The sequence below is a fragment of the Hibiscus syriacus genome, unplaced genomic scaffold (assembly GCF_006381635.1).
Source record: "Hibiscus syriacus cultivar Baekdansim isolate YM2019G1 unplaced genomic scaffold, ASM638163v2 tig00019423_pilon, whole genome shotgun sequence".
Lineage (NCBI taxonomy): Eukaryota > Viridiplantae > Streptophyta > Magnoliopsida > Malvales > Malvaceae > Hibiscus > Hibiscus syriacus.
Genome location: NW_024062470.1, coordinates 596,390 through 730,416, shown reverse-complemented (window position 1 = coordinate 730,416; position 134,027 = coordinate 596,390). Strand labels below are relative to the sequence as shown.

The window sequence follows — 134,027 nt, the reverse complement described above, 5'->3', positions numbered from 1 at the left end:
CATATGGATAAAATTAGCTCCCTAATAAAATTGCAACTATATAAATTCAAAGGTTTCTCACCATGACTGAACCCCGAATGATAGGCTCTCGGGAAAGTGACAACAAACTCCCCAGCATTTTGCACTAACCTGATTTCAGAATACTGTAATGTCATAAAATGATAGATAACCATCCCTCACCGAGAGATTATGAGAATAGATTCCAGTTTAAAGTATTTCAAGGGAATTTCTAAATAGGAGAAAAGGATGGCATAAATTTAATTAAAAGAACAAAAGTAGCATCCAAATGCTTAAGAATGAAAGAAAAATGAAAAGGAAGCCAAAATATGTTCAGGTTAAAGATCACAAGTAGTAAGTTAGGATTTGAATTGAACCTAAGATTACTCGATAGTGCAAAAGAATGTGGGGTAACTTTACCTGCAGCATGGTATTCCGGCTTGAACAAATACTTCAGGAGACATCACCGTGGTCTTCTCACCAAGAGTAGAAAAGGTAACTAACACATGAAAAATTAAAATGAAATATGCTCAATTGCTACACTCCCAAGTCTTTAACCTAATTGGATTTTAAGTGCTACAACTTCAAAGGGAACAGGATACACGTAAAGGGAGGACAAGACATGACACAAAATACTTGCATAAGCCATATATATATATATATATATATAATATATATATATATATTATATATATATTATCTGATCCGGCCTCTATTCTCATACCCTTACACACAACTTCTGGAAAGGACATAGAAGACAGTGTGTTCTTGTTAGATTAGATAATGTTAACATATAATTAAAACCACTTAAAAAGCTCGTTGACACTGTTGAACAAGAATTCAAACTTGAGCACCGCGTTTATTAACTTAATTCTTCCACTCAAACTAGTTAATCTCACCAATGATATCCATTGTGGGCTACTACTTACATATGCAGGGGCCACAGAAAGAATTTCATTTTCACGTGTAGCAAGCAAAGAAACAGAGGAGAAATAATTAATAGTTCACTAAACTCATCAAGAGGATTGAATCTCCTTCATCGAAACACAATGAAACCGGTAACTAAGACCCTCAAAAACTCAATTGACGCAATCCAACAAGAAGTCAAATTTGAGCATGGCTTATTAAGCTAATGCCTCCCCTAGTCAAACTACCCAATCACACTAATGTTATCCTATATGGACTACCACTTACATATGCAGAGTCAACAGAACACAAAGTATTTCACATGTAGCTAGTGAAGAAACAGAGGAGAGACCATTAATAATTCACTTAACTCGATAAGAGGATTGAACTCCTCTCCATTGACACACAAAAGCTCTGCTGACCCATTCAACAAGAAGTCAAATTCAAGCACCTGGTCTATTAAGTTAATTCTTCATTTTCCCAGACTAGTCAATCGTGCCTTCGATATCCTATATGGGCTACTACCAACACGTGCAGAGACAACACAATGTATTTCACATGTAGCTAGCCAAGACACAGAGCAAACACGATCAATAGTTAGCTGAAACTCACCGAGAGGATTGAACTCCCCACCATAGCCCTCAACCCTGACCACCTCCTCGAAAGCAACCGCAGCTTCCCTCGGAACACCATACCAAGTCTTCCCAGCCCCCATATGCAAGTAATTCAAGCTATGCAGGTCATGATCCTCGACATGCCAAGCGAACCAACTGAACAACATTGCAATGTACAGCATAGGGGAAGTAACCCCCGCAATCTCCTCCTTCATGAACCTTAACAATGACCATTTGGCCCTTGAAACCGCTCTCATATTCCAAGGCGTTTCCCCCACCGTAACCCCTTCCCCTGCCTCTCTCCCTCTCCCACTGCTCTTCTTCAAGCTCAAAGGCACGAAAGCCGAACCGGGCATGTCGTTAGCATACTCGACCATGGAGGGTTTATCAACCGTTGCTTTCCAGAAAAGGGTTTCGAGTTCTAAAGCCGAGAGGGTACCCCTTTTGCTGTGTTTCTTCAAGTAGCTCCTTTCGAAACTCTTGGCTTTTGCTTCGAATTCTTGTAAAGTATAGTGCTCCCCGCTTTGCCACACGGGTTTCTGAACAGGCCGGTGCTTCCTGGGGCAAAACCCGATCTGCTGCTGCCGGGTAGTGAATGTGGGTGCTGGCTTCGAATCTGGGCTCGCATTAGCCGCAGCACGAGCCAAGAGTGAACGGTTGAGGTTCCCAATTGCCGTCTTCTTAGGAGCAGGTGGCACCGGGGGTATGATTTTGCAGATTCCATACTGGGAAGCCTCCTTTTCGATCTTGGAAATGTATGCAATCGGATCTTGAAACTCTGCTAGAGTAGGCCTATACTCTGGAGCTAAAGGCATGGATTTCAGCCATGGAAACACTTCCGGACTTTGCTCTAACGAGTGAGCCATGGGAATGGAAGAGAGGCAAATCTCTGTGTGGCTTAGGTTTGGGAAATCATTGAAAGGAGCTCATATCATGAAAGCTCACTAGAAAAACAAGTACAAAACAAAAAGGGGTTTCATATTCTTTCTAAGCTTCCATTTCCTTTGCTTTTTTTTTAATATTCTGGGAAATGGGTTTTCTTTTCTATTTTCCTCTGTTTTCTTTTATTAATTTTAACAGGGGAAGGGGCAGAGAGGGGCAAAGCAAACTAAACAATGGGCAATTGGATGGGATGTGAGGTTTTCTGGGTTTGGACAAAAACACTGAGAGTTGTGAAAATGACAGCCGTTTCCTTTTTATTTACCTTCCTGCCATTATCCCTTTCTTCAAAACAAGTGGTCACTAAAGTATACTAAACTGATTTTAAATCACTGAAATTGTACAAACAAAATAATTATTAAATTTATCAAATTATTACGAAATAATCACTTTACCTTAAAACAATGATAAATTTTGATAAATTAAAGTATTATTTTATAATAATTTAATAATAAAAAATAATTCAATGATTATTTTATAACTTTTAAAAATTTAATAATCAAAAATATTATGCAAGTACAATTTATATATTTTATCCTTTAAAATTAAAAAAACAACAATTCTGTTATTATGCAAGTACAATTTATATATTTTATCCTTTAAAATTAAAAAAACAACAATTATGTTGTGCGACTTATTAAAGAGATAATTATTATCTTTAGAAGCCTCAGTATTATCTCTAGAAGTCTCGGAATTAAACATTGAAAATTATAGGGTATTAAGACATTCATTATCAAACTCTTGGAATTAATGCTCAAAAGAAAAGGAATAAAAATCAGAATGACTATTTTAATAAACATTAGGGGTTGATTGTGATATTATACCTTAAAAAAATTATACATACGACAAGATACCTGCCCGATTTGATCCCAATTTATTTCTTCCACCGAGTGGGTGACCGAACTTTTGACCGCATATATTTAAAACATCGGGCAGATAGATGAAGCGGTTCATTAATGTAGTTTTCTTTTGGGGAAGTATACAAGCAAGCATCATCTTATCATCGTTGCATCATACGCTGCAAGCATATCATATCATATCATCCCTCCCTAAAGAGCATATGCTACTTTGTTTAGAATATTATGATCCTAAATGCTATTTTGATACCAACCAACAGACTTTGTACAGCCGGCTGACTGGGACCGCGAGAATCTCCGCCGGACGACCAACACAAAGAAAGAACCTAAGGGATTCCACCATCCCAGCGCAGAGTGTACTGCAATGGCAAGTAAATTACAGACATCAAAAGGTAACTGGTTTCTCAAGAGGCTGCAGTGGTGAGCTGAGCCCCAAAGGATGGCAGAAGCCAGCCCTTCTTCTGGGCATACTCCGTGTAGAAACTGAATTTATCTTTTGCATTCGGAATGTCGAGAGCCAGGTCATCAAGCCCATCCTTGACACGGGTGAAGCCTTTGCTCATCTGATTAATAGTGATCAATCCCTCGTCGAAACCCACCTGCAGCAGATCCAGCGTCCTATCGTTTTTCTCCATGGCCATCACCAGTGCTTTCTTAACCACCTCGTGGTTAAAGAATGGCAGTCCAAGGTCACGGATACACTGGCAAGCTTCACCTACAACGCCCCCACTTTCGTACTCCTCTAGGAGCTTCATTATCTTGTCCTTTGCATCCTCCACGGCCCACCCGGTTCCGCCTCCCCAGCACCTGAGGAGCCTTTCACCAGCATGTCGTGCGTTTATAAGGGATCGAGCCATGCGGATAGTCTCACTTCCACTGCAGTTTGGTGGCAATTTGCCAGCAATCTCATCAAGATTCAACGGGGCCAACACATCATCAATAACGGCTCTAGCCAAGAATAGAGCAAGCTCAGTCGAAGCATCCAAAATATCCAAGGCAGTGTCTTCCGCAGACTCCAGAAGCATGACAAAGCCATTCACTATATCTTCAGTTGAAAAGATCTCAATGTGAAGAGCAGAGAGCAAAACAGATGCCATTTCTTTCTCCCTGTTCTTCCTGTCCAGGGCAAGAGTGATGAGCTTCTTCAAGAAAATAGGATTAAATTCAGGCAGCCCTACATCTTCAAGACTCCTGATGAGTTCCTGAATATCATCTGAGAGAAAATACTCATGAATTATAGCAACAACCTCCTCCTTGTACTGGATCAGTTTTTTGTCTTCATTTTGAGCCTCTGCATCTTCAAAAGATGGCTTAGTGAATGATGCATCAAGCCATCCTTCAGAAATAGCCTTGGGGACAATGGATTGAAAAAATGTTTTCGCAGATGGAATGTCAAGAGCAAGATCATCAAGACTCTTTGTTAACCGAGAAAACCCTTTCACCATTTGACTCGAACTTATCAGCCCTTCCTCAGCCGCTTCCTTCAACAGTTTCAGCATTAGTGGTTTGGCAGCTTGAATCTCCATGGCAAGAACCAAAGCCCTCTTAACAACCTCGTGGTGAAAGAATGGAACACCTAATTCCCTTATACACCTACAGGCCTCAAATGTGTCACCACTCTCAACATACTCCCTTAAAAGATCAGCAATCTTTTTCTTCATTTCTTCAACTGTCACATGAATGCTACCACCCCACCTCCTCTCCAAAAGTTCAGCATGGTGTGGTACTGAGAGATAGCTCTTCTCCGCAGTTTGCAGAACCTGATATCCCTTGGAAGATTCAGGAAGTGTCTTCTTTGCCCTTGATAGGAAAGCTGGAGGCAATATCTCATCAACCACAGCACGAGCTACAAACAGAGCAAGGGTATTGACCGCATCCATTATGTCCACAGCAAGGTCGTCAGCAGCCTCGAGAAGCATAACAAAACCATCTTTAATCTGGGTTGGGCTGATGACATCAGCATATAGCGCAGAAAGCAAAACCGAGGCCATTTCCTTCTCTTTATCATGCTTGTCCATGGCCATTGAGACAAGTCTCTTAATAAAATAAGGATGAAATTCACTTGAACCAAGATCTTTGAGGTCGGCTGCAGCCAATTCCACATCACTAGTGCTAAAATATTCTTCTATTATTGAGACAACTGCTTTTTTGTACTCATCTAGGGGGTCTGAAATAGTTGACCCAACAAGTTGATATGGTTCCTGGCAAAGACAAGAAACATCACCAAAATTATTAACATATGAGTATCGTGGCAGGTACAAGTGGCATTAACTTTATAAACAGCAATGATTTATATACTTGATAAAGAAATGTAATTTTCAAATATGCAAAGGACAGAAGAGACTAAAAGGTACAAATACCTCTCCACTGTCATAGTTAGGATCATTTCGATCGACATGTGATTCACCGTCAGTATCAAGCAGTTTCCCCCATGTGCCCTTACCACCAGCACCATCTGTTTTAACATTAGGAGGAAAACAACTAATCAGTAAGAAAAAATAGATAACAACTCCTTGGTGATTCTCCCACATCTCAAGCTAACTTCTTTGGCAAAATACAGATAGAAAACAACATAGAACCATAAGCCAATATTAAGGCCAGCTTATCATTAAGCTTGAATGAATTACATACACCGTTTCTTCCCTCCAAACCCTGCCCTACTTCATTAAGAAAAATCAGCTTACACTGATTACTGGTTTGAATTCAATTATCCCACCAATACAATATGAAGAATGTGATCCAAGACATACATGCAAATAATTATAAAATGAAAAGAAAACTAAATAGCATCCACAAGGATAGCGAACTACAAAATAAATACACAAAGAGGTTACCAATGAATAAATGCAAGTCAAAAAACAAATAACCAAAGCAATGAGAAAGCTCACCCTTCTTTACACGGATAAACTTCCCCGAGTGAGAGCGACGAACATGCTTCATTCCAACACCACACCTTGCCACCTTGCCACCAGCAGGAACCTTTAATTGATGATCGAAAAGCGAGGAAGTAGGGGATTTTGGAGATGATGACAATCTAGGAGATGGTAAACTAGCCTCCGCATTTTGACTCGCTATTTTCAGCACGTCCCTTTGTTCATCAGTAAGAAATCCCTCACCTGATGCCATTCACTCTTCACCAATTCAAAATACCTGCAAGTAAACACACTCTCTTAGATTAAACTGTTTAACTAGAATAAACAAATAATCAAAAAATCTTGTTTAGCAGTGGGGAAAACAGTAAAATGCAATAAGATCACATCGACTACGTAAGATAAGCAGGCCTTTTTATGAAGAAAAAAACCGCGACAGTTACACTCGACACGTTCATTTTCCCACCATTTTCCCAGCAACCAAACATGGCGGTGGCAACAAAATCTAACAAAATAAAAAGGATAAGAATGAGAAAAATACCAGATTCCTTGTGTGAAACTAGGATAAAAGAGAAGAAAATGAAGCAAGAACCCTAATCCGATCCTTCTGTTCGTGGCCCCGGATCTGAAGCCAAAACAGGAGTAAATCGGATATCCGAACCGGAACTCCAATTCCGGTCAAAGTAATAAACTGCGAGGTCAAACAGAAGGAAAGATCTAGAAATGGAGCACTAGATCGAAGGAAATGGGTCGTCGGAAATCTGTTACAAAAAGGAAATGGATGAGGGCAAAAATAAGAAGGCTCGAGAAAGAAGGGTTATACTAAACTATATATATATATATATAGGGAGGCTACGGTTATTGTTACACGTCACCAATGGTTCAATTATTTAAAATAAAGGGTAAATTACGCTTTTAGTACTTAAACTATCACTTTTGATCCGTTTTAGTAGGTCTGTAAACGAACAAGAACGAGGGTATGTTCATGTTTCTTCGTTTAACTTTAACTGAACAACGAAAAAACACGAATAACTAAACGAACGAAATTTATTGTTCGTGTTCGTTCATTAAGAAATTTAGGTTGTTCGTGTTCATTCATGTTAGTTCGTTTAAATGATAAACGAATATAAAATTATTTGAGTTTATATTTGAGAAGAGTTTTTTTTCTTCTTTTCAAATAATTTTAGGATTTATATTTTCTTTAATTGATTGGAGCATTTTTTATTTGGGTTTGAAATTAATTGAGTTTAAAAATATTAATGAGTTCAAGGTTAAAATTTATTAAGTCTTAATCTTTCAAAAGAGTCTGGAGAACATAAACAAACATAGACGAACAGACATAAACAAACGAGCATAAACGAACGAACATAAATGAACGAACATGAACGAACATATTATCGAACGTTCACGAATGTAAATGAACGAACGACATTTTGTTTGTGTTCGTTCATTTAATTAAATGAACATAAAATCTTGCTCATATTCGTTCGTTTAATAAACGAAAATATATGAACTTCTCGTTGAATGGTTCATTGAACGTTCGGTTCGTTTACAGGCCTAAGTTTAGTACCTAAACTTTTGATTTTTTTTTTAAATCATACCTAAAGTTTAGTTTTTATTTCATTTTAAAACTCGTTGTTAAAAATTTTAGTTTTTGTTTCATTTTAATATCATTGTTCAAAATTTAATGTTAAATTTTTTAAAAAAATTGAAAGTTTATATACTAAAACGAACCAAAATTGATAGTTTAGGAACTAAACAAGTTAAGTTTTTAACGGCGGGATATTAAAATAAAATAAAAAATATATTAGGTATGATTTTGCAAAAAATAAAAGTTTAGGTATTAAAACAAACCAAAACTGGTAGTTTAGGTATCAAATGCATAGTTTACCCTAAAATAAAATTAGATTCTAAGTTAAACAAATTATTTATTCATTTTAAATTTAGTGCAAAATTGACAATTATAAAAGTTAATTTTTAAAATAAAGTATAATAATTATTAAAAAATTTAAATTAATTAATCTATAATCTATTAAAATCATAACTAAAAAGTCTTTTTAGAAAATCATAGTTAAAAATGTCATTTTGAAAAATCATAAAACTATAAAAAAAAATTAATGAAGTAAGAGGTCGTTTATTTCATTAAAAATATATTTTGGAAAAGAAATTGTAAACTAAATTAAATTTTGTTAGTAAAAAATTCAGACATTTTTTTAATATTTAGATAATATTATATAAATTATAGACGGATTCTTCAATTACATGTTTAACATTATTTGAGATTAAAAGAAATGATGATTCTTCTACGTTCGACGAGCAGCGATGAACATCACTAACGACGAGTACCAGTAATTTAATTTATAAAAATTTAAACTCTAAAGGACTCAACGTATAATTATAAATTAGTTAAAATTTTAAAAATAAATTATTTAAAATAAAAGGTAAACTATACCAGTGACCACCTAACTATTGCCCTTTTTCATTTTTTGCCAATATTTTTGAAATTTTATCAATCATGTCATTCAACGATTTAAATGCATTCAATTAAGTCACTTTTCGTTAATATTTAACGGAGAAGTTGATGTGATAGTTAAACTATTTGGTATAATTACACATTTGGTCGCTGTTACTTATATACTCTATCAATTTGGTCCTAATTTTAATAAATTAAAATAAACTTAATCCTCAAATCAAATGGTGTCATGTATATTCACCCAAAATTAAAATTAAAATTTTTATTTTAATTTATTTTAATTTTAAAAGTTACAACATATTCAATATTTATAACAAAACAAAATTTATAACAAAACATTTTTCTAAAAAAATCAATAACTCAAGCAATAATTTATGATAATAAATTTACAGCAAGCTAAATTTATCGCCCTTTTGATATAGGTCAATCTCTTAGTGCAAAATTTTCTATGCTAAGTCCACCGAGAATCTTATTAGTTCAAACTTTTATTAAAGATGAAAATAAAATTTTATGGTAAGAGATGAATTTTTAAAATTTTTAAAGGAAGACTGTGTCAAACGTGAAATAAATATATGTCACATTTTTCTATTAGAAATTTAATGGATAAAAATTTCTTGGTTTTATAGGTTAGACTATATCACATTTTTCTAGTAGAATGATATTTACAAATAGTAGTAGGATAAAAATTTTGTCCAGCGAACTTTATATGCATGGGCTAATCAACTATATTTTACTTAAAACCAAAAGAGGTTATGGTACCATTGACGGGGTGCTTCTGAGAACCATAAATGGAATTTCTAGTAAAAATTTTGTTTTGTTATAAATATAGAATATGTCGTAAATTTTAAAATCTTTTAAAATTAAAGATTTAAGGGTTAAGTTTATTTTAATTTATTGAAATTATGACCAAATGGATAGAATATATAAGTAACAGTGACCAAATGTATAATTATACCAAATATTTTAACTACCACATCAGCTTCTCCGTTAAATATTAACGAAAAGTGGCTTAATTGAATGCATTTAAATAGTTGAGTGACCTGATTGAAAAAATTTCAAAAATATTGGTCAAAATGAAAAGGGGCAATAATTAAGTAGTCACTGATATAGTTTGCCTTTTATTTTAAATATTTTATCTTTAAATTTTTAACTAATTTATAATTATATGTTGAGTCATTTAGATTTTAATTTTTTATAACTTAAATTAATGGCGCTCGTCGTTAATGGTGCTCATCAATACTCGTCGAGCACTGTAGAATTTTCCTAAAAGAAATAACGTCATTAACATAAAAGTTTAACTGTAAAAAGATGAGTTAATTGCATCCTACATTTTCGAACTATGACCCTCTTTGTAAATTTGTCACTAAATTTTTAAATGTTTTAATTTCATCAACGGACTATAACTATAATTCTAAATTTATCCTCAAACTTTTGAACATTTTAGTTTCATCCCCAAATTATACCCTTCATTCTAAATTGGTCCTTCAACTTTTTTAACATTTCAATTTCATCCCAAATTATATGTATACACTAATCACATTCTACGTTAATAAAGTCATAAGGCCAAATTATATTATTATATTTTTGAAAAAAATAAAGTTTAGGTTAAACTATGGTTAAAACTAATTACATATTTGGATGGGTTTAGGGATAAAATGGAAAGATTTAAAAGTTTGAAGACTAATTTAGAATTAGGGTCATAGTTTAAGGATGAAATTGGATTTTTCAAATTTTTGGACTAATTTATAATGAGTATCATAGTTTGAAGATGGAATTGAAATATTCAAAACTTTAGGGACTAATTTAAAATAAAGATTATAGTTCAGGGACATATAATGTACTTAACTAGTAAAAGAATTAACTTTTAATTGTATAAATAGGTGTTGATATACTAAGAAAACTCAAAAATTTTATGAATGGTAAAAGAAACAAAAAGAATGCCAAGTTATCTCATAGTACACACATAAATAAAAGGGTAAATTATGTGTTTAGTATCTAAATTTTTAGTTTCGGTCTATTTTAGTACTTAAACTTTTAATTTTTTTCAAAACTATACCTAAAGTTTAATTTTTGTTTCATTTTAGTACCCCGTTGTTAAAAAAATTAGTTTTTGTTTCATTTTAGTGTCCCATTCAAAATCTAACTTTAAGTTTTGGAAAAATTAAAAGTTTATGTACTAAAATGGACCTACTGATAGTTTAGGTACTAAACGTATTAAGTTTTAACTGCTGGTACTAAAATGAAATGAAAACTAAACATTAGGTTTGTTTTTGATTTTTTTTGAAAATTTAAGTACTAAAACTGATAATTTTAGGAGAAAATAACCTCAGTGACTAAAAATCCCATATAATATACGATTTTAACCAACTTTTTCCGGATTTACCAAAATGACCAACAAAATCGCAATGCGATCGCTAATTCGCAACGCGATCTCCATTATCGCAAATCAGTTTATAGATTCGCAATGCGATTATGACTATCGCAATGCGATTTTACAATTTTGCGTTGCGATTTTCTCAATTCGTAATGCGAATAAGTAAATCGCAATGCGAATTTGGAAAATCGCAATGCGATACTGACTATCGCAACGCGATAATACAAAATCGCAACGCGATAATACAAAATCGCAACGCGATACTGACTTTCGCAACGCGATTCTGACTTTCGCAACGCGATTCTGACTTTCGCAACGAGATTCTGAAAATCGCAATCATCTTCAAAATCCCAATCACAACCGGCTTCACCTTTTGGGACTGTTAACTTAGGTGATTTTTAAATGAAAACGTTGTATTATGTGTATTTTATGTGTGCACTTTTAACATTTTCAGTTAGGCATGTATTAGTAACTTGAGTTTGAACATTGCTATGATCTGTTCAGTTGTTATCACTTATTAGACATTCATTTGACTATCGCAACGGGGAAATCGCAACGCGAAAATGACTATCGCAACGCGAAAATGGCTATCGCAACGCGAAAATCGCAATGCGAAATGAAAATCGAATTGCGATTTTCTCGTTGCGATAGCCATTTTCGCGTTGCGATTCTCTCGTTGCGATAGTCAGTTTCGTGTTGCGATAGTCTGTTTTGCCTTCAACATAATGCAGATTGAAAATCAACAAATCAACTATTACATTTCAATCAATTAAACAAGTACAAATAAGAATTATGTACACATCAATTAAACAAATCAACATTTACAGATCATTTTTTACAAATCAATTAAACAATCAAAAAATAATAATAATTCTTATTTCCTCATCAATTATTGAATCAATGAATCAACTTTTGCACCCGTACATCCATTTCATGCAGCTCACTTAAGGATTAACCTGCAGAAACCAAACATTTGCTCAAACAAGACTTCCTACACATCTAAAACCTACAAACAGCAAATTATTGAATTTTAGGTACTTAACCAAACATTTTCAAACCAAAAGGAGTATATATGTTAACAAAACTTGCATTTGACTTACCAATTAACAATGGATACTTTCATAACGCGGATGCAGGTAGGCAACGTCTCGAATATATCGCTCTAGCCATATAATGCCGAAACCACAAGCCTACTGCAGCTCTATCTCTATCGGTGGGAGGTAGAAACTCTGTGCTTCCCGTCGTCAAACGCGCCAAGCACAAGCATACGAGAGGACCACAATCCCCTCTGGCTCTCGGCTATTGTTGTGGCGCGGTCTCATCTCTGACAACTGTGACATTGAACTTCTTTGGCTTCTTGTGTCCAGAATGAGTCCAATAATTAATCACATCCAAGAATTTAGCCAAATGAGAGCTCCATCCCTTGATAATATCTCTCAAATCAGACAGTGATATGTAATTTATCATGCTGTCATATACTATTATCTTCAGGGATGGGAGCTGAAGTTGGACGAGAAGCCAATGACGACGTTCCAAAACAGGGATAAACACCTGCAATCATAAGTAATAATTCATTTATTTGCGCACTTATTTATGAACACCTTTAAAAAATTTAAAAAATAAACACTAACCTTATCGACCTCCCACCATGCAGGATAAAGTTTAGCTTGTCCATTGCCCAACGAAAATGATTCATCTCGTTGATTCTTCAAGTGAACTGCGTGAAAAGCCGTCGGCATTATTGTATATCGCGATTTTTTTTTCCTAAGCTTCCTTATTATTAGAAGACGTGACACCCACGCATCGATATGTTGTTTTACAAAAAAAGACATATATTAGTGAATTACATTAATTTTTAAAAAAATTAATCAAAATCATATATAAGACTTACCTCCCCATCGAAATAGTCATTGTCTTCAACCTCTAATAACACACCCCACCAAGACCGATTAAGCAACAAATACATCTCATCGTTGAGTTTGCTTATGTCAGTGTAACACTCTTGGCTCCGCTCATGTAGATAAAAATCAACTGCGATCTTAGCCCAAAGGGTATTATCCAGAATTGTTTCCGGTAGTTTTCTCCTCCCCACTTCAGATACCGGAAGGGTACTAGCCGGTAACTCATACGAGAGCCAACTCTCATCCATCATGTCCGGTAACGGTGGGGGTTTCTCAATAATTCGATATATTATCCCATGTGAATCGGGCTCTGGAATGGTGTGAGGGACCTCTTCAACGATGACAGTGGCCTCTTGAACGGTGGGGGGGACTCTTGAGGGATGATAGGGGCCTCTTGAACGATTGGAGGGGACTCTTGAGGGATGACAGGTGAGTCGGGCTTCTTCTTGCGGAGTCTTCGCACCATTGGGGTGAACGGAGACGTAATAGCACGTGCACGCCGTCTGATGCGTGAACTTCGTCGTGCAAGGAAAACCCGACGTAAAGCATCCACCTTATTGGGCCGCTAAAAAAATTAATACATAAATCAGTAAATAAACATACATGATATTAAACAAAGACAAATATGTTTCAAACTTGCATTGTATTCACCCAAGTCATTATTCTATCATAGTTCACAAAATGCATCAGATAACATTCCAGAAGTAAGAACTTATATAAACATTTAAAATGACAACATATATAAACATTCCAGAAGAAGAATAGTTTACTTTCGCAACACGAAACTTACTTTTGCAACGCGAAAATGACTATCGCAACGCGAAAATGGCTATCGCAATGCGAAATGAAAATCTCAACGACAAAATCGCAATGCGAAATGAAAATCGCAACGACAAAATCGCAACGCGTAACACAAATTGCATTGCGATTTTCATTTCGCGTTGCGATTTTGTCGTTGCGATTTTCATTTCGCATTGCGATAGCCATTTCCGCATTGCGATAGTCATTTTCGTGTTGCGAAAGTAAACTATTCTTCTTCTGCAAATTGCAACTTGAATGGATTGCATTACTTCAACCAAAAGACAAAAACAAAACCAAAAACAAATACTAACAGCAACCGAATGAATTTATTAAGCAATATAAGTAAAATGGTTAATCTAAGTGAAATTACGAGTAAATTTATCATCAAGTTAAATATGAAAAATCTTAAACTTACCTCGTTGCGTAGAGTATGAACCTCATTTTGCAACGATGCTACCATCTCACGTAGAGCGGCTACCTCACCGCGTAAAGTAGACACCTCAACACGCCATGCACCATCGTCTTTGCGTAAAGTACCGACCTCCTCACGCAAGGCATTGACCTCAACACGTAACTCCCCTAACTCATCCCGTGGAGGTGGAGGTGGAGAACAGGGAGATAAACGTCGTGGCAACTTTGCCGGTCGCCTATCTTGCGGTGATGGTGGAGAAGAGGCTCGATGATGTGACATAATTGGTGATGGCTGTCGTTGTGGAGGTGTATAGTCGGGTCGTTCAGGTGATGGCTTTGGGTGAGGTGATGGCTCCCGAAGTGGAGTCTGCTCATCATCCGTGCTATCAAAAAAACGCTTACTAGCTTGCCACCAATCAGTGGCAAGCTCAGCTTCTGTGGGTGTCAGCCTCTGTAATGGAGTGTTGGCCTCCTAACAATATAAAAGCTCAAACAAAGTTAAATGTGTACTAGTAATAACTTGTTTATAAACATATGGTAGTATTTATGTTAACTTACATTATTTATTGTCGTATACCGTAGTAAATCTTCCCATTGCAAGGTCCGTTTCCTCTTCCAGGAAATAGCCCTGGGAATATCATTTGAAGTTTTTATTGCATATGTCTTCATGGCGGGAAAGGCCTCAAATATCCAAATCTACAAACAATATAATAACAAACATTAGTAATTGTTAAATAATTACTTATAATTTTGGAAACATTATATAAAAATTCTTACCTTAAAGGCCCAAATAAAGCATGTCAAAGTGTATTTGGAACCATTGCCATGCAAACTTTTTGATCATCCAAGGCAGACGATAACTTATTCCATGTAGCTTTCCATAAATACGAGCCCCACGGAAACAGGTTCCACGCATTTAGGTCTTCTACCAATTTGATTAGATCATTCGGAATAGGTTGTCTGCCCTCTCTGCCTAAAAAGTCGGCATGCAAAAGTATTAGAAGGCATACTCGGACAATATCGACGTCATCCATCCGAGTAAAACCATCTTTCTTATTCAATAATCTCGTTAGGTCTTCCATGTGTAGATTCGGCCTCTCCAGCTTAGGAAAAACCCAGGATAACCATGATGGGTGGGTAATGTGTCTAGTGTACCGACCTACATCATCGTGTCCGAAGCGTAGACCGGTGATTAAGCAAAGCTCCTCCCGCCCAAAACACGTATACGCCGGTGGAAAATCAAACCATATCTCTTCATCACGATGTTGTATAGTATCTGGTAGATCGCTAGTCATGGTTTGAAGAAACATGTGTGTCAACATCGCATCTCCACCATGATGTTGTACTTTCAGCCATGGCCCGAAGCAAGTATCCTCAAACATTTTTCTTTGTGCAGGTGAAAGCTTCGACGCAATTGTTTTGGCCAGGCTGACTTTATTTCTTAAGGTCAATTGAGCCGAATAAAAGTTCTACAAAAATAATAAACATACTAAGTTAGATATACCAAAAACTACACTGTGAAGATATACCAAAAACAATAATAAACATAAAGAGTAGTAGTTTATTCTTCAAACTTAAATTTGCAACACTGTGAATTTCTTATTTGTCTTTGTTTTTTGGTTGAAGTAATGCAATTCATTCAAGTTTCAATTTGTAGAAGAAGAATAGTTTCTGAAAATGAAAATCGCAACGCGAATTTGACTATCGCAACGAGAGAATAAAATCGCGTTGCGATTTTCATTTCGCGTTGCAATTCTCGGTTGATTTAATAAGCAATCTAAGTGAAATGGTTAATCTATTATTGAAATTACCAGTAAACATATCATCAATTTCAATATGAAAAACCTAATAATAATGCAAAAATTTCAAAAAGAAAATAATTAAAAAAACTAACCCTCGGTGGTTGATTTGGTTGATTTTCCATTTCTGATTGTGAGGGTGGCTCTGAGAGATGGAGATAGACGGATTTCGCCAGAGATGGGGACGGATTTCGTCGGAGATGGATGAGAGAGTGAGAGATGGAGATGGGACTAAGTTGTGATTTTAGGTTTTAGGTTATGAGTTGCGATTACGGGATATACTGTGGACGGTTCAGTGTTCCAATATATTAATATTCGTGTTTGGAATTTGAAAATAAAATAAGCTTTGTGATACTAATGGCGCTTTGAAAATCGCATTGCGATTATGTATTATCTCGTTGCGAAAGTCAGTACCGCGTTGCGAAAGTAAGTATCGCGTTGCGATTTTGTATTATCGCGTTGCGATAGTCAGTATCGCGTTGCGATTTTCCAAATTCGCATTGCGAATTGGGAAAATCGCAACGCGAAATTGGAAAATCGCATTGCGATAGTAATAATCGCGTTGCGAATCTGGAAACTGATTTGCGATAATGGAGATCGCGTTGCGAATTAGCGATCGCATTGCGATTTTGTTGGTCATTTTGGCAAATCCGGAAAAAGTTGGTTAAAATCGTATATTATATGGGATTTTTGGTCACTGAGGTTATTTTCTCTAATTTTAGTACTAAATACGTAGTATACCATAAATAAAATTATCTTACAACTGTTGTTTTCTATGGTTATGCACTTGATTTTAACATAAAAGTATTATTTTTTTAAAATTCTATAACAGAGTAGGATTATTTACTAATGTTCGAGACTCACAACTATGGTTATGCCACCATTACTCACCGCTTCTCCGTTACCACCGCCGTCGCACAAGAGTGGTACTCTGCCTACTCAACTTGTCGTTCAGGTCAGCCGATGATCGTGGAAGGTTGTCTCGCGTGTTAAAATGGTGTAGATCAACAAAGTTAACACATCATACCAGTATTCTATTACCTCCAACAATGACTGTTAACGACGAACGATCGTTTTATTATAAAGGCTTAAAGGTTCCTATTACCTGTGCGGTAGTCCAATTTATTATTTTCGCTCGTATGATTTTTTCGCATCGATTTAGCCCTTGAAGTTATTTATGGTTATCATTCTATCCCTCGAGGTCTGTTTTGACTAACAGAACCGTTAGTCAACAGAAACTACAATGGTTTTAAGTCAGCTACCAGTCCAACATATCTTGTCGAGTTAGAAACGTTAAACAAACTCAAAGCAGGAAAGTACCATATTCAAATTCGTTTATTTAACTTAATAAACTAATGCTATATAAATGATTCAGGAACGATTCATCGAATGTTTTATTCATTTACACCTTTGAGATTTCACTTGATTCCTCGATTAGCATTTCGATTTCTGATCACAACTATAGAATTACAACTAGGTTCCACACACATCAACTTCGTTGGAGCTAACAAAAAAAATTGAAGAAAGTTGAGTAAAAAGCCATTATTTTCTAAAAGAAGAAAAACCCAAAGCTATGAACAATCGACATTGTTAAAAGGTTAAGCTTTTGGATTGTTTATATACCTTTAGGTAGAAGATTAACAAGAAGATATGTACATGGAGTGTTTGTTTGTAAGGAAAATTTTAACGTTGATGTTTTATTTTGCCGGAAAGTGTTTTGTAATATGGTCTGCACCTGCTGTAGAGTGTTGCCAATATTCCTCCATAGAGTTCATACTTGCCCATTTTTTGGTAGAACTATCATTTTAACTTTGAAAGTTTTACAATTTAGTATAAACCTCTAATTTAATTTTGTCTAATAGCATCATTGAAATAATATTAGACTCGATATTGTATATTAATAATTTGAAGTCTCGGTTGCAACATGTTAAATTTTAAAAACTTAAGGATCATTCAATTGAAAAGTGAATGAAATGGCTGGCTGGCCCTTGTTCCCATATGTAATGGGGTAAGGGGGAGGTAAGATAGTAGGTTGCCCCCAACACCAGGTTGTTAGCAGCTTCCGTAGAAGACCTCCGAATTATGAAATGCCCTCCGTGGGACTCGATCCCACGACCTCAAGGTTAAGAACCTTGTGCTCTACCAACTGAGCTGGATAGTCATCTCATATGAGAAGTGAATGAAATGATGGACCCAAATCTAACTTTAGAAATCCAAGTAGGGTTACAATGGGATTCCTTTGTTTTCTCTATGCCATTTATTTAATCCTTCATTAATGGACAAAATGAGACTCTTAACCATTTGATTGTAGGATGTGTGCACGATGTTAGTAAGTTAATTTTTTTGAACAAATAATAACTTATAATCATCTCAGACTATTTAAAAAATATATTATTTTTAGATAGTACAATATGAATTACAAGGAAGTGTTTGTTTATAAAAGGCTTATATGTAATACCCCAAATTTTGTCTAGTGACTTAAATGTAAGTTTTGAAAGTTTAGTGGCTAAAGAATAAACTATGAAAAGTTTAGGGACCAAAAATGAAATTTTAAAAAGTTATATATTTTAGCCCGTAAATAAATAGTTTGGCCTAAAACATGATTTTCGCGGAATCAGATTTTCGGTACAGGATTTGTGTTAAAAACTATAAAGAGATAAAATTCTGTATTGAAATCGGATAATTGGATTGAAATCGAAATTTTACGAAAAATTGAAGGGTGTTAGAAAATTGATGTAAATATTATTTTCATATTTTATATCAGAGAAACTTGGATCATAATAGTTTTATTTTTCAGATTTAACCGAAAATGGAAATTTTAGTTACTAAAATGAAATTTTTGAAAATTGCATGGCCAAATTAGGAAGTCAAAGGCAAATTGATTCATCTTTGACTAAGGAATATTTTAATGGAAGATAATATAATGTAATTTGGTAATTTCCAAGTTTCATTAATGATATTTTTGGAATTTCTTAATAATTGAATTAAAAATTCAATTATATTAATAATATGCCATGTGTTAAGGCTAATTAATGATAAAATAATCAAGAAATTTTAGCAACTTTCAGCTTGTTTTCTCTCCAAGACCGAAACTACTAAGCTTTTAAGGTATGATTTTTTGTTTTGCTTTTTAAAGTAAGGATGTTGAATTCATGCTTAAAATTGAATGAAAAGTCCACCCTATGTATATAGTTAGGTTCGACCATGAAGGGGAAATTAGGGGGAAACATTGAAAATTTCCTATGGTTTAGAAATGATATTAGAAGTGTTCTATTTGATTTGGAGGTCAATTTGGAAGTTTGAATAAGAAAAAGGGCTAATATACAATTTTGAGAATTGTGGGACATTATTGCAAGAATGTGATATTTGAAGGGTTTAATGTTGACTTTTAATATTTACAATGCTGGAATTTAAGTTGCAGAGTTGTTTGGAACCAAATTACAAATTTGGCAAAAGTTAGGGTGGAATTCGAAAGGCTCTAAAATATAGGGACTTGATTTCAAGTTTTTAATAGTGAAAGTATTATTTAGGTAAATTATAATAATTCTGGAAATTTTAGTAGCTTGCTGATTTTGGGGTTTAATTGTTTTAGTTGGGGATTGCAAGTTTACCAAGTTGTGTGGTTGATTTTGAAAAGTCTAAGAAAAATTAGGGTGAAATTGTAAGCTTATGAATGGTTAAGTGTTGATATGAATATTTTATTAAAGTGCTGGAAATTTTATGATTAATGTGAGGTGAACATAACACTGAAGGGCTATTATGAATCTAATGAAAAAATTAAGGTGTATTATGGAAAGGCTTCAAAATTAGTGACTTGATTGTGTATTTGGTAAAAGTTGAAGGGTTGATGTGAAATAAATATTTATGGGATTAAGAGAGTATTTTGAGAAGTTTGACTTTATGTTAGGAGTATAATTTGGTTATATCGATCAAGTATTGATTTTTAATTTTATAGACTTTTATATTTCTACGTTAACATTATGTTAGTTCGATACTAACATATAGTTTGAATATATTATGTTATCATATAACGTTGCCAGATCACGATAAAATTAGCGATCCGAGCGATTCGAAAGGAAATGACAAAGCACGCGAGTAAAGAATTAGCATATAAAAGGTTCGGTAGTGAGGTAAAGGTGGGTGCAATTTATTTATTTAATTATTATGATAGATGACGACTTGCGATAAGTCATCATCATTCTATTTTCCGGTATGATTTATAAAGCTTAATTATTGAAAATTTCCATAATATTTTATGTCAGTTTTATAAATGATTTAGGGTATGAATTGTCCAAGTATGATATTCATGATAGTGAATTTTAAACTTTTACAGTTATTAAACGTTGATTTATAAATGATTTTATTGTGATATATAAGCTCATTGTATGTTGCATTGAGAGTCGTAAGTACATATGCCACGCCATTAGTTAAGTACTTTTCAGTTATCAGTTATCAGTTCAGCTATGGTACATTCGTGTACATATGATCAGCACCGTTGGTGCACAGGTTATGATTGCACTGAAGTGCATCATATCTCAGTTTCAGTTATGATTCAACATCGTGATGTGCCAAGTGCGCACCTTATATTCACGTACCTTGTGTTCTCATAAATATGCATTGGGCTGTGAAATTAATTATGAAAGTTTTGAAAATTTTTAAGTTAGCAAAGAGCTTAATATGATTATCTTGTCATATATTATTTATCAGTAAATTCATGAAATTATGAATCATATCAGGTTACCAAAAAGTATGATATGATTATTTTATCAGAGATTGATTATCATAATTTTCATGAGATCATGAATTAAGATGAGTTTTAGGTTACAATGAATAAATTGACTTGGATAAGTCGGTTTGCCAGTTTAATATTTTATTTAAATTATTTTACTTATGTTTATGATATTTTCATGTTTTATCTCACCTTAGTTTATGCCTCACTAAGTTATACTTAGTGCATGATGATTTTCATGCGTAAGTTTTGATAGAGTTAAAAACGAGCAGTGATGAGTCTCCCGAGCATCTTTTTGAAAGTCACATCTATCATCAGTACCAGTAAGACATCTACGATGTTACTTTTGACTTTTAGTTGCATATATAATTATATTAGTAGTTTTATTTTTAGATTTACTTTTAAATGGTCTGTAATAATAAATTTGGACCATTTTATTTTGTCTAATTTAGTTTTATAAGTATTTATGCATGAAAAGAATATATATATATATATATATATTATGTTTTAAATGATTTACGAAAATGCACTAAACGATTAAATCACTGTTTGACAAACGAATTTATTTTTCTACGACAAAATATTAATTTATAATTTAGGATATTCAAAAAATAGTTTTTTTAAGTTAAAATAGGAGCGTTTTAAAACGAAACAAAATTTTAGGCATTTTAGTTCAGTGAATGTTTATTAAGTTGATGTGACATCTTTAGCTTGTATTTCGAGACGTATACAAGTTATGAGTGTTACATTATATCACATATAAGTATCTAAAGTATACTATCTTTTTCATTTAAGTACCTAAAGTATACTATCTTTTTCATTTAAGTACCTAAAGTATTTTTTGGTCAAAATAAATACCTAAAGTTATCTTTTTGGTTAAAATAGGTACCTATAGTATTTTTGGTCAAAATAGATACCAAGTATTCAATTTGTTTTATCTAAGTACCTAAAGTATTCTTCAATTAATGTCACATGTCAACTTTTTTAGAATATAGATGAAAAAGTTTGAATAGTTTAGGAACCTATTTTGACATAAAATACTTTAAGTACTTATTTTGACCAAAAAGATAATTTTAGATACTTATTTTGACCAAAAAATACTTTAGGTACTTAAATGAAAAAGAATATATACTTTAAATACTTATTTGTGATATAAGCCTTTACAAAAAAAATTAACCAATTGACAATATATACATCTGACAAACACAATTATTCGAACTTATATCCTCTCAAAAGAACAATATTCTATTTTAGTATTGATACCACTCGATATGTTGTATATTTAAAATTCAAAATACAAATTTCGGATTCTTTTTTACAACATCGTTCGTACTCTAGAAACTTACACGCACCTACACATCATGAGAGGATTACTCTATCCAACTCCCCAAAACAAGGAGATGAACCAGGCTGAGAGCAACTCAGTACCATATACAAAACCACCAAGCATATTATTATTATGAATCAAAGAATCTAACTATTTTTCCTATTGTAAATGCTCTTAACATAATCTAAAGGTTCTCAAAACCTGATGATGATGATGATGGGTACCCATTGTTTCCCTCAGCTCATCCTCTCTCTTCCTCTTGGGTATAGCTAAAGAAGACACGGCTTTTGCTGCTAAAACCTTCTTCACGAGCACCTTCCACTTTGCATCGTCGTCCATTTTCTGCTGTCGTGCTTTCACTTTGAATTGCCTGTCAACAACAACTCGACGTGGTTTAATGTTTTGTCTGGCAAATGAAAATAAAAGATGGGGAGACCTTTTAGGACCCACCACCACTAAGCTGATATTTTTTTTTGTTATTAGAGCATGAGATGAATGAAGGTGGCACTTGGCGGATGAAAGAATCTCCGATTGATTTGATGTTATTTCTTATGGGGACAAGTAAAAATCTACATGACTCTTTATCTTGTGATGGATAATTAGCAAAATATCTAAAGAAAACGATAAAAAAGAACACTTTCATGGCGGATGAAAGTTGCCAAGACGAGCACGAAACGCAGATGAGAGAACTTCAAAGCCTAACCCGAAGAGTAGAATCCTAAAAGTTGCCCATTTCTTATCCAATTAATTGAACCTACTAACTACCAAATAGCATTGAAAAAAAATGTATTTAGGACATTCATAGGCAGTTTGATTACTCCATCCAAAGACAAATGACATTATCAACAAAATAGTAGGTTAATTATAGATTTTTATCACTTTAACTTTATTTTAGTCATTAAAATTTAAAATTTTAGATTTATTCACTGAATTTTTTTATTTATTCTTACTTTGATCACTGAATCATTAAATATTTAATGTTGGGCCATATTCTTCTAAATTTCAATGGTAGCTAGGTGAGAAAGGAAGTGAATTGTATATCTTGAATTCACACAAATTGAATGGAGAAAATTGTAGATTAAAGTGGTATCGGATTTCACGAGTTCTACATTTTAGGTTGAATTTCACAAATTTTAAAGTGAATTTAAAAAAATCTAGATTGATTGAGTCGTAAAAGATGATGAGATTAAAAAAGGAAAACTAATTAGGATGATAAGTGAATGTCATGTCTTTAATTTTTTTTAATTTTTAATAACTGAACTAAGAGAAAAGAAAATTGATGGATGAAATTTATAATTTAGTCTAAAATAAAATAAAAATAATTGGTTTTTAATGTTTACCTGCAAAGTGGAACCCTGCAAGAATCTGGGTGATCACAAATGGAGGAATGGAGCCGAAGAAGCTGCCACATTCGCTTGCAGCGAGAGCACCCTCCACCGTTGACCCTTCTCTTGCACAAAGCGAAATGCTTTATCAACAGCTGAACCCCGTGGCACGTCGCGTACTTGTTGCAGGGACCCGGTTTCTTAGCCGGTTTCACGTCGTACGGCCCCACGGTGGTGCACCCTTCCGTGCATATGTGCTGGAAACACTCCATTGCCTCGCTTAGCTGAAAATACAAGCCCTGTGCTTCCCTGTGCCGCCTTATTCTCTTCTTTCTCTGCGACATTATATCGAACACTCAGAACCCACTTTTACAAATAACAAAATCATTATCGTTAGCTGATTTTTCTTCTTCTTCTTCTTCTTCTTCTTTTACTTACCGTTTCAGCTTCATCGATGAATTGAAGAATCTGAAGCTCGAGCCAGGGATCATGATCCTGCATGAAACTCCAACCTTCGGTTTGCTCGACAGATTTGAAATGGGCGGCGATGTGTTTCAAGCACTTGAGGTGAAGATCGGGAGCGTCGCAGAGCCTGGCGAGTTGGAGGACGTCCACCGCGTTCTCCGCCGTCAGCCGCTGACTGACTCCCCTGCTGCACCGCAGCTTAAGCGGCGGGACTGAGTAAACGTGCGACAACGCTAGCAGATGAATCCCGTATTTCGCCAGTTGCTCTTCATCGCACCTATTGCAAAACCATTTACCTCAATTCAACTTCGGAATAAAAAAAAAAAATCTGAAAACGTAAAAGAAAACGCATCATCAAAACTTCGAGAACTTTTAGAAAATTTTATAGCCGACCAATACAGATTACCCACGTGGCACTTTCTTAAAGCTCATGTTTATAAAATAGGATAAATTACATGTTTAGTACCTAAAGTATCATTTTTATTCCGTTTTAATATCTAAACTTTCAATTTCTTCAAAATCATACCAAATATTTACTTTTTATTTCATTTTAGCACCTGAAGTTTACTTTTTATTTCATTTTAGTACCTGAAGTTTACTTTTTTTTTCATTTTAGTACCTAAATTTTTAATATTAGGTACTAAAATGAAACAAAAAGTAAACTTAAGGTATAGTTATGAAAATGTTAAAAATTTAAATACTAAAACAGAAAAAAAAAATAGTTTAAGTACTAACCACGTAGTTTACCCTATAAAATAATATTATGATGATAAACGCCTTATTATTTTACTAATCAGAGTCAGTGGTGGATTATCCATCGTCAGATTATATATCACGTGGAAAACAAGGAAGAAATGAACGGCGGAGATCATTCAGAAAAACAAAGACGGTGGAAAACCAAAAGCTACGCAATTTCATATTTGTTCACAAATCGGTAGCTAATCTTTTATTTGTCTCAAAATAGTACCTAAACAAAGATTCTAAACTTCTATTAGGTATCAATTTAGGGGGGGGGGAATTGGCAAATTCATAGACCCATTTGTGTAATAAGTCAAATCAAAATGCTTCGAGATAAAGCCTCCGACCTGGAAGAGTAGAGGTATTCAACAAAAGCAGAAACGGCGTCGCACGGTACACCGAGAATCGGGATGACTCGTTCGGAGCTCCGGTGCTTACGTGGCCTCTCGATTATATTTTCCAGCACCGGCGACGCCATTGCCTTATTTCATAAAAAAGGAGAAATCAGATCCGATCAAAACAAAAAAGGAGGAAAAAAATTGAAATATAAAAGGCTCAGCTGAGGACTACCAATATGCTGGTGTGAGCGGGGATGCGGAGGCCTCCGGAGGTAAGGATGTGGACATCGGGCTCCGGTAAGTGAGATGCGGAGGAAACGGCGGAGATGACGGCGGAGGAAGCTGAGTTGTAACTGTTGCGTTCCATTGAAAGAAGAATTGAAGAAAGAGAAGGGACTGCTGCGCTGGCGATGTCTCGACAGAGGTTGTTGCCAATGACGGGTGAGACTCGAAATTTATAGGCCGCTTAGAAAAGGAGCAAGAAAAGCAAAGAGACGACCAATCCGACCTGTCATCACGCGTGACGAAAACATTATTATGCGGAATGTACCCACGCGCTTCATGATTTTACCTTTTTTAATATAATTTACATATTATTATTTTAAATAAAAATAATTTAATTCTTTTCCAGATTTAATTACCGACGGATAAAAAAAATATAAGCCCTAAAGCTTAATTTGAATTCAATGTATTGATTTAATATGCTCACTAAAATTTGATTTGTTTGGAGATTTTTATTCGTAATATTTGTTCAAAATACTCTCGATCATTTGATAATAAACATTTATCGTATGTGTCATGTTCAAACAGGAAGTTCTGTCCTATATTGGGTAGTTTTTTTACCGGAAATGTTAAAAAAATAATAACATTTCTGGAAGCGCATTTATTTAGTCTTATATTAGGTTGCCGCATGTGAGACTTCTCGTGTTCGAACCCGAGACAACTAAAGATAACAATTATCCTTTTAATCAGCGAGGTAGTTTGATTCTCGTATAATTTATTTGGATATTTTGTTGATGACATAGTGAGATGCTTCTCATGTCGATTAGATATTACATTTTATAAATTTTAAATATAATTTCTATAATTTCTTTCATTGATTGTTTGAATTTTATCCCTTTTTTAAATGTACAAATATAAAAATTGTGTTCATTTCAAAAACAAATTTCATTTTAGGACTAGATTAATCCTAAAAAAATTATTTTTATGATAATTATTTTTATTTTCATACAATAATCTTATTTTTATATTTTAATTTATTTGTTATAATAATTGATATGTTGTCACCTTTCTTTTCTCTTTCTTCTTCTTTACAACTTGTGTCAATTTTATTGATTAATCCAACTCTTTTTTTAATTTTATTTAACCGATGGCAACACCGGTTTTAATGTTGGTTGTCCCATGTCGATTATCTTTTTTTCTTTATTTTTTTATTTTGGTCGCAGCGGTGAGACAATTTTGATGATGTCAACAATGATCGTTACAGATCGACGGTGGCTGATCGACGACGAAAGATGTAAATTTTAGGGGTTTTTAAATTATAATATTAAGTTTTTTAAATAAAATAATTTTAAAAATCTTATATATGTGACACGGGTCAGATAACATCTGCATTTAACTACTGTTGCTATCCAAACACCTAAAAATACAATGTTAGAAACATTAAGCACCTATTAATAAAAAATATTTAAAGACTAAATCGTATTTTGAGATATAATTTAGGCAGTAAAAAAGTGTATTAAGGCCAAAAATAAATATCTAGATTTTACCATGTGGCTTTTCTAAGCTGACTTGGCAAAGGATAATACGATGACTAGACGACAGGTAATTCTAAAAGAGCCGGTTTTGTAATAAAGATGGCTTTCGGCGAGCCGAAGAGTCCATGTCAATTCGACGTGGCACTTGTTGTAATCCAATCACGTGACTTTCCACGTGTCAACAACGCACCGGTCAAGTATAAAAACTGACGTGTTCGAATAGGGCGCAATGGTTTCAATAACCAATCCGAAACCAGCACGTGTTGGTCCAAGGTTGACCTTGGAGATTTCTTCGTTGCTGGACACAAATGCTCGTCATGTTGACCAATGAAAATTGTCGGAAACCGACGCCGTTTTTGTTAAAAAAATAAAGCTGGCTACGGTCGTCCGCCGTGCTTGCAGATAATTATGCCTCTAATGGATATTGTTAAACTTATTTAATTACCAAATTTTGATTAATGAATTAAGATTTGTTTATTTATTGGCGAAGGATATACTGATAACATTGCTTTAAATTAATATTTGAATAATAAAATTTATTGAATATTTATTTGTAATTTATTATATTAGCTCTAACATAAGGGAGACCATGAATGTCCCTTTGGAGCAAAGAAGCAATTCCATGAGGAGGATCAGGGAAGACTCGTGTGGAGGAATTAGAGGAAGTCGATAGCTTGGCCATAAAGTCAGCTACAGGGGATGTAACAAGGGACAGGGCCTTGGAGCAATCCGTTTGGCATTGGACCAAGCAAGACGGAGACCTTTCAAAATACCCCAGAGCTCGGCGTGAAGGGGTTGAGAGGAGCCAATATACTAGTTGAAGCCTAAAAGCCAATCGCCTGGTTGATTCCTGACGAGACCACCTGCATAGCTTGTCCAGGAAGGGCTCCAAACCGAGCCATCTGTGTTGATGGTAACCCAGGGGGAAGAAGCTGGCAACCATTTGACAATCTCCTGGGTGGGAGGGGGTCTCGATGACTGCTGGGAAGAAGCAGTGAGGGTGTGAGCAGACAATATTCCATGGAATTCCAATACCTGCAAGAAGACAATATTCCATGGAATTCCAATACCTGCAAGAAGGAATGCAGATCGAAGACTTAAGATAATCCACACATCAATTGGCAGGTTCCAGAAATTATCCAGCTGGTTTTGAGGAATAATGGAGGTCCATAGATTCCTTGTTTCCTCGCAATCACACAGCATGTATAGTGGTTTCTTCGACAGCCTCACAAATAGAGCAAGAAGAGTCATCGGCAAGCATTCTACGGAAGCAACTTTGGTTGGTTAAGAGCTTAGCTCTGAACGATAGCCAGAGGAAGTGCTTAATACGTTCTTGGAAGGGGAGCTTCCAGATGAGATTCCAATTGGGGTTGGCGACATCCCAGACAGCATTAATGATCTTTCTGTAGGCCGACTTGACAGTAAATAAGCCATGCTTTCCTGGGCTCCAAAACCAACGATCAGGTCCCATTACAGGATCGGGACAAGGGATGCTCAAGACATGAGGAATAACTTCGGGAACAGGGAGAAATTTCAATAAACCAAAATCTCAAGAGCCAAAAGGAGAGAGGACATCGCATACTAGAAGGTCGTCTTCAATAATGGCAGTCACCTTACCAATTGATTAGGCGACTAATGTGAGGCACCCAATTATCATGTCACAAACGAGTAAGCGAACCATCGTTAACAAACCAGACAAGAAAATTATAAAACAAAGGCCAAATTTTACCGAGAGCACGCCACAAATGGGAGCAAGAGTCACGTTTAATGGAAGTGCCTTTTTCTTCGACGAGCAGTACGCCCCCCAAGATCAATAAGGAGGGGCCGGTGATCAGACTTCATCCGAAGGAGATGGGTAACATGGGAGTTGGGAAAAGTGGCAAGCCAAGTGTCATTGCATAAGTCTCGGTCCAGGCGAACAGCATTGTTACCTCTATACCAAGTAAAGGCGGGTCCCTGAAAACCAAGGTTGTGGAGACCGGCATTGAAAACAGCTTCGGAAAACTGGCTATCCGACTTAGAAACTTGCTGAGAACCCTTTCTTTCGTCCGAAGAAAGAATAGCATTAAAGTCCCCGGGAGAAATCCAGGGTTCCTAAGTATGGCGAGAGACGTCACGGAGATAGTTCCAGAGAGGAATTCGCTTGGAAGGCTGCGGGCTAGCATATACGAAGGCAGCAAGACACGAGCGGACTTCCGAATTACATCTGATTCTACAATGGATAAATTGAAAATGAGGAAATAGAGTGTCCACTTCAATATTATCAAACCAGCATATCCAAATTCCACCTGCAAAACCATTAGCTTCAACACGGAAAGAGTTCGGAAAATTTAGAGTAGCTACACCTTGTCGGCTTTGGACATGCTAATTCGAGTCTCAACAGAGCAAATAATATCCGGGCTAGCATCCTGGATATATTGACGAGCGACACGGATAAAATTACGATGACCACACCCTCGGGCGTTCCACACAAATATCTTCAAATTCATAGGAAATGGAGAGAGGAGAGAACCACCAAGGTGGGTTATTCTACCATGGCCACATGGCCCTCACAGTCTCCCCCGAAAGAGTCATAGCAGGTATTTGGGGGTGGTTATTTTCATCAACATGAGGCGCTTGGTGCTTCGAGATGTCCAGGGTTGTCCAGGAATTAGTCCTTGTTGCGAGCGGCACTCTGGCTGCTTTGGAAGAGCTAACAATTTTGCTGGTTGACCCAGTACGTGACCCCTGCATGGATTGAGCATGGCTGGTTTTAGAAATTTTTAATGATGTCATACCTGTCTTTTTATGCATGGGGTTTGACTTTCTAGCTGGTAAGACAGCTTCTTCTTTGGACTTATCATTGTCGTTGGGCATCCCGGGAAGAGTGGGAAAAGTCTCACAAGCATCAGTCTTAATATAAGATTAAGTGAAAACGTTATTGATTTTATTCTTAATTTTTTAATAAAATAAATAAAAAATTATCAAAAATATTATTATTTTTACTAATTTTACTATTATTGGACACTTTATTGATTTTGTTAACATATCCGGTAAAGCGCTACCTAAAATATTAATTTTTTATCAGTATTGTTATTATTTGGTACTTTACCGGAAATATTAAAAAACATTAATGTTTTAGATAAAAATAATAATATTTTAGATAATTTTTATCGATTTTATAAAAAAAATAATAACAATACTAATATTATATTTTCTTAGTTGTATATTAATTAATAAAATCGTTACTTGTACACATAAACTTTGGCTTAAATTAAATATCTTTAATTAATTCCAATTTCAATTAACTTTAAATTTTGGGTAAATTACACTAATCATCACTGAACTTTACTATCTCTTCTGTTTCACTTACTTACTTTAAATATGTTCAATTTTCTCATTAAATTTAACATAATTACATTTTTGGTCACTTAGTCGTTTTCTCACTAAACGACGTTATAAATGAGCTTTTATATAGATGCAAAACGACGTCATTTTGGTAAAAAAATATTTTTCTAAAACGGCGTCATTTTAACACCATTAAATATTAAACAATTAAATGACCAAAAATGCTAATTGTATTAAATTCAATGAGGAAATTGAATTAATTTAAAGTATTGTGAATAAAATAGAAGACAGAATAAAGTTAGGTGACAATTGGTATAACTTATCCTTAAGTTTTAATTTATTGGATAAATAACTTCCAAACAGGATTAGTTAAAAAATACCTCTAAATTGTCCAAGTTGAATTACCTCGCGTCTTATAAAATGCGTTTAATGGACTTCACGTTTTATCAGTTCAAGACCCATCAATTTTTTTAGATAAACTCATTTCATTTTAAATAAAGATAACAATAAATGCATGCAACTCGATTTTCATAAAACCCGATGTTTGACCTCACTTTTTACAAAACACGAGATCTTTCTACATAACAGTTTTAAGTACTCTTCTGACTAATGTTGTTTGGGAGGTATTGGTCCAATAAATTATATTTTTAGGGTGTTTTTTTTTATAATAATCACGGTCGGTTGGACTTGAATCTTGACCACATGGGGTGCATCCAATAAAATATTTTTTACAAAAAATATTTTAAATTCTGAGTGGGGAGGGTTCAAGGTTTTATTTAATCTTCCTTCTGTGACGAATTAAACTTTAGGCAAAGACATTGATGCATGTTTCACATGTTCATTTGTGTTCCCGTCATGATTAGGAACGGACACATACATTTGTGTTAGAGGACGTGAACATAAAAGATTTATTAAAATTTTAGGAATACGAAATTAAATAATTCATATAAAATATAGAAAAAATATCTAAAATACAAGAAAAATTTATCAGATCCCCTCGATTCAACCTTGATCATGATAATCAATACCCTAATTGAATTGATCATATCGATAGTATTAATCTTGAAATAATATGAAATAGTCCAAATTTTAATATATTTCAATCAATTTTCATTGATATCCTATCGATTCGTAATAATCCATATAAGATAACCTTATCTTGATATTATTATTTTTACCAATTCGTATTTAGTCGATTCTTTCACCCTTTCACGTTATTAATTAGTTAAATATATTTAATTTCCTTAATCAAGATTTCAAATATCTCATTTATACCCTCCATACATATGGGACAATAACATGGCTAAGAGATAAAGATAGGCACATGATATGAATTCAATAGGTTTCGATTCAATAAGATCGGATTTTTTTAAAAAAATGAGTTTGGATCCTATCGGTTGGGTTTTTTTAGAAAATATGTCAGGGTCTGGTTCAGGTTCGAGTTTATGGTAAAAATACTTGAGTCGACCCGACCCAAAAAATAATATAAATTTACCTTATATATTTAGAGATAATTACAATAATAACACTATATATTATTTGTTTCAATTAGATCCCTTTTTTCTTGAATAAAAATAATATTTTTTATATATAAATACATTTATTTCGGGTCGCTCGAGTCGGGTAAAATCCCCTTAAATTCGGGTCAGGTTGGATTTCGGATAAATGATATATATTTTTGGACCGGATCGAGTTGATAAAAATCCGACCTAACTCTACCCGACCCATGTTCATCCTCACTAAGAGACGCATGCAAATTTTGTAATAGGAGTGTAATTTTTTAAGAAGTTATATTAATAATTTAAGAGATAATACAAACCAAACGATCTCACTAATTAAATGAATAATTGTTATCTCTTGAATTTTTAAATTCGAACACTAACAATTATAGAATATTTAAATATTAATGGTCTATTCTACATACTATTCCAACACAATTTGGAGGGAAAAAGAGTGCATTTTTCTACATGCTTAAAGGCAGGGCCCAGCTTTGTAGCTGAATCCGGCCCTAGGCTGACCAATCTCATTTGCCAGGACTGGGTAGGGTCAAATGTGCCCTTGAGCCCTTCAAAACTACAACACTAGACCCATGGATAAAGCCCTTCAAAAATATACCTAACGTTTAATTTTTATTTCGTTTTAGTACTTTACCGTTAAAAACTTAACGGGTGATTTGCACGTGACATCCTTTTTTATGGGTAAATTGCATCAACTATCTTCTCACTCCTATTTCTGTTACTAAATTTTAATTTTTTTTAATTTGATTACTTAACTTTCAAATTACTCCTAATTTAATCAATCTAACTTTCAAATTTAATTTTTTATTTTTAATTATATATTAATAAATGATAAAAATGTCATGTCGCAGAAATTATTAATGAAATAAATTAGAGTGATTAAAATAAGAGCAATTTGAAAGTTGAGAAGCTAAATTGAAATGTTTTAAACTTTAGTACCAAAATAGGAGTTAGAAGATAGTTGATTGATGAATGAAGTAATTTACCCATAAAAAATGCAGTTTCATTAAGTTTTTAACGGTTGTGTAGTAAAATAAAATAAAAACTAAATATTAGATGTGATTTTGAAAAAATTGAAAGTTTAGGTATCAAAATGGACCAAACTAATAGTTTAAGTGCTAAACACGTAATTTACCCTAGATAAAATTATAAATTTTTTAGGGAAAAGTACAGATTTCATCATTCAACTTTCTTCTTCTACTATTTTAGTTATTAAAGTTTAATTTCTTTTAAATTATTCATTAAACTCTCTAATTACTCATATTTAAATTACAAATACAAGAGTTACATGAGAATCATGTTTATTGACATCGACTATTTTTTATTGACATAAAATTCATGTGATATCCACGGTATTATCCCTTCTTTTTCATTCATTCGTTGTTTATATATTAATGACTGCATATGAATACTGTTTAGCTATGTATTTATGTAATTATTTATACATGCATTGCATTTTATCTATATTTTTAATTTTCTGACTGCCGGAGGTCTTTCACGGAAGCTATTCTCAACCTGGCGTTGGGGGCAGCCTACTACCCTACCTCCCCCTTACCCCATACATATGGGAATTGGGTTTTGTTGTTGTTGTTGTTGTTATTCTTCTTTTTAAAAGTTTTGTAGTTTCATCGATGTATCATATTGGTGCTATAATTACCATTCTTTAACATCTTTTTTGAACACTACAGATATCAATGAATTCGCCTCATTGTCTCGTATCGCTCTTTAGTTTAGATTTTATTTAAATCACTTTAAAACTCAAATCCAAATAATAAAAAAACCCATAAAACCCCAAACCACTTTAATCCATAATATCCATCGTGCGGTCAATATAGAATCAATATATACAACTTACTTCCACATTCTCCACCTCTCCACCGTCGAGATTTGGAATAAGGTGTTTCATAATCGAGAAACCAAAGGGAATTCAAAAGTAGGGGCTTTCTCATAAAATGAATAATGTTTTGAGGTCATGTCATACTTTTTTTTAAAGAAAAATACTCATTCATAATGTTGTTAAGTATTTGACGGAGTGACCAAAATAGAAATAAATCGAAAGTTCAACGAGTATATTCAAAATTCTAAATTTTAATGACCGGAATAAGAGTGAGAAAAAAGTTGAATGATGAAATTTGTAATTATCTAAAATTTAAAGGAGTAAAAGTTAAGAATAAATATATTTGATTTTACTCGATTCAAATTTTCTAAATTCTAATTTAATTTTTTAAATAAAATAAAAAATCATCAACCTCTGTGATGGTAGATGGTAGTGGAGAGATGGGAAGTAATTGAGTGGTAGTTGAATAAAGGCTTAATGTAAAAATAAGGGTTTAAACTATATCTAAAATTGATTTTTGATACCTAATTTTTTTTAGGTTAAAATAGGTGCCTAATGATATTCCTGTTACACTTTTAGGTATTTACTGTTCAAAAAACCCATTAAGTGACACGTGTAATATTTATATTTTTTTTATTTTTTAAAAAATATAATATTATTTAAAAATATTTTAAAAAAATCTAAACGTAACACATGTCACTTAACGATTTTTTTAACGAGAAACATTTAAAAATGAAATAGAAAAAGCATTAAATGCATAGTTTTAACACAATTTAAATACTTATTAAGCCATGAATAAATAGATAAACAAATAAAAGGCCATGAAAGCATGCAATCCAAAGCAACTTTGGTCAAAGATATGGCCGCGAGTCGCGCACATATTCATCAAAAGATGTTCCTAATAACGCATGTCCTTCGTTTCCCTTTTTCTCTTTTACATCTAAGCTCTCTAAAATCTAGGGCACCTAATTCAATTTAGGATAGAATTTGGGTATTATTTCGTTGTGTTTCGATTATTAAAAGTTATAAAATTATCGTCTAATTATATGATGTCGTTTTGTTGAGTCATCCGACCATTAAATGTTATAAAATAATCACTCGATTATTTATATGCTTCAAACTTACACTTTTTTCGTTAGAAAATTAATGTCAGTTTGTGCTTGAAGTTAACCTTAGTTGCGGATTCAGAAATTTAAAAATGAAAGGTTCAAAATTTTAATTTTCTTATTTTAAAAATAATGGGTATGCAAAAAATTTTATTTTTCTCCGTAACACGTTAACTAAATTTAATTATTTTTCCCAAAATTATTGGGATACAATTAGTCCTTATGGGGGCTTAGTGCATCCGCCCTATTATTGGGATACAATTAGTTATTATGGGGTTTAGTGCATCCGCCTCTGGTTAACATGCTGACTGAAATATGATAAAATCATATTTTAATGATGTCTGTTGATGCCGTAGTTGCTTTGAAGTACTCAGGGACGGACGCATGATTTTATTTGGAAGGGCGAACTTGAACTTATAAAATTTCAAGGGCAAAAACAGATTTTTAATAGAAAATACATAGAAAAAATATAAAATATATAATAATTTTAAAATTTCAAAAGAGACGACTGTTTCCACTCAACCTATCAGTCCATCCCTAGATGTATTAGCTCAACAACATGATGGATATGGATAGTCGATTCATAAAATACAGTTTTTGGGATCCCCGTAAGACAAACAGTGGTGTGTTTCCTTTGCTGTAATGTTGTGTTGGACTGTTAGTCTATGCCAATGGTGAAAGAGTTTGTTTTAACTTTCATGGTAAATAAAAAGGACGATAAGTGACCAATGCACGTTAAGATCGTATCGAATTGAGAGGAAAATGAGTTAATTATGTAAGAGCTCTATAGATTAGGACTCCTATTTTATAGTGGTCTCCAATTTTATAAATATTTTATTTTAATCCTAAATTATCAATGTAATTTCAAATGAATCCATCGTAAACTTTTGATTTTTTTTCTTTTGTTAATGATATATGTCAAAATTATCCCCTAACGTTTATTAAAATAGTTATTTTGATCCCAATGTTTCATTTTAAGGCAAGAAGACTCCTATCTACGGGAGAAAGAGAAAGATAAAAGATAGAAGTCTTTGATGTTCTAATAGCAACAGACCAAGGTTGTTAAAAAAAATTACGAACTCGGTTACCGTATTCAATATATTTAGACCTTAAACTCCATCAACAACGAGAGAGTTTCTTACACTTGAGAGCACCGGCATCGGTCGTTATCGTGGCAACGTGCGACGATGGCCTAGCACCCAAGCTAGAGGCATGGGCGTAACTCGACGACGAACCGCCGCCCGATGGCGTGAAAAAAGCCCCGTTCACCATCAGGTCGCCTTTCGATCTCCAATTCCACCGCTTCCATTCGCTCTCCGGCGCGTCTTCATGCTTGGTCACCTCTTTGCTGAATATGTTATTTGGTGCAGTGAACCTATTCCCCTGGCTGTTGATGGTTGGATTAGCACTCCCTCCTATAGCATACATTTCCCAGTGGGTGTAGTCATTGTTAACCACATGGAAGTAACCATGCCTACACCTGAAAATGCGAACGACACGATTACGGTCGATTCGGGTTCGGATTTGTGTTCGGGTATGTATATTACTAGTTTGATGTTACCTTGGGATTCTTTGGACAAGCCCTTCGCCAAAGTGATTAAAAGCTATAGTGACCTGCATGTTCTTGTCTCGAGTGTAGGAATCACTGTGCCCTAACAACATGACCTTATCATGGTGACTCATGTAGTTGTTTGAGATGGTGATTGCAGTGGACCCATAAACGGCATCAATCAGCCCATCCTTGCAGTTTGATAAAGAGTTGTGATCCACCCAAATATGGCTACCGCCGAAGATGGAAACCCCGTCGCCGTCCGATGTGGTCCGCCAACCGTAGTGCCGCGGGGAGTCCCTCACCATAGCATTCCCTCCTTGTTTACAATCATGAATGTTCAATCCATGGATGATGATGTTGGTGACAAACTGAATGGTAATGCACGGACCACCGGCTATGTGAACATCGACGCCTCGGCCGTCGATCGTCTTGAAAGAGTTCATGATGAGTTCTTCTTTCAATTTTATGGTCATATCACCAGCGAAAACTATCCACAATGGTTCTTCTTGGATCACAGCATGTCTTAAAGTTCCGGGTTTAGGGTTTACAGGGTCATTGTCGCTGGAATCGATGACAGTGTATAGTTTACCGTCTCTTCCGCCGATGGCATTCTTTCCGAACCCGATCGCACAATCGGCTAGCCTCCGTCGGTTCTTCCACCAGTGAGGGTCACATCTCCAGCAGTCATCTATAGGGTTGCCAGTGCCACAAGAGGCATGCCTAAGGTTCCTCCTAGAGACATTAATGGCCCTGCCAAAAACAAAACAACAACATTGCATATGTTACATCCACGATCGCGATAACGATAAATACAACAACGCGAAGCCATTTATTTACCTGTTAAGATCTCTAACTACGAGTTCAGGGTCCTTAACTGGGGAAGAGGAAATGAAAGGAAGGGAGGCGAAGAGGAAGAACAGAGAAAGTGAAGGAATTGCCATTTTTTTGTTGGGAGAGGTGAAGTTGAGAGAGGAAAGGGTGACTTATAAAAGGACTAAATGCATACTTCAATGTCCTGATTAACCTATACATGTGGGACCAATCAGCCTCCTGATTTCACGTGCCATGGGATTCCACAGTTGTGGTAGTTTTTGGCCGTTAAGTAACGCCCTCAATAAAGCTGCCCCAAAACAGCAAAATGAGTTACCCATAAAGTCCTACTATCCTCTAGTGGTAGGGGAACCAAACCCCAAAAACAGGACACGGTCCTATATAAAATAGCGTCAGATATTAAAGAGGAAATGATTCTTCTTATAGGTTTCGAGTTCGTGTAGCTGTATTTGTAATGTGTGTATATATTATTAATGATTAATAAAGATTACGAACAGATAATCACACATTTAGATTCAAGACGAGTGTCAGATATGAATATATATTTAACACGGATATATTCGAAACATACAGAAAGAAGTTACCAGTAGAGACAAATTAAGGACAAGGTGGTATTACAGTGGAAGCTTCATACCATATCAAAGACGTCCCCTCTAATCCAATACAACTTTCACTCTACCCCATGGATGAACCCTAAACAATTCTACCATTGATTTCAATTTCTCGGCAAAATTGGCCCTATAGATCCGGCGGGTAAAAAAATAACTTATTATGCTATCTCCAAAATTAATTTAGGATCTACAATAAATATTACATTGCATGACTAACTCATTACGCCCACGTGACGAGTTTGTTCAAATAATATTTTTTATTCAAACTAGTCACATTGAGATGACGAGTTCTAATAAAATATAATTTTTATTAGTTTTTGTCGCGTCGAAGTGACAAATTCTAATAAAAATATATTTTATTAAAAACTCATCAAATCATTATAACAAATGTTGTAATTCCCAAAAAAAAAAAATTGATGTCGTATTAGACTAAGGGATTGTTTGTTTGGCTCTGAATAGAACCATTCAGCTCTGAATGCTGAACCGTTCAGCATTCAGACTGTTTGTTTCTCACCTCTGAATGTTTCAGTGCTGACTGATTCAACAAAACAGTGCTGAATGATTCAATACAGAAGTACATTCTAAATGATTCAGAGCCATTATCAAACAACATGTCACATTCAGAACTAATTCATACAGAGTCTCTGAATCATTCAGCATTTGAATCATTCAACGCTTAATCATTCTGAAGTAAACAAACATCCCCTAAGTAATGAGCCAACATACGGTATTGGGCCAAAATTGTCTCAACTTCTAAGTCTTAGAGGTTGATTTCTCAAAGACACGATCCATGTTTCAACAAATATTCTACAATCCATACTGGGGGCGAGTATTTGATCAAATCGAGTTAGTCGAATTAACGAGTCCCCTATATTATTCAAATTTTATATAAAGGTTTTTCGAATCGAATTTTACAAAATTCAAGTTAACAATATAACCTTTCTAAGTATATGTTTAAATTTAATTATAATTATTTATAATAATATGGTACGAATTTCTTTTAATTTAAACGATTTTCTCTAATCATATAAGATATACATATATGTTTCATTATATTCTTTTTCACATGTGTAAGTAAATTTTGTAATGTTAATAAATTAATTATCGTTTAAAATTATAAAATATATTTATAATGTTATTTCGTAAAAAGAGATTTTGAAGATAAATCGATGAGAGTATAAAGGAACAATCAAAGTACTTAACTAAAGATCAAAATGACACCGTTTTGAAATTCAGTTTTTCGAATTGGTAAAATCTGATCTCGAGTTGAACTCGAAAACAGACTCAGTAGTTCGACTTGACTTGAATAACTCGACATTACAAAAGAAAAGTTTTTTTTCCGAATTGAATCGAGTTTTGTTCGACCATAATCCACACTGTTAACCTGCAACTTCAAAAAACAACTTTGAGTGATCCACTCGAGGGCTTCATACTACGAAAAATATCGAAAAGCCACATTCGATAACGATTCTGCCTGATAATTCTCCTTGCACCTTCCCAATGAACACCTAAACATCCTTGCCATGGCAACACTTCATTCAGAAGTTGAAAACTAGACAACAAAATATCAGTGGCACAAAGAATGTTCATAAATCGACGCAAGTGAGACCGGTACAAAGACCGGACATCTACTCGAGAGCCTAACGTTACGAAAAATATCGGACAACAACAACATTCGAGAGAAGTTTTACCTCGTATACTCTCGTTGCTGTTTCCTAGTGAATGTCTAGACATCCTTGTCGCAGCAATGCACAACAGAATATCGGTGACTTTAGCGCGTACATAAATCTAAGCGAGTGAGATCTGTATAAACATGAACTCAAGCCCCTCGAAATACGAAAAAAATATCAGAAAACAACAACATTTGAGATGATGGTTATGCAGATATACAAACTGAACCAAATACAATGTTTGAGCTCAACAAGACGAATGAGAACAACTCGAGACCATCAAGCTACGAAAAATATCAGAAAACAACAACAGTTGAGACCGAAATTGCCAGATATAACCTTTGGTTCTTTTCCTGTGAACATCTAAACATCTGTACCACATCGACATCCGGTTCATTCGGAAGTTGATAATTTGACAATTATCGGTGTCACAAAGAACACAAGCAAATCAAAGCAACTGAGATTTGTATAAACAATTGACATCAACTCAAGCCCCTCAAATTATGAAAAAAATATCAGAAAACACTAAACATCCTTCCCATAGCACCAGACATTTCATTCAAAAGTCGATGATTCAACAACAGAATATCAGTGTCATACAGAATGTATGAAAACCAAAGTGAGTGAGCTCTGTATCATGAATGGACATCAGCTCAAGACACTCGAGCAAACAACGATAAACGAGAATCATTTTGCCCCATATACTTTTCTTGCTCTTTTCCAGTGAACATCCATACTTCCTTATCAAAGCAACACCCGTTTCATTCCAAAATCGATAATTGACAACAGAAATATCATTGTCACAATGAATATATGCAAATCAAAGCAAGTGAGATTCATATAAACAATTGACATCAACTCAAGCCCCTCAAAATATGAAAACAAATATCAGAAAGCACCAACATTTGAGAATGATTTTGCCGTATATGAACTTCTTGCTCTTTCCTAGTGAACTAAACATCCTTTCCATAACACCAGACATTTCATCCAAAAGTCAATGATTCAACAACAGAATATCAGTGTCGTACAGAATTTATGAAAACCAAAGTGAGTGAGATCCGAATCATGAATGTACATCAGCTCGAGACAGTCGAGAAAAAAAAACAATAAATGAGAATCATTTTGCCTCATATACTCTTCTTACTCTTTTCCAGTGAACATCTAAGCATCCTTACCAAAGCAACACTCATTTCATTCAAAAATTGATAATTGACAACAGAATATCATTGTCACAAATCACAATGAGTATATGTAAATCAAAGTGAGTGAGAATCGTGTAGATAATCAAAATCAACTCAAGACCTTCAGACAACTAAAAGCATCAGAAAACATCTGAAAATGATTTGCCTAGTATAATCTTCTTGAACATTCCCATTGAATATATAAGCATCTTTCCCATAGCAACACTCATTTCATTCAAAAGTTGATAATTTAGACAACCAATTAAACTCCCGATACAAGAAAATAAGCAAAGCTCATGTTAATTGTGTGTTTTAATCCAGCTAATTATTGCCGAAAGACATCAAATTCATCAAGTAAAGAGTTGTCCATCAACTAATTCCAAAATCTTTCAGAAAAAAAATCAAAGCAAATAATACAACTTCCCCCGTGAAGTTCTTGCCATTATAGAGAAAGCCTATGTCTTTCTTCTTAGACGCTTCCTCAGTTTCTTGTACTTGTGCTTGTTCATCTTCTTCTTCCTCTTTTTCTTCACACTATCAGCCCAAAATTTTCCAGCATCATCTTCGGTCTCCGTTATCTCCTCCTCGATCTCCATTGCCATTAATGGATCAAACCCAGTTGAGCCAATGGGATTCAACAAATACCCAAATGGAAAATTGGGGTAAAACTTCAAAGGTTGAGTAGAAATATCATCTTTTAGGGGTTTGGGGTTGAGGGAATCTGGTTTGGTTAATGAAACATGGTGGGGAATAAGTGGAGAACTGAGTTTAGGGAGTTGTTGTGGGGATTTCAAAGATACGATGAGCCTTTGAGTGGACTTGTTTTTGAAGAGTTTATGCATGAGATTCGCCATTTTTGGCGTAGAAGAATGGTGAAAGAAGTGAGCTTTAAACTGGAATAAAAATGGGGTTAAGGATGCATAAGTTAGCTTTGTTGACGTCTGGTTCGATGCGGTCGTGAAAAAGGGTTTTGAGGAGGAAGCCGCTTTAGACTTTTCAAGGTTTAATGAAACTCAAAACTGCTTTTAAAACGATGTCGTATCATCCGAAAAAACATAAAAAATCATTACATAACCATCGTTTTTTTGGTAAATTATACAAATGGTCCATTAATTATAGGATAATGCTTTGTTGAATCCCTAAAACATTAAAGGTTGTAAAATGGTTTCTCGATTATAGAGTGTTGTTTTGTTGAGTTCTCTGATTGTTAAAAGTTATGAAATTATCACTCGACTATTCATATATTATAAACTTATCGTTTTATGTTAAAAATTGATTGGCACGATAGGAGGCATTGATAATACAACATGATGTTTCAAAATCTCAAACGGTTCTGAGATAAAATTTTATCACATCCAGTTAACAGATTAACATCTAACTCACACGATCGGTAGCTTTAAACTGAAAAAAAAAAGAGAGTTTAGAATGTATGAATAGTCGAATGACCATTTTGTAACTTTTAATAGTCGAAGAACTCAACAAAATAGTTTCCTAATAATTAGAGGAGCATTCGTAATTTTTAATCCGACTATTAATATATTTTACTCTTTAACTTATTGATATATCAATCTTATTTTCATTGATTAAGATATATCCATTATGAAATGGGGATGTCTCCCGTACTACAGCCTAATATACGGCTAAGGAAATGTGCTATCGGAAATGTTATTGGGTTTTTAACATTTCCGGTAAAGTGCTACCTAAAACATTATTTTTTCTACCGGAAATGTTAATATTGGGCGCTACTTAAAATGTTATTTTTTCTACCGGTTTTTCTACCAGAAATTAGGTAGCAAAATTAACATTTCAGATAAAAAAATAATATTTTAGGTAGCGCTTTATCAAAAATGTTATCGAAAATATTAAAAACCAATAACATTTTCGATAGCGTCTTTCTTTAATCGTATATTAGGCTACCGTACGACACAACTACCTATTATGAAACGATTGTCTTAAGGTAATCTATCCCAGTTTGACGTATAAGTTTATATGATTGTGATTTAATATTTATAATGATATTGTTATAATGAATTTTTAGGATAGCTAAATATATGATCTTCGTGTTATACGAGGATATATTGAATTTACTTACATATTATAAAATTATTAAATTTTATATTAATTTAAAATTATTGAATAAATATAAATTGACGAATACGGTCATTTTTTTTCTTCTCATAAAAAATTCACAATTTTCGACTTTTAATATCAAACATCAATTTACACTCATCTGATAATCTTAAATCAATATATAACTAGAAAGTTATATATTGTATAACTGGACAGTGCCGTGGCTGGGGCGGTGCGAGATGGGCGACCGCTCAGGCCCCCAAAAAATTGGGGCCTAAAAAAGTATATCTATAGTGGAGTTTTTCTAATAAACGCCACTATAGTTGGATTTATTGCGGCGTTTTTCAAAAAAACGTCACTATTGTTGCGGCTTTTAATAAAAAAACTACCCTAGATGGTCCTATTGTGGCGTTTTTCAAAAAAACGTCACTGTTGTTGCTCCGAAATCGAATATATCTAGAAAATAGGGGTCCTTTTAAGAATTTATACAGGACCCCCGACAACCTAGCCACGACCCTGTAACTGGATCTACCTCTATATAGGATAAGATCGAGTTATACAATGTGAAACTTAAAGAATTTTACATTAATTTAGGATTATAAGACGAAGGTAAATAAGGCCAAAGTTCTGGGATAATATTTCCTAATTTTTTAATTCCCCAGATAATACGTCCTGGGAATTATTTCCGAGGATAGGCTGTTTGCTACAGTAAACGGTGAAGACGCTGTGTAAATACTGTGATTTGTCGAAGACGTCGGGATTTCTACACGTCTTCAAGCCGAAACCAAGCACGATGAAGACGCCTTGAAGCAGGATTTTATAAACTTTGGGCTAAAATAGAATTGAGGCCCAAAAATTACGTTATCCATGCAGAACAGGCGAGCTGATTCGGCCGACAACACTCATCACCAAGAGAGCAGAGGTGGAGACGACAAGTGTATATATTAATGGATGAAAGTGAGAGAAAGGGCGAGAAAGTCATAGAAAGGGAATAAAGAAAAAAAGGAAAATCCAAAAAAAAATGATGAATCTATCCACAGTTATAGCGTATGGATGCCGCTATTGTACGCCGCCAATAAAGCAACTCTTAAGCTACACTACCTTGCTCAATCCTCACCATCACCATCTCCAAGCTCGCCCTCTCTCTTTTAACAATCTCAACCTCCCTAACTTCAACCTTCTCCTCACGGGTAACTGTCTCTTCTTCAGGATGGAGGTACCCTTTTCCTTCCTTGATCACTTCTTTCATATTTTCTTTTCTTCGATTATGTTTGGGCTTTCCAGAAATGATGAATTTGTTGTTGTTTTAGTAAAAGTTTATGGTAAAGCTTGATTATCAATGAATTACAATGAAAACCTGCTTGTGTTTTGTGGGCTACTCATAATCTGGGGATTGAATCAACATATTGTGCAATTTGATCTTTGCTGTGCTGGTCTTTTGAGAACGTTAGTATTTCAAACTGGGACGGATACACGATTCTATGTTGATATGCGAATTTAAGGGGTTATATTAGAAATTTAGGTTGCGAAATTATAGAATTTCAGGGTATAAAATTAGATCATCGATAGAGAATAGAAAGAAAATACTTACAATATATGGAGATTTGAAATTTCCAGATGTGTGACTCGAAATGATGTCTATGGACTTTGGATAGATGAACTCAGCCTGTGACTGCCCCTGATATGAAGGCCGTCTGAGTCGGAACGATGTCGATTCAGATGATTTATTGGTCAGCTTCTATGTCAGAGGCTGCTTAGTTTTTGTTTTCGACTTACCTTGAGAATTTGAGAGACCCTTATGTTGTTCGGTGTTGTTTCGTTCATTTCGATAGTGATTTTGTGCTTGGTTTTTCTGTTGAATTATTTGTAGCGCTTTTGGAGCGGAAGTGGGATCAACAAGAACAAACAAATGGTCGAGCATTTGCGGCGTTATGGAGTGATTTCATCGATGAAGGTTGCTGAAGTGATGGAGACTATCGATAGGGGGTTATTTGTACCAGATGGGACATCGGCTTATGTTGATAGTCCGATGCCAATAGGTTACAACGCCACCATTTCCGCACCACATATGCATGCTACCTGTCTTCAATTATTGGAGGAAAATTTGCAGCCCGGCGTGCACGCTTTAGACGTTGGCTCAGGTCTCTTTGCATTCCACAATTTTTTTGATACGATCACGTATTTTCCACACATCTTCAGTTTCTTTCTTCTGTATAACTCGGATGGAATGCTGGAAAGCCAAATGTGCTACACTTACTCTCTCAGGGTAAATCCCACTCTGTCAATGGCAATCAAGAAAAGGGTCGAATTACGAGACTCGATGGCTGCATCTAGTTCCAGCATTCCAGAAGAGTTTAGTGAATCGATCAGCAGTCCATTCTTTCCCCCCCTAATTTTTAAAGGACAGGTTTTTATTTTGGTCTTGCATCTGTACTGTAGGAACCGGATACTTGACTGCTTGCTTTGCATTGATGGTTGGACCACAGGGTCGCGCTGTCGGTGTGGAACATATTCCCGAATTGGTTGCTTCTTCCATACAAACTATCGAAAAAAGTGCTGCAGCACCATTGTTGAAAGAAGGTTCTCTTTCACTGCATGCCAGCGGTATGTACTCAATAACTCCTTGTATGCTTTCGGTTTTATTACAAGAGAATGCAGGATTAGGAAGTCATAAGCCAGTTTTTCAGTTGTCTTGGAATTGAAACGAGCTCGTTGTCTGTTTTGTCGAATGCTTATGACTGATGCTTTGGCCGTGTATCATAGATGGAAGACAAGGCTGGCCGGAATGTGCACCATATGATGCCATACATGTCGGGGCAGCAGCACCGGAAATACCTCAGCCTCTCCTCGATCAACTGAAGCCTGGTGGTCGAATGGTAATTCCTGTAGGAAACATGTTCCAAGACTTGAAAGTGGTGGATAAAAATTTGGATGGTTCGATTAGTATCCGAAGTGAGACGTCGGTCCGGTATGTTCCGTTAACCAGTCGTGATGCTCAGTTGAGGGGTTATTGAGATCGGAAACGTTCCTCTCTTATGCAGCTTGTTTGAAAGTCGTTAGATATTGAGCACCTTATTGTACAGAATATATGGTCAGACATTGCATTTCCCAGACTTGCATGGTGCAGCTAAAATAGATGATTAAATGGCCCTGTGTTCCATTTTTCCTTTTTGGATAAATTTCCGTATTGGTCCCTTTGGTTTCAGTTTTGTTCAATTTTAATTATAAAAAAATTCTGCATTATTTGGTTGAAACTTTTTTGAATTTTGGTGACCAAAATTATAACAAAAATTCTGCATTATTTGTTTGAAACTCTTCCCGCAGTTATAATTACCGTCGACACTTTCATGTTAATTGTGTGATAACATACAATTATGAGGTATATTGACCATAATTAATTATTAATATTTTATTCATTGATCAATTAATCTAAATCGGATATTATAAATGTGAATCGGATATTATAAATGTGAGAATGATTTGTTAATCTAATTTACTTCATTCATAAACGTCGGGATTTGAACCTACATTGACTAAGATATTTAATATCTCATTCTACTAAAGGTTCCATTGGTAATGCTTTCTAAAAGCAAATTTAACAAATACCACGAACTCCTAAATAACTTGTGAAGAATACCATTTGAATTGCCCGTCCAGCTTAATTGGTAGAGCGCAAGGCTCTTAACCTTGTGGTAGTGGGATCAAGTCCCATAGTAAGCAATTCATAATTCTGACTGCCGGGAGGTCTTCCACAGAAGTTGCTCTCAATCTGTTGTTGGGGGCAACTTACTACCTTACCTCTCCTCATCCCTAGGGTCAGCTACTATTTCACTAATTTTGCCACCTACATATTATACTTTGGTCTGGTCATTGCAGACACCGAATGCATGCATGCATGGTAGAATGGTCCTCTACAAATGCATATAAGCCCTATGGCCTCCATCAACTCTAACAACGCATTTTCCACATATTTTTTTTTCAAAATTTTCACTCAATTAAGCTGCATTTAGTACTACTTTCATAACACGGTTTGATTAGCCACAAAAGCAGATGCTTGTGCAGAAAGTAGACCAAAAAGAAACCCTGTGGCCTAAGCTAACTAGTAGCACCATGGGGGCAACAATGCGATAACCGAAGGGCCATTTAAAGTCTTTTAGCCTTTATAGGTTTCTCCTTGGCTTCCTTTTGTGTGTGTTTTTCCGCTTAAAAAGCTGTCATTTTGGTTTACTTTATGCGGTTCCATTAAACTGTGTTAAATGCACCCTTTGGCGCCTGCACCAGTGCTTAAACTTTGTTGTCTTTGCCCTTCCTTTTTGCAACAAGTTTTGTGCTTTCAGTTGAACCCCTAATAACTTCATGAAACCGAAAACCCTGACAACAATCCGTTAGCATTACTTGTAATCCCTTTTCTCGTATTGTTGAGCTGATCGCTTATAACCTGTTTGTGTTGTTGCTTGTGCTTTGGGTTTTTTTTCTTACATAGGAAGTTTAGGCCATGGAGAATGTCCTTGTGATCAACAGGAGTCTTCTTCATCTTCTTCTGTTTTTGCTTATTGGGTCGCTTGTGTTTTGTGAATGTGAAGATGACGGTGACCAAGTTTCATCTGTGTCTCCAATGGTGAAGGAAGAACAAGATGCACTATATGGTGCCATTCAGGGATTTGTGGGGAACTCTTGGAATGGCTCGGATCTCTACCCTGACCCTTGTGGATGGACACCTATTCAGGTTTAAAATACATCACTTTCTTCTTCTTTTTCATGTATCTTTCTGATATGATATCGAGCAGGGATAGACCGGAAGAAGTCAGTAGGGGCGGTCGTCCCTGAAAATTTTAAATTCTATGTTCATCCCTGTTATCCAGACTATAAATGAAGGTTAAATGAGTATGTCTCGAATACAGATATGTCATATATTTGAAGAATCATATATATATATATATATATATATATATATATATATATATATATATGTTGAATACAAACGTAGGATATGAATATTTGGGGAATCAGTAGGAAACTTGCATGCAACCAATAGCGTTAAAAAGGGCATTACAAGTTGAGTTTTTGGCAGCTATTGTCACTGTTGAAGATGTTTTTTTTTTGTATGTATGAATTTCAAGCATCTTTGTTTATGTAAAAATTGACACTTTTTACTCAAAATTCTTACAAATGCAGGGAGTTTACTGTGATCTTGTTGATGGTTTTTGGCACATCACAGTTCTAAACATTGGTCTGGTCTTTGACAACTCTCTGCAATGTAGCACAGAAGCAAAGTTCACCCACCACTTGTTTGAGTTAAATCACCTAAGATCTCTCTCCTTCTTCAACTGCTTCTTCTCGCCTAGAGATAACCCCATTACAATCCCTTCCTCAAACTGGGAAAGATTCTCAAACAGCTTAGAATCATTTGAGTTTAGATCCAATGGAGGTCTCATTGGTGAGATTCCAGCCCCCATCGGCTGCCTTAAAAGGCTCCAATCATTGGTGTTACTGGACAATGGATTAACCGGAGAATTGCCTATAGAATTAGGGAACCTGGTGAATTTGAAGCAGCTTGTGCTTGCTGGAAACAAGTTCACTGGCCAAGTTCCACCAAGTCTGGCAGGTTTAACAAAGCTGCTGATAATGGATTTCAGCAGAAACAATCTATCAGGGCCATTGGAGTTGAGCTTTGGGAGCAATTTCACTTCCTTGTTAAAGCTTGACTTGAGCAACAATGGCCTCGAGGGGAAGATACCAGAAGGAATCAGAAGATTGAAGAATGTCACTCTTCTTGATCTTGGTAGAAACAAGTTCTCAGGTGGGTTGACTCAGTCATTTCAAGAGCTCGTCTCCTTGAAAGAGATGGTGATATCAAGCAACCCTCTGGGGGGTGATCTCATGGGAATTCAATGGGAAAACTTGCAGGATTTGGAGATCTTGGATCTTTCAAATCTGGGATTGACAGGGATGATACCAGAGTCCATGCCAGAGATGAAAAAGTTGAGATATTTGGGATTAAATGACAACAATCTGTCTGGAAATCTTTCTCCAAAGCTTGCAAGTCTTCCATGTCTGGGTGCTCTTTACATTAATGGAAACAATCTGACTGGGAAGCTTGTGTTCTCAGAAGGGTTTTACAAGAAAATGGGGAGAAGGTTCAGGGCTTGGAATAATTCAAAGCTTTGCTATCAACCTCAAGTGATCTCATCATCATCATCATCGTCATCGTCATCAAGCCATTTTCCTAATGGGGTTAAAGCCTGTTAACAAGAAAATCATAGCAGAAATACTTCCATTCTACCATGAGAGAATGCAGGAAGCATGCTAGTATTAAAATAGTCATGTATTTTTCTTTGTTATGCTAGTTTTTTTTTTATGTATGTATGTATGTATCATGCATGATTTATGTTAACATATTTACGAGAAAGATCTCTCAAAATTCATGAAAATTGAAAGAAAAAAGAACCCTTGTTGGAAAAACACTCGTGTCTAATGCTTATATTGGAGTTTGAATTACATAAATGGAAAGAAAGGCTTAAGGTTAACTTTTGTTCCGGTAGTAAACTTAATTTATCAATTTCGTCACCATCATTTTTTATATTAATTTAACCCTTAAAGTTATTTAGGGTATTCATCTTAGTCCTTGAAATTTGTTGAGTTCGCGTCCGTGGATCATGAGATTATATTAAAATATGTATTAAAAACAATGATTAGAACAGATTTTCAAAATTTTAGTATTTATTTAAGAGAGTTTAAGGGATCAGGTAAAATTTTGAGATTTTTTTAATCGTTGTATTTAATAAATATTTTATTATTTATTTTTTAATACATGTCATGTCATCATCAAGTCACGTCGGTAATATTGATTGATCTAAAAATTACTGATGTTGATAAATGCAAAGACTAACGGTTATGTTAGTCAAAGCGAATTTCGAGGGTTAAAATGAACACCCTAAACAACTTAAGGCTTAAATTGATGCAAAAACGATAAGAACGAAATTAATAAATTAAGTTTACTATACGAGTAAAAATAACCCTAAGCCTCGAAAGAAATAATGCACCTTTAGATATAGAAGAATTGTGGTTTCTATGGGATCAAAAACAGAATAACATTTCCTTTTGTATCTTCTCCCCCATTAGTTCTTAAAGGATTCGGATTTGACCAATTGCGTATAAAAGTTGCGTGCACTATTAACGATTAAATAAATTCTAAACATATATTACCTTATAATCATCTCAAATTTATAAAAAAAAACATCCCGTAGTACTCAGCATCAAAGATTTAAACACTGTTATGTTATCAGAATAACGATCGTTTTATAACAGTTTTAGTGTTATCCGAAATTGTTATTGTACGACTAGGGATCGCAACTCAACCCGAACCCGACCCGATCGGGTCGTATTTTTTTTAAAAAAAAAATCGGGTTCAGTTCGGGTCGACTTTTTTTAATGCACTATTCGGGTCGGGTCGGGTTTAGGGTGAAAAAATCGACCCGACCCGAAATATATATAATTTTACCTATATATTTAGGAATAATTATAATATTATCCCTTTATATATACTTTTTTTCAATTAAATCACTGTTTTTATTGAATAAAAAAATATATATTTTTTTAATTATTTCGGATCGGATCGGGTCGTGTTTCTAAGTCATATATTCGGATCGGATCGAGTCGGGTGAAACCTTAATTTCTTCGAATCGGGTCGGGTCACGGGTGGAGGACCCTTTATTCTCGGGTCGGATCGGATGACCCAAAAACCCGACCCGACCCATTACCATCCCACGACCGCGATATTCACAATAATACTTATTATATCTAAAATCGCGTAAAATGTAACGCAGTAGAAAACGCGATTACTGCAGAATCCAATCCTACACAGTGGAAAACAAAATGAGTTGCTCTGAACTGCGTATACAATTATTTTAAAAGTACAAACAACCTAACCAGTCGTCATTCAAGCTTAAACCATAACAAGCCACGTTCAAAATAAAGTTGCTGCTTCCTAGCAGTGTCCTTGAATCCACACACATGTTAGCTTTGGATTGGCAATTTTAACAGCATAAGGTTATGTTAAAGGGATAAAATGGGTGGTGACGGTTCAAGGCGGTTCATTTTTTTTAGTTCGAACGAAAAATTATAGTCGATGACAGATCGACCGTTGATCTGTGTCAAGTAGGCCTGTAAATGAACCGAACGCACACGAACGGAGGTATGTTCATGTTCGTTATAAACGAACATAAACGAACACGAACATAAACGAACAATTTTTTTTGTTCATGTTCGTTTATTAATGAATATAACTTGTTTATGTTCGTTCATTTAATAAATAAACGAACATAAACGAACACGAACATAAACGAACATGAACATAAATGAACACGAACATAAACGTTGGAGACCCTACCTTCCATTGTTCTTTCGTGAAAAATAGTCGACAATGCAAATCAACCAAATCTACAGTGATAAATAGCGTAAGAGCTGATTAGAACTTGTTTTGAAGCTTTCAGCGATCATCTCCACTCTACAGTGAACACTAGGGTTTGGGAAAAAAGGGGGAAATGAATATAGGTGCAGGTGCCTCACGGGTTAACATATTGGATTTAATCTCCAAATAAAATTGGGTTAATTATGGAGTTTGTTATCAGAATATCAGATTAATTAATATTTTTAAGATACTTACAAATTGGTCACCAAAATTGATTTAAGAAGATTGGGTTAAACATAAATGAATGAACATAAACAAGCATAACCAAACGAACATAACCGAACGTTCACGAACGTAAATGAACGAACAAGACCTATGTTCATGTTCGTTCATTTAATTAAACGAACACAAAATCTTGTTCATGTTCATTCATTTAATAAATAAACGCACATAAACGAACTTCCCGCCGCACGGTTCATGAACGGTTCGCTGAATGTTCAATTCATTTATAGGCCTAGTGTCAATGTGTTTTCTCTCTATAGAAAGTGGAGAGAGTAGACAAATAAGGGTGTGGTGGTTTCATTTGGATCACATCTTTTGGTCTTGTTCAATACATTTTATAGTTATCCTTATTGCGTGTCTCGGTCGTAAGATCATCATGAATACTCGTAGTCGTAGGCTAACAGACTAAATGGATATGATCAAGTCATAGTGGATTTGACACTAGTAGGTCGTGTGAGTCTATTATAAGTCATACAAATAGATCGCCGCTTTTCGAAGGATGTTGCCGTACTCCGGAGACGAAATATATATAATTGATTATTTATAAAATTAGATTTTGAACTTATAAAAAATCAAATTATTTCAAATTTTATACATTTATGTTGCTTGCTTTTTCATAAAAATAGAATAAACTACGTCACAAGTTGTCCATAGTTTTCCTTTATTGCTATTTAGTCTAATTTAATTTTGATTTAATGATATTTAAGGCCCTCAAAACTTTTGGGGAAAAATCAATGTGAACCCTGAACTCATTTTACATCCAATGTGACCCTCGTACTGGGGGGGGGGGGAATCAATTTGCCCCTTTCACAAATGAAAAATAAAGTTGACCGCTACGATAGAGAGATGACGTTAATCTCGCGTTAACTAGCAGATCTCCAGGGGCAACTACACCATTTGACAATCAGTCGCCATAGCCGCTGCTCCATTGTTGATACAGAAGCTAAACCTCGAATTAAGTATAGATTCACATACATAATGTACAAATCTTCATCAATCTTGTATTCAATAAAATACCTAACGTACAATAGTTGAAGTGTTGAGTAAACAATCGCATCGAATACATGTTCAAAACCGACACACACAGAATCTTATATGGATGCAGACATTTCAAGTCAAACAGTCATCTATGGCAGTGTCTTACTGCAGTAAGATCTACCAACTAAAATACCATATGACTGAAACAATTACATATCAAGGTTTTGACACTGCCACCGGTGGAAATGAACAAACTCTCACTAACTAAATAATTATAGACAGCATCCATAGATTAAAAAAAATACAAATATCCACAGTGATCAGTACACTAACCGATAGCTTTTCTTTTTTGTACATAATATATGAGATTAAAACTTAGAAGCGCTAATAGAAGAGTCAAGGATGCTTGCCTACGGTACAGGAAGTCCTAATCAGTTAGCTCTCTACACTTGGGTCGGGATCTGGTTGCTTTGGGGCAACGGCACCACCGTTCATTCTCGCACGTGCCTCCGCAAACATTCTTTGCTGCTCAGCTGCTGCTTCTTCCTCGGTCATCTCTGCCCCATTGCTCCATTTCCCACCTTTCAAAGAGTCTTGCTGAAATGCATTTCAAGAATACCTTCAGTGAATAATGATGGGATGTGCTTTCGTTACGGAATCAAATTCGAAAAAAAATGCAGTATTGTATTGTATTGTATTATTTTTGAAGGAAAATAGCTCTAGCAGACAAAAGTAGCAAAGGATTTCCAGCTTCATGATTGGGAATTGGGAAAAATGATATGCCAATCTTAACATGATTTTGTGAAGACGGAGGTAAAACAAGCTTTCTGGCAATCTCAATTTTAAGAAACTATGATTCTAATTTCTACCTCCAAAAAGTTTAAATTGCGGAAAGCTAAATGCTAATTAGCAAGAAGACAAAAATATACCATCGTCTCAATCTTGTGTTGCTCATATGCAGCATATACCTCTTCATTGTACTCTCCAAACCCAAGAACCTGGCAAATCACATGCATACGTGAGTCATAAGAACAAGTATATTTATATGTAGGCTAAAACATGGTACGATCAAGGACGTCAGCAAGTAGAGTGCAGAATCGTAACCAGATCACTGTTAGTAAATGAAATTGCCCCTCCTACTTCACAAGTGTTGAGGAAAAAGAGAGGGAAAGTAAAGCCATATCTTGATATGAAACAACAATTTCCTTCACAGAGACTACTTGATAAATGGATTTGATGAAGATGGTGCTAGACTTGTTAAAAAAGTAATAAAATTCCATCAATATTACCAAGGATTGGAGGCAGAATAAGTGCCCACAAGATAAAGACACTGCTGCATAGTAACAGCATATGTAAAGGTCCTATTGAAGGCATTGCTTTATTAAGGTTGAAAAATAACACACAAAATGGACTTAATTTAAATGTGAAATTACGTTGAGGAGAGAGTAACCTCTAAAGCCTTTATTACATGCTCAGGTGCTATTGTTCGTCTATCTTCTCTGTTACAAACTTCATTGGACTCTGATGAAACAAGATTAATAAACTCTGCAAGAGGGTTGCAGCTTTCGTTAGTTACAAGAAACAAGAAGTAATGCCATCATTTATTATGGATTTATGGTTAGACAATAAAATTCCACTGACGAAAAAAAATGACAAATGAATATAGCTGGTGATATACTAGCCAAACATCCTAACATGAAAAAATATTCCACCAAAATCTTCAATGAAACAAATAGTGGGATTATAAACATATAAAATGATCGATAATATGAATCTCAAAACAGTTTCAGAACTACCTTATAAATCTAAAATAATAGATACCATATTCCTCTGGCCCGCTACTTTGAAAAAGAAAATGTTATGAAATTGGCCAAAACAAAAAGTATAATGGTTAAGTGATCATTATCAGAAAAGTCAACACTCAGCAGTGGAGAAAATTTTGAAAAAAAATCGATGTGTTGACAATTAAAAGAATACATAGAGGCCACAGAGACCTTAAATTGGTACTGGTTAAAAAGAGACAAAAATTACACTTATCATCTTACCTACACAACACTCAATCAAAAGATCTTGAGTATCTCTTGCAACACGTACATCCGGTGGTAACATTTCCTTTATAATTTTGGTCATAGTTGCTGCAAAAAGCAAAGATTTATAAATAATTGGTATCATAAAGCAAAGAAACAAATCTAAACCAAACCGCAGGTCCCAGGGAAAGCCATGGGCGGACAAGTTATGGGATTAATATAATTTGCAAGCACACAAGGGAAAGCAACCCGATTCCCTTTTTATAACATTTGCACCAAAAGCAAATATGTAAACTGTTTCGAGCATTACAGCCTTGTTATTAGCTCATAAACCCCATTTCACTATGCAACACAAGTTCACCAGGGGAAAAAAAATCTGCCAGTCTCAGTTCAATTTTCCACATACTCGCACTGTTTCCCAAAGCCCTGACTAGTAGTGAAACCAATTCCTTTCTAGATATACTCAACTGTTGATCCTCAAAGTCGTCACATTCCCCAACCAGCATAATGTTCCCCTACAGAAGCTCTAGAAAAGAAATCTCTTTAGGACTGTAAATAGAACAACCAACCAACTGGAATGCAGTCAATGCCTTTGATAGACAAAACATTCAGATAGACAACTCCTCCCATGATTTAAAAGTTCTCACAGTAAAAAGCTAGCATAAAACAATACTAAGTTTAAAAGCAAAATTATCCTTCACATCATGAAAGATGCACCTTTCTTGAATTATTGAATTTGATTGATACTTTGGATAAAAACCTAAATATTTTTTAAGGGTAACTCATTCACTAATAACTCAAAGCATGAGTTGACATAGACAATCCAAGACCTGAATTAAGCAACGAAACTGGAAACTGCTATGATTTACCTTTCTTAGCTAATTTTGATAGAAGCTATAAAAAACCCCAGCAAATTTAAGACTTAAAATTCATAAATTTAGCACACAATAAGAGAATCGAAATAATGAAGAGGAAAAATTTAGGGGAAAAGAAATGAAATATCATCAAAATTCACCGATTAACTAATATAAATGAAACAGAAATTAGGACGAGAAAACAGAGGAGAGAAGAAACTAAATTACCTTTGGGAAGCGAAGCGTCCTCCTTCGACTTCCCTACAATATCCATCGGGTCCATCTTTCAATTCTTGAAAACAGACAAAAAAATAAAAATCCAACAGAGAATAAACAGATCTAAAACGAGAAAAAAAAAAAGAGGAAATACGGAGGAGTAACGGACTCACCGAGTTACTGAGTCAAGACGCGGGGGATTATCTCCACAGATGAGAAAGCGCCAAAACGAGTGAAGCGATTCGTGATCCGAGTCGAGTTGGCGATGAACACGAAGGAAGACATGGTTGATTTATGGAGTTATCAGAGATGCTCATTGGCTCTTCACGATAAGAGAGGTGGTTCTGGATCCCAGCCGATTACGGGAGGGGAAAAAAACAAACAAACAAACATTCAAGGGAGGAGCGAGGGCTGTTCACGCGCCTTTTTTAAAGCGCCTTTGGAATATTCGCGGAATTAGTGGATCTGATGGTTGGTTCGTGTTTGAAACTCCGTTGATAAGCGCGTCGAGTTTTTGGGTTATCTTCAAAACTTTCAATATGTCTATCTGATTTTAATTTTTCTTTTCTTTTTTCCTTTGGTTTTGATCGATGCGGAAATTAAGACTTCTTCACGTCTGCTTATTTGCTCCGTTTTAGGGATAGTTCAATCCAGGCAGGGTAAATTATGTGGTTAGTTTATAAACTATCAGTTTTGATTCATTTTAGTACCTAAACTTTTAATTTTTTAAAATCATACCTAAAAGTTTAGTTTTTGTTTCATTTTAGTACCCTTGTTCAAATTTTAATATTAAATTTTGATTTTTTTGAAAGTATAGGTACTAAAACAAACCAAAATTGATAGTTTAAGTATTAAAATGAAACAAAAACTAAATATTAGATATGATTTTAAAAAAATGAAAGTTTAGGTACTAAAACAGATAAAAATGATGGTTTAGGTATTAAATGTGTAGGTTACCTTTTTTCATATCAAATATTAATCGAAAAAAGTGTATAAATCATAATTTTGGGTAAACTACACATTTAGTATCTAAATTACCAATATTGGTTCATTTTAGTACCTAAACTTTTATTGGTCGTCGACCGTCGCATCCGTTGGCCGATGAATCCCAAACTTTTTAGCCCGATCCCCTAAATGTGATTTTGGCTTATGTGTCATCGATAAATGCGTCAATCTCTCCAAATCGATGATCAACTATTCGACTTATTCATCATTCGATCTCCGACGTCAACCGTCCAATGGCCTGAAATTGACTATGTTGGTCGACTCATCATTATTTCATGGTCCACAGTTTGAATTGATTGTTCGTCCGCCGGAGCTATGCCCCCTTTAGGTTTTTAGTGACAGATACTAAAATAAAACAAAAATTAAATGTTAGGTATGATTTTGAAAAAAAAAAAAAGTTTAGGTATTAAAATAGATCAAAACTGGTAGTTTAAGTATCAAATACGTAGTTTACCCTTTTTCTATCAATAATTAATCGGAAAAAGTGTGTAAATTATATTTTTTATTATTTAAGTATTCAACGTTTTATTTTATTATTATTTTAATTTAAATTACCAATATTCATTAAAGAAATTTATAATTCAATCATTACTGAACACATATGATTAAGTTTTTAATTAATTATTTAAAAATTTAAAATTCTTAATTTCTCAGTAAAACTTTTAAATCACTATTTTCTCATAGTCACAACTATTTACTATAGTGCACCTTCTTACGTTTAATCATGGGTAAATTACTTAAATGGCCATTTAATTATGGTGGTAGCATTGATATAACCACTATACTTTCAATTTTTACAATATGATCACATAACCACTTAAGTGATTTCAATATAGTATATTGTCATTACAAAACAAGCATCGTAGCTGATGTGGACTTCTGACTCGCCCTCATTCAATAACAACACATCAGTTATGCAGTTTGTTTTGTAATTGTATGTGGCTATACTGATATCACTTAAATAATTACGTGATCATATTATTAAAATTAAAAATATGATACTCATATCGACATAAATCATATAATTAAGTGATCATTTGGGTAGTTTACCTATTAAAAAGATGCAGTCTGTTTTATTGTTTTTTATAATTAATTAATTTTTTTGGTTTAGCCCCTGACCCAAACTCTAAGTCCCACGGGCCCTAATCTAATCTATCTTGTTAATCTAAATTCACTATATTTGTAGATTTTTTTAATAATAAAAAGGGTAAATTGTGCATTTAATACATAAACTATTGGTTTTGGTTTGTTTTAGTAGTTGAACTTTCAATTTTTTCAAAACTATACCTAACGTTTAGCTTTCATTTCATTTTAGTATCCTACCGTTAAAAATTTAAAGCGTTTAGTACCTAAACTATCAGTTTGGTTTGTTTTAGTACCTAAACTTGCAATTTTCCCCCAAACTTAACGTTAAATTTTGAACGGGTTGCTAAAATGAAACAAAAACTAAAGTTTCTAATGGCATGTTACTAAAATGAAACAAAAACTAAAGTTTCTACTGGCGGGTTACTAAAATGAAAAAAAAAACTATACTTTAGGTATGACTTTGAAAAAAAAATAGATACTAAAATGGACCAAAACTAATATTTTAGGTAATAAATGCGTAATTTATCCTAAAATATAATATCTCGTTTGAGGTTTAAACGAAATATTTATATATACATATTACTTTGAGTTTGATAAATATAATTCGAATATAGTTATATTATCCTTAAGTTAAATTTAAATATTGATAAATATGATTTGAATATACGATAAAAAAGAACTCATTGAGTTGTCTCGGTAGTAAAAGAAAATATTGTTCTTCTTAGAAGTATGGAGTTCGAACAACTGCTTCTACAATATGTGTGTGTATTGTTAATAAGCTAAAAAATTATGAACATACACTACATTGAAATCATCACTCTTAGAAAATAAGATTGTTGCAAAACAAAAGCGTTAGCATTGATTAACATATAATAATAATAATAATAAAATAATCAAGAGAATAGGATGATTTACTGTATTATGATCTTAGAAGCAATTTCATTCGTATTGGTATAATCTAAAAAATGAACGTTACCCCGCAGGTTAACACAATCTTTCAAACCTTATACACCTGAAATAAGGAAGTGAAACCCGTTTTTACTGCTCTCCTTGACATAAGAAAATACCGAAATTATCATTTGTGTATATACATTAGGGAGGGACTACTCCCCACTCCTTTTATAGGAGTAATAGATGGGCAAAATTGTCAAATAACAATTATCTACTCCAACAACTCTTAAACATGGGTGAATATACTCTCTAAAATTAGCCTCCCATCACTTTTTTTTATCAATAAATATGTGATATAAATTACTTTTTTATCAATAAATATTAGACATACCATCAATCAGTTAGTCTACTGAGATGAAGCATGAAACACTAGATCCTTTAAGTAAGGTTAGATATTCGAATCTTGACAACCACGAGTAGAATAAACTGGGTTGAGAGGATCGTTTTAGCCTATGCAGTATTCGATTCGAATTAGTCGATTAATAGATATGATACTGACGGTTATACCAAAAAAAATTAAAATTTTGTTTAGCTTTTATATTATGGGTCAAAAATGGGAGGCAAAAAGTGTGCTTGCAAGTTGAGAAAAGATCCCAAAGTCAACAAAACACATATTTAACAAATCATTTAGTAGGTGTGATTGAATACCAAAATTTGGCAGATGTCAATTATTAGGTGTGATTGAAATTAATAGTTAATATTATATTTAATTTATTTTAAATCAGTGTAATTTTCTCTCTATTTTCATTCCTATGTTTTTAGGGCATAATCATAAAGGTTATTTTACATAAATGAGTTTTGTTTGTAATTTAGTAAATTTCACACTATAATTGTATATGTTTGAATTCGACTCGGATTAATAGTTTATTTTTATTATTTAGATAAGATAACATTTAATTTTTTATTGATCGTAAAAAGAATATACATGTTGATGGGATGACTAGGGGTGAACAAAACTCGACTTGACTTAAAAACTGATTTTTTCGACTCAACTCGACTCGAATTGACTTCGAGTTGTAATATCGTAAACTCGACTCAACTTGAAAAATATTTCAGATTCAAATCGAGTTGTAAAATGTAACTCGAATAACTTAAAATTTTTAGCAAATTAGCGGATTGATTTTTAAGTTTGAGTCGAGTATCTCAAATTTGTATGATATATGAAAAAAATATGAAAAAATATAAATGTATCTTATATGGTTATAAAAAAACTATTTAAATTATGATCAAATAATAGCATAATATTATAAATATTTACAATTAAATTTAAATAGAAACTCGAAAATTCGACTCGACTCAAAAAAATTCAAATCAACTTTAAATTGTAAAATAAGACTCGTCAGCTCAAATAACTTAAATTTTTTTAATTCGACTCGATTCGATCGAACTCTCACCCTTAAGCCTACCATACTTTTTCTTCCTCATAATTACACGTCTTTGGTTGAAAGGGATGCCATAGACCCTTTCTATGTGAAACTTGCTGTAATCGATTAAGGCTTTTGCTTCTTTCCCATTAAAAATATTCTAGATCTAAAAATATTTTTCAAGGTAAATACATATATATTAATAATAAAAAAATTCGTATAAAATAGACATAAATAAAATTTTAAAGTAGACAAATTCAATAAAAATAATAACTAATTTTAAAAAAAATTCAAATCCCAGAACGTGCACGTGACCCTCAAGTATTCATCCTAGGATGTACATGCATCCGTCAGAAAAGACAGATAAAATATTTTATTTTTTAATTTTTTAATTTATATTCAATCAAGGTTAAAAAATAAATAAAATCATGTGATGTTTACACATTCTTAATTACGATGTTTATGTACTCATCAAGTGATTTTAATGACAGACACATTTATGAGATTTTAATGTCATGGGATCAACATAGAAATCATACACCAATAATAAGTATCGAAAAAATTGAATCATAACAACAAGTAAAACTAAATAAATTTGTTTGTAAATTATTTTTTATAACGTTTAATAAATTATCTAATAAATACATTAATTTTTAAGTAGAAAATATAAAAAAAAATTATTAAACAATAAACTCACACAAAACAAATATGATTCTCTTTTATAGGGGTCCAAGTTAGATTTTACTATTATGTCAATATTATTGTGAATGACCAAAATAAAATGTCATATTAAATATGATTTTAAAAAATTATGAATTTATAATTTTAAACTTGGGTAAGTGTGTCCTAGGTAAGAGAGAACCCTGGGTAGGTGCCTTTTTTACCCATGTTAAGGGTAACCCGATTTAGCGAATTAAAAAATTATTATTATCTCTTAACATTTTGAATTTCAACAACATATATATAGGAATACGAATATTTATAGATCATCGTCAAATGATTAAAAGTCTTAAAATAAATATTATCTCATATTTATATAAAAAAGTATGATGATGTTTAACACATTACAAAAATTTAATAAATTAATAATTGTATAAGTTTTAAATTTATATTTCATTCATATTTTTAAGTCGTTGAATTAAAAATTTAAGGCGTAAAATTATAACATTAAATTATTAATAAAATGTAAAAAAAATGCATAAATTATATGATAATTTATAATTTCTAAATGATGTGATTATCCTTAGCACATCGGTCGAAAAATCTCTACTTAAATTAGACTACTTATAATATGATTGTTATTATCATCAAATCTTTTCTACAATATTCACCCACTAAAATTAAATGTGTGATACGGGTCGTTTCGAATTAATCAAATAAAACCTTAAAATTAGATGAGGAACAAAAAAAAATCAATATTAAAAATGATCCATATATGTAATTTGAGATAATTTAATTTTTTTTTCATAAAGAGATGATTTGAACTTAAATATGATTAGAATATATGATAGTGAATAGTGAAGTTTGACCATTGGCCACATCTAACTTTGAACATTTTACGTACCAAAGGCCAAACCTTTCTCTTTCAATCTCTCTCTTAACTGTCTTTCAAAAAAAGAAAATATTTTTCAGCGTTTCTCTGACAACCTTAAGCTCATCTTACATCTGTGTTCTGTCCTGTCCTTCCCCCAATCACAGATTCAGCTAAATCCCCTCTCTCTCTACTCTTCAAATTCACCTGAAGAAGAACACAGTACAACACACAGAGAAAGAAAACCCCCTGTTTCCTTGTTTATCTGTCTTATTTTGTTTTTTCTGAGCTGCTTGTCGTGTGACTTTTTTTTATTAAGTTGCCAGCAAAGGAAAAGGAAGATCCCAGAAAAAAATGTCAATGAAGTATGTTCTTTAAGCTGAAATTCCACTCTTTGTTTTGATTTTTTAAAAAATTATGCATTTGAGGTTTCGTGGTCTGCTTGTAGATGTTGAGTCTCAAAGTTCAGATCTATGTTGAGTCTGAAAGCATATAAATCATGGGGTTTTCTTAAAAAGCTGTTCCCTTTATCATGTTTCTCTTACAAGTTACAGCCTTTTTTCTTTGACTTTCTGGAACTCTTGAGGTATAATTTACAGGTTTATTTAGGTATTTAGCTTAAACTTCTTGAAAATACAGACACTTAACCTAAAAGCTGTTTCAGTTGCCCTTTATCATGTGATCTTATCTTCTTTCTATATATATATATATTGATTTTAAATGAATTATAGTGAAGTAGTTGAGTTTAAATAAACGTGCTTAGATGGGTAAAACAAACCAGCTGAAAGTCAAACTCCCGAAAAGAAAATAAGAAGATGAAATTATGAGATGGGATTTGTTGTTTAAGTGTTTTTCTGGGTTTATATGGGTGTTTTGTGCTTGATGGTGGTTAGTTTCTCTTACTTTCTTTAAATGTTCATAAATAGGATAATGGACTAAAGATCTGGTTTGATTGTTGCAGCTGATCTTGGAGAAATTTGTTTATGACTGTCATTATCATGATCTGCAGTTGCTGAGGGGGGAAAAAGAAAGTTGTCTTTTTAGTGTTTACTATGTGTTTGATCCTTTGAACCACTTGGGATTGGAGTAAGATTGTGAAAGAATGGCTGGTGCTAGGCGAAGAAAGCAGCATTTCAGCCGAATACATGCTTTCTCGTGTGGGAAAGCATCTTTCAGAGGCGATCATTCGTTGATCGGAGGGCCTGGCTTCTCAAGAGTTGTGTATTGCAATGACCCTGAATGCTTTGAGGCCAGCCTTCACAACTACAGCGATAATTACATTCGGAGTACAAAGTATACGCTGGCCACCTTCTTTCCGAAGTCGTTGTTCGAGCAATTCAGGAGGGCTGCCAATTTTTATTTTCTCATATGTGCTGTTCTGGCTTTTACACCACTCTCTCCTTACTCTGCTGTTAGCAATGTTCTTCCATTAGTTGTTGTAATCGGAGCTACTATGGGAAAGGAGGCCGTCGAAGATTGGAGAAGGAAAAAACAGGTAATCGACGTTAAGAAACTTGATGTTGCTTAGAGTTGAATTTATAAATCACTACCGTTCTGTTTTTCTTTTATATGGTATCAAGTGTAGCTTCAATTGCAACTAGTCTCATTTTTGCATCGACTTTTTTATGAATCATAGTGGATTTTTCGAGTTTCGGGTATGCAGATGTAAGTTAGAATCGAGGCATATATTGTCATGAAGTCTGCATGTTCCGGAATTGGTTTTCGGGAAACATACTTGCTCGGTGCTACAACTGAACTGATTGCCAGAAGGTTGTGAATAGGGGTTGCTAGGAAATGTGTACAGGAATGCTGCAAGTATGCTTGTAACCTTTTGCTTCATATGTCTTGTTTTTTATCTGCATTCTTGAGTGTATGTTTCCCAGATCGTAAAATTGTCGTCGATGACATTGTAGGACATTGAGGTCAACAACCGGGAAGTTAAAATGCATCAAGGTGATGGTGTTTTCGAACATACTAAATGGATGGATTTGAAAGTTGGAGATATAGTGAAGGTGGAAAAGGATGAATTCTTTCCTGCAGATCTCATTTTGCTCTCATCGAGTTACGAGGAAGCTATTTGCTATGTCGAAACGATGAACCTCGACGGCGAAACCAATTTGAAACTAAAACAAGCATCGGATGCAACTTCAAGTTTGCACGAGGACTCAAGCTTTCAGAATTTTAAAGCTGTCATCAGATGTGAAGATCCGAATGCAAATCTGTACGCTTTTGTTGGAAGTTGGAACTTGGAGATGAACAACATCCTCTATCTCCTCAGCAGCTTTTACTTAGGGACTCCAAATTACGGAACACGGATTATATCTTCGGTGTAGTTATCTTCACAGGCCGTGACACGAAGGTCATTCAAAATTCAACAGAGCCTCCTTCGAAGAGAAGCAAGGTCGAGAAGAGAATGGATAAGATTGTGTACTTTCTGTTTGCTGTCCTAGTTGTGCTGTCGGTTATCGGGTCGATTTTCTTTGGCATAGAGACCAGAGAGGACCTTGAAAATGGAATAATGACCAGATGGTACCTCAGACCGGATGAGACTACAATTTATTATGATCCAAAGAGGGCAGCAGTAGCAGCAATTTTGCAGTTTTTGACAGCCCTCATGCTGTATTCATATTTGATTCCTATTTCCTTGTATGTATCAATTGAAATTGTCAAAGTTCTCCAGAGTATTTTCATCAACCAAGATCTGCACATGTACTATGAAGAAGCCGACAAGCCAGCACGTGCTCGGACCTCGAATCTAAATGAAGAACTCGGCCAGGTTGACACTATACTTTCTGATAAAACTGGAACTTTGACTTGCAATTCCATGGAATTTATCAAATGTTCTATAGCTGGAACATCTTATGGTCAAGGAATCACCGAAGTTGAAAGAGTTCTCGCCTGGAGAAAGGGTTCCCCTTTGGCTCAAGAGGTAGCAGAGGTTGAGGGCCAAGTAAAGGAGGAGAGCAAAGAAGAAAAGCCGTCTGTCAAAGGGTTTAATTTTGTGGATGAAAGAATCATGAATGGTAATTGGCTAAACGAACCTCGTGCGGATGTAATCCAGAAGTTTTTACGACTATTGGCTATCTGCCATACTGCAATACCCGAGGTGGATGAAGAAACTGGTAGAATTTCCTATGAAGCCGAATCACCGGACGAGGCAGCATTTGTGGGTTGCGGCTAAAGAACTGGGATTTGAGTTTTATGAAAGGACACAAACAAGCATTTCATTATACGAGTTCGATCTATCTGGGAAAAAAGTGGAAAGGTTCAACTCTGTAATCCTTAATCGTTTATAGATTATATTCAAGGCCATCCATTGGAGTTAACTTCAGCTGCAGGCTGAGTTCATAGGCTTCATCTATTAATTTTAAGTTTCAATAACGGAAACGACTTAACATTTTCCTCTTCTTCAGATCTTATGAACTATTGAACATCTTGGAGTTTAGTAGCTCGAGAAAGAGGATGTCTGTGATTGTGCGGAATGAGGAAGGCAAGCTGCTGCTACTATGTAAAGGTGCCGACAGGTTTGTAATCTGAAATAATTAAGGATTAGATTAAGGGTTCTTTCTGGTTATAAAAATACTTAACAATGGATTATATTAAGTACATTTTCGTTCTTCTTACAAGCAGTGTCATGTTCGAAAGACTTGCAAAGAATGGACAAGAATTTGCAGAGCAAACCAAGGAGCACATTGAAGAATATGCTGATGCTGGTTTGAGGACTTTGGTACTTGCATACCGTGAAATAGATGAGGAAGAATATGTTAAGTTCAATGAGGAATTCACGGAAGCCAAGAATGTAGTGAGTGCAGATCGGGAGGAAATGATCGAGGAAGTGGCCGAGAAAATCGAGAGGGAGTTGATTCTTCTTGGTGCTACAGCTGTTGAAGACAAACTTCAAAATGGGGTGGGTTTAGAGACCACATATTGAAAGCATTACTTGTTTATATTTTAATGTCTGCATTCATGTTTTGCCTTTTCTGCTGGACAGGTTCCGGAATGCATCGACAAACTCGCACAAGCCGGGATCAAGATATGGGTTTTGACAGGAGATAAGATGGAGACTGCCATTAATATTGGGTATAATCATTGTTGCAAATGGTTACCATAAGATCTGTGTGAACTTTCATTTGCTGATTTCAAAAACTTCAAACTTTGCAGCTTTGCCTGTAGTTTGCTTAGACAAGGAATGAAGCAAGTTGTAATAAATTCCGAGACTCCGGAAAACAAGGCATTGGAGAAATCCGGGGATAAAACCGCCGCTGCAGCGGTAAACTCTAAGTTCAATGAATCCTTTTTATCTCATCGAATGCTGTTTTTTTTGTATTTGTTCAAGCACATTTCGAGAAAGATTTTTGCGCCTTAAACTGTGTTTGCCATACTTGTTTCTTATCCGAATACAATCTAATGTTTTGTGTGTGCTTGTCGGCTTATTGAGAACCTTTTGATTTTCGATTTTCTAGGCATACAAGGCAAGCGTTATCCAGCAGATAGCTGAAGGGAAGCAGCTGCTTGCTTCATCGAATGAAAATTCCGAGGCATTGGCTTTGATCGTTGATGGAAAATCATTAACTTATGCTCTGGAAGATGATGTCAAAGACAGTTTCCTTGAACTTGCTATTGGATGTGGATCCGTTATTTGCTGTCGTTCATCTCCTAAACAGAAGGCTCTTGTAAGTTATATCATCCCTTAATGATGTGCACGTGCACACGCACACATAGACACGTACACGTACACGCACGTGCACACACATACGTATGTATAATGACTGAAAAAAAGCATCTGAGCTTTTTCTTGCTACTCTAGCAATTCTGAGGAGAATTCAACTAACAGGGGGAAAACTTGCAGGTTACAAGACTGGTTAAAACTAAAACGGGAAGTACAACTCTAGCAATCGGTGATGGAGCAAACGATGTCGGTATGCTTCAAGAAGCCGATATTGGAGTTGGTATCAGTGGTGTAGAAGGAATGCAGGTAAATGCTTAATAAATTGTTTCATGTATAAAGAAGGTGCATCGGTTTGTTTCGCTTGATGCGTTTTCCTTCTCGATCCTAATACCGACTTCTTGAATTTTTAGGCCGTCATGTCAAGTGACATCGCAATTGCGCAGTTCCGGTATTTGGAGCGCTTGCTTCTTCTGCATGGACATTGGTGTTACAGGAGGATTTCATCAATGGTACTATAAGTTACTCTTAGATGTTAAACTTGAAGTGTTCATCAAAACCTGCAACTTAGATGTACATGTCTTTTCTAATCACAAAATCGAATTCGGAATTCGATATAACCGCAAAATCAGAAGATTGTTATGAAAAAGAAACAACACCATCCAATAGCAACCAGTTAAACTAAAATGATAGAACTGTTTTGCAGATATGCTATTTCTTTTACAAGAATATTGCTTTCGGTTTCACTATCTTCTTCTTCGAGATATACGCATCGTTTTCCGGACAAGCTGTATACAACGATTGGTTTCTGTCCCTCTATAATGTCTTCTTCACATCACTTCCGGTGATCGCCCTTGGAGTTTTCGACCAAGACGTCTCATCCCGTTTGTGTCTTAAGGTATCTCTCTATACATAAGAGAGCTTCTATGTTGCTTCACTAATAAAAAAATTGAACTTTGATGAATGATATCCGATTTCTCTTGGACTTATGTTGCAGTTTCCTCTATTATATCAAGAAGGCATACAAAATGTCCTATTTAGCTGGCTTAGGATCGTCGCATGGGCGTTTAACGGAGTTCTAAGTGCTACGATCATCTTCTTCTTCTGCATCCGAGCAATGCAGCATCAAGCCTTCCGCAAAGGCGGGGAAGTTGCCGGTTTGGAAGTCCTCGGCGCCACCATGTATACGTGCGTAGTGTGGGTGGTGAACTGCCAAATGGCGTTATCGATCACTTATTTTACATACATTCAACATCTCTTCATATGGGGCGGCATAATATTGTGGTATATCTTCCTCATGGCATACGGAGCCATGGACCCGAACATATCGACTACTGCCTACAAGGTCTTCATCGAAGCCTGTGCACCTGCAGGGTCGTATTGGCTTCTTACACTCCTCGTGCTGGTAACCTCGCTTCTCCCATATTTCGCATACTCGGCCATCAAATTCCGATTTTTCCCCATGTACCATGAGATGATACAGTGGATTCGATCCGATGGGCAATCGGATGACCCCGTGTACTGTCAAATGGTGCGACAGAGATCGTTACGCCACACTACAGTAGGTTATACAGCACGGTTTGAAGCGAAATCGAGAAGCTCGAAAGAGGGAGGCGAGGGTCATCGATGATCACCGTTTTTTCTCACTATTTTCGACCAAAAGATGGTCTGTATATTATGCTGCTAGGATTTCTTTCAAATGTACATATTTAAACACCAAGAAAAGTTCTTTCTTGTCGAGAAAGTTACGTCTGCAACATGTTCTTAGCAACTTAAGATGCAGTATCGTATCCGACATTACGGTTCGACGTTAGAACCATCATTTTTGTGTTTTGATTTGTATTTAAGATCTAAGGTTATAGAAATTAAAGTAAACTGATTTCTTTCTTGAATCTGTAAGAAAATTAATTGACAGTGTTTAAGCTTTTCAACTTATAAGTTCATTTTTTTTGTCCTCTTGGTTCGAAGGTTTCGTCTTGATTAATCCAAACTGACCCGTATCGCACATTTGGTTTTGGTGGGTGAGTCTCCCGGTAGAGATTTTCCGTGAGACATTGCTTAAGCAATATCAAGTTACTTACCACTTGAAACAATCCCTGTTGGTAACTTATAAGTTCTGAGTGAAAATAGATGACTGCGATTAAAAGTAAAAAATGCGAAATATTCATTAAAAATAAAAGCAATGAGTCGATGTCAGCTATATATATATATATATATATATATATATATATATATATATATATATATATATACTTTAATTGTATGTATGATATGCACCAGAAAGAAGAGCAAGCATGATAAGCAGAAAACAGGAAACGAACAAAAGACTGCTTCACACAGCATTATTAAAGGAGAATTTAAGACTGAAAAAGGTTCTGCCCTAAAGAATCCAAACAAAAACAAACTAAATAACCCTTTAGATATATAATCTGTATCAGAAAATAGCAGCAAAGAGCACAATCTAAAAAACAAAAACCTTTAGCAGAAGAATGGTATTTATATACATAAGTGAATAAGTTCACAGGGAACCCTACAAGCAAGCTGAAAAAGTTGGTATGAGGATTTGCAGGAACTGCAGAAAACCAGCGTATTTGAAAAGCAAAATGAGCCTAACAAGACTGATATATACCATGTTCTTAAAGACTAGGAGCAAGGACAAGCTATTACATGACAAAAAATGAAACCCAACATTATTTTTTTTGGGTTAAAAGAAAGGTTAAGATAGCAAAGGTGTCTTTGGTTTGGTTTTTTTTTGGGGGGCACTTTTGAGGTGTGAGTTTTGTTTGTAGGCTGTTGGATGTATGTTACTAAGGGTATTTCTTAGGGTATAATCTGCTTTCAAAGTTCTGCAATCTTATAAAATGCAACAAAACATTTTGGTTTTTGTCAGTTCTTTGGCTTTGTTTTGGTGTTTTCTGCCCATCTACTTGAGAGTCCGTTGTGACTAAACATGTATCAAATATATATTTGAGTATATTTTAAGGATCACGAACCAAACCACCCTAGTGGTAAAAGAATTATTGTTATTCACTGAGATCTTGGATTAGAACACCAAAAATCCCAAGTATACGAGTGTATATTACATTGTACTTACCCCATATTAATAAAAAAATATACTTTAAGGGTAATGACAAAAGAATCCTCAAACATTTGACAAATAGTTATTTTGATCCCTATTTTTCTAAAACATTTTGACCTCTCAACATTTTATTTTGGGGGAAAACTCATATCTGAATGAAAATCATTAGTCAATAAACAATTTACACTTCAAAAATATGAACATTTTACCCTAAAATGAAACTTTAAAGGTCAAAATTCTTAAAAAATAATAAATAATAAGAGCTAATATGATTATTTGTTAAAGATTAAGCGTATTTTTTACCCTAAAATAAAAATTGAAGGCTAAAATGATAAAAAAAAGAATATGAACCAAAATGATTATTTGATAAAATGTTATGGCTATTTTTTTTGGCATTATGCCTAGGGATGGGCATGGGTCGGGTTGGGTTTTTGGTCCACCCGACTCGACCAGAGAACAAGGGATCCTCCACCCGAGACTCGACCCGAACCCTACCCGATATATAACTTAGAAACCCGACCTGACCCGACACGAAATAATAAAAAAAATAATTTTTATTCAATAAAAAGATTGACTTAATTGAAAAAATTATAAATGGAGGGGTATTATTGTAATTATTCCTAAATATATAAGGTAAAATTATATATTTTTTCGGGCCAGGTCGGGTATTTTCACCATAAACCCGACTCGACCCGAAACCAATTTTTTTTTAAAAATCCGACCCGATTGGGTTGGGTCGGAACCCATCGAGTTCAGGCATCCCTAATTATGCCTCTATTTTAATGTAGGGTAAATATACAATTCAATACTTACCAACAATCAGTTGTTTTAGTTGGATGATGTACTAAATTTTTTAGTAAGATCAGATATTCGAATTCTGATATTATGAATAAAAAAATTAAATCAGAAGCATCGTCTTCATAATAAACTCTTGTAATATTCAATCTTAATTAATTAATTAATAGTTCAATTATTAACGATTAAATTAAATAAAATATATTATGCATTTTGAATGGAACGTTTATTTCAATTTGGCTACTGATGGTATATATAAATAAAGAATATTATAAACTTGACACCTTGCTAAACCCTAATTTTATAATCACAAGAAGACAATGAACATGCAACTATCCCAAAATCATTCTTTAAATCCCCCATTATTGTTCCATGATGTCATTCATGGCAGCTCATCATTTTCGCTACCCATTTCTCCTCGTCCTCCAATGAACACCATGGATACCTCAACATCAACTATGGCATCTCACACAGATCAAAACCCTAGAGAAAACCAGACCTCCATTGAACCTGAGCTTGAAGCAGAAAGCTTCAACAAAAGTGGTGAGAAAACAAGTAACAAGAAGCTCAACAGTGGAAGAAGATACCTCGGGGTTCGACAACGGCCGTCGGGACGATGGGTGGCCGAGATCAAGAACTCATCTCAGAAGCTGAGACTATGGCTGGGGACTTTCGACAAAGCCGAAGACGCCGCCGTGGCTTATGATAACGCCGCCAGGGTTTTACGAGGGAAGAACGCCAAGACCAATTTTCAGTACGAAGAAAACTGCAGGAATCTGATGTTAGGGAAGATCAATCCGAGGGTTTATCAGCTTCTTAGGGTAACCATCATGAAGAACCATGCAAGATCAACAGCTTTGAAAAGCACCATTAATGGAAAGAACATGGGGAGAAAATTAGACCCTAATATTGCTGCTGCTGGTGATTTCGATACGGTTGTTGAAGAAACCATATTTTGTTCTTCAGATGATCATCTTCACGATGAAGATGGTAACAGTAACAACAAGAACAAGATTTGCAAGGTCTCGCTTGGGAATTCTAAGGTGTATTCTTCTGTTGTTGTTGCTCCTTCCTTTGGCTCTTCTTTGCATCAATAAGGAGAATAGGAAAAACACTGAAATACTTCACATGATTCACAGTTTTTTTAGTTATTTTTCATGCATATCAGTTCAAAATTGGCTTGTTCGAAACTTGAAAGAAGACGTTGTTTGTATACTTATGCTGTTCAATATTCAATGTTTAATCTGTCATTCCAGAGTGGAAAATATGAAGTTTATGTTAGCTTTTATATATATATATACACACACACAACAGGTTTGCCTTTAACTTCAGTTGCAACTTAAGAAAAGGTATACGGGTGATTATGTGATAGTATATGATCAAGATTTTTTTTTGTTATTGACAATGTATATATTTTACACACTCACCTACGGTTCCAAATAGGATGGAGATAAGTATAAATTTAATGGGTAATGGGATGATATGAATGTAAAAAGTCATACCCGTCGGGGTGGTGGGTAGGTGATAAGTTTGAGACCTTACCCGCCTTGCATCCATCCGCTCTACATTCGCCCGCCCACTAGCTACTCTCTATATAAATTGTGAATCATTATGAATTCAATTATAATTTCAGAGATTATTCCGTAAATTTTAAGATTTTATAAGACATGACTTGCAATTTAACTAAATGTTAGGGTATAAACATTTTTAAAATCGAATACCATCGTTTCTCCTATCTCAAATTGGTGGGTATGAGCATACGGGTACGGGATGAGTGGTGAGTATCTGGTTAGGTAGTGGATGTGGGGATGAATTTGAGAATATAACGCATGGGCGGACGTGGATTTAAAAAATTTACCCATCGTAGGTGAAGTGGGTAAGTGGTTGATATGAAAATATTAGGTGGATATAGAGATGAGAGAAAGGGTATCTACACTTACCCTGTCAGTTTGTCATTCTTACCGGCTACACGAACCCAAAACTTTAACAGATAACAACATTCCCATTTATAAATGACGAGTAAATTATCTTAAAATAAACAACGTAATAGTCATTTTATAATCGAATAAAAAAAATTAAATAACTATTTTATAACTTTGAAAGTTTGATAAATTAAATATTATTTTAATATAATTTAGTGATCATTTATATACTTTATGATAAGGGATGGATATGAGACTCGAACCCGACTTGATCGGGTCGGGTTTTTTTTAAAAAATCGAGTTCGGGTAGGGTCGGGTCAAGTTTTTTAAACGCGGTGTTCGGGTCGGGTCAGATTTGAGTTTAGAGTGAAAAATACCCGACCTGGAAAAAATAATTTTACCTTATATATTTAGGAATAATTACAATAATACCCCTCGATATATTATTTTTTAAATTAAATCACTGTTTTTTTTATTATTTCGGGTTAGCTTCGGATTTGATTTCAAAAAGTCTGGTCGGGTCGGGTGGAGTGTATATATTATGCGGGTTGAGTTGAATTTCGGGTGGAAGATTCATTGTTATCGGGTCGGGTGGACCAAAAATCGACCCAACCTGACTTATGTCCATCCCTATTTATGATAAATTTAAATTATTTAAATATTATATTATTGTTAAAATCTAATTATGTTGTATTTAAAATTATATCACCACCAAATTTATCAACTTTCAAAAGTTTGAACTCTGATTTTAAACCTCACATTCATACCGAATTATGAACCAATGAAACCAACAACAATCTTCACAAAAATACCTAAATCCAATCATTTTTTTCAAAGTTTTCTCAAATATATCCATAATTTCTCCTCCTCCTCCACTGTTGGCGAAAGCAGCCATCATCATTTCCTTATTTTCTGTAATAATTTGGTAATTAGTGTTACGATTTAGGGTTGAAGATGGTGGCGTTACATGTTGGCAACTCAATCAATTAAAGGAATTTTCGCGGGGTTCGACATGGACTCTGATGGCAGCCTCGCGATTCTCGAGCTCTCCGAGCTCCTCCGATCACTAGGACTCAAGCCGTCCGAGGATCAGATCCATGTGCTATTAGCCAATATGGACTCTAATGGGGATGGTGCGGTCGAGTTCGATGAATTAGTGAATGCGATAATGCCACACATGAACGAACAAATGATGGTGAATCAAGAGCAACTCAAGGAGGTTTTTACCTTGTTTGATCGAGACGGAAACATCTACAGCGACCCAGCCGAACTCGCGGGTTGTATGATCAAAATGGGACGTATAAAGAGCTAACAGAGATGATTAGAGAAGCCGATGCCGACGGAGACGGTGTCATTAGCTGCAATGAATTTTCTACCGTAATTGCTAAGTCGGCCTTTGAGTTTCTAGGCATTCATTTATCTTCATAACCAATATATGTACATATTGGAGTAATAAGCAGCTACTAGTCATTGTATCAATACACTGATACAAAGCCTTTTTTAAAACCTAAAATAAACCATAACCATAGCACTGAGTTGCGGTTGAGGTAATCGTTACTATGTTATAACGTGATTTAATTTTTAAATAATAATTATATTTTTCTGTTACGGATGTGATTTTCGGTGTCCCGGTAACTTTAAAAAACGTTATGATGTGACCGTATACTGCAATTTACACTGAAGGTCGTTTCTCCGGCAATATTTGAGGCATCAAAGAAAGCCCAAGAAGCGTTTCAAGGAACTGGTCTTGATACAAAGAAAGAGGGTAATATCCTTGTGATAAGTGATATTAGATTGATCTTTTGATTGGTTGATTTTATGTCGAGCTTCCTAATGAATGCAGTGGCGGAGTCACGGCTTGTTCAGGGTGGGTACGTGCCCACCACCCTAAAATATATTTCTGGATCCATCATTAAATGAACGGGTAGACATGATGAACAACCTTGATGACCCGTGACTGAGGATGTCATGAGATCAGATAGAAGGGGATAGAAGCTTCTCTCCTATGTATATATCAAATCAGTTGTTCAAGGAAAGGAATATGACTCATTTTAAATTAGTCATTGAATATTTAAACATTCTAAATTAATCCCTAAACTATGACTATCATTTTAAATTCATCCTTAAACTTTTAAACATTCAAATTTCATCCCCAAACTATGATTCTCATTCTAAATTAGTCCCCAAACTTTTCAACATCCCAATAAATTCCCCCTGAACCTAAAACATTCAAAAATTTGGGAAAGAAATTAGAATATTGAAAAGTTTGGGGATCAAAGGGTCATTTGTCTGAGGATGATTTCAGAATGTTTAGAGTTTTAGAGACAAATTTAGAACGAAAACCATGGTTTAAGGATGAAACTAGAATGTTCAAAAATTTGGAGACTAATTTGGAACGAGGGTCAAAATTTGAGGATGTATAGTGTGATTAACTCTAATTAAAATAAACACGTAATTAAGGTAATGAGAAGAGTAAACGTATTCAATAAAACAATATTAAAATATTATATTATTCTTGTAGGAAACGAATTCAAATTAACATTACCACAACTCAATCATTACATATATTTAATGATTATGAGCATTTATCAATATGCAGCTCGGTGATCCAAAATAAAGATATATAACCAAATAACTATCAATAATATGCTATCAATTTTCCGTTAAAAAATTAAATGAATTGACGATGTAGTATTTTTTTTAATTTTTTCAATAATGATGACGTAACATTACCTTATGGTGATACATTAACATCATTGTTAATTTTTTAATGGTGGATGACCAATATCAAGTATGATTTTAAACAAAATAGTTGAGTGACTAAAACAGAATAAAAGTGATAGTTGACGTACTATACGTATAACTTACCCTAAAACAATATTATTATTTTATTAAATAAAAGTAAACGTATTCAATAAAGTAATATTAAATATTCTATTGGGCTAATTAAACACAATTCTTGTAGGAAAAGGATTAAATATTTAGAGTGCGTATATAAAGAGAGGAGGCTAAAGAACTCTTCACCAGAACAATTGGAAGAGAAGAAGAAACATAAAAAAGATAAGCATCAAGCATTGTTATTCTCTTGAAGATGCAGAGGGAGATTGGTTCATGGTACGTCGATGATCGGACTTTGAATTGGTACTTTTTCGATATATGGACGGGTTAACTTACGCAAGATCGATCCCCACAAGACTACGAGGAAGAGGCACATTACCCGCACCTTTGCCGCAGGTTTCGATACTGTCACGCTTCGATCGATCGCCGTGACGACCTTGATCGTAGTGAAATCTGTGATATGTTTCACCGAAACCTGTTCGGCGGATCGATTAGATTCGCCCCGTGGGAGCACGAAATCTCCGAAGAATTCAAGGACAACCGCCATTCTCAAATCTAGAACTATATCGACTGCACACGTAGGGATGAACGCAACGCGAAGGTGGATAAGTTCTGGATCGTTGTGAAATTCGGGGTGTTTGTGATGTACCGTGATCTCGATCATGATTATTACAGCGATGACGATGGTGATGCCGATGAGGAAATCGGATTCGTTCCGGCTTGTAAGTCGAGCATCGAAACATTGGAGAGAGTTTTGGATTCGGGGTTTAGAGTTTAGGGTTTAAGATTTAGGAAGCTAAACGTATTCCTTGTGGGACCGATGTATTGAAAAGTGGCTAGAGAAGAGTCACTATACCATGCCTTGTGATTCATGAATGTTTAAATCTTCATTAATTACTGTTATTATATAGTAAGTTCAGATGTTCTTATTCATTTAATTTAAGTTTATAATTTAATTTGAAGTTCGAACACTTTATCTTTTCAATCCAATTTTCTCTATTCATAACCTTAGATTCGAACTAATAACCTTACTTAAAAAGGATTTTAATGAGGATTAAACTATTAAAAGATCACCGAGAATCGTAAATCAAAGCCAAGCGTCATGAGAACTATACATGAAAGTAAAATCGTATATCTAAATTCAATCTGAAGGTTCATAGCACGAAAGATCAACATTATTTCAAATAAACGTTATATTTATAAGTCGTATCGTAGTTAAATCTAACCCTTTAATTTAAGGACTACAGTGGGGATTTTTATTTGATTCTATATTTAAAATGGAATTAGATTACCAAGTTCATAGAATATTAGTTAATATATATTTATAGAATTAATGGGAATTATTAAAGAGTTTCCACTAATTTAGACAATTAATAAATGATTTTGCTTGTGAATTTAAAATTACCCAGAAAAAAGGGCATACATATACGTGTGTATGTATATATAGACGGCTACATGACTTTGTTATCTTAGGGGCCGTTTGTTTACTGTTGAATGAAACCATTCAGTGTTTAAATGCTGAACCGTTTAGCATTCAACGTGTTTGATTCTCACCTCTGAATGAAGACTATGCTGAATGAAACAGTAAAACACTGTTGAATGAAACATCAAAACACTGCTGAATGAAACAACAAAACACTGCTGAATGATTCAGCATTAAAGTACATTCTGAATCATTAAGCACCCGGTATTTTACCATAATACATATTTTTTCACATGTTTTCTTATTAAACAATCATATCTTATAATATAATAAATCATTATGAAAGTAAAAATGAAAATATTCATAATTCAGATTGTACATTCAGAACCATTATCAAACAGTATGTCACATTCAGAGTCAATTCATACAGAGCTTTTGAATAATTTAGGTCATTGAATCATTCGCGCTTAATCATTTTATTTTATCAAACAACCCCTTAGAGATGGAAAATCATTCTGGTTCATGGCCCTGTTCAAATTATAGAACTTGGTATTGTTTCGATAAATGGATGGGAGAACTTGTAGAAGATCAGATTCCACAAGACTACGAGAAGGAAGTCCATGACCCTCCACGTTGCGGTCGCTTGTTTTACCATCGCCGCCGCCTGCCAGTAGTCCCCCAGTAGGGTTCTCTGGATGTTATTCGGCCTTGCCTGGATGTTTACGATGTCGTAGGTGTTGGCTCTAGGGCCCATGAGCCAAAACCTTATGGTATTGTTAGCATTGTAGTTGGAGACCAGAACATATGACCCGTCTTGGCTAACTGCTACCCCTGCTGACCCTGAGAGGCTCCTTAGCAATACTGTCGCTCACCTCGTGCTCGGGTTGTACATTAGCAACGTCCCCGTCGAATCATTCGACGCCAACCCTTTCGAAGCATCTCTGCAACATTAATTATAGAGGGGAGAAAAGAACTTTGGAGGAAGGAAAACGTTACTCCTAGTGAGTCTAGAACTCGTGACTTAAAAGAATGTAAGGGACTAAAGATAAGAACAACTTAGTCTATAAATATATCATCATTATTTTTATGTCACATCAATAATTAAGAGCATATAAATATATCATATACAAGAAACAATTAGATGGCTCGAGTGGTAAAAGAAGATATTCTCCTTAAAGATTTGAGTTTGAGCAATTATGTCTATACGGTGTGTGTACATTAATAAATTAAAAATTTCTAAACAAATACTATCTTATAATCACTCATACTATATATTGGTTAGGATCCACTTCACCTAGTGTAAAACTTTTAATTTTAAGTCATTTTAGGATCGTTAGATAAAGAGAAATCAAAGGTTGAGATCCACTTACTCCTGGTTAATCTTAACCTTTGATTTCTCAAATCCAACGATCCTAAAAACGTGTAAAAAAATTACACTGTATAATTGGATCCTAACCCATATCTATATACACACACACATTTAGGACATTTGGATGAATGAAAATAGATGGTTGAGATTGACTCATTGTTTTTTTCCAGTAAATATCTTCACATTTCTTATTTTTAAACTCATCCATCTGTTTTCACTCATCCAATGATCTAAAATATGTGTAAAACTAAAAAAATTAAATTACATTGTATAAGAAGATCATGATCATGCCATATATATAAGGGTTAGGATCTTAATTTGAGTTTTAAGGGGCTTATTCGGTCTAAATCCAATTCAAATTTTAAGATAAAAATCTGAATATGAATTTCATCCATATAAATATAAAATGATTTTAGTTTTCTTAGGTAAAATAAAGAAATGAGTATTATACCAATTATGTCCAAATATATAAGAAAATTATATTATTATTATCATGGTTGAGTTAAAAAAATTTAATCCTAAATTTAAATCCGACCCAAACTGATCTAATCATTTGTAAAATTCAACCTTATTTTTATTCAAAAAAATTGATTTCGTTGAGTCAAGTCAAAGTTCTACCTCATTGAACCTAATACATTGGATATTTTTGGTCACTGAACTTTCTCTCTCTTATTTTGATCATTCCGTCGTTAAATATTTAACGACGTTAAAAACAATGTTGCTTTAAAAAAACAAAATTTTCACCAAAAGAATGTCGTTTTGCATCTATATAACTGCTCGTTTTAATGTCGTCAACTATTTAACGGCCGAGTAACAAAAAAATCCAATGAATTAAGTTTATTGAGGAAATTGAATAAATTAAAAGTAAAGATAGTTAAATAAGAGAAAGAGTAAAGTTTAGTTGCCGAATTTATAATTTACCCACCAGCCGTGAAGCAATATAAAGCTTGAAACCAAACTCTTCAACTTCACTCACTGAATTGTTTCCGTACCATAGCTCAAGATTAACTGTCTGTAAAACGTCCCCATTTCCATTGATCCTTAGTCCTAAAGGCAACAAACTCGATTCCGTTCGCCGGTCTATCCTCGCCGCCGCTAGCCAGAAATCGTCTGCTCTCGTCCTCTTGATGTTATCCGGCGTCGGCAAAGAGTTTACTATTTCGGATTCGTAGGGTTTATGGCCGTGGAGCCAAATCTTTCGAGTCTTGTTCCCGATGAACTCGGAAACCAGGGCGAATTTCTCATCTTTATCGACTGCAACTCCGGCGGCAAACGAGAGGTTCCTAAACAGCACCGTCACTTGCTTGCTTCCGACGTCGTACTTCAACAGCCTACCCGTTGAATCATTAACGCTTACTGCTGTTTGGAATTGTCTGCGAGATTGGAGAAACTATTTTTAGTTAAACATACAATATAAAACATTAGCTAATTGACGGTCAATACATATAATTAACGTAAGATTTATATATATATATATTAATTTATTGATGTAACGTGTCATATTATCTAAGATGATAAGACATATGTGATATCGTTGAAGATGATAGCATAATATATAACATATAGTATATAACATATGATATCTAAACAATTAAGCACATGCAAAAATATCGCATCTATCAGGAGCGGATGTACTTGACCCTCGAGGAGACCAAGCGTATACTTATTATTTTAGATAAATAATTAAATATGGCTCAATATATTAAGGGAGAGATAAAAAAAACGTTTGCGTATTCATATTATTGAAAAAAAATAATTAAAATTTTTAGAATTCTATTTTCAAATCATCAATAATATATATTAACTATTAATTTAGTAATTTTTTTTATTTAATTAGAGCTATTTTGATTAAACATCAAAGTATTAAATAAAAGAATATGAGTGAAAATGATCATTCGAATAAATATTGAGGGATTAATTTTGATTTATACTAATAAGTTATATTATATGTTTAGTTCCTAAATTATCAGTTTTGGCCCATTTAGTACTTAAACTTTAAAAAAAAATCATACTTAACGTTTAGTTTTTGTTTCATTTCAGTACTCCGCCATTAAAAAGTTAACGTATTTATACCTAAACTATCAATATGGCTCGTTTTGGTACCTAAAATTTTATTTTTTTTTCAAAACTTAATGTTAAGTTTTAATGAGTACTAAAATGAAATAAAAACTAAACATTATGCATGTTTTTGAAAAAAATTAAAAGTTTAAGTATTAAAACAGACCAAAATTAACAGTTTAGCTACTAAACGTATAATTTAAACTAAGGTATGTTGAAGGAAGAATTAAAAAAATATATAGGAAACTAACGGACGTTATATCGAAAGCCGAACTGGCGTCGGTGAAGTAGACATTTCCGGTCGGTTGATGGACGTAGACCGCGTTGCAGAAACGGAAAGGTTGACCTTCAGCGGCGGTGGAAAGTGGCGTTACAAAACCTCCTTTTGGTTCCAATACTCCGAATCCGTAAAACGCGTCGCAAACGTACAACCGTTTCGTCCGATGGTGCAACGCCATCCCTAATGGCCTTCCACAGATCGGATTTGGCTTCAAGATATCCGTGCCGTCGCACATGGATTTTGACCTAACACAAATTATGTCACATTCAGCCCCAATCGACAACATACAAATCGCTAAATGACACGGATCACATTTATATTTTTTTTAATATTTTTAGAAATAAAATAATATTTAATTTTTTTTAAAAAAGGTCTAAACGTTTTAACGGTATGCATCTGAAAGTGTAATGGAGAAAAAATATTAGGCACATAATTTTAACAAAAAAATCATTTACGCATCAAAAAGTTAATTTTGAGTATAATTTGAGCAATTATTTTTATATTAAGCCTTGATACTAATATGAAAAAAAATGATATACGGGTAAAAACTTTGATTTAGGATTTTTTACCGTTTATGTTTAGGTTTATAAACGAATTGAACGTTCGATATTTTTTTTAGTGAATTGTTTGTTTATTAAGTTAAATAAATTAATATGAATAAATTTTTTATGTTAATTTAACAAACGAGCAAACTCAAATAGAGGTTTTTTTGGTTCGTTTATTGGCTCATTTAAAAACTCGTTTATAAACTTGTTTACTCTATTCTCCTATTCCTTTTATTTTTCTATTATAAATATTGGTGAATGTATGGACTAAATTGAATAAAAGGGTTAACTTTGAAGTTCAAAAATATAAATCTTAAGGAGCTAAAGGACTAAAGGCATAAGTTTACCATTTTCCTTGACTTGCAAATAAAAAATAATGTAAAGGGAGGGTTGGTTGCTGAGTAGAGTCGAAAAATATAAAAATAATATTCATGAAATATTTTAAAAAAATAAACAAATGAATATGTACATGATTTTAAAATTTATACCCGAACATAAATACATTCAAATTAAATAAACGAACACGAATACAACCTTATTCATTCAAAACTCTGATCATTTACACGCCTATTCATATTTCTTATATATGCCTACAATAAAACGCAAGCAAAAAGAAATAAGGAAAAATATTCAAATGATCTTCGATTATAAGATACTATTTTATTGAGTTTCGACTATTAAAAGCTACAAAATAGTCTTCCGACTATAGAGCGTTATTTTGTTGAGTCATTCGACTATTAAAGTTATAAAATGGTCACCCGACTATTCATAATGTTCAAATTTTATCTTTTTTCGTTAAAAATTAATGGTATTATGCGCTAAACGTTAGCATGTTGACTGTGATATGATAAAATATGATCCCAAAATCTCAAACGACTATCATATCTCAGTCATCATGTTAACGTCCAACTTAGATAACTGCCAATTTTTTAACGGAAAATGACGAGTTTAGAACATAATAATTAGTCGGGTGACTATTTTGTAACTTTAAATAGTCAAGGGACTTAACAAAACAACATTAAATGATGATAAGACTATTTTGTAACTTTTAATAGTAAAAGAACTTAATATAAAAATACCCTATAGCCGAGAGATCATTTGTGTACTTTACCTTTTTGGTTTGATAGAAAGGTTTTACCTGGTAGGAGCCGCGTATCCGAAGTCAACAAAACCGATGGTCGGACCCTGATATTTCAGAATCCTACCGTCGGCCACACCGGTAAAGAAGTTTCCGGTCCGCAACTCAAAAGTCATCGCCTCGGGGCCTGCCGCATTCCGCGGCAGTCGGAGCTTGTCCAACGAAATTACTGAAACTAACGTCGGAAGACAACAAAGGAGGAAGATGGATGCTGCTATTCTCATGAACGTGAGGCTTCTTGCCATTTTCAACTTGATATTTATCTTCACGATTCTAATATGATAAAGCAATATTTATAAGGATTATGTAACATTGATTTAATTTTTAATTATAATTTCCAGGTTCACGTGAGATGAGTTTATTATTGATGCATTAGTTGAGATTCTCAATCATGCGATAAATAGGTTTAAATATTAATCTGATCTATGTACATTGCACCTCCTTTTAAATTGATTGTTTATCCTAATTGAAAACCCTAAATTCTAGTCCCTAAATTAAATAGTCCCTAAATTTTAAATAAGATTTTATTCGATTGAACCGAAAAAACGCTTAACCCAGATTTGTGGGTCTCATCAAAAACCTCTTGTGGGTCTCATCAAAAACCTACCCAGACTTATTTGGAGGAAAAGAGTACACCACAAATATGGTAAGAAGCCGAAGCACATAACTTAGCAACAAAACTAAGATCACACAGATTAGAGAAGCACATCACTTTGCCTTTGAGGTCATTTTTAAGTATAAGATCGAGTTAGAAGCTAACTCGGGAGTTATCGATCGATGGAGGATGCACTGTGGCAACCCAACTGAGAAAAACTTAGAAAAGTTACTGAAAAGTTAATATTCAGGGGACGAACGTAATATTCTATGTTAATAATTTAAAATTTTAGGATGTCATAGTAGAAATTTAGAGAAGCAAAATTATATCACTAATACAAAATATTTATATAAAAATTATACGAGAATTTAAAATTTCTAAGATATGACGGGTATTTTAGCGGCCTTTGATCCATCCATAGCTAAGATGTAACATGAGTTTGGCAATGGTGGCAAAAGCAATTCTAAATTCATATCTAATTTCAATTGAATTCAAGACTGGCGACGGAAATTTTAAATATAATTTTCAGGTTCATGTGAGATGAGTCTCGAAATAAATAATCTCTTGCAAAAAAAATTGGTTTAAATATTGATCTGGTCCATGTACTTTGTACGTTCTCTTAAATAGTCTTTGTCCTAATTTGAAATTGTTTGGGATTCGAGAGTGAAGTAATAACGAAAACGATATCAACATAAAATAAGACATGTACGAGAGATGAAATTTGGTGTGGTTAGGCCCTGCCTACTTTTACGGGCAAAAACAATAATCCATTATAAACATAGAGAACACGAAGAGTATAAATACATAATATCACATGTATCCCAAAACCCTATATAGATACCAAATCTTGATATATCCTAAAACATTCTTCCAACATCCCTACAAAACTATCTTTCCAAAATAATTTTCTCTCATGTAACCCTAAAAGTTTAGATATAATTAGGTGTGAGCAAAACTAAACTCGACTCAAAAATCGATTTTTTACTCTATTCAAAACGAAAAAACTCGACCCGAATTTACTTCGAGTTACAATTTCATAAACTCATACTCGAAAAAATTTCAAATTCAAATTTAGTTGTAAAATAGAACTTGAATAACTCAAAATGTTTTGTAATCAGTGAATTTATTTTCAAATTTGAGTCGAGTCCTTCGACTTTATATGATATATATATATCACATGCAAAAAATAAAGAAATATATTTGTTTTGTATATAGGGTTATAGAAAGTCACATTAATTAGAATCAAATAATATTATAATATTATAATATTTCCAAGTAAATTTGAACAGAAACTCGAAAAATCAACTCAATTCGAATTTTATAAACTCGACTAGACTTGAAAAAAAATTCAAGTCAACTCCAAATTATAAATAGGACTCGTCAACTCGAATAACTCAAAATTTTTTATTCAACTCGACTTGATCAACGCTTACCCCTAAATATAATCTTTATTTAAAAAGTCAAATACTCAATCACCAAGAATTTTTATTCCATAAGAATTATTACCTAAAGTAAATATATATTGTATGAAATAAACATAATTATTAAGTAATCTTTAACATTAGAATTATAATAAAATTCAATTTAATTACCGATTATAATAGGTATTTTGTAAAACCTTTTAAGTACGTAGGTAAATATGAACTCATCAAATAGTATAACTGATTAAATAAAGTGATATTTTTAGAGATTCTGAATTCGAGTAATTATCTTTTTAATATGCGCAATAAAATTATAAACAAATACAAAATTTAGTCATAAGCAATCATAAATTTTTTTTTTTGAAAGAGGGTATTTTGTACTAAGATGAATAACAAAGTACACCACCTCAAGGACCTCATTAAAAAACCTCTCTAACCCTAAATGGAGGGAAAAGAGTGTACCTTGGGGTGGTAAAGAACAAATACACATAAAATTCTAACATCATCCAGACTATACCCATGCCCTACCACAATCTCCAATCCAACACATAATAAGACCAACACAGACAACCAACAATATGAATAGAGGACACACTGAGAAACATACGCATACACCAAAACCAGTGGAATGAACCTTAGCACCAGAACGAACCAACAACAACACCCTGAACTTGACCGAAGACAAAGCACTAAGAAATGGATACTCACTTGCTGAACCAAAACCAATAAAAATTGCCTTGAAGCTCGAAATAGAGCTTGCATTCCCCCAAAAATAGAAAGAAACAAGTGCTTGCAGAACTTTCAAAGGAATGCAGAAGCTACCGGAAGGCTCGAACTAGGACCGAAACAAAATTCCAGGGATCGAATACTTCTCAATACTAACCATCTGGCCCAAACAGGTAAACTCACAACTTTAGTTTCCAAATAGAAAAGTAGACTCCAATCTCTCAAGCACCCTCTTCCTTGTAGCTCCAAACTGCACGCCCAAAGAATCCGCCAAAGCTCAGGTTGCCACAACTTCATTTTCACTCCCCGGTGGCCAGACGAAAATACCCACTGGAAGGACCAACCCAATTCTGAGCATTTCCGGAACTAAACCTCTCCCTGCTACCCTCCGTACTATTCTTCTTCTTTTTTCTAAAGGCATTAAATCTACAACGATCCTGTCTACCAATCTGCAGAAGTGAAACTTTGCTACCACCGTTCTCTAACAAGCCCACAGCAGAATTTTTATCTCCTTCTAACTTGAAAGGAATTTTCACTTTGATACTCGAAGATGCTTCTACCCGATTTCCTTCCACTATGCCTTGAATAGCAGAAACTTCTACTATAGGAACTTCTAATAACCTATAACTACTGGAAAAGGATTGGGACATTCCAATATGGGCTGGCTCTCTATTAATACCAACTAAGCCGATGCTATCATCCACCAACAGATAAAAAGGCCCATCATTAGACAATCTGGGTACTTTGAATAAACCATCTCCGACAACCTCCTTATTTCCCACAAAAGGAATATCATGCGGGAATCTGCATGTCATAACACCATCATCACACCTCTTACTTAGTGCTTCATTGAAACTATCTTCAATAAAGGCTACCTCGAAACCAACATCTGTAACAGAACCCTCCTGCAACCTAAAAAACATCTCATCACCGTCAACAGTTGTGTTCACCGCTCCACCACCGGCCGAAGTGTCATCAATGAACTCTCTATCATCTTCATGAACTTCTGAAAGAATTTTAATGGAAAAAAACCTACCATCAATGATAACAGAACATTTCTCTGGTACTATCGAAGCATACTGTACTTTCAAAAGCAATATGGCTTCATCGAAACGGACTCTATTACTCGTTTCTTCATGGATTGAAAGAACAGAACCCCTCAAGTTCCCTAAATCATTGAAGAAATAATTGCTCCACACTAATAATGGAACATATACTAAAATAACCCATATTTTTCTTTTGAGTCTCTGCTCATACCCTTTTAAAAATTCCAGTTCGTCAAACCAGGTTTGAAGCCAGTCGTCTCTACTGTTCCAGCATGCCATACGCTCCATAGCCCCATTAAACTGTATAACCACCAGCAGATCGAGCCTAATACTAACCCTTACATCAAACCCTTCTGCTTGAAAAGCTGTATGAATGATATCCTCATTATACATCTTTATGATTTTATCAACCAGACAACACTCTCTCCACTGTAATTCATTCTTAGGAACCACTATATTCGAACCTACAACTTGACTATTCCGACTTAAGAAAGGAGAGCGAGCTTCCGAAAAACTGACATGGAACATTGCACCCGAATCTACTATCCTAAATTGTGTATTCGTTGATACAAATTCCTGTGACCGACTACCTACATCATTCCGACCACCCAAAACGACCTTGCAAGACCTGGTATCTCTTAGAGCCGGCTTCCGCACCCTCTTCACTGATTTACCAAATACATATTTGTTGCTTTTTGATTTCGATAATTTAATATGATAAACTTTAATTATATACCCATCCATCAACCTCCCATCCGCCCTCCGAACCATAAAACTGGCTTCATGCTTGCTTCTGAACCTAACAAACACAAACGTGGATCATGCTTGCTTCTGAACCTAACAAACACAAACGTGGATCCATCACATAGTCTCCTTCTGCTTCTAAAAGCAATGAACACGTACGACACTGTACCATACTCTATGAACGCTTTCGTAATAGTAGATAGGTGAATCCTCTTACTAATGTTATTGACAAAGACTATATGAATCATAATATTAATTTCAGTTTCAGGTTTTTTTCAATTTGAATGCTCATAAACACCAATGAAATCCACAAACGGTGATGCTACATAAAACTTACAATCAAACTCCTGAACTTCACTATACGATTTCCACTTGCATTTATCCATTCTCCTACAGGAAGCAAACTCGATTGTGTACGTCAATATATCCTCGTTGCCGCTATCCAGAAACCATATGATCTTACCTTCTTAATGTTATCTGGTATCGGCCGAGTGTTTACGATGCCGGATTCGTATGGGTTACGGCCTTGGACCTGAATCTTTTGAGTTCTATTTCCGATGAACTCGGAAACTAGGACGAATTCTTCATCATCATCAACTGCAACCCCTCCTGGAAATGAAAGATTCCTTAACAACACTGTTACTTCGTTGTTTCCGACGTCGCACTTTAGCAACCTCCCCGTCGAATCCTTAACATTTGTCGTTGTTTCGAATTGTCTGCAACATTACAGAAATGTTCATATTTCGCTCATATGATGTAGTATGTAGTACTTAACCTGGATTAGTAGGTCAATAGATAGGTAATTTACTTTATATCATATACAACACTGACATCAGTGAAGCAGACATTTCTGGTTGGTTGATGGACATCCACACCGTCGCAGAAACGATAAGTTTCGCCATAGGCGACGGTGGAAAGTATGGTTGCCAATCCACTTTTCGGACCCAACACTCTGAATCCGAAAAACGCATCTCAAACATATAACATGTTCGTTTGGTGGTGCAACGCCATCCCTACTAACCTTCCACAACTTGGATTCAGATGGGGCATGTCCGTGCCATCGCACATCAATATCGACCTACTCAAAAAAAACATTCCACATGTTGAAAATGATATGAACATATATATCCCAATCCCAAAATCAAAAACTTGTGCATGAGGAAAAAAAATTAAAGATTAACTAGTTAGGAGCAACAAATCCTAAATCGACAAAGCTGATGGTCGGACCCTGATATTTCAGAATCCGACCGTCCGCTACAGCTGTAAAGAGGTGTCTGGTTCCTGACTCGAAAGCTAGTGCCTCAGGGCCACTCGTATTTGAGGATAAATATGAAGTAGTTATGAAGGATAAAAACTCTGAGTGTGATTCATCGGAAAAGTTTTCCGACGAAATGTCTACTAGAGTGTCACCGGAGAAGCTTAAGAGCCAAGGTCAATCTGTTGAATAAGACTCATTGAATGAAACAGACCTTGGGAAAAGCCTTGTCGAGAGTAATCATTATCACACCCCAATTTTCTTTGGTTTTTCAATTTAAATTAGTTATCTTTGGGAATCAAATTACAAGTTTCAACAAAAGTTTAGGTTAATTTCGAATTCTCGGGAAGTCCAGGGATTCGACCCTGAATTTTCCCATTATTGGCAAGCAAAAAAAATAATAATACATATTTTATGGTTCAAAGGATTTGATCCCACGTCCTTTGGTAAGCCTACCATTGTTATGAATTATTTTATTAAAAATATCTTTTAAAGTATACGAGATCATATTTTAAAGAGAAAATAACTTCAGTGACCAAAAATGTCTTATAATATACGATTTTAACCAACTTTTTTTGGATTTGCCAAAATGACCAACAAAATCGCAATGCGAAATAAAAATCGCTACGCGATCTCCAGAATCGCAAATTAGTTCCCAGAATCGCAACGCGATTATGAAGAATCGCAATGCGATAGTACAAATTCGCATTGCGATTTTCCATAATCGCAACGCGAATATAAAAATCGCAACGCGAACATATAAATCGCAACGCGATTTTGACTATCGCAACGAGTATCCGTAAAATCGCAACGCGTATCCGTAAATCGCAACGAGAATACGTAAATAACAAGTATCTGTAAATCGCAATGAGAATACGTAAATCGCAATGCGTATCTGTAAATCGCAACGACAATACGTAAAATCGCAACGCATATCCGTAAATCGCAACGCGATTTTTAAAGCACCATTATAATCGCTACGCGTATTTTATTTTCAAATTCTAAACACGAATATTAATTATCGGAACACTGAACCGTCCACAGTATATCCCGTAATCGCAACTCATAACCTAAAACCTAAAAAAATCACAACTCAGTCTCATCTCCATCTCTCACTCTCTACGATGAAATCCGTCCCCATCTTCGAAGATTTCCGTCCCCATCTCCGGCGAAATCCCTCATAACCATTCACGGTCAGAAATCCCTCACAATTATTCAGAAATGGAAAATCAACCTCCGAGGGTTAGTTTTTTTTATTTATTTTTATTTTGAAATTTTTGCATTATTTTAGGTTTTTCATATTGAAATTGATGATAAGTTTACTGGTAATTTCAATAATAGATTAACCATTTCACTTAGATTTCTTATTAAATTCATTCGATTGCTGTCAATACTGCTAAACTGTTTAGTCTTTAACCCTGTGAAGTTAGTATTTGTCTTTGTTTTATCTTTTGGTTGAAGTAATGCAATCCATTAAAGTTTCAAGTTACAGAAGAAGAATAGTTTCTAAACTTAAAATCGCAACATGAAAATGAAAATCGCAACACGAAAATGACTATCGCAACGAGAGAAATGAAAATCGCAACGGGGTTCTTGAACATGTATGTTTATCAATAAAAGTCCTAACTTGAAACATTTCGCAATCTTTTATCCTCTTTGCAATCATACGCCACATACAGTTTTTGTCAATCATACACCTTGTTTCGAAACGATCTTTGCTTGATTTGTTAACTTTTAGTTGATAGCCATCTTCCACACATTTCGTATACAAAGCTATCTTCAAGTCTTCCTTTGTATCAAAACAATCATCTTTCTTGATACGAATAATTTTTGTGTAACAATTAACTGCTATCTTTACCAACTCTTCTTCCGGTATCTGAAGTAATTCTGGCATATTCCGGTTATACTCCCGTGGCATTTTCTTCGGGGACTTTTCTTTGGGGATTTCTTCTTCTTCTTTTTCTTCTTCAGTGTTATATGAATTACAGAATGGATGTTCAAAATGTTCATTTACAGTCGTAACTTCCTACTCATTATCATCAATAACATCTTCTTCGGCAACGGCTGTTTCATCATCAAAATTCGGGTATTGACCAATATCAAAATCATTACACGCAGGGTCTGTTTATTCTTCTGAAAAATCATCAAAATCCGAGTATTGACCAAGATTAAAGTCCGGGTATTGACCAAGATCAAATTTTGAATACCGACTAGTACTCACAATTTTTTCTGTTGGCTCATCATCGTCTAACTGGTCAATACGAAAACCAAAATTTGGTGCTGAAAGTTTATTGGGATTTGGATTAGGGAAAGGTTGTGGGTTTTGAGATTGTGTTTGGTATTGGAAATGTGGTGAAACAATATTTGCTTGGTGATGAAATTGTGGTAGAACCATTAAATTTTGAGCACCATAAACTGGGGTCGAAAAACTTAGTTGATTACTACCCGCTACTGACCCAACTTCACTACTTCTAGGTTCAACAACATACAATGTAACATCATCACTTGAAACACTAATATAAGCAATGAATCGTTCAACATCTTCATTGTCGGTTAACAAATAAACTTTACCATTTCTCAGATAAGATAGCCTAAATCCACTTAGGGGCTCTAAATTCAATTTATTTGCAACACGTAACATTAGAGTTTCATAAGTTAACTTTTTTAATGACAGTTTTAGTTGAAGATTCATGGGTAAAGGCATATATTGTAAAACATCATGAACATTCTCCCATGACCCTCCAAAACACAAATCTATCCAAACATGATCAACATTAGATGATTTCATTATTGTAAATTAATTTACTAAACAAACGAGCTGCGAAACTAAAACCTGTTACTGGATGGGGAAGGATGTCGTTGGATATAGGAACGGATGTCGCCGGAGAGAGTGATAGATGGAGATGGAATGGGTTGCGATTTAGGGATTTAGGTTATGAGTTACTGCTGATGCGTAGTTATATACCCAAAACATTTGTGTTGTGAAATTAAAACCTGTTGCGAATTCAGAAATCGAGTTGCGAATTTAAAATTCAGTATTGCGATAGTCAGAATCTCGTTGCGATTTACAGATTCGCATTGCGATTTACGTATTCGCATTGCGATTTACGGATACGCATTGCGATTTACGTATTCTCGTTGCGATTTACAGATACGCGTTGCGATTTACGTATTATCGTTACGATTTACGGATACGCGTTGCGATTTTACGTATTGTCGTTTCTATTTACGGATACGCGTTGCGATTTTACGTATTGTCGTTGCTATTTATGGATACGCGTTGCGATTTTACGGATACTCGTTGCGATAGTCAGAATCGCGTTTCGATTTATATGTTCGCGTTGCGATTCTGGAAAATCGCAATGCGAATTTGTACTATCGCATTGCGATTCTTCATAATCGAGTTGCGATTCTGGGAACTAATTTGCGATTCTGGAGATCGCGTTGCGATTTTTATTTCGCATTGCGATTTTGTTGGTCATTTTGGTAAATCCAAAAAAAGTTGATTAAAATCGTATATTATAAGGCATTTTTTTTTCACTGAGGTTATTTTCTCTATTTTAAAATCCCTAAATCCCAACTGACAGAGCCAAGCCTCAAAAAATTCCCAAATTATTTTAACTTTCCATCGTTGTCCCTTATCTCCAAAAGGTAGTGATGGGTAAATTTAGAGTTTGAAAGGAAGGTTCTTAAAGTTTTGGGTTTAGGGTGTCATTTTTAATATTGAAAAATATCCTATGTGAAATTTTTAATGGGTTAACAGTCAAACTTAACGGTTCATTATGGTTTGACCCATTTTGAGTAACGAAATGAAACGTTAGGTACCAAACTAGAACAAAATAAACGTTAAACACTAAACTGAAAAAATGAGTATAGGTTAGAAGTGACGTGTTTCAATAAAATATATTTTTTATTAAATTTTGTCACATCATAGTGACAAATTTTAATAAAATATATTTTATTAAAATTCGTCATATTCACGTGATAATTTCTAAGCTATTGTAATAAATACCGTAATCTTTAAAATAAAAAAGTTGGTATCGTATTGGGCTAAATAATTAACCCGTCTACGATCAAAATAACCCTAGTCGTACTCTATCAAACACCAATGTTAATAAGTCTTGGGCAGCCCAAATTAAACAGTTCAATGCCAATGTCTTAAAAGCCCATTAGGGTACAAAGAAAGCTTAAACCCTCAACATACAAAAACTCTAATTTCCTCATATGGTTTCTTTCACATTATACCCTCTTTTTAACCTTGATCCTTGAACTGCTCTGTTTCTGCCCATCTTTCCCCTGTTTATTTCAGTCGTTGGCGGAAAGAAAGAGAAAAGAGAGGCAAATGGGAAGCGATAGGGAAGTGGAAAAGTCGCATCAGAAGGAGAAGGAGAGGAAGAAGATGTTAGCTATTGCTCCCATCGCAAAGCCCCTTGCTGGCAAGAAGCTCTCCAAGAAAACCCTTAAGCTCGTCCGCAAAGGTTTCCCATTTTTTATGATATAAAATCAATCGTTTTCATGAAACTCCGCTTTGGGTCTTTTCATTTTTAACTTTAAAGCCTGTGTGGGGGTTTTAAGTTCTAATGGTGGAATTTGTGCTTAAAATGACGGTTTCTTGATATTATAGATTGTTTTGTGTTTGAGTTCTCAATGTGCTGATCTTTCATTGTTGCAGCATCTGAGCACAAGTGCTTGAAGAGAGGAGTAAAGGAAGTCGTCAAAAGCATTAGGCGTGGCCATAAAGGGTAAACTTTTCTTTCTATAAGCATCGATTAGTCAGTGAACTCGTGTGACCATTATGTGTTCGTTTGAATGCCAATGTAAGTTTCATGGACTTAGAATCATTTGTTTGCAACTTACTCAAGATTCGATCAAAGTTTGGTCAACACTCAAATCAAATACATTCGAGAACACTACTCAGTTTTTAATGAGCCAAAGCAAGTTACTTGATACATTAATAAAAAAAGCTTGCTAGCAACTTGAAAAAATAATTTTTTAGTTTTTCAAAGTATAATATAAGGTTTTTATGTACTAAAGGTTCAGGTTTGAGCTTGAATTGAGCTCGGATTTGGTCTTCAATCGAGTTAAGTCTGAGAATGTTTCGAGTTTAAACTTTTCGAGCCAAGTCTAGTTTGATAATTTTAAGCTCGTGATCTTTGGAGTCGAGTCGAATTCAATCTTAAACTTTTTGAATTGAGTCGTTCTCAACAATACTCGAGCTTGACTCGACTGGTTTACAACCCTAGTTGTTTGCATGTTCTTATAGTTTGTCTTTTCATACCTTAACATGTGATGTAGCTGGTTTATAACATTTGAGAGAGTCATGTTTCTTCAATCTTTTTTTTGAATGCAGATTATGTGTTATAGCTGGAAACATATCTCCTATTGATGTCATAACTCATCTCCCGATTATGTGTGAAGAGGCTGAGATTCCCTATGTTTATGTTTCTTCGAAAGAAGTAAGTTCGGACCTCCGTCCTCCGCCCTCCTCTCTGGTATTTGTCTAATTTGGTTGCACTACATTTTTAAAGTGGTTCTCCTGCTTGCCTATCCAAAACCTTAGAACATAATCCTTGTTCACATGGATAGCCAATTGCTTCTATGGATGCTGCAATTTGACTCTTAACTGTATGTAAGACTAAGCATGACTAAAGGGTCTTTGGCGGATTTCGAGTTACGGTTTTCGGTTTAAGTAGATGATGAACACTGCTTGAGTAGTTTCTTCCGCCACTTTCAGGATCTTGCAACGGCGGGAGCTACCAAGAGACCAACATGCTGTGTTCTGGTGTTAACGAAGCCCGCCAAAGGCGAACTCGCCCCCGAGGAACAAGAAAAGATAAAGGCCGATTATGGCCAGATAGTATCGGATATATCCGAGCTTACATCCTCCCTTTTTTAATTACCAAGAGACCAACATGCTGTGTCCTGTTGTTGCCATTCTTATTTTCTGCATCTCAGGGTGTGGTGCTCTGTCACCAGCATTTTGTTTTTCTTAAACCCTTTTGAGTCTTTAATCAGTAACATGTTTTATTTCCCTTTGAACATGTTCTTTCCCTTCCCTCAAATCAAGTACTGTTAAGTGTTAAAATCATGTTAGTTTTTCTTTGTATAAGGTTCTAGTTTTTTTTAAGCAAAATTAGATGATGAGTTTGAATCCCGATACCGTGAATAGAATAGTTTTGATTTAGAATAATCGTTTTTATAATGAATCTCTGTAAATAAATTGAGTTTAGAGAATTGTTTTTATAACGAACTTTTATAATATATGATATAAATTAATTGACTAATGAATCGAATACGAGTGTAAAATGATGTGAGTTTGAGTTTTCTAAAGCCCAAATTAAGTGGTTTATGAAAATTATAGCAATGCAAACGTTTGAAAAGCTCATCAATGGTACAAACAAAGCTTAAACCTCAGATTTCTTTTAATCAATATTAGTCTTTAAATTATTACATATAAACTTATTATTATTTAATTAAAATTTTATGATAATTGGGATATTAATGTTTTAAACAAAATTAGATATGAGTCCTGATAAAAATAATTTATATATGTTAAAAAATATAGTTTAAATATTTATTATAATTGAAGAATAATTTAAATACTTAAAATAGTTTATATAATAATTTAAAATTTTATTTGATAAACAACTAATTTTAAAAAAATACATAATTTAACTTTTTTAGGGTTAACTACACGGATGATCACTTGTGTTTGTGTTTGTCCACTTTCGGTCACTAATTTCAAAATACATAAGATATGGTCACCTTCGTTTTTATTTAATTAAGATACAATCACTTTTGTTTTTATTTATTTAAGATGCGGTCACCACGGGTTAACTGTCGTTAACAGTTAACAGATTAAGTGACGTGATATTTTGGTATAATCACACATTTGATCCTTATTATTTACATATTCTCTCTATGTAGGCATACTTATAATAAATTAAAATAAATTTAATCTCCAATCGAATGATATCACGTGTCACTAGTGCTATGTGTCACCATTTGATTGGAGAACTAACTTTATTTTAATTTAATATATTTATTTTCCACAATTTGCTTTCCATTGTTAAATTAAAATAAAATAAAATAAAATAAAGTTAGCATTCCAATTGAATGGTGACCCACGACACGACAAATAGTACTAATGACTGTGACATCATTCGATTGGAAGATTAAATTTATTTTAATTTATTAAAAGTATGACTACATAGAGAGAATTTGTAAATAACTTGGATTCACTTTTATAGTCTAGAACTGCATTTTTCTTACTGAAATATGTTAGTAATATATTTTTTCCCTTCTTGCAGTTTGTTGTAAGGAAAAGTGGAGTGAATTCGGATAATACCGAGCACAAGGTTGCCGGGATCGATTGGAATTTCAATAGCTGGGGAGGTCAGAGTAAACTTTGGTATTTTCCACCAATGCTACTCCGACTCTTTATTTTATGCCCGGACACGACTGTTCGGGATACAATCCTCATAGAAACACTTTGAAGAACTAAACATACTCGTATCTGACACTCACACCCGGCTTGCATAACATACTCGTATCGAAGCCCGATGCTGTTCTCTTGACTGAATGCAGGTTGTAAGAATCGAGGGTGCTCGAGAAATCGTCCTGGGAGGCGGAAATATACACTGCATTACTCAGCAACACCCGGCTGCCTGAGACTTCGACCGGGAAAACTGGCGGTCCTTGTTTGATTCGGTGGCTGAGTTTCTGCAGCAGAAGATTTGGGTTGTATTGTATCAATAAAACACCATTTTTACAAACCTATACACCAACACAAAAGTTTCAGTAATTTGTCAATGGATACTCACATGCTTCGAGTACTTTTTAAACATTTGGGTTTTAAATGAATAAATACAACAGTCCAGAATGGACTGAAGGGTGACTAAGTACCGTCGCAATTCTAAAATTTTTAAATTTTAATGTAATTTTAATATTTTTTTAATATTTTTATTATTGATGATATAATTTTGTACCCTTGAAATTGTGTAGTTTTACCCTTTAAATTTTTAATATAGTTTTTTTTAAAGTTTACAACCTTGACATAAAATATTGTGTATGTCTCGAGTTCGAGTGATAAGCAATTTGATATATTTTAAGTATGTATCGAGTTTCAGATTTTGTGTACGCAGAAAATCTTCATTAAGAGATTTGTCCATCAAAGCCATGTGTATGACATGAATTGATTTGGATTAATCAGGACGAAATCTTAGAATCGAAGAAAAAAAAAACATGTTGCGTCCTGATAATAGTGTCTCAATTTAAATGTCGTAAAACTCGTTGAACGACTTCACTGATAAGAGAGTGCAAAGTTAAGAAAAACCACCGATTAACTTACGTCATGTTCTCCTACCTTAAGTGGGTGATTTGACCTAAAAAATTTCAGGGATGAATTTTAAAGAAATGTCAAATTTAGGAGCAAAGTTGTATATTCAACCTTAGGCAATAAGTTTGTGTACTCGTGTCTACTGGGTCATCCAAATGGACGGATCAGATTAAATCAGAGCAATTCTAAAATAAAAAATGAAAGCGCGAGGGAGTGGCGCCAGATTTTGATGTGAGCAGTCGCATAAAAGTGACAATAGCCAATTCCAACGTAAACAGCGGAGTGGAAGAATGAAAAAGTGGAGTGTCAAACTCAGACCTAAATTCTAATACACAAATCACAGTCTCGTGAATGTTTCAAAAGCTGGAGAAAAAAAATGATAGCTTGAAGATCTAGAAAGGTTTTTTTCTTTTCTTTAGTTGAAGAGATAAAAGAAGAGCAAATAAGCAATGGGGTGTTCGTTTTCAGGGTTGAATGCATTATACGACGCCGTAAACGGCGGAGGGGACGTTTGGATCAACGACAACCGGTTCAGGATCGTGAGGCAGTTGGGCGAAGGTGGGTTCGCCTATGTTTATTTGGTGAAGGAAGTCGTATCCGATCCCTCTTCAGCTTCAGCTACTGGCTTAGAAAAAAAAGTCAAGGCCCCTTCTCATCTTTCTGGTTCGTCTCCCTCAAAAATTCTCTTTTTAATATTTTTTTAGGATTTTACGATTTGGGTATTTCTCTATTTGAATGATTTTTCCATGACCTGCTCTTTCTGATTTGTGCATTCGTTGCTTTCGTTTGATCCTTTGGTTCATGGTTTTAAGCGATTTCCTTTTGTTGCAATTTGATTGTGTTTATCTGCGTGATATCTTTTTTTTTAAATAGTGAATGGATGTATGGATTATCTTGACTATGGTATCTTGTCTATGGAAAATTGAAGCCGGCTATGGTATTTCCTATGAAAATATATGGTAGGTTGTTTGGGGTTATTTTGGCTTGGCTTATTGGTTAGATATGGATCTGAAGTTGTGCCCTTTTCTTCTTCTTTGTTACAATAGTAGTATGATAATCTCATAAAACCGAATCGTGTATGTGTAGAAGTGCACCTTTAAGTGATTGCCAAACTATAGTTGGAGTTACAGAACTAAAACTGTTGATCAGTTCAATCTTTGGTCTCAATTCTGTTGTGAAAACTTAAAGCGTTGGAGGTATAACTTCAGAATTTATATGGAGTTGTTGTGTTTTTTATTTATGACGGTCTGACTTCTCGTTCGCCGGGTTCCAATTTATGCAATTTTGTTTTATCTGAATTACATCTGAACTGAGACCAAAGATGTAAGAATCGTAAGCCCTTAAGTGTATGATTACATGTGCCGCATAGTTACAACTCGAATGCTATGAAAGCTAAAAAGGAGTTCTTCTCTACCTCAGATGTTCTTCAAATATTCCGGCAGGTGAGTAAAACGATCTTACCGTTTTGACATATTTCATGCCATTCTTCATGTAATACATACACTTAAGGGCTTGAATATTTATCGATCAAGGATTTGTAACTATGCGGCACATGTAATCAATGTATCTCATGGTCTTCTTTGTACTTGACCATCTAGCTGCAATGTTCTAATATTTGTACATTTAATGCTTTAGACTTACTCTTTTCTTTTCTTTTTTTCGGATTTATTGATGTTATCATGGATTAGTAAGAATCGTAAGCTTTTTAACCAGACCAAACTATTTCCACAGCTGTGTGCAGGACTGAAACATATGCATGGTCTTGATCCTCCATATGCACATAATGATGTTAAGCCAGGAAATGTTCTTTTAACCCGTAGAAAAGGGCAATCACCTCTTGCAATATTGATGGACTTCGGGAGTGCTCGTCCTGCGAGGAAACAAATTCGTTCTCGTTCAGAAGTTCTCCAGCTTCAGGTGCTTATTTCAAGACACATATTTCTGTCTATCGGCTTAGTGCATCTTCCACTGTGTTCATGTTGGATTTGGGTTTCGTTTGCATGAATGGGCATCTGAGCACTGTTCAGCACCTTTCCGAGCTCCCGAGTTGTGGGACTGCCCGAGCGATGCAGATATTGACGAGAGAAGTGATATTTGGTCATTGGGATGCACTTTATATGCAATAATGTAAGGGTTAATATCTTCGAAACGATGCTTATCGGAAATGCATTTATCTCCCATAGCGAACCATTCGGTTTTCGCAGTTATTAATCGTCATTTGTTGTAGGTACGGGGTGTCTCCATTCGAGTATGCACTTGGAGAAGCTGGAGGAAGCCTGCAATTGGCCATTATAAATGCTCAGATTAAGTGGCCGGCTGGGCCTAAACCACCATATCCTTCATCAGTTCGTGACATGGACGCTTCAGCCTCAGGCCGCGGTTCGACCGCGGATAGACGATATCATAATTCATGTCGACAAGCTGATCTCAAAGTTTCCAGAGTGATATCGTATGTAGGGGTGAGCAACGAAACCGAGAAAACCGAAAAACCGACACGAACCGAGTAAAACGGTTCGGTTCGGTTTGGCTTTAAACGGTTCGGTTTTCAGTTCGGTTTAAAGGCTTCATTTTTTTGATTCGGTTCGGTTCGAGTTTTCCATATGGAACCCATTTGTTCCATATTGAACCGAATAGGCAATTTTTGTAAAAAAAATTATAGTTTCAAGTGATTTTTTCATTGAAAAACCGAAAAACCGAACCGAACCGAACCGAAAAACTCGAACCGTTAAAAAACCCGAACCGAACCGAAAAAACCTGTTTTGGTTTTTTTTTCGGTTTTTTAACTATTCGGTTTCGGTTTAAATATTGAAAAATCGTTTATTTCGGTTCGGTTCAGTTTTGGTAAAAACCGAACCGAACCGAATACACCCCTAATCGTATGGGGGTGTGAACGCATTTCTTACATCTTTTGTTATATATTTTTTCTCATCCCTAACCTTAACCCTAACATTCTAATACATATAAAAAAAATTAGCTAACCCTATTCTAATGAAGTAAGGGAGAGGTAGGATAGTAAGTTGCTCCCAACACCAAGTTGAGAGCAGCTTCTGTGGGAAACCTCCGACAGTCAAAATTATGAATTGTCCACATGGGACTCGATTCCACGACCACAAGGTTAAGAGCCTTGCGCTCTACCAACTGAGTTGGACGGACAATTTTAATATTCTAATACATATATTATATCCTATTAACCAGCTCAAGTCTATAGCCATCTCTCATTTTTATTTATTTATTTATTTATAATAAGCCCATTACAATTGTTCACATCCAATGTTTGTCTGCATTTTACTAAAAAGTTCACTGTTTTTTTTTATCATTTTTATGTTTTTTAATTAATAAATTAATATTTATAATTAATTTAAAATAATAAAATATTAAATTAAATAGTATTTACATAATAATTTTTATTAAATATAAAATTTATTTTTTTGACAATAAATTGTAATGCCTATATAACGTTAATGCTTTTTTATAATAAATTTTAGGGCAAAGTACAAAATGGTTGGTGTTGTTTTGTTGAGTCATCTTACTATTGAAAATCATAAAATAGTCTTCTAATAATAGTTATAAAATGGTCACTCGAATATTTATATTTTTGAACTCATCATTTTTCGTTAAAAAAATGACAGTCGTTTGAGTTGGATGTTGACATGTTTATTAAAAAAATGATAAAATCTGAGTTCAAAACTATTTGAATTGTATTTTTGGGATCGACTTTCCTTTTACGTTATACCATCGAGCCAATACTTGAAATATTATATCGTTGAATCAACTTTTTTAAATAGAAGCTGCTAGTATTATTAAAAAGTGAAAATATTTGAAATTACGATTAGAGTTTACAACTATCATCGTAAACTAAATACATAATTTGAACTATTCTTATAATATTGAAATTAGGCACTTTAAATCATAAAATGATCATACATGGAACAGGTTAAAAATCCAATCAAAAGACTCGAACAAAAATATATACGAATAAATTTGATTGCATCGGTAAATGAACCACAAAAGAAAATTAAGCTATTGAAAGATTTCCAAGAACTGCAAATTAGAACTGTGAATATTGAGAAACTATTAACAAACGTAAAATCGCGCATCCAAATTCAATCTGAATGTCCATAACAGGGAAGATCAACAAGATTTCATATAAGCGTCATATTGATCAATTGTGGCATCGTCAAATCTAACCCCAAAAAATCATAAATGAAAGAACGGTCAAACGACCAAGAAAAAAATGAAAAACGTGCCATAAAGGCTGATATAAACGTATTATAAAGATAAAATTATTCTTATTAAAAAAATAAAAAGAAAATATAACTGACGGTCAACAATCAATATCAAAATTGATACCACCGTCGACTAATTACAATTAAAAAAGAAAAAAAATTTGATTTGACATATAAAAAATGACACAAACTCGCAAAAATGGGGAAAATGAAAAAAAAAAGAGGAAAGAAGATAGAGGCCACGAAAAGAAGAGAGATAAATTATTGTTGAATAAACTTATTGTTGAGTTAATCGATTGACGGAATCGGCCAAGAGGGGGTGAATTGGCAATTAAAATTTTTTGTGGAAGCTTTTGCAGAAAATTGAAAGTAATTGCACAACGATTTACAGTGGTTCGACTTTCTCAAATAAAGTCTACGTCCACTACCTTAACTATCCACACTAAGGATTTTCCAACAAATTCACTAATTTGTTCTTTCTTTTGAGGCCAAAGAGATAACCTTACAATTCCCTCAAGAGTATACCCCAACTCTTGAGAACACTCTTTTTTCCCAAAGAGAAGATTACAAATTTGCAAATTTACAAGAAAACCTCAAAAGGTAAGATGTTTGCACAATTCTAGAACAAGAAAAGAACACTCAAAGAAAATTACAAATGAGCACAATAAGTGTTCTTTGAAAGCAAAATGAATATTGAATGAAAATTGGCTTGAATTGCACAAACTTTGTGTTTGATGTTTTCTCTCTTGTTTCTCTATGATTTCTTGCTGATCAAGGGCTTCAGAACTTGTTTAAATACACATTGAATCACTTCTGAACGTTGGGGATAATTAATGAAGATAATATAGCCGTTTTAGTGTGAAAACAATTAATAAAACAGCTTGGAGCGTGGGGGGAATCGGTTCCTCCTTATAGGGAATCGATTCCCTAAGTATAAAATTCAAATATTTCGACCGTTGAACAGGGGGGAATCGTTACCCCCTATGGGGGAATCGGTTCCCTCCGAGCATTCTGGAAATCTCGGAGTCAAACCATTCAGGGGGGAATCGGTACCCCCTATGGGAGGGAATCGGTTCCCTCTGAGCAATCTGGAAATTTTGGGTTTGAAATGATTCGAAATACTTTGAAAGATTATTTTGAAATTGTTTTAAGATTAAAACTTAATTTTACACTTAAGTAAGGATTAAAAATGATTTTTGAAATATTTGGAGTAATGTTTTTATATTCGAATAAATTTATCGAACATACTTTAGAAAATCATTTTGGAAAATCTTAAAATTCATTTAACTTAATTTGTTATATCGAAATATCAAAATGTTTTCAACAATCTCCCCCTTTTTGATATAACAAAACATTTTAGTAATTTTAAGATTTTGAAATCAAGTTTTGAAATTACTCCCCCTTACTTTAACACTTTTCCCATTTATCATTTTAAAAACACACACTTATTAAACACACTTCTTCTCCCCCTTTTTGTTAAATCAAAAAGATTCAAATAAATGTGAAAAATATTAAGCCATTTGATTAGGTATATGTATGCATAAGCTGTTAAGATCACAATTAAGAGAAACGTTATCCATTAGTTCCGTAATCAATATTCATAAATAATGTGATATGGCAAAATTGGTCATATTGCTAATAATGATGTAAATGATGCAATAACGAATAAAACACACCAAACATATAAGTTCACACTATCCATAAATCCAAAATCCAACAATCCACAAAATCAAACAATTCAAAATGTTGAAACAATATTCATTTTGTTCAAAGTTTTAAATCTAAACACAAAATCAAGCATCCGGATCGGTAGGAGGAAAACGGGCTCGCATAGCAGCCATTTCATGAGTTAGTTCATTAATACGAGCATTGGTTGCTTCATTGTTTGCACGCATCTCCTGAAGAATCTCTAATTGTTGAGCTCCCATTGTAGATAAATGAGACTCTATAGAGGAAAAGCGCGAATCCATTGTCGCATAACGGAAATCAAATGTCTCCATAAAGGATTGAAAATATGGAGGCATTTGAGTCGATTGTTGTGCGTGCTCCTCGGGTTGTTCAGGTTTTTCTTCAGCTTCATCGATATCCCTCATTAATTGTTCAAACTCGGGATCTTCGTCAGCTTCGGGTGGAGCTTGTGAAGAACTAGCTCCCGGAGTAGAAGATCGAACCCATGCACCGGTTTCCTTATTTTTGACCCATCCCGCTCTTGTTAAAGAAATAAGATTGATTTGTTTCTTAAGAGGAAATGAGGCATCTAGACCAACTCGGAGTTCGGCTTTAGAAAAGAGATTACTAAGGATACAACCGTAAACTAGTGAAGAACAGAGTTTCTTATTTGGCACTAAGTTAACGGTTTCAAAGATCTCAGCAAAGATAATCTCGGAAAGGTTTATTTTTATATTGTTTTCAAAACAATGCAACCACCAAAGGTCTAAAGCTCTAAGAGTAGAATAACGACCCCCGGATGGTCGAAACCACCAAGTGATCATAAGATGAAGAAAACGCTCATGGAGATCTAAAACACTTGCACTATCATTCCGTTTATATCGTGAGCCTAAAACTTGTTTTTCGTTTGATAAACCTTCATTATCCAAGCCTAAGGCATTGGCTATGTAATCAGGATCAAGATGGAAATATTGACCTAGGAGGTAGGAATGCACTCCTATGGTTTTGGTTTTGTCACGATTTTTGATACAAACGGCATTACAGTAGAAGATACGAACAAGTTGATGATAGACAATGGGTTCAAGTTCGAAAAGTTTATCAAATTTCTATTCGTGCAAGATAGGGAGATATTTAAAGTTAATATCAACCATAGTTTGAAGAGATGGGATACGTTCTTCCCTAATCTTATATGAGTCAAAATATTGGTAAAACCAATAACGATAATCTTTAGGACCCGGTTGATTGAAACAAGAATTTTGGATAGTCAAGTTAGGATCAAGATTTGGAATAGGATTTTGAGGAATAGGAGGAGGATTTGTTTGACGACTAGAACGACTAGATGAAGACCTAGCACGTTTAGGATTGGACATGGTTTAGGAAATCGGAATAGAATTGATAACCTGCAATTTTAAAAACAAATGTATGCAATTCAATTAATCCCAAAACTCAAATGAGTCCTCAATATTTCAAGGTTCTCTAAATCAATCCTAATGGGCAAAGTTTTTGAAAAACTTTTGAAAAATATGGTTTTGAGAAACAATATATGTATAGTTTTTATAACAACAGCATAATTTAATCAAAACACAATCATTTGAAAATTAACATTTTTTTTATTTCGAAAAATTAAAAAATTTTGGAAAATTCTTGTGTTTTTGATGAAATTAGTTGTAACATCTAGTTTCTAATCACTAAATAATCAATGCACGATCATTATTTCAACCTAGAACTAATTAAAACTAATCTTATGTTCAAAATCAATGAAATAGAGAGTTTAGAAAAATTTACCTTGAAAGATGAAGATTGAGGGGATTTAGATGTTGTTTGCACGATTTTAATGATGATTGCAAGTTTAGGAGATGATATTTGAAGTGATTTCCGATTAAAATCAATGATTTGAGGCAAGAATGGAGATTTGAGTGCTTAGAGGGTGAGAAACGGCGGAAAAAGAAGAAAAATGAGGGTTTTGGGGTTTTTGGGGTGTTCTGCCCGATTTAACAGAACCCCAGGGGGTATCGATTCCCCTGTGGGGGGAATCGGTTCCCCTTCAAAGGGGGAATAGGTTCCCTCATGGGGGGATCGATTCCCTCTGCACAAAAATGCTAAAATCTGACTTTTAAGCACATAAAATGCTAAATTAATCTTCTCTAGTGGTATAGGCAACTCATATATTGAAAAATAATTATGTTCAAGCAATTAAATTAATCTTTAAACATTATTTGAACATAAAATTAATTTTCATTAAGAATCATAAACTCCCCCTAACTAATAGCAAGAATGCAATCAAAAATTATTATTATAAGCATTTTTCAGTATTTATTAAAAGTGCTAAATTATTTTAAACACTAAGTAAAGATAGGTTAGTTAAACCTAATTCTCTTCTAAGTGTCCAAAACCTTTCCTTGTCTAAGGGTTTTGTAAAGATATCTGCTAATTGATGCAAAGTATCAACATATTCTAAAACTATATCTTCCTTAGTGACATGGTCTCTAATGAAGTGATGTCTTATTTCAATGTGCTTAGTTCTAGAGTGTTGGATGGGATTTTTAGTGAGACAAATAGCACTAGTATTGTCACACTTGATAGGAATGGTACCTACTTAAATTCCATAATCAAAAAGTTGTTGTTTCATCCATAAAACTTGTGCACAACAACTACCGGCTGAAATGTATTCCGCTTCAGTGGTAGATAATGCAACACAATTTTGTTTCTTTGAAAACCAAGAAATTAGCATATTTCCAAGGAATTGGCAAGTACCGGAGGTGCTTTTCCTATCTAATTTGCATCCTCCATAATCCGCATCAGAAAAGGCATGCAAGCTAAAGCTAGAGTCTCTAGGATACCAAAGTCCTAAACTAGGAGTGTCCTTAAGGTATCTAAAGATTCTCTTAACAGCTAGTAAATGTGATTCTTTAGGACATGATTGAAACCTAGCACACAAGCAAACGTTAAACATAATATCCGGTCTACTTGCGGTTAGATAAAGCAATGAGCCAATCATGGATCTATATAATTTAACATCCACACATTTACCTCCTTCATCTAAGTCAAGCTTTGTTGAAGAGCTCATTGGAGTGTTATGAGGTTTCCCATTTTCCAGTCCAAACTTCTTGAGCATATCTTTGACATACTTATCTTGATTAATGAAGATGCCATCTTTTCTTTGCTTGATTTGGAGTCCCAAGAAAAATGAGAGCTCCCCCATCATGCTCATCTCAAACTCACTTTGCATTAGCTTAGAAAATTCTTGGCAAAGAACATCATTAGTAGAACCAAATATTATATCATCAACATAAATTTGAACTACTAATAAATCTTTACATTTTCTCTTTAAAAACAATGTAGTGTCAACATTTCCTTTTAAAAAACCTTTTTCAATTAAAAAAATTTGACAATCTTTCATACCAAGCTCTAGGAGCTTGTTTTAAACCATAAAGAGCTTTTGTCAATTTTAAAACATGATCTGGAAAATTTGAATCTTCAAAACCTGGAGGTTGTTCCACGTACACTTCTTCTTTTATAAAACCATTTAAAAATGCACTTTTAACATCCATTTGATATAATTTAAATTCATTGAAACATGCAAATGCTAATAACATTCTAATTGCTTCCATCCTAGCTACGGGAGCGTATGTTTCATCATAGTCTATGCCTTCCTCTTGAGTATAGCCTTGAGCAACAAGTCTAGCCTTGTTCCTCACTATAATACCACTTTCATCAAGTTTATTTCTAAAAACCCATCTAGTACATACAGTAGATTTATTACTAGGCCTTTCAACTAATGTCCATACTTTACTTCTCTCAAATTGATTTAATTCTTCTTGCATAGCCATAATCCAATGTTCATCTTTTAATGCTTCTTTGATGTTCTTAGGCTCTATGCATGAAATAAATGCAAATTAATTACAGATATTTCTAAGAGAAGATCGAGTAGTTATCCCTTTTGATGGATCACCTATAATTTCACCATCCTTGACATAGTTGTACTCTCTTGGAAAATATACTTCCCTTTCTTCAATGGTTGGATTCTCGAGGGGATCATGAGTTTCCTCATCTTTTGTTTCTTCCTTTGATGATGATTCTCCAACGTCATGTCTAACGTCATTTGCTTGTACAATACCTACATCATCATTAACAGAAGAATCCTTCCTCGGAAGGGGATTATCATCGAAAACAACATGTATAGACTCTTCTACAACTAAAGTTCTTTTATTAAATACACGATAAGCTTTAGAATTTAAGGAATAACCCAGAAAAATTCCTTCATCACTTTTAGCATCAAATTTGCCAAGATTTTCTTTACCGTTGTTTAAAACAAAACATTTACATCCAAAAAGGGTGAAAATAGCTAATGTTAGGCTTTTTATTTTTGAGAATTTCATATGGAGTTTTCTTTAAAATTGGCCTAATCATTACTCGATTTACAACATAACAAGCGGTATTTGTGGCTTCCGCCCAAAAATATTTTGGCAAATTATTTTCACAAAGCATGGTTCTAGCCATTTCTTCTAAAGTTCGATTTTTCCTCTCAACAACTCCATTTTGTTGAGGGGTTCTAGGTGCTGAAAAATTATGGCTAATACCATTAGAATTACAAAACTCAATGAATCCAAGATTTTCAAATTCAGTTCCACGATCACTTCTAACACTAGTGATAGAGTAACCTTTTTTCGTTTTGGATTATTTTTGAAAATGTGATGAAATTTTCTAATGCTTCATCTTTAGTACTTAAGAATAGAACCCAAGTGTATCTAGAATAGTCATCTACCAAGACAAAAGCATATTGTTTTCCTCCCAAGCTAGTAGTTCTAGTTGGCTCAAAAAGATCTAAATGGATCAATTGTAATACTCTACTAGTTGATACATCATTAATAAATTTAAAAGAAACTCGTTTTTGTTTTCCTTTAGCACAAGCATCACAGATTTTATCATTATCAAATTTAAGCTTAGGCAACCCTCTTACTAAGTCTCCTTGAATTAACCGTTGCAAAACACTCATACTAGCATGACCTAGTCTCCTATGCCATAACCAACTATCATGCTCATCCTTAGCAACTAGGCATAAATTAGTCATATCAATATAATCTAAATGCACCATGTAAATGTTTCCTATTCTATGACCAATAAGCATAATCCGATTAGATGCAATGTCAATAACTTTACAACCATTAATTTCAAATAAGACATTGAATCCTTTATCGCATAATTGACTAATACTCAAAAGATTATGCTTTAATCCATTCACATATAAAACATTCTTAATTTGTATGGAAGAGGTATTACCTATTGTACCAATACCTTCAATGTGACCTTTTGAATTGTCTTCAAAAGTCACTTCTCCTCTATTTTTGGCGTTAAGCTCAATGAACCGGCTTTTGTCTCCGGTCATATGTCTTGAGCATCCACTATCAAGGTACCATGAGTTTGAATTTGTTTCCCGTGCCTTGTAGCAATGCTCCTTTCCCTATAAACATAGATTAATTTTTGATTTTTGGTACCCAAATTCTTTTGGGTCCATATTCATTAGTTTCCAAAATCCTAGTCCCCTTAGGTATCCATTTGTGTAGGATATTTTTATCTTTAGTAGTAATGAGTTCTTTAGGAACCCACATACTTCTAATGATTTTTCTATTAGAGCTTCTTTGGGGACCTCTATGATTGTAGTTTCTAAAACTTTTTCTAACAAAGTTGGATTTTGAATTTCCACCTATTTCAAAATGTTTTGTTCCAACTTTATCAAAAGAAGTTTTAAGATCATCAATTTTCTTTTGATGATCATCATTGATCTTTAAAAGTAAATTTTGCAAATCTAAATTTTTCTTTTCAAACTCTTCTAGTTTGATTTGCAAATCTTTGATTTTACTTTCAAGATCGTTGTTGGTTTTAGATATGAGTTTGTTTTCATTTTTCAATTTTGAAACATCATTTTTATATTTTAAAAACAATTTCTCATAATCCGAAGCCAACCCATTGTACTCCTCAAATAACTCATCATAAGATAAATCATCAAAATCGGATGAGTTAGAGGTTACCTTAGAATCTTCCCCGAATGCCATCAAGCACAAGTTTGCTACTTCTTGTTCCTCTTCATCGGAACTTTCTTCATCGCTCCATGTAGCCACATGAGCCTTGTGCTTATTCTTTGATTGACCCTTTTTCTTCAATTGTGGGCAATCATATTTGACATGCCCCGGCTTTTTGCATTCATAGCAAATGATTGGGTCCTTCTCTTTTGGTTCATTTTTGAGGCCTTCGTTTCGTTTGAATTTTCTTCCTTGGTAAGGTCTCATCATTTTTCTGAACCGTTTGGCAAACAATGCCATTTCCTCGTCATCATCATCATTATTAGAATCACTATCATCTTTTGTGGATTTGAGAGCAACTCCAATATTTTTCTTCTTCTCCTTTTCCTTTGGTGTCTCTTCAACTTTATCAAGGTCCACCTCATCTTCGAGCATCATCTCATGAGTGAGGAGTGAACCGATAAGTTCTTCAAGAGTTAAGGACGATAGGTCCTTAGACTCGATGATTGCCATCTTCTTTGATTGCCATGATTTTGGGAGGGAGTAGACTAACTTCCTCACAAGCTTTTCATTTGATATGATCTCTCCATATGATTTGAGACCATTGACAATCGTTGAAAATCTATCCGTCATAGCTTTAATGTCTTCATTTGGTTTCATCCTAAAATTTTCATAGCTATGCGTTAGAATACTAATTTTTGATTTCTTTACCTCATCTGTACCTTTATGTGTGACTTGAAGTTTGTCCCATATTTCTTTGGCGGTTGTACACGATGAAACTCTTCCGTATTCATCTGGTCCAAGAGCACAAAAAATAATATGGATGGCTTTGGAGTTGAGCTGGAACATTCTTGTCTCTCCTTCACTCCACAACCTTGGATGAGTGAGAGGTTTGATGTATCCTTCTTCTACAGCATTCCATGCTCCTATGTCACTTGCTTGAATGAAGTACATCATTCTATTCTTCCAATAGGCATAGTTAGCTCCATTGAAGAAAGGAGGCTTGTTGACAGGCATCGAATCGAGACCGGAGTCGAAGTTTGAAGCGGAGGCCATTGATGACTTTAATAATCGATATAACTCTTCCCGAATCGACTCAAGAGGCGATAAAACCTTCAAATGAGTTAGGCTCTGATACCAATTGTTGAGTTAATCGATTGACGGAATCGGCCAAGAGGGGGTGAATTGGCAATTAAAATTTTTGTGGAAGCTTTTGCAGAAAATTGAAAGTAATTGCACAGCGATTTACAGTGGTTCGACTTTCTCAAATAAAGTCTACGTCCACTACCTTAGCTATCCACACTAAGGATTTTCCAACAAATTCACTAATTTGTTCTTTCTTTTGAGGCCAAAGAGATAACCTTACAATTCCCTCAAGAGTATACCCCAACTCTTGAGAACGCTCTTTTTCCCAAAGAGAAGATTACAAATTTGCAAACTTACAAGAAAACCTCACAAGGTAAGATGTTTGCACAATTCTAGAACAAGAAAAGAACACTCAAAGAAAATTACAAATGAGCACAATAAGTGTTCTTTGAAAGCAAAATGAATATTGAATGAAAATTGGCTTGAATTGCACAAACTTTGTGTTTGATGCTTTCTCTCTTGTTTCTCTATGATTTCTTGCTGATCAAGGGCTTCGGAACTTGTTTAAATACACATTGAATCACTTCTGAACGTTGGGGATAATTAATGAAGATAATATAGCCGTTTTAGTGTGAAAACAATTAATAAAACAGCTTGGAGCGTGGGGGGAATCGGTTCCTCCTTATAGGGAATCGGTTCCCTAAGTATAAAATTCAAATATTTCGACCGTTGAACAGGGGGGAATCGGTACCCCCTATGGGGGAATCGGTTCCCTCCGAGCATTCTGGAAATCTCGGAGTCAAACCATTCAGGGGGAATCGGTACCCCCTATGGGAGGGAATCGGTTCCCTCTGAGCAATCTGGAAATTTTGGGTTTGAAATGGTTCGAAATACTTTGAAAGATTATTTTGAAATTGTTTTAAGATTAAAACTTAATTTTACACTTAAGTAAGGATTAAAAATGATTTTTGAAATATTTGGAGTAATGTTTTTATATTCGAATAAATTTATCGAACATACTTTAGAAAATCATTTTGGAAAATCTTAAAATTCATTTAACTTAATTTGTTATATCGAAATATCAAAATGTTTTCAACACTTTTAAAATATTATATTTTGAATTAATGCTTTAAATAATACTCTTAAGCTCAATTTAGCTTTTTTATTTAACTCAACTAAATTAAATGCTCAACATACTTATGTCCAGTATCATGCAAAAGGACAAAGGGAAGATAAGACCATATCTTTTATTACATGTTTTGTTTGACGTTCTAATTCATTACCCTTGTTTATCTTCTCTTTAATCTTCCTTGATTTCATTACCCTTGTTTTTCAATAACCAAAGTTCCTACAAAAACCCTAATCTTGCCGCCTATACCTAAACACCATTGAAAGCCATTCGTTCTTTCATCGAGTCTAAAATGCTCTTAGGTCTGTTTCCTTGAGGAGAGCAACGTTCACATCATTCGCTACCGATTCTCTATCAATTTCGCATCAACAAATGTTCGAAGGTAATATTTTTTTAAGTGTTTGCTTGAATATATTTTTGATATTTTTATATTACAATGAATTACTATTTGTTTAATTTAATAAAAAAATTGAATAGAAATTATATATTACGTATTTCTTAAATTTCATTTGAATTAGGGGCAATTTTTTTTATTTCTCGGAGCCAAAAAATACTTAGGAATGACTCTAATCATTGTTCATATGCCACAATAGTTCTAAAGCTTGAATCACGCTGTAAGGGGTCGACGAGGGGTGTTCGGACGACATGGAGATCATGATTTGGGGAAGGGAACTAGAGTTTTTATGTTAGAATAAAGTGAATTTTTTTTTAATAATTTCAAATATGACAAATTTGAAAGAATGTGCAAGTTTTGAGGACTAAAACTATTATTATACCATATCACATTAGTACCTTTGTTAAATCAATAGTCAAACTTAACGACGAGTGATCAAAATAAAAATTAAATATAATATAAAGTAACTAAGGTATGATTTAAAAAAAAATAATTAGGCGACCAAAACAAAATTACAAGAATTGTTGTGTAAATAAGTCATTTACCCTATTTTTTAAAATTATCTTGATTCCCGCGTTCAGTAGGATGTAAAACTGGTTAAACATAAGCCTTTAATATAAAATAATTGTCCAAACTATACCGTTTTTATAAATTTATGCCTAAACTATTTTTAAATTTAACTAGGTATCTAATATTTAAAACGTCACAATTTTAGATGTCTAAGCCATAATGGCATTTATAAAACCCCATTAAATTATCTTTAAATTTTAAAATTTTTATTTTTCTTTGACATTAAAAATATTATTTAAAAATTTAAATAGAAAACAAACTTTTCCCAACCAACGTCTCACACCCTCTCCTTCCCCAGCTTCCATAGCCTTTCCACGGCCAAATGGCCAAAGGCGAAACGGCCGATTAAATGGCCGGCGAAACGGCCGATTAAATGGCCGGCCAAACGGCCAGCTACCACAATCGGCTAAACACTTAATTTTCATGATCGACTAAAGGAATTAAATGAATCAAGCATTTGGGATTTTAGGGATTGAGGATTGAAATGTAAGGATCTTAAGAATTTTAGGCTTTGAGATGATAGTAAGGGTTGTGATCAGTTTGTGGGTGGTCGATGATGAATGGGTGGCTGGATATGACCAAGGGTTGAAGTAAATTGGACTAGAATATGAGATTTTAAGAGTTTGGGTTTTTTTTTTTGTATTTTAGAAAAACATGGACTTTTTCAAAAATAAAATATTTTAAAGTTTTTTTAAATAAATTTCTAAAATTATCATATTATGGCATGTGTCACTTAACGTATTTTTTTAATGACAGTTAGAATCGATGTACCTAAAATTATAATATTAAACACCTAAATAATTCAAAAAATAATTTAAGCACACAAAAGATATAATTGGGGCATTTATTTTATATTTAAGCTGAACATATAACTTGGAAACCAATTAGCTGGAACACAATAGCTTGGAGAAATAATATTGTTTGGATCTAATTGCTATCACTACGAGAAAGGAACACCAAATCAGACTTAAAGGTTGTGGAAGATTGTCACTTTTCTTAATGGATTGGTTATACGTGCTCGAACGAAAGAGACACTTGTGAAAAGCTTCCTATTTTCTCTTGTTGTTTCTTTTGAGACTATGTAAACTAAAGTACACGTTTACCAAGGTCAGTCCCCCATCCCCCAAGGACACGGCGTGCCTTTTTCTTTTAGCCCTTTAGCATTGAATTATTTGGTCTATCAAGGTTGACGCCATTGTTGCAGCTACTTTACTCTTCCCTGCATGAACGCCAATGATCATGAATACGAATGTCTGTGCCATCTATCTAGTGATCACACATTTGATTATAATCATGGTTCCATCGTCGTTTTCTGTCGGTGCTGAAACCATGGCCTATCCATCATTTGTGAATGGCCCGAATTCCTGGAGAAACACCCACACATCCGACTCTAGTTTATGGGAGTCTGTTTTGAGGCCAATCCTTGTTAACGGGATGTTTGTTTGTGGTTTCCACTGCAGCTTCTTTGGTGACAATTGCCTATTTTCTGTCTCTATCTTCAATATCAGTTCTGATGGCTATTATAACTTTCCTCACCAGGTGGTGTGGTCCGCTAATCGGAACAATCTAGTTGACGAAGAGGCAGTGTTGAAGCTAACTTCTCAAGGCAAACTTATCCTGAAAGACGCTAACAGAACTTTGGTTTGGTCCACAAACGCAGCAGGTTCGAGGTTAAACTTGAGTGCGGAGGGAAACCTCATGCTGCTTAACAAAACCAACCACATGGTTTGGCAGTCATTCGACCACCCGACCGACACTTTGGTTCGTGGTCAGACGCTAACGTCAGAGCAGAAATTGAGGGCCAGCGTATCGCCAGTCGATCCAAGTGAAGGTTTATATGCATTTGCTATCATTGATGGTAATTTTACGGCTTATATGGATTCAGATCCTTCCCAAATCTATTACACAAATTATGAACAAAGAAACAAAGTCCTATTCCAAATTGGAGGATTTGGTAGTTTCTCGGGGGCAGATTCAGCTAGTTTTATACAACTGGGAAGCGATGGTCACTTGAAGGCATATGAGTGGAAAGATTCCATTGGCACGTGGCAGGGGACTGATCTGCTCAACATTGATCGATGTAGCTATCCATTGCCATGTGGAAAATATAGTGTTTGCTCAGAAGGAGGATGCAGCTGCCTTGACGATGCAAGCGAAAACGAAACAAACTATTTTAGGCCAGTAAATTCTACAAACCCTGAATTTGGGTGTGATCCAATTTCGCCAATCTCTTGTGAGCTTCCTTTTCATCACAGTCTTCTCCAGATCTCGGGCTACTATTCTCAACCTATATATAGCTTTTTATCATCCGAGACAACAACATTACAAGATTGTCAGGAGGCCTGTTTGAACAACTGTTCGTGCAAAGCTGCTATATATAATCAGGGTTCCTACTCTTTTCTTTCTCATGTATTCTCCATCAAGAAAAGTGATGGTGGTGACGAGTTCTCAGCATCTTTTATAAAGGTGCAGATTTTCCCTCAAAAGAAAAGGCAGGATTTAGGAGTTATTTGTGGCCTCAACCCTGGGAGCTATCATTGCTGTGTTCCTTATATGCGGCTTATTTTTTCTACGAGCTGAACAAGGGTTTGAACAAGTTGAGGAGTGAAGATACTAATATTTTTTTTTATTATTGTTATTATTATTATTATTATTATTATTATTATTAAATATATTAAATACATATATAAATAAATATTACAAGCCCGAATGGAAGCCCAATTACAAACAGTGGCCCAGACCCAAAATCCTACAGTAAACCCTAAACCCAATTTAGGGTTTGTATCATCCTCAGCCGCCATCTTCAATTCCAGCCGTTGGATCTGGTTTGATCCAACGGTCCACCATTTGCCAGAGGAAACCCTAGGGTATCTATACCCTAGGGACATGTCCCAGCGCCGCCGTTGTTGGTTCCAGAAGCCTTCACCGCCACACCCACTCCAGCCGCACACGTCTTGCCCAAAATGGTGAGTCACCACTGGAAGTCCGGTGACTCACCGAAGAACTTCTTTCGGACCGGTCTGAGACGAACACTGGTGGTGGCTATAAAAGCCACCACCCATCTGCGAAAAGAAAAAAAAAAACAGAGACAGAGAACGGAGAAGAAAAAGACAGAGAAAAAAAAAACACAAACTAGTACCAACGATCTCAGCAGCAAAGAACCAGAAGAAAAAAAGAGAGAAAAAGGAAGAAGAGACTTACCGAGGAAGCCTCGACCACCGGATCTCGTCAGAACCTTCGAAACATCGAAGGTATTTTTGTAAGATTCGCTCCGATTAGGAGCTTTTTAAAGGAAGAGAACACCGGGACCGTCCTTAGGACGGTCCGATCTATCTATTAGTATAAAAATAATTTTTTCCGGCCATCGGATGCGGTGGCCGGCGGTGATATTCACGGCGGCCCACGGTGGCCGACCGGTAACCGGCTTCCCTCCGATGAGGGAAGCTAGAGAGAAGGCAGAGAGTTTAAAACTCTCTCAGTGAAGAGAGAGAGAAGAAAATGGAAAATGAAGGTTGGCCCTTCGGGCCAGCCGGTTTTGGACTCTTATAGTCCTTCCCGAACGACGTCGTTTCAGGAAGGACTATGCGCGTAATTATGAAATAGTTAAACCCCGTCCGCAGTCCTTCGTATTTGTAAATTTTACATTTTAGTCACTAAACTGAATTTATAATAATTTTAATTTAGTCTTTGAATTTTAATTTTATTCATTTTAGTCCTTTTTATTAAAATAATATATTTAGGATAAATGACAAATTTAATCCCTTAATTTTAATAAATAAATTTTTTATCCCTAGTTCATATTTTTAATTAATTTTATTATAAAATTTGAATTTTAGATAATTTCATTTTGGTCACTAAATTATTAAATTAGAAAATAAAATATTTAATCCCTATATTTTTAATTAGATTTAGTTTTATTTTTATTATAATTTAGTTATTTATATGTTTTCATTTTACTGCCTAAAATATATTGTTTTAGTGATATTTTTATTTTATTATATTGTATAAATATTTATATATTCATAAATATACTTATAATAAATAGTAATTTTAATATTTATTTTTTTAACATCGAAGAAAAGGACAGTCTTAATACAACTGGATGTCCTATTCTGGTATTTTAAAAATTAAACAATATTATTTAAATTAATATTTATCAATATCAAAGAAAAGAGCTGTCTTAAGGCACCTAGAAGTTCTTTTCTGATATTTTTAAATAAATAAATATTTTAAATAAATATAATTTTGAAAATAATAGGATTATAAATTAAATATATTTTTGAATTTTTAAATTTTAATAATAAGAGACAATTTATAATTAAAAAGTACCAATTTTGGGCGTTGTAGGGGTGCTAATCCTTCCCTAAACGTAATCGACCACGAATCCTTTTTTATTATTAAAAAGAACGAATTTTTGGTTATAAACGCAGATCAGTTTACTTTTTTTTTAATTGATGTTTTCTTAAAACTCTTTTAAAAGATATTTTTTAGGTATTCGACCTACCTGACCCAAAAGGCCGATGGCGACTCCCAAATTATTTTCAAAACCATTTATTCACATCACTTTTCCCGCCAAATATAATATTTCGTGCCCGGACGAAAGCCGGTTACGACAGCTTGGCGACTCCGCTGGGGAATGGTCAAACTTTTAAAAAAAAATCAATTATAAATTGTCTCTATTAATTAAAAATTAAAAATTCATATATTTAATTTTTAATTCTTTCTTTTCAAATTTTTTATTATTTTTATAATATTTATATGTTTTATTTTCTTTGCCAGTATTTTATTTCATTATTTATTTTTCTAAAGTTTGAACATTTCTCCTCACACACAACACTTGCATTGCATAACATAAAGCTCTATAATTGAGTTCGTCCCTTTTAAGTGGGAGTGAAAGCAACGTCTTCGTGAGAATTTATTCTCCGTGTCAGACCTAGCAAGTAACTTTCGGGATTCATATGCTCTATGTCTTCGTGAGAATTTATTCTCCGTGTCAGGCATAGAGAAATGTATCCCCTCGAATTGAACTCGATCCACTTTAGTCTGTAATGGACTAGGATTGAGGGTTAGCAGCCTAAGGGGGCACTAACATGGACAATTCGAGTACCTTTACTCCTAGATCAGAAACCCTGCATATAAAAAACCTTAGAAACTCTTCCAATCCGAAGTCATGCCGAAATTTTGTCCAAAATAGGTATACACACAGGAGAAATGAATTCTGTCTTTCCTGTTAATTTATTTATTGTTTAAATTACATGTTTATTTAAATTATTTAAATTCAGAAAAGCATGTTTAAATAAAGAATATTTATGTAAATGTTATTATTCTTTAAACTAACTTATTTTCTTTTTGTGTGTTCATTATTTTTCTGTTTGCATTGCATCATACAGGATAAAAGACATTGCTCCTTGTGTTAATTGTCGCATTGGAAAGCCTTCATCTATGGATAAAAAGTGTTCAAATCAAGTAATTCTAAACTCAGAAGTAAGACAGTGGGCTGAGGATTTACAAAGACAAGAAGGAGACAGTCTGCAGGATGATTATGTATCTGACTTGGCCAGTTATGCTTCAGTTTCACTAAAAAGAAATGATATGCAGGATTTGCGAAGCATTTGGGAAAGTTGGGATTCAAACAAAAAATTGCAGTTTTATCAGACTTACGGAGACATCCCATATTTGCTCTATGTTGAAGTTGATGATGAATTACTCAGAGCCCTAATTCAATTCTGGAATCCAGGGTACAATTGCTTCACTCTCAATAAGGAAGACTTGGTCCCTAGTATTGAAGAATACACAACTTTGCTACATATCGAAGGAGCTTTGGAGAATCGAATCTATTCAAAGTCAATTAAAACTCAACCCTTTCGAGTTAAATTAGCAAACATTGCCGGGGTACGAGAAGAATGGGTAGAATCCCGTACGAAACAAAAAGGCGAAAGCGAAGGCATTGCTTGGACCAACATCAGAGAACTTATTCAGAGCCATCCAGATATTAAAGTACAATTCGATCTATTTGCTCTGGGTATATATGGTATGGTCATCTTCCCAAAAGTTTTGGGATATATTGAAGCTGCAGTGGTAGACTTGTTTGAACAGCTACTGAAGAAGATTAATCCTGTTTCTGCCATCCTAGCAGAGACCTTCAGATCGTTAAATGCTTGCAGAAGGTTAGGAGGTGGACGATTCTCAGGGTGTACCCAGTTGTTATATGTTTGGATCCGTAGTCATTTCTGGAGGACGGAAAAGGTTTCATACCGACGCTTCAATACGGATTACTCACCATTAAAAGAATTTCTAGAGCAGGAATGGCCTAAAGAAATTAAGAAAGATATGTGGATTAATGCCTTTCGAAATCTGCAAAGCATTGACGTTGTTTGGCGAGCCCCGTGGCAAATACAAAGGGAATTCTTTTACAGGTGTGGTGATTACAATTGGATAATGCTACTCGGATTATGGGGAGGAATTGGATATGCACCACTGCTGGTTATAAGACAGTATGAAGGTCGTCAATTTGTACCTGTCACTGCTGGACTACAGTCATCTGAGTTCGCATTTCACAGCAAAAATTATAAAAGAAATATCATGGAAGCTGTTACAGCTTGGAAAACAACTTTTTGTATTCGAGCTAAAGCAGCAAAAGAAATGCTAACTCCTGATTATGAAGATTGGAGATCTGTCAGAAAAAACGAAAATATTCCTCTACCAGATCAAAATGAGGATATCTCTATGGAAGATCGCATTAAGGTGGTTCCATCAGAAATTGAAATCTTGAGAGCTGAGTTTGAAGCAGAAAGAGATGGCTGGTCGAAAGAGTTAGAGCAAATGAGACAAGACAAAGCTATGTTGGGGGTTGACATTGACTTTCATTCATCACAATGTGCAATGTTGAGAAAAGATAAAGAAAAAGGTGAGGATGAGTACAGAGCCTTACAGAAAAATTACCAGGAGTTATATAAATCCCGAAAAGCATCAGGACCCAGCCAATCGACGGTACAGATGACCAGAGAATTGAACATTGAGAAAAGACAAGTTGAAGATCTGAAAGGAAAGAATAGCCGTCTACTCAAAAGTCTGGAAAAAGGAAAGCAAAAAATGGAAGATTTCGAGGTTGACAGAAGAGAGCGAATTATAAAACACAAGGCTGAACACCGCGAGATCATGAATGAAATGCAAAGAGAAAGGGATCGAGCCAAAGATTTAGAAGAGATGAAGAATGACATCTTTGATAAATTTGAAGGCGAGAAAAATAGCATGTTTAAGGGATTTGAATCTGAAATGAACCAGTTGATTGCTGAACTTGAAGTCAGAGGCCAAAAGATGGAAGAATCCAATGTTGAAAAAGAAAAATGGGAGCTGGAAAGAAAAAATTTCAACACCAGACTTGAGGTAGAGCAGGAAGTGGCTAGAAATTGGATGCGAAGATGCAGAAACAAAGATGTTCAAATCCAGAAGCTTAATCAAAGAACGCAAGAAGCACGAACAAAACTTGAAGAGGATCTGGATCAGTCTAGAAACAAAAACTTAGAGTTTAATACTTACATTTTGCAACTTGAAGAATCATTGTTTCAAGAAAAGGTTCGTCTAGGACCTAATGATCTCAAGGAAAGTAATGAGGAAAATGCTTCACTGCGAAGACGCATTAGAGATCTTGAAAAAATTCTGCACAATTGCCAAGTCAGAATCACTGAGTTAGAGAAAACTCTTGAAGGAACGAATGAGCAATGGTAAAAGTCAACCGAGTTTTATGTCGAAAGAAGTGAAGAAAGAAGTAATATGGTGTTCGAGGCCATGGTTCAAATGAGCGAAGTTGCCAGATATGTTGGGGAACTAGCTGTTGAAGCCAAAATAATTGAGCATCAAGTTGATCCAGTTTCTAAGTATGGAAAGAAGGTTTCATGGTTAATGAAAGAAGTTATAGAGCTTAATAGGAAAGCTATGCCTTATCTGTAGTTATGAACTATTATAAAGAAACTTTTGTATGCCGATGAAAGTTGTTCTATGACAGTTAACTTTTTGGGATCAATGTTTTTTTACATACATGCATTTTGCATACATTCATCATTCATTTCATAATTTTCGCTATGAATTATTTTATTTATTAAGTTAAAATTCATTAATTAAAATTTGAAAAAATAATATTAAAAGATTCTTCAATCGCAGTTACTCTGGCCAAAAGAGAAATACTACATCACTACGGTACTAGACAAGCTACTAGGAGAATTATGGAGGATAAAATACAGCGTATTGAGGAACAACATCATAAAGAACAAGAAGAAATGAGAATGAAGTTGGAAAAAATTGAAGCCAGTATTGCAAATTCACAAGACAATATGATGAAGAAAATAGAGGATATGTTTAAAAGGCAGGCTATTATTGGAAAAATGCATGAAAATCCTGTATCTTTTGATCAAGAATTTATGTATCCTCCAGGATTTCCACCAGAACCAATTTATCATTCTGGTACTACCCCTATACAAATCAATGCTCGTACATCTGCATTACAAGAAGTCAAACCACATGAAGATCAACAAGTGGATCCTGCATCTTCAAGCAAAAATCCGCTTATATCAGATGTGAAAATAGGGGATCTTAATACTGATCATTTGATCCCAGATTTAAATGAGCTGAATGAGAAACAAAAAGTAAATGAAGAACTGACCAGACAGATCAAGAGCTTAGAAGAACGAATGAAATCCGTGGAAATAACTGAATCGTTCTATGGGTTTGATGCTAGTGAGTTGAGTTTGGTTCCAGATTTAATCCTTCCCATCAAGTTCAAAGCTCCCGAATTTGATAAATATGATGGTACTACATGCCCTTCATCCCACATTACTATGTTTTGTCGAAGAATGGCAGGATATGTGAAAGACGAGAAGTTGTTAATTCACTGCTTTCAGGATAGTTTGATAGGACCGGCTTTAAAATGGTATACTCAATTGACCAAAGCCAACATTAGATCCTGGAAAGATTTGGCTAAAGCATTTTTAGAACAGTACCGCCATGTGACAGACATGGTCCCTGATAGATGGACTCTCCAAAACTTGGAGAAAAAGAATAATGAAACATTCAGACAGTATGCCCAGAGATGGCGTGACACTGCGGCCCAAGTTCAACCACCTTTGTCAGAAAAAGAGGCCACAGTAATGTTTGTCCATACATTGAGGGCTCCTTATTTAAACCATCTAATGGGGAATGCAACCAGAAATTTTGCAGATTTGGTCATTTCTGGAGAATTAATTGAAAATGTCTTGAAAAGTGGCAAGATTGAATCAAATGATGGGTCTAGTTCCAAAAGACCTACGTACCGGAAAAATGAGAATGAAGTCAACAATGCAAATTCTTACAGCAAGGATTCATCGAAAAGTGTTACAATAACCCAGCCAAGGGTTAAGAAAGAGGAAACAAACACTAATCGAGCAGAGTCCAGAGGATCTCGAAAGGAAAATGAAATGTTGTCTTTTATACCTTTACCGGTACCGTATGCAGAGATCTATGATTCGCTGTTAAAAGCAGATGTTATACGGCCTTATCCCTTGGTTCCCATGCAACCACCATTCCCTCCTTGGTATGATACAAAGGCACACTGTGTTTACCATGAAGGAATTATAGGACATTCTATTGAAAACTGTCTAGCATTCAAAAGGGTGGTTCAAAATTTGATCAACACTGGGAAGTTGGAATTCAATACACCATCCGCATCAAGTCATCCATTGCCAAATCATGGAGATAAAAACGTGAATGCAATTCAGGAAGAGAACAGAAAGAAAGCAAAGACTGACATTTCTGAAATTAAATCTCCGCTTGTTTGGATATTCCAACAACTTTCTTTAGCCAGTATAATTCCACAACAATTCAGGCCAAAGCAGAATGAAGGCAAGAATTATTGTGAATATCATCAGGAGAAAGGGCATAAAATTCAACTATGTCCTGAGTTTAGAAACTTGGTGCAAAAATTGATGAATAACAGAGAAATAGAATTCTTTGAAGAAGAACCCGGAAAAAAAGAAGATGATGTTTGCTCATCAGAAGATTCTAAACCAAATCAAAGAATAAATGATCCTGTGATCATTAATGTGAAATCATCCACGGTGATTCCTGCACCAATGAGGCCAAAAGTAGTTATTACCACTCCTCTACCATTTCCATACAAAGATACCCGCAGGGTACCTTGGAATTATACTACCAATGTTTCAATGGTAGGAGGATCTGATTCTCTAGATAAAACAGAAGAGAAAATACAGAGTTTGAGTACTACATTGACGTCTGAAGCAGTGAGCGAAGTCGGTTTCTTTACGAGAAGTGGGAGATGTTACTCTCCTGAAACATCCAATGCTTCAGAACAAGTGAAAGCAAAAGGAAAAGCCATGGCAATACCTCAGAAGGTATTTGAAGATGAATCCCTTCCAGCATTCAATGAGCCTGTGACAGAAAAACAAGCTCAAGAATTTTTGAAATTTTTGAAACATAGTGAGTATAGTGTGGTTGAACAACTACACAAACAACAAGCGAGAATTTCTATTCTTGATCTATTGATGAATTCAGAAGCGCATAGAAATGCTTTGATGAAAATCCTCAATCAGACATTTATCCCCGAAGATATATCCCTCAATAAACTTGACAGAATTGTGGGACATATAGCCGCTGACAATTACATAACGTTCACAGATGATGAAATACCGGAAGGCGGAATGAGGTCAGTAAAAGCTTTGAACATCACGACACATAGTCATGGTCATGTGTTACCAGGAGTATTGATTGACAATGGATCTGCTCTCAACTTGATGCCTCTAGTTACACTTCAAAGAATGCCTCTGGATCAATCACACATGAAGAGTTATCAGAATGTGGTACGAGCATTTGATGGTACTCAAAAAGAAGTGCTTGGGAAAATGGAAATACCGTTGTTAATTGGCCCCGTTGTGTACAATATTGACTTTGTGGTGATGGACATCCACCCCACATATAATTGTCTATTAGGGAGGCCATGGATTCATTCAGCAGGAGTCGTTCCTTCGTCATTACATCAGAAATTGAAATTTGTGGTGGAGGGACAACTAATATGTGTCAGTGCTGAAGAAGAAATTATTGCGTCTGTAACAAGCGATGTTCCATATATCGACACCAATGATGATGCTCTTGAATGCTCTTTTCGAGCTCTTGAATTTGTAAATGCAACTTTTATTACAGAAGGAAGCAAAATTCCATATCCCAGATTGTCTGATTGCACCAAGATGACGGTACAACAAACTTTAGGCATCGGAGCTAAAGCTGGGAGAGGTTTAGGAAAGAATCTTCAAGGGATTTCATTTCCTATCAGTATAAAGATGAAAAAAGACCGTTTTGGGCTAGGATTTAAGCCTAATCCTCAGCAAAAGAATAAAGAGATGAAAAGAAGATGTGAAGACAGAAAGGCAAAATTGAAAGGGGGAGAAATCCTTTGGAAACACATGTCTTTCCCACAGTTGAATACCATATTCAGATCAGGGGGAACAATTAATGTGGAACAGCAGCTTGTTGAAGCCTTTAAAGAAGAAAAGTTGACGAAAGATCAAGACATAGTTGAAGAAGCTATGAATGGATTATTTATCAACATGATCATGAATGACAACAAGACTGGCAAGTACTTGGATAGGATTCGACCATGTTTTCCTGGAGAAACACTCACCAATTGGACCATTGAAGATCTTCCTATAGTTTTTAATATTAATACAGAGTAATATTCAGAACTAATCTTTATGTTTAGCTCAAAAATATGAAAACTTGTTGTTGTCTTGTAAAAGAAATTATGTTAAATATAAGAAATTTTCTTTAAAATTTTCAGATAGCAATCATTCTTTACATTTTCTTACATTTTTTACATTTATTTATTTCATAAATTTACTATATTCTTTCGGAAATATGTCCGACTTAAATTTGCAGGTGTCACCGTGTTAATAGCATGTGTATTCCTAAATTTAATCCAGTGATAAATTTAGAGCAGCCTATATGTCTGGAAGAAATCAATGGTTGTGAGAATGAACTAGAATGTGATGTTCCTACTGAACTATTAAGATTGGTAGAAAAAGAAGACAAACAAATTCTACCCCACAAAGAAGAGGTTGAGACTGTGAATTTGGGAACAGATGAAGAAAGAAAAGAGGTGAAAATTGGTACTACTCTGACAGTCCAGACAAAACAAGAATTGATAAATCTCCTTCAAGAGTTCAAAGATATCTTTGCATGGTCTTATCAAGATATGCCTGGTTTAAGCACAGATATAGTGATACACAAGCTTCCAATCAATCCAGATTATAAACCAGTCCAACAAAAGCTCAGAAGAATGAGGCCAGAAATGTTGTTGCAAATCAAAGAAGAAGTGATGAAACAAATCAATGCAGGTTTCCTACAGGCATCTAAATACCCAGAATGGGTAGCCAACATTGTTCCCGTACCAAAGAAAAATGGAAAAGTTCGAATGTGTGTGGATTACAGAGATCTCAACAAAGCTAGTCCGAAAGATAGCTTTCCCTTACCCCACATAAACACATTGGTGGACAATACTGCAGGGCACGCATGGTTTTCATTTATGGATGGCTTTTCAGGATATAACCAGATAAAAATGAATCCTGAAGACATGGAAAAAACAACATTTATAACCATGTGGGGCACATTCTGTTATAAAGTGATGCCATTTGGATTGAAAAATGCAGGGGCAACATATCAAAGAGCCATGGTAACTTTGTTTCATGACATGATGCACAAAGAGATTGAAGTATATGTAGATGACATGATTGCCAAATCTAGAACTGAAGAAGAACATATTCAAAATCTGAGAAAGCTTTTCCAGAGATTGAGGAAATATCAATTAAAGCTCAACCCCGCTAAATGCACTTTTGGGGTAACTTCTGGGAAACTTTTGGGATTTGTGGTCAGCAAAAAAGGAATTGAGATTGATCCAGATAAAGTCAAAGCAATTCAAGATCTTCCACCACCCAATACAAAAAAAGAAGTTCGAGGATTTTTGGGGAGATTAAATTATATATCTCGGTTCATTTCTCAATTAACTGACAAATGTGATCCAGTGTTCAAATTACTTCGAAAGAATAATCCTGAAGTCTGGAATGAAGAATGTCAAGAAACTTTGGATATTATTAAGAAGTATTTATCCAATGCCCCCATTTTAGTATCACCAATACCTGATAGACCATTAATTCTCTACTTGACGGTCTTCGAAAATTCGATGGGATGTGTACTAGGACAGCATGATGAATCAGGAAGGAAAGAAAAAGCTATTTATTATCTGAGCAAGAAATTTACTGATTGTGAAGTTCGATATCCACCAATACAAAAATTATGTTGTGCTTTGGTATGGACTACTCGAAGACTCAGACAATATATGTTATACCATACTACTTGGTTGATATCCAAACTTGATCCTTTAAAGTTCTTAATGGAATCACCAGCTTTGACAGGCAGAATGGCTAGATGGCAGATGCTATTATCTGAGTTTGATATTATCTATGTCAACCAAAAAGCGATAAAAGGAAGTGTCATAGCTGATTTTTTGGCCAGTCGTGTATCAAATGATTATCAGCCTTTGAACTTCAATTTTCCCGATGAAGATCTGTTATGCATATCCATGAATGAAGAAGTCAAAACAAATGATGCATTTGCAACTTGGAAGCTTTATTTTGACGGAGCATCTAATGCTTTGGGACGAGGAATTGGGGCAGTGTTAATTTCTCCAGAAAATATTTATTATCCCTTTACAAGTAGACTGGAGTTCTTTTGCACCAATAACATGGCGGAATATGAAGCTTGTGTCATGGGGTTGAAAGCAGCTATAGAAAGAAAAATCAAATTTCTCAAGATATATGGAGATTCATCGTTAGTGGTGTATCAATTGCGAGGAGAATGGGAAACAAAAGATCCCAAATTGTTGGAATACCGAAATTTTACCCTTGAATTAGTAAAAGAATTTGAGAGAGTTACCTTCAATTATCTCCCTCGAGAAGAAAATCAAATGGCAGATGCTTTGGCTACATTAGCTGCTATGTTTCAGGCAACTAAGAAAGTTGATATGATGCCAATCAAAATGCAAGTATATGAAATTCCTGCACATTGTTATAGTGTGGAAGAAGAGGTAGATGGTAAACCGTGGTATCATGATATTCTGCAATATATCAAAAATCAAAGTTATCCACCAAATGCATCGAAAATTGATAAAAGAACTTTGAGAAGAATGGCTGCTGGATATTTTCTTGATGGAGAGATTATGTATAGAAGAAGCAGTGATCAAATGCTATTGAGATGTTTAAATACCAGCGAAGCTCGAAACGTCATTGAAGAAGTACACAGTGGAATATGTGGAACACATGCAAATGGTCTTTCCATGGCCAGAAAAATAATGAGATATGGATACTATTGGGCTACCATGTACACAGATTGCATTGATTATGCAAGGAAATGTCATAAATGCCAGATATATGCAGACAAGATTCATGTACCCCCATCTCCTTTACATGTAATGACAGCACCCTGGCCATTTTCTATGTGGGGAATAGATGTCATTGGAGCAATCACACCAAAAGCATCGAATGGACATTGTTTCATCCTTGTGGCAATTGATTATTTTACCAAATGGGTTGAAGCTGCTTCATATACCAATATTAAGAGGTCCACAGTCTGCAAATTCATAAAGAAAGAGATAGTTTGCCGGTATGGCCTACCAGAAAGGATCATTACAGATAATGCTCTGAACCTGAACAACAAAATGATGACCGAACTTTGTGCGCAGTTTAAAATCAAACATGCAAACTCAGTGGCGTATCGTCCAAAGATGAATGGGGCGGTTGAAGCAGCAAATAAGAACATCAAGAGAATCATTACAAAGACCACTGAAACTTACAAAGATTGGCACGAGAAGTTACCTTTTGCTCTATATGCATACCGAACTACTGTTCGAACATCTACTGGGGCAACGCCTTTTTCTTTAGTCTACGGGATGGAAGCAGTCTTACCAATTGAAGTTGAGATTCCATCGCTTCGAATATTGAGAGAAACAAAATTGGATGAATCTGAATGGATCCAAGCTAGAGTTGATCAATTGAACCTTATTGAGGAGAAAAGATTGAAAGTTATTTGCCATGGACAGATGTATCAAAAACGGATGATGAAGTCTCATGACAAAAAAGTACATCCAAGAGCATTCCAAGAGGGTGATCTAGTACTAAAAAAGATTTTGCCTATACATAAAGATTTCCGTGGGAAATGGATGCCTAATTGGGAAGGGCCATACATTGTGAAAAAGGCCTTTTCCGGAGGAGCATTGATCTTGGCATAAATGGATGGAAAAATTCTGAGAAATCCAATAAACTCGGATTCTGTCAAGAAATATTATGCTTGAAAAAAAAAAGAAAAAAAGAAAAAAAAGAAAAAAAGAAAAATGGGGGGTCAAGGTGAAAACCCGTAAAGGGCATCTTGTAACCTAAGGAAGGATTTGAGTTGAAAACCTGAAAAGGCGGCTCAAATGCAGGTTGATATTAGGCATCTGGCAATTGAACTTTCTGAAGATTTTGACAGTTTGGGAGAAACTTCACATCTACAAGCATTCTGACAACGTTTGAGATCTTCCAGACAAAAGCTTACATCATTTCTCTAAATTGTGTCAACTTGATTAATTTAGAAATACTTATGCTTATAATTTGTTGAGACATTTGAATTTTTATCATTCTTATGCTTGCCATAACTTTGAATACAATTCTATATATTTCAAGTTCAATTTATTGGAGATTCAATTTATTTTTGGAAATTCAATTTATTCTTTTCTATTGACTTAACATAATTTTGAAATAATTTAAAACTTTCTGAATATCACTTTATGTTAATACTTTTGAATACATGGAATACAAAGTAAGCAAATCATCACTAGCTTAAAGCCATGAACATCAAGATTATTACACGGGATCCTACCTACAACAAAGTCGAATCCGCCAAATCTACTCATCAATTGCTCCAACCGATCACCATTCAGTTCTTGCACATTTGTTTTCAAAAATATACTAAGACAATAGAAGGTGATCTTTGCAGCACTGATTCCAACAAAAGGAAACAAGACATTGATATCACTGGGAAATATGTCTCTATACAGATCCTTGTGTATGGTTTTTTAAGGAAACTTAGAAGCATTTCCACCTCATCAGGTTCAAGTGGAGTAACTTTATTCCTTCCAACCCATACTAGATTCCTTTTTCAGCACTCATCAAGAACATACTTCTGGACACTCGAAGGTGGCTCATTGTCATAAGCTTCAAAAGCCTTACAGATCCTTTCTGTCAATTTGGCACTTCCTGTACATGTTTATAAACAGTTCAATTTTGTTCTTGGATCCCATGAAAGCCATCATTTCTTTGTCAATGGAAAAGCATCAGCACATGGAGGAAGCAGAATAAGAGAAAATCTATTCTTAATTGGAAGAATTATGAATATAGCCCTTTTCAGTGTAGTGGCATGGAAATACTTCGAATCTACAAATTCTGGCTCTACATCAAATAAGTGTTATGATATCTTAGTCCAATCATTAACTGAAAGATGAATTTGCTCAATAGCATCTTCTGGAAGTGTTCTTTGAGTTATCTGATCTGGTTTGGCAGAACCAATCATTGAATTGAAAAGATGAATTTGCCAATAGCATCTTCTGGAAGTGTTCTTTGAGTTATCTGATCTGGTCTGGCAGAACCAATTATTGAATTGAAAAGATGAATTTGCCAATAGCATCTTCTGAAAGTATTCTTTGAGTTATCTGATCTGGTTTGGCAGAACCAATCATTGAATTGAAAAGATGAATTTGCTCAATAGCATCTTCTGGAAGTATTCTTTGAGTTATCTGATCTGATTTGGCAGAACCAATCATTGAATTTGAAAGATGAATTTGCTCAATAGCATCTTCTGGAAGTGTTCTTTGAGTTATCTGATCTGATTTGGCAGAACCAATCATTAACTGAAAGATGAATTTGCTCAATAGCATCTTCTGGAAGTGTTCTTTGAGTTATCTGATCTGGTTTGGCAGAACCAATCATTGAATTGAAAAGATGAATTTGCCAATAGCATCTTCTGGAAGTGTTCTTTGAGTTATCTGATCTGGTTTGGCAGAACCAATCATTAAATTGAAAAGATGAATTTGCCAATAGCTCTTCTGGAAGTGTTCTTTGAGTTATCTGATATGGTTTGGTAAGAACTACAGAACCAATCATTAGAATTAAAAGATGAACTGCATGATCGTCTTCATTAAGAAGTTTCTTTTCAAGCTTCTTTTGCTTATTCCTTTCCTAAAAATCATAGCACAAGTTTCACCTTTTCTTGTAATTGGGATCATTGCATAATGACTTCCTATCTTTTACCAGAAGAAGTGCATCAGCAGCATCTTTAGTCATTTGAGCAGCACATATAAAATTTATCAATTCTGCAATTGATGAATCTGGACCACATTTCTACATGGCTATTGAAGCTTCAGCACTTGAGAATCCCATTTTGGTCAAGTATAACAGTTTATTCTCCTCATCAGAATCAGAATTCAAAATTTCTCGGTATTAGAAGAACTATCGATATCTGTGAAATCATCTTGAAAGGTCACTTCATAATCAGATGAGTTGTTATCAGAATCAACATGTTGTATGAATACAAGTTTTTCAAGAGCCTATACTATTGAGTTTTATTCTCAAAAGGTTTTGTTACATAATATCTACATTTACATTTGTCAAAGAAGATAGATTCTCTGATTTGAAGAAGAAAGATCCATTGGGTTTTTACAATTGAAGAAATACTCAATTCACCAGTCTGAAATCAAATAAATTAACATTCATGCATCATATTTTAGGTATTTACAAAAATAGGTGCATTTTCATTCATTTTTATTCTTGTTGAATTTTTAACAGGAATTTCAAAGACTTTAGCAAAGATTCAAATCTATCATTTGATGGATCAGCTTTTCCAGAGAAAGTTCATAATGAGAAGAACTCATCTGAAGAAGGAAGAAGAAGTTCATAATGAGAAGAATTTGTTCAACCTTTTACCTGAATTCATCAAATTGATGGATTAACTTTTCCAGAGAAAGTTCATAATGAGAAGAACTCATCTGAAGAAGGAAGAAGAAGTTCATAATGAGAAGAATTTGTTCAACCTTTTACCTGAATCCATCATTTGATGGATCAGCTTTTCCAGAGAAAGTTCATAATGAGAAGAACTCATCTGAAGAAGGAAGAAGAAGTTCATAATGAGAAGAATTTGTTCAACCTTTTACCTGAATTCATCAAATTGATGGATTAACTTTTCCAGAGAAAGTTCATAATGAGAAGAACTCATCTGAAGAAGGAAGAAGAAGTTCATAATGAGAAGAATTTGTTCAACCTTTTACCTGAATCCATCATTTGATGGATCAGCTTTTCCAGAGAAAGTTCATAATGAGAAGAACTCATCTGAAGAAGGAAGAAGAAGTTCATAATGAGAAGAATTTGTTCAACCTTTTACCTGAATTCATCAAATTGATGGATTATCTTTTCCAGAGAAGGTTCATAATGAGAAGAACTCATCTGAAGAAGGAAGAAGAAGTTCATAATGAGAAGAATTTGTTCAACCTTTTACCTGAATTCATCAAATTGATGGATTAACTTTTCCAGAGAAAGTTCATAATGAGAAAAACTCATCTGAAGAAGGAAGAAGAAGTTCATAATGAGAAGAATTTGTTCAACCTTTTACTTGAATCCATCATTTGATGGATCAGTTTTTCCAGAGAAAGTTCATAATGAGAAGAACTCATCAAGAGCTTATTCAAGAAAAAAAAAAAACCAGAGACAGAGAACGGAGAAGAAAAAGACAGAGAAAAAAAAACACAAACTAGTACCAACGATCTCAGCAGCAAAGAACCAGAAGAAAAAAAGAGAGAAAAAGGAAGAAGAGACTTACCGAGGAAGCCTCGACCACCGGATCTCGTCAGAACCTTCGAAACATCGAAGGTATTTTTGTAAGATTCGCTCCGATTAGGAGCTTTTTAAAGGAAGAGAACACCGGGACCGTCCTTAGGACGGTCTGATCTATCTATTAGTATAAAAATAATTTTTTCCGGCTACCGGATGCGGTGGCCGGCGGTTATATTCACGGCGGCCCACGGTGGCCGACCGGTAACCGGCTTCCCTCCGATGAGGGAAGCTAGAGAGAAGGTAGAGAGTTTAAAACTCTCTCAATGAAGAGAGAGAAGAAAATGGAAAATGAAGGTTGGCCCTTCGGGCCAGCCGGTTTTGGACTCTTATAGTCCTTCCCGAACGACGTCGTTTCGGGAAGGACTATGCGCGTAATTATGAAATAGTTAAACCCCGTCCGCAGTCCTTCGTATTTGTAAATTTTACATTTTAGTCACTAAACTGAATTTATAATAATTTTAATTCAGTCTTTGAATTTTAATTTTATTCATTTTAGTCCTTTTTATTAAAATAATATATTTAGGATAAATGACAAATTTAATCCCTTAATTTTAATAAATAAATTTTTTATCCCTAGTTCATATTTTTAATTAATTTTATTATAAAATTTGAATTTTAGATAATTTCATTTTGGTCACTAAATTATTAAATTAGAAAATAAAATATTTAATCCCTATATTTTTAATTAGATTTAGTTTTATTTTTATTATAATTTAGTTATTTATATGTTTTCATTTTACTGCCTAAAATATATTGTTTTAGTGATATTTTTATTTTATTATATTGTATAAATATTTATATATTCATAAATATACTTATAATAAATAGTAATTTTAATATTTATTTTTTTAACATCGAAGAAAAGGACAGTCTTAATACAACTGGATGTCCTATTCTGGTATTTTAAAAATTAAACAATATTATTTAAATTAATATTTATCAATATCAAAGAAAAGAGCTGTCTTAAGGCACCTAGAAGTTCTTTTCTGATATTTTTAAATAAATAAATATTTTAAATAAATATAATTTTGAAAATAATAGGATTATAAATTAAATATATTTTTGAATTTTTAAATTTTAATAATAAGAGACAATTTATAATTAAAAAGTACCAATTTTGGGCGTTGTAGGGGTGCTAATCCTTCCCTAAACGTAATCGACCACGAATCCTTTTTTATTATTAAAAAGAACGAATTTTTGGTTATAAACGCAGATCAGTTTAATTTTTTTTTAATTGATGTTTTCTTAAAACTCTTTTAAAAGATATTTTTTAGCTATTCGACCTACCTGACCCAAAAGGCCGATGGCGACTCCCAAATTATTTTCAAAACCATTTATTCACATCACTTTTCCCGCCAAATATAATATTTCGTGCCCGGACGAAAGCCGGTTACGACAAGGAGTATGGTCTAGACAACATGTTCGGAACGCCGACAAGATTCTCATACGAAGAGTTGAAGAAAATCACCAAGAATTTTAGCAACAAGCTCGGCGAAGGTGGATTTGGATCTGTTTTTCATGGAATCTTACCTTCGGGTTCTGAGGTTGCAGTGAAGCACCTTGTTGGCCTCGGTCCAGTTAACAAATCCTTCATAGCTGAAGTTCAGACAATTGGAAGCATTCACCATTGCAATTTGGTTACTTTGGTTGGATTTTGTGCTGAAAAACTCACCAGGCTTTTAGTTTACGAGTACATGGCCAAGGGATCGCTGGATCGTTGGATCTTCAACAAAAACCGGGAAACTTCTCTCGGATGGCAAATCAGAAAGAAGATCATTTTAGATATAGCAAGAGGACTAGCCTATCTTCATGAAGGTTGCAACCAGAAGATAATTCACTTAGACATCAAACCTCAAAATATCCTCTTAGATGAGAATTTCAATGCCAAAGTTTCAGATTTTGGGTTATCAAAGATACTTGGAAAAGAGCAGAGTCGAGTCATTACGACTATGAGGGGAACCCCTGGCTACATGGCTCCTGAATGGTTAAGCTCAGTCATAAACGAGAAAGTAGATGTCTACAGCTTTGGGATTGTGGTCTTAGAAATTCTGTGCGGGCGACCAAATCTGGATGGATCTCAACAGGAAGAAGAAGATCGGCATTTGCTGGGACATTTTAGGACAAAGCAAGAAGAAGGGAAACTCATGGATTTAGTCGATAAGTGCAGCGATGATATGCAGTCGAATTCGGCTGAAGTTGTGGAGATGATGAAGGTTGCTGCATGGTGCTTGCAGGCTGAATATGCAAGGAGACCTCCCATGTCTAATCTGGTGAAGTTTTTTGAGGGATCAGTTGATGTAGAAGGTAACATGAATGAAGAATTTCTAAATGGATTAACACCAGAAGCAATGGAGGCATATTCTTCAACCATTTTACCCTCTCTATTATCTGGGCCAAGGTGACGATCATGGACTTCACGCAGATGGGGACATGGGGTGCAACTTGTATGCTATAAGGTATGTTCCCGAACTGTAATAACAGTTGATTGTTACAATTGACTGCCATTGGATTTGAATTTTTACCATTTTAACGTTGGTAGTAGGAAATGGTCTCTTTCAAAACTAAGTATAGTAGACGTTCTGCATGGTTAACCATGCATGCATCTCTTGCTTAAATATTTTCGTTCAAATATTTTCGTTTGCGGGTAGCTTGAGCTTGTTCAAGGAGTACCGTTGTAGTAGAATTTCTAGTGACTTCTTATCATAGTACATTACTATTTACTTTAGAGTGCATATGTATTCATAGGACTCTTGTTTATGTATTTGGTCTGTAAACTCTATTGGTATTTATGTTATTTTGATGTGTATTATTGTCACGAAACTCTGATTTTGTATTATAATTATTTTGGTATTTTATATTATGATTTGAGTTCATATTGAGAAAAAAAAAATTTAAATTCGAGATGGTAGATTCGGCGGCTCAATTTGACATCTTAAGCTCATCTATAGTGATTAGATTTGGAATGTTACAAATATAATTTGCATGACATTGAAACTTGAGTATAATTCATATACCAAACAAGCAATTAACCCTCTAAAATATCTATTTCAAATTTAATATATTCAAAATAAACCTAGTGAATGGATGGGTAATTCATGAAGGCTTATTGATACAACTGATGACACGAGGAATACTAGGGTGGCAACAGTGCGGGGCGGTGACGGTGTTGCATTACCTATTATGTCCCCAACACTTGCGGTTACAGTTTTGGGAATCCCCATTTCAGGGATTTTTTTGTCCACATACCCATCTGACGGGTGTCGTTTTGCTTCGTTAAAATAAATTCATTCTTCTCGAATAAATAAATAAGAAAATTAATGTAGTATAGAAGTAGGGTCGAACCCATAGGGACTAAAGAGTTAGACGAAATTCTTTGTCTTTTGACTCTGACCTTTAGGCGTGAAATAGAAAGAAATAAATGGGGTATTGTGGTTGAAGAATAAAAACAAGGAAAATTGATTTAAAGAAAATAGAAAAAGGTGGAATCTTGAGACTTCAATTGATTAAATCAGCATTAGACATTCGCTTTGGCTCATATTCTTTGGATCAATGAAATAGATTTACCCTTCGGGATTCATGTCGGTTACTTTGTCTACAATGATAGATCCTTGCGACTGCGACTACCTTGTATATCGAATACCCAACTGCAACTCTTAGATCTCTAATTTGGAAATTGATCTAATCAACATTAATTGTAGTAGAACAAGAACCGCTAAGCGCATAAAAATCAAATCAGATAGTTGTTTCCATACAAACTGTTTCTGATCTCAATTCTCACTTTAGCAACAATTTGCTAGTTGTGTTCCCAGGAAGTTCATTTGTTATCAATTAGTCGATCCTTCCTTCCACATGTTTAATCGCAACAACATTCCGACCATCGACTATCTTTGGTTTTGAAAAAATATTTTGATTTGAAATCAGCGCAAAAGAAAAAGTTACTTAGTGCTTTTCAATTCTCACATTAGAATTGAGTCATCGCTTAGCCCTTGGCTTAGAAGAAAGTTAACTAAGTATGACCAAAGTCATATTTAGCATTTTAAAAACAAAGTTAAAAGAAAATAAACAATGTAAAGAAAAAGAGAAATTTTATAAAGCGATAGAAAGAACAAGAAAGAAATGTTTGATTGTTGAATGAATGATGAAAAAGGCTTACCCTTAAAGGGTATTTATATCATTCTAAAACCCTAGATTAAGCATAAAACAATTCTAAAAATAATTTGAATAAATTGCTTGAAATGCTCAGCCGTCCGTCCACCTTTTGGAAGCTGTTGATCGGGTCTTCTAGAAGTTGTTGACTCACTGCCATGTCAGCATTTCATGCCCACTATTCCAGCCTTGATTCCAAAATAAAAAATATAGTTTTCGGTCCTTTTAAGCACATTTTCTAGAAATCATTTCCCAACACAGAAAGCACATAAAACGTCCAATTTAGTAGTAAACACGAACAATCAAAGAACATTTACGCACAAAATTTAGCACAAAATAAACACTAGTCAAATTCCCCATCACTAATCTAGTGATTGTCCTCAAGCATTTCTCAATCAACATACTAAATCCATAGGTTGTCATTCCTTAACTCGTATCATAATCTGATTGCCCCATTAAACCACAATTAAGCAAAGAATTAAAACTTAGAAAGCAATCAAGCAAGTTGCAAAGCTAGGAAATAATCGAAACAAGACATTCCAATGACTACTAATCTCATGATGCACAACT

General features: G+C 34.6%; 13 protein-coding genes and 2 pseudogenes across 14 annotated transcripts; 9 read left to right on the top strand and 6 right to left on the bottom strand.

The window, feature by feature from the left end:
• Nucleotides 1-3,405: 3,405 nt before the first annotated feature.
• LOC120209656 (MA3 DOMAIN-CONTAINING TRANSLATION REGULATORY FACTOR 1-like) lies at nt 3,406-6,975 on the bottom strand. Its single transcript, XM_039208603.1, has 4 exons — nt 6,725-6,975; nt 6,202-6,463; nt 5,674-5,768; nt 3,406-5,514 (listed from the first exon to the last, which is right to left on the bottom strand). The coding sequence occupies exons 2-4, from the start codon at nt 6,437-6,439 to the stop codon at nt 3,718-3,720; spliced, it is 2,130 nt and encodes a 709-aa protein (XP_039064534.1). The 5' UTR covers nt 6,440-6,463; nt 6,725-6,975; the 3' UTR covers nt 3,406-3,717.
• A 15,802-nt stretch (nt 6,976-22,777) lies between these two features.
• LOC120209655 (BTB/POZ and TAZ domain-containing protein 1-like) lies at nt 22,778-25,258 on the bottom strand. The gene is made up of 5 exons (XM_039208602.1): nt 25,097-25,258; nt 24,874-25,007; nt 23,762-24,065; nt 23,313-23,658; nt 22,778-22,849 (listed from the first exon to the last, which is right to left on the bottom strand). Exons 1-4 carry the CDS (start codon nt 25,229-25,231, stop codon nt 23,335-23,337), a joined length of 897 nt encoding a protein of 298 aa, XP_039064533.1. The 5' UTR covers nt 25,232-25,258; the 3' UTR covers nt 22,778-22,849; nt 23,313-23,334.
• Nucleotides 25,259-35,527: 10,269 nt separating this feature from the next.
• Nucleotides 35,528-37,152, bottom strand: LOC120209654 (probable pectate lyase 5). The gene is made up of 3 exons (XM_039208600.1): nt 36,798-37,152; nt 35,970-36,710; nt 35,528-35,888 (listed from the first exon to the last, which is right to left on the bottom strand). Exons 1-3 carry the CDS (start codon nt 36,899-36,901, stop codon nt 35,528-35,530), a joined length of 1,206 nt encoding a protein of 401 aa, XP_039064531.1. The 5' UTR covers nt 36,902-37,152.
• Nucleotides 37,153-43,314: 6,162 nt separating this feature from the next.
• LOC120209651 (protein-L-isoaspartate O-methyltransferase 1-like) lies at nt 43,315-45,478 on the top strand. 2 transcript variants are annotated; one of them, XM_039208597.1, is made up of 4 exons: nt 43,315-43,539; nt 44,194-44,567; nt 44,731-44,927; nt 45,087-45,478. In XM_039208597.1, exons 1-4 carry the CDS (start codon nt 43,345-43,347, stop codon nt 45,335-45,337), a joined length of 1,017 nt encoding a protein of 338 aa, XP_039064528.1. In that variant the 5' UTR covers nt 43,315-43,344; the 3' UTR covers nt 45,338-45,478. The 2 variants fall into 2 exon arrangements, with proteins under 2 accessions (XP_039064528.1, XP_039064529.1); XM_039208598.1 differs by having other exon boundaries at nt 44,194-44,464; nt 44,763-44,927; nt 45,087-45,474.
• Nucleotides 45,479-46,891: 1,413 nt separating this feature from the next.
• LOC120209610 (piriformospora indica-insensitive protein 2-like) lies at nt 46,892-48,572 on the top strand. Its single transcript, XM_039208570.1, has 2 exons — nt 46,892-47,049; nt 47,499-48,572. The coding sequence occupies exons 1-2, from the start codon at nt 46,939-46,941 to the stop codon at nt 48,570-48,572; spliced, it is 1,185 nt and encodes a 394-aa protein (XP_039064501.1). The 5' UTR covers nt 46,892-46,938.
• Nucleotides 48,573-52,235: 3,663 nt separating this feature from the next.
• LOC120209653 (protein Dr1 homolog) lies at nt 52,236-55,650 on the bottom strand. Its single transcript, XM_039208599.1, has 6 exons — nt 55,264-55,650; nt 55,103-55,166; nt 54,039-54,128; nt 53,444-53,538; nt 52,923-52,991; nt 52,236-52,590 (listed from the first exon to the last, which is right to left on the bottom strand). Exons 2-6 carry the CDS (start codon nt 55,155-55,157, stop codon nt 52,429-52,431), a joined length of 471 nt encoding a protein of 156 aa, XP_039064530.1. The 5' UTR covers nt 55,158-55,166; nt 55,264-55,650; the 3' UTR covers nt 52,236-52,428.
• Nucleotides 55,651-61,180: 5,530 nt separating this feature from the next.
• LOC120209650 lies at nt 61,181-67,576 on the top strand (annotated as a pseudogene).
• A 2,311-nt stretch (nt 67,577-69,887) lies between these two features.
• LOC120209609 (ethylene-responsive transcription factor ERF003-like) lies at nt 69,888-70,664 on the top strand. The gene has a single exon (XM_039208569.1). The coding sequence runs from the start codon at nt 69,888-69,890 to the stop codon at nt 70,662-70,664; it is 777 nt and encodes a 258-aa protein (XP_039064500.1).
• A 1,792-nt stretch (nt 70,665-72,456) lies between these two features.
• LOC120209608 lies at nt 72,457-72,917 on the top strand (annotated as a pseudogene).
• A 5,112-nt stretch (nt 72,918-78,029) lies between these two features.
• Nucleotides 78,030-81,385, bottom strand: LOC120209607 (protein STRICTOSIDINE SYNTHASE-LIKE 12-like). The gene is made up of 3 exons (XM_039208568.1): nt 81,141-81,385; nt 79,433-79,702; nt 78,030-78,492 (listed from the first exon to the last, which is right to left on the bottom strand). The coding sequence occupies exons 1-3, from the start codon at nt 81,383-81,385 to the stop codon at nt 78,030-78,032; spliced, it is 978 nt and encodes a 325-aa protein (XP_039064499.1).
• Nucleotides 81,386-86,090: 4,705 nt separating this feature from the next.
• On the bottom strand, nt 86,091-86,722 carry LOC120209606 (strictosidine synthase-like). The gene is made up of 3 exons (XM_039208567.1): nt 86,694-86,722; nt 86,481-86,624; nt 86,091-86,388 (listed from the first exon to the last, which is right to left on the bottom strand). The coding sequence occupies exons 1-3, from the start codon at nt 86,720-86,722 to the stop codon at nt 86,091-86,093; spliced, it is 471 nt and encodes a 156-aa protein (XP_039064498.1).
• Nucleotides 86,723-91,225: 4,503 nt separating this feature from the next.
• On the top strand, nt 91,226-120,124 carry LOC120209649 (H/ACA ribonucleoprotein complex subunit 2-like protein). Its single transcript, XM_039208596.1, has 6 exons — nt 91,226-91,405; nt 91,600-91,669; nt 92,278-92,383; nt 92,662-92,829; nt 113,169-113,173; nt 120,108-120,124. The coding sequence occupies exons 1-4, from the start codon at nt 91,270-91,272 to the stop codon at nt 92,821-92,823; spliced, it is 474 nt and encodes a 157-aa protein (XP_039064527.1). The 5' UTR covers nt 91,226-91,269; the 3' UTR covers nt 92,824-92,829; nt 113,169-113,173; nt 120,108-120,124.
• Nucleotides 95,589-97,721, top strand: LOC120209604 (serine/threonine-protein kinase ppk13-like). Its single transcript, XM_039208566.1, is given in 6 exon segments — nt 95,589-95,932; nt 96,635-96,707; nt 96,997-97,182; nt 97,268-97,392; nt 97,493-97,603; nt 97,605-97,721. Coding segments are annotated over 6 exon segments (819 nt in total). The 5' UTR covers nt 95,589-95,714; the 3' UTR covers nt 97,711-97,721.
• On the top strand, nt 111,652-112,938 carry LOC120209603 (PAN domain-containing protein At5g03700-like). Its single transcript, XM_039208565.1, has one exon. It carries the CDS (start codon nt 111,652-111,654, stop codon nt 112,936-112,938), a length of 1,287 nt encoding a protein of 428 aa, XP_039064496.1.
• Nucleotides 112,870-131,765, top strand: LOC120209648 (G-type lectin S-receptor-like serine/threonine-protein kinase SD2-5). Its single transcript, XM_039208595.1, has 2 exons — nt 112,870-112,960; nt 130,712-131,765. The coding sequence occupies exon 2, from the start codon at nt 130,730-130,732 to the stop codon at nt 131,711-131,713; it is 984 nt and encodes a 327-aa protein (XP_039064526.1). The 5' UTR covers nt 112,870-112,960; nt 130,712-130,729; the 3' UTR covers nt 131,714-131,765.
• The last annotated feature ends 2,262 nt before the right edge of the window (nt 131,766-134,027 follow it).

Bases quoted from the DNA above. Each gene is read 5' to 3' on its own strand.
- LOC120209651 (XM_039208597.1), top strand. From the start codon at position 43,345: ATGATGAATCTATCCACAGTTATAGCGTATGGATGCCGCTATTGTACG. The intron at 44,568-44,730 runs GTGCTACACTTA...TTTAAAGGACAG, and splicing joins GGAATGCTGGAAAGCCAAAT to GTTTTTATTTTGGTCTTGCA. The intron at 44,928-45,086 runs GTATGTACTCAA...CGTGTATCATAG, and splicing joins TCTTTCACTGCATGCCAGCG to ATGGAAGACAAGGCTGGCCG.
- LOC120209653 (XM_039208599.1), bottom strand. From the start codon at position 55,157: ATGGACCCGATGGATATTGTAGGGAAGTCGAAGGAGGACGCTTCGCTT. The intron at 52,992-53,443 runs GTTACTCTCTCC...GTGATTTGCCAG, and splicing joins ATGTAATAAAGGCTTTAGAG to GTTCTTGGGTTTGGAGAGTA. The intron at 52,591-52,922 runs GTATATTTTTGT...AATGCATTTCAG, and splicing joins AACACAAGATTGAGACGATG to CAAGACTCTTTGAAAGGTGG.
- LOC120209603 (XM_039208565.1), top strand. From the start codon at position 111,652: ATGGTTCCATCGTCGTTTTCTGTCGGTGCTGAAACCATGGCCTATCCA.
- LOC120209609 (XM_039208569.1), top strand. From the start codon at position 69,888: ATGAACATGCAACTATCCCAAAATCATTCTTTAAATCCCCCATTATTG.
- LOC120209654 (XM_039208600.1), bottom strand. From the start codon at position 36,901: ATGGCAATTCCTTCACTTTCTCTGTTCTTCCTCTTCGCCTCCCTTCCT. The intron at 36,711-36,797 runs GTAAATAAATGG...TGTTTTTGGCAG, and splicing joins GTAGTTAGAGATCTTAACAG to GGCCATTAATGTCTCTAGGA. The intron at 35,889-35,969 runs GTAACATCAAAC...TCGCATTTTCAG, and splicing joins CTTGTCCAAAGAATCCCAAG to GTGTAGGCATGGTTACTTCC.
- LOC120209648 (XM_039208595.1), top strand. From the start codon at position 130,730: ATGTTCGGAACGCCGACAAGATTCTCATACGAAGAGTTGAAGAAAATC.
- LOC120209610 (XM_039208570.1), top strand. From the start codon at position 46,939: ATGGTGAAGGAAGAACAAGATGCACTATATGGTGCCATTCAGGGATTT. The intron at 47,050-47,498 runs GTTTAAAATACA...TTACAAATGCAG, and splicing joins GTGGATGGACACCTATTCAG to GGAGTTTACTGTGATCTTGT.
- LOC120209649 (XM_039208596.1), top strand. From the start codon at position 91,270: ATGGGAAGCGATAGGGAAGTGGAAAAGTCGCATCAGAAGGAGAAGGAG. The intron at 91,406-91,599 runs GTTTCCCATTTT...TCATTGTTGCAG, and splicing joins CCTTAAGCTCGTCCGCAAAG to CATCTGAGCACAAGTGCTTG. The intron at 91,670-92,277 runs GTAAACTTTTCT...TTTTGAATGCAG, and splicing joins ATTAGGCGTGGCCATAAAGG to ATTATGTGTTATAGCTGGAA.
- LOC120209606 (XM_039208567.1), bottom strand. From the start codon at position 86,722: ATGCCCCATCTGAATCCAAGTTGTGGAAG. The intron at 86,625-86,693 runs GTTAGTAGGGAT...TTTCGGATTCAG, and splicing joins CTGAATCCAAGTTGTGGAAG to AGTGTTGGGTCCGAAAAGTG. The intron at 86,389-86,480 runs GTAAATTACCTA...GTAATGTTGCAG, and splicing joins AGTGTTGTATATGATATAAA to ACAATTCGAAACAACGACAA.
- LOC120209607 (XM_039208568.1), bottom strand. From the start codon at position 81,385: ATGGCAAGAAGCCTCACGTTCATGAGAATAGCAGCATCCATCTTCCTC. The intron at 79,703-81,140 runs GTAAAACCTTTC...AATTTGTGTTAG, and splicing joins GGATACGCGGCTCCTACCAG to GTCAAAATCCATGTGCGACG. The intron at 78,493-79,432 runs GTCCGTTAGTTT...CCAATCTCGCAG, and splicing joins AGTTCGGCTTTCGATATAAC to ACAATTCCAAACAGCAGTAA.
- LOC120209655 (XM_039208602.1), bottom strand. From the start codon at position 25,231: ATGGAACGCAACAGTTACAACTCAGCTTCCTCCGCCGTCATCTCCGCC. The intron at 25,008-25,096 runs GTAGTCCTCAGC...TTATGAAATAAG, and splicing joins CCGCTCACACCAGCATATTG to GCAATGGCGTCGCCGGTGCT. The intron at 24,066-24,873 runs GTCGGAGGCTTT...GTTTTGCAATAG, and splicing joins GAATACCTCTACTCTTCCAG to GTGCGATGAAGAGCAACTGG.
- LOC120209656 (XM_039208603.1), bottom strand. From the start codon at position 6,439: ATGGCATCAGGTGAGGGATTTCTTACTGATGAACAAAGGGACGTGCTG. The intron at 5,769-6,201 runs GTGAGCTTTCTC...ATGTTAAAACAG, and splicing joins GTTTATCCGTGTAAAGAAGG to ATGGTGCTGGTGGTAAGGGC. The intron at 5,515-5,673 runs GTATTTGTACCT...TGTCTTTGCCAG, and splicing joins CTAACTATGACAGTGGAGAG to GAACCATATCAACTTGTTGG.